General features: G+C 50.3%; 3 protein-coding genes, 4 long non-coding RNA genes and 1 pseudogene across 13 annotated transcripts; 3 read left to right on the top strand and 5 right to left on the bottom strand.

Annotated features, from left to right (window-relative positions):
- Positions 1-541: 541 nt before the first annotated feature.
- On the bottom strand, positions 542-2737 carry LOC144372110 (uncharacterized). The gene is made up of 2 exons (XR_013432158.1): positions 2245-2737; positions 542-839 (listed from the first exon to the last, which is right to left on the bottom strand). It is a non-coding gene; the product is annotated as an uncharacterized LOC144372110 (long non-coding RNA).
- Positions 2738-7023: 4286 nt separating this feature from the next.
- LOC144371867 (uncharacterized) lies at positions 7024-8198 on the bottom strand. The gene is made up of 2 exons (XR_013431967.1): positions 7573-8198; positions 7024-7471 (listed from the first exon to the last, which is right to left on the bottom strand). It is a non-coding gene; the product is annotated as an uncharacterized LOC144371867 (long non-coding RNA).
- A 305-nt stretch (positions 8199-8503) lies between these two features.
- LOC144371866 (uncharacterized) lies at positions 8504-10343 on the bottom strand. The gene is made up of 4 exons (XR_013431966.1): positions 9912-10343; positions 9706-9819; positions 8668-8785; positions 8504-8557 (listed from the first exon to the last, which is right to left on the bottom strand). It is a non-coding gene; the product is annotated as an uncharacterized LOC144371866 (long non-coding RNA).
- A 123-nt stretch (positions 10344-10466) lies between these two features.
- On the bottom strand, positions 10467-12194 carry LOC144371865 (uncharacterized). 2 transcript variants are annotated; one of them, XM_078035188.1, is made up of 2 exons: positions 11893-12194; positions 10467-11708 (listed from the first exon to the last, which is right to left on the bottom strand). In XM_078035188.1, exon 2 carries the CDS (start codon positions 11629-11631, stop codon positions 10555-10557), a length of 1077 nt encoding a protein of 358 aa, XP_077891314.1. In that variant the 5' UTR covers positions 11632-11708; positions 11893-12194; the 3' UTR covers positions 10467-10554. The 2 variants fall into 2 exon arrangements, with proteins under 2 accessions (XP_077891314.1, XP_077891313.1); XM_078035187.1 differs by having other exon boundaries at positions 11897-12194.
- A 1143-nt stretch (positions 12195-13337) lies between these two features.
- On the bottom strand, positions 13338-15270 carry LOC144372109 (uncharacterized). Its single transcript, XR_013432157.1, has 2 exons — positions 14932-15270; positions 13338-14118 (listed from the first exon to the last, which is right to left on the bottom strand). It is a non-coding gene; the product is annotated as an uncharacterized LOC144372109 (long non-coding RNA).
- Positions 15271-44690: 29420 nt separating this feature from the next.
- On the top strand, positions 44691-67936 carry LOC144372108 (small ribosomal subunit protein uS5m-like; annotated as a pseudogene). The gene is made up of 12 exons (XR_013432156.1): positions 44691-44797; positions 48522-48602; positions 52679-52816; positions 53429-53554; positions 55589-55824; positions 57412-57444; positions 59237-59327; positions 61602-61648; positions 61895-61952; positions 62232-62296; positions 64016-64152; positions 65155-67936. The product of XR_013432156.1 is annotated as a small ribosomal subunit protein uS5m-like (transcript).
- A 5218-nt stretch (positions 67937-73154) lies between these two features.
- On the top strand, positions 73155-120171 carry LOC144372106 (uncharacterized). Of its 3 annotated transcripts, none has more exons than XM_078035525.1 (13): positions 73155-73271; positions 103130-103342; positions 108188-108375; positions 109342-109547; positions 109784-109989; positions 111063-111177; positions 112559-112674; positions 112840-113070; positions 114166-114280; positions 116583-116683; positions 116850-116966; positions 117941-118055; positions 119951-120171. In XM_078035525.1, the coding sequence occupies exons 2-13, from the start codon at positions 103301-103303 to the stop codon at positions 120154-120156; spliced, it is 1758 nt and encodes a 585-aa protein (XP_077891651.1). In that variant the 5' UTR covers positions 73155-73271; positions 103130-103300; the 3' UTR covers positions 120157-120171. The 3 variants fall into 3 exon arrangements, with proteins under 3 accessions (XP_077891651.1, XP_077891654.1, XP_077891653.1); XM_078035527.1 differs by lacking the exon at positions 73155-73271 and adding an exon at positions 102342-103032; XM_078035528.1 differs by lacking the exon at positions 116850-116966 and having other exon boundaries at positions 73172-73271.
- LOC144372107 (uncharacterized) lies at positions 76977-92581 on the top strand. Of its 3 annotated transcripts, XM_078035529.1 has the most exons (12): positions 77584-78338; positions 80458-80645; positions 81612-81817; positions 82054-82259; positions 83333-83447; positions 84832-84947; positions 85113-85343; positions 86426-86540; positions 88843-88943; positions 89110-89226; positions 90200-90314; positions 92210-92581. In XM_078035529.1, the coding sequence occupies exons 2-12, from the start codon at positions 80584-80586 to the stop codon at positions 92413-92415; spliced, it is 1590 nt and encodes a 529-aa protein (XP_077891655.1). In that variant the 5' UTR covers positions 77584-78338; positions 80458-80583; the 3' UTR covers positions 92416-92581. The 3 variants fall into 3 exon arrangements, with proteins under 3 accessions (XP_077891656.1, XP_077891655.1, XP_077891657.1); XM_078035530.1 differs by lacking the exon at positions 89110-89226 and having other exon boundaries at positions 76977-78338; XM_078035531.1 differs by lacking the exons at positions 77584-78338; positions 80458-80645; positions 82054-82259 and having other exon boundaries at positions 81633-81817.
- Positions 120172-139735: the final 19564 nt, after the last annotated feature.

The raw sequence follows: 139735 nt of genomic DNA, 5'->3' as shown, positions 1-139735 counted from the left end.
GCCTGCGGGTGGTGCTGCGGTAGCCCAGGCCCGGGCTGAGGCAGAGACCAGGGCCTGGCACAGCTGACACGGCTGTTGCAGCCTTGGTCCCCGACACTGACCGGATCCTCCACGTATGTGTCTCTCCCGAGCCCTGCCTGCTGCTGATGGGAGGCAGGACACGAGGCGGGTCTGGGCTGGGACGCCCTCCAGGCTCTGCCCCCACAGGTGTGAGTGACGAGCACCCCGTCCAGTTTGGAGACCGAGCCGCTGCCCCAGGAGAAGAAGGCCACGTCCCCACCCCCACACGACTGGCCACCAAGGAGGGGCCAGTGTCACTTACCACTGAGGCCCATCACTCACAGACTGGCACCGCGAGGGCAGCAGGGCAATCCGTCCAGACTCCCAGCAGGAGGGCTTGCCAGGGCATCCGCGGCAATCACTGTCCACGCTCTAATTCCAGCAGCTTCCGGCAGGAGACATGGCGACCCAGAGCCGACCTGCAGCTCCCTCCACCACAGCTGCCGGGCTTCTAAGTGAGTCCGTAAACACGACCTTCTGGTGGGAGTCTACCTTCATTCACTGCTGTGCTTTTATTGAGCGCCTACTAGGTGCCCCGCAGAGTGAACTGTGCAGGGAGTATCTTCTGGGTCTGCCCACGTGGTCCGGGAGGGAGCGGGAAACTGAGCCTGCTTCCTGTTCCCCTCACAGGACACTGGCAGGGCCAGCTGAGGAGGCAGGTCTCCTCTGGCTCTGGGGTTCAGAGGCTCCAGTGCATATGGTCCCCTTTGCTTTGGGACAGTGGCAGCCTGGTTCATCATGGCAGGAGTGTGGTGGAGGCCTGTCCACCTCAGGGCCGCCTGGAGGAAAGAGAAAGGAAGAGCTGGGGTCTCAATGTCCCCTCCAAGGTCACCCCAATGACCTGACTTCTCCCAGCAGACCCCTGGTCTAAAGCTTCTACCACCTCCAACAGAGCCACAGGCTGGGGACTGAGTCACATGGGTTTCGGGGGACCTTCCGGACCCCAGGAGCTGCTGAGGGTCCCTAGCCTGGTCCTGAGAGCTGGTCAGGGAGGGCTCCCGAGGGGACAGCCCTGTGCTGCAGGGTCTGGGAGCGGAGCCCAGGGTGTGACCGTGAGAGCCAGGCTGCAGGAGCAGGGACGGGAAGCAGGCAGGCTGGCGAGGGCGCGGTGCCCAGCACACGGCGCCAAGGTGGGCAGTGTTGGCTGAGCATGGGGTCCCTGCCTGTGGGTCAGGGGAGGACACAAGGCTTGCCCCCCAGAAGGCAGAGCCTGGTCGAGAGAAAGTGAAGGCGAGCAGCGGTCTGGCTGCTGGTGGGGACGGCCGCGGTGCCCGCGGCCAGGGCTCTTGGAGGCTTCCAGAGGTGGGCAGGCAGGGGGCAGGCAGCGGGCAGGCAGGGCTTCCCGAGCTGTGCTCCAGGGGCGGCAGGAACCGCCTGATGCAGCATTTACACCATGGGCATCGGCAGAGTTTCCTCATCTCTGAATGGGAGCCATGTCCACCCAGGGAGGAGGCTGACCCCTGGCTAGCGCTGACGGAGGCACAGCACGGGACCCCAACCCTTGCAGTGAGTGGCAGCCAGGAGGGGCCTTCCTGGTTTCCCCAGATGCAGAAGATCATCTGGAGTGGGCTGTCCAGGAGCAGGGGCAGGATGGTGAGGGGAGGTGACCGCTAATGCTGACCAGGGCAGCTTCAGAAGAACTTGGCCTCTGGAGGAGAGGCCTGGCTCAAGGAGGGTTCAAGTGGGAGTGCAGGGCGGAGGCACAGAAGGTAGCCATGCGGGTGGAGTCCAGAGGAGGTCGCGCCAGCCAGGCCAGGGTGGGAGGGTCCGGCAGGCAGCTGGCAGGGTGAGCAGGCTAAAGGGGCCAGGCTGCCCAGGCCTGGGGACAGAGCGGGGCCTGGGGACGGTGACAGGACTGTTTTTGAAAGGGGCAGAGGAAGGGCCAGGCCAGAACCTCTGGCTCTCAAGGAGGGGCCCACACAGGAAAGGACAAGCCCAGGTCATGGAAGCAAGGGTGGACAGCTAAGGGCAGTCTGCGGGCTCCCCTTGGTTCATGGTGGTGACCGTGGGAGCTGAGAACCTGGGGTTGTCAGCAGAGAGCTTCTCTCCTCTCCAGACCAGCTGGCCATGGCTGCGACCCCCAACACGAAGGTCACAAGAAAGCCCGAGCCTTGGGACCATCCCTGATAACAGACCCCAAGCGCCCGCTAGGGCTGGAGCGCCAAGGGAACTGGCTGAACTTACCCACAGTCCTCTGCACATTTGCACAAGACAGGTTATCAGGAGGGCCAGTGCAGGGCATCTTCCTGACCCCATGAGGACCTTGTGTTGAGCAATGAAGAAATGACCAGGTTGCAAATTGGTAGGGCCCCGTTGAAACCCAGCAGAGTGATTACACCCAGATGCTGTGTGGCCTCAGGCTAGTGTGTCTGCTTCTCTGTGCCTTGAGGCCTCAACTTAATATTTACTAACTTGGAAACTATGGGCAGAATTAAGTGGTCCCCGGAGGGCGGTTCGGCCCTGGACGTGGGTCGTCTCACAGCTTCCCATGAGCTGCTGCTTGTCTTTCATTTAGTTTGTGTTTTCTTACATCGGGGAAGGTCCCAGCAGAGCTGCCGCCCAATGACTCTAGTAAATAAACCAATTACTACGTCCAGGGACAGGCCAGGCGAGGGGGACCCGGGCACCATGCTGCAGGTCTGGGAAACACATGTCCGTGGACAGCCCTGGGCGTCCCTCTGGTGTGACCACCCTGCTCTCAGCCAGGAAGCCCAGCAGAGCCAGGGGCCTCCGTGACCTCAAGGTTCTGGTGAAGGACTTGACCACAAGGAAGGCACCGTGTAGGCCCTGGGCTCGCCCAGAGGGGCCCAGCCCTGGTCAGGGTTTCAGGGTGCTACTGGCCAGTGAATCCACCAGGTGGCGCCGGGGACTTACCTGCAGGACAAAGGGGGGCTGTAGCTTTGGTGGGAATGAGCCAGGCTGCCCGCTGCCCGCTGCCCGAGCACCGTCCATCTCCCCCTCGCCCACTGTCCATTCTGTGGACAGCTGCTCAGGCATCCCGATGCTGGGCCTGCAGTGACCTCTGAAGCACCTCAGCACTGCCCACGATGCCTAGCCACATCTTCAGGCTGGTCATCCCCCAGGGCCAGGGGGCGGTCCCCAGGAAGGTGCCTGGGCATCAGCAAGGACCTGATGCCAGAGGACAGTTGCAAGTCCTGCCCTGGAGGAAATGGTGGCCCAGGGGGACGAGGAAGAAAGAAGAAGAGGAAGAGCAGGGGGAGGGGGAGCAAGGTGGGGGAGGGGGATGGAGAGCAGCGGGCAGGGGAGGGGGCAGGGGGCGGGGGAGGAAGGGGGAGGGAGGAGGAGGAGGGGGAGGAGGGGGTGGGGGAGACCCAGCCAGGGCAAGGTGGGGGAGGGGGGATGGAGAGCAGGGGGCAGGGGAGGGAACAGGGGGTGGGGGAGGAAGGGGGAGGGAGGAGGAGGAGGGGGAGGAGGGGGGTGGGGGAGACCCAGCCAGGGCAGCAGGGAAGGCGAGACTTCTGGGCGGGGGGGGGGAGTTTGCGGGCAGGAGACCCAGAGGACCAGGCCACTCTGGCCAAGGACGTGAGAGCAAGGAGGGAGAGCTCCTGAGAGGGACCTGGCCAGCTCAGGGGGACATGGCCAGCACAGGGCCCAGAGCGAGTGAGGGCAGGGACCCTGGGCCGTGTAGGACCCATGACAAGTATGCAGGGCAATGGCAGAGTTGGGGACGCGGTGCACCGAGTGCAGGTCCATGAGGAGGGGATGAGGGTGGCAGAGAAGGGCCAGGCCAGGTCAGATTTTCACCAAGGAATGACATCACCACACTGTGCCTGGCTGTCGTCAGTTATCAAGTGACCGCTGTGTGCCAACGCTATTCCAGGGCAGGCCTGTGACAATCCGCATGGTAGAGCACACAAGAGCTGAAAACTTTAGTAACTCCCTTTTATGGAAGGGAAATTGAGGCTCAGAAAGGTTAAGTAATTTGCCCAAGGACACACAGCTGCAATCTCAGGAGCAAGCAAGGTCTGGGCCCAGCAGTCTGGCAAAGCTTGTTTCAGCAGAGCCACTTTGCCTGGGACTTTCGACTGATCCTGCTGCCCTGTGCAGAGGGTGGGCATGAGGGGGGCAGAGTGGCCCCAGGATCTCAGAAGTGTGGACACCCACGGTCCCCCTCCTGCTGAGCCTCTGGCCTCAGGGTCTGGCCCCCACTTAATGACACATCCCTTCTCCAGGGCGTCCAGGGCCCATTAACCACTGGGCAGAACCCAGTCTCTTCCTCGCGGAGTCTGCGAGCTCCATTTCAAAGGTGGCGCCTTGGTCCCAGGGAGCAGTGTGTCCCCCGGAGAAGCCCTCTTGAAACCCTGGGGGGCAGGGCCGCCGCTCAGAGGGAGGGCGCTGAAGACAGGAATGACGGCAGTGACCGTGACCTCGGAGGACCTGGGGCCTGGTGCGGAGGAGCCTTCTCCTGCCTCTCACCTCCCACCGGGTGAGGCCTGGCCAGAGCTCTGCAGGGTCCCGGCAGCAGTGGCCCTGGGACCCAGGACACCCAGGACCATCTTGGGGCTGGGCCGCGTGTCCATTCCACGCTGCTCTTCTTGGGAGGCGGTCACCCTGTCTGCCCCACTGCGGGAGCCCCTCCTTGGAGGGCAAGTGGTAAGTGTGGAAAGATCCGTGAGCTCCCGCCACCAGGCCCAGCCCCAGGCTGCGTCCTCCTCCCGCTGCTGAAGGTCAGCTTCCACTTCTCGCTGGGCGCGTGGGAAGCTGCTGGGCAGGCTGGCCGGGAGGGGATCGCCAGATGCCCACCTCAGAGGACCGTCCTGGCCGAGCTGCGGGAAATAAGGGGGAACCCAGAGCAAGGAAAGGCCGGGAGGAGCGGGTGGGATGGGCTGTGCTCTCCGCCCTCCTGTGCGCTCACCAGGGAGAGCCACCGCGGAGGGACCCTCAATCCCCCGCCTCCGCCCCTTCCCATCTGGGGCAGGCTCAGGGTGGCAGTGTCCCAGGGGCCCTGAGAGAATGACCTGGGGTTTCCCAGGAGTCTGGGTGCTGAACAAAGGGGAAAAGACGGGCCTGCAGGAAGCTCTGCGAATCCCTGACCAGGTGCCATGGCCGCATGGGCAGCTGTCTGCTGGCCTCCTTGCCCTGGAGAAGCCCCTTCCTGAGCAGGCCTCGGCTGCCGGAGGGCCTGGCTTGGGCTCTGGTTAGCGAGGGGTGCACTGCAGCACACCGGGGTTCCTGAGCTTCAGAAAGCCCTCACACGGAGTCTCTACATGGGAGGACAGCGTGACCTTTACCTGCAGCCGGGGGCTCTCTACACGGTGCTGCCTCGGCTCAGGGCGCGGAGGGAATGCAGATGAGGGGACCGCGACCCGGCAGCCCCGCACGCCCTGCAGCCCCGCACCCCTCCTTCCAAGTTCCTCCTTCTGCCAACCTTGGTTGCTCAGTGTCATTAACCTTTCCTCTGGTTGGGGGACCTACCACCCAAGCCTGTCCCTCTTCGTAACTGCCGTCACTGCTGCTGTGAGGCACGGGGCCCTCCCAGGAGTCCATGCACTCCACGCCCAGAGCGGCCACTTGCAGGCCCCTCCACACTTCCCGGGATTCTGTGCTTCTCTCTCCTTCCTTAAAAGTGGTGGCCTGGTGTCCCTGGGATGCCCAAGCACACGCTGGATCTTGTTTCCTGTGCAGCTTTTATTAGGTAAGGAATCTCGTGCTGCAGGCCGTCTGTCTCGGTGCCTGCGATCCGATCCGGCTGTGCTCCACTCCACCTGATTACATGCGGGCCTGGGGTCCCCCGTGCAGTGCCTGCTCCTGAGCTTCTGTGGGCTGCTCCTTGGGGGTCTCCTGGCCCTCGGGGCCGCAGCTCCTCCATTCTGTGTTGGGGCCACCTCCCGAGCTGTGGCCTGTCTTCCCTCTCTGGAAGGGACTCTGACATCAATCTTACTGCGGCCGACAAATCGGCTTTCCTCTTCTGTCAGTGCCCAGTGTGGTTAGTTCAGGACCTCTCCACCGGGCAGGGCCTGCGGTCTGAGGGCGCTCCGCGGCTGCCGGCAGTGCAAGGCGGGGTCCCACTTCACACTCTCCTCCGGGGATCACTGTCTTTCCAGCTTTGCTGATTGGTCACCCTGTCCTCCCCTCGGTCCCCAGCACTGGGTCAGCTGTGACTGCGATGAGCTTCAGCCCTCAGTGTTCAGGTGTTGGCAGGTGAACCCCTGGTCACAGCCTCCCCAGCATGGTGCGCTCCCAGTGCTGGGGACCCTCAGTCCCTCGGGGCCCCACCCCGTGGCCGTACAGGGTTCAGAGGCCCCCACGGGGCAACCCTGGCCTCCTCCTGAGCAGCAGGGCACGGAGGCCGCCGCGGGGGCTGTAACTCCCACCCCACAGGGATGCGTCCTGCCCGAACTGGGTCAGAAGAGGAGGCGTCCCTGGCCCAAGGCCACTTCTCCTGAGTGTCAGGATCCAGATCCGACCCCACTGGCTGGGCCCTGCCGCGCCTCTGGCCACCCTCAGAGGTGCTCCAGGTGTCCCCGGGAGGGGCATGCGCATCCCTAACCAGTCCCCGAGACCTGCGCCTCAGCTCTGGGCGCCCACCGGGAAGCATGAGAACCGGGCGGATGTCCCCTCCACAGTCACCGCGAAGCCTTGGCACCAGCTCCACATCCTGCCCAGGACCTGCCCCCGAGGAGGACACAGGCCAGAGCCGTGGAGGCAAGAGGCTGTGCCTCCTGCCCGGGGCCTCTCAAGGGCAGAGTCTGGACAGCAGTGGCCGACTCTGGCTCCCAGGATGGTGATATTCCTGCTTCACCGGGTGCCGGGGGGTTGGTGGCCCCATACAGTGGCTAGTTTGATGGGATCAGCTTGTGCTAACACCATCGCCGTCACCGTCACAAGTGCTCGCCCACCTTTTGAAGCTGGCCCGGGGCCCGAGGCCTGCCCGCTTCGCCCCAGCCCGTGCCCAGCCTGGGAGTCTCCGCTTGTTCCTTGTTCTTCTGTTTTTTATCCATGTTCTCAAATGACAGTTTTTATTGAAAATAACATTTCCAAATTGGAAAGAGGCCGTGCGGGGCTCTGGGCTCCTCTATGCTGCTTCCTTCAACCTTCTGCCATGTGTCATCCGGGTGGAAGGACGTGGAGAACACTTGGCCTCCCTCGTGCACGTAGCTGGGAGCGGCTGAGTGGCGTGGTGGCTTTGGGACGATGGCCGTGCCCCGCCTGGCTCTGCATCACAGGACCGCGTGGCCCTCCTCCAGGTCGGCCACAGTGGAGCGGTGCTGCTGGAATCTGGGCTCGTCTCCCGAGGCATGGGGGTCTCCACACCTGCGTGATTCCCTGCAGCCTCATGGAGTCTGACCCACTCTCTGAGATTCCCCGTTAGACACGCCATTCAACACATGGAGCAGACTTTCCATCCACAGTTAGGTGTGGCCGGCACCAAAGCCAACCATGGAAATCACTGCCAAGAGAAGCTGTACCTACTACCCCCTGCTGTCCCCCAGCCACCTCCCCCATCCCTGCCAACCCCCTGGGATCAGGTGGCCTCGACCATGTCATCACCTGCAGCTTCTGTCTGGTTTCGGTCGCTCAGTGAGTCTTCAAGTCCATCCACGCCGCAGCCTGGGTCGGATAACACTCCACCACAGGCAGGGACCACGTGCGGCCCACCCGGCCACCCACCTGTGGACACTCTGGTGGTGTCCACCTCCTGGCTCTGGTCAACAGGAGTGCAAGTCTCCTGTGGCTCTCACTCAGCTTCAGACCCCTGTGGCTGGAATCTCTGTGGTGCTGAGGCTTCGCTGCAGGAGAGTGTGGTGGACGGGTCAGGGCTCTGGACTGCACTCACGCTCCCTGACTTCCGTCTGTGAAGCCCTGGGCTGTGGACTGCACCTGGAGACAGGGTCCCTGAGGAGATGACCCAGGCTGAAGGAAGGGCAGGGCCCTCATGGGCAGGGCATGGCCTCGTCACCAGAGGAGGACACACTGGGGTCCCCTGCAGAGGCCAGACCACCGAGGACCCCTGAGAAGAGACCATTTGGATGCCAAGGTCAGGGCTGCGGAGGAGCCCACCTGCCAGGCCTGCTCCTGGGCCCCCAGGTCTGGGAGAAGATAAGCAGCCGCTGGCCGAGCCGCCCCAGGGATTGAGTTACAGTGGCCTCAGAGAGCCAAGGTGGCCCGTGTCCGTCTGTTCTGCATTTCCACGTGCCATGCCCGAGGCCCGGTGTTGTGGGGAAGAGAGGTTTATGCTACTCCAGGTTCAGAGGCCAAACGTCCAAACAGCAGGGGGCCAGCTCCGGCAAGGGCCACCTTGACCCCATCCACCTGCAGTGGACAGTGTCATGGATGGAACTTGAGTGTGGGGACAGCACAGGGTGAGACAGGAAGCCAAAGAACGGGGGGCCCGCCAGAGCTCCTGACCCCTCCAAGCCAGCCTCCCCGGTGACCTCTCACCAGACTCTGCTTCTTGGGTTTCAGGGGCCACAGAGCCACCCTAGGACCAAGCTCCCAACACGGACCACCTCCAAAACACAGGGTCACTGCAGACCTACGGGCCATGGAGGGATGTTCTGAGAAGTCAAGGGAGGCAGCAGCCCCAGGCAGCATGTCCAGGGTGACCGGAGCTTCCCCCGGGGTCCGTCCCAGACGGGCCATCACCTGAGGCACTGTGTGGCTGAAGCTGCGTGACCCTGGCCTGCTCCAGCAGCGGTCAGACCTGGCGTCCAGGCACAGGATGCCAAGCACTGTCCCATCTGGGTGTGTCCCTGGGTGCTGCCTGTCAGCCATGGTGACAGGAGAGGGCCACAGTTCCTTGACGGGGGCCTTCCCCACCAAGGCCGGTCCCTCTCAGACTCGCCCAGCTGTGGACTGAGCACGTGCCGAGGCCTTTCCTGACAGCATGGCTGCCAGCTCCTTAGGAGACCTGGACCGTGCGTGAGGCATCAGAGTCACCTGGAGAGGATCTCAAGTCTGCAGAGACTTGGCGGGTTCTAGGCGGGGACTCGGGCTTCCCGGGGTCAGGCGACCCAGGGTGTCCTGGACCCTTCCCGGGGGCGACGAGGGGCAGCAGTGATTTCCTCCCGCTTCCCGGAGGGAATCGTGGCCCGTGAGGTGACCCTCTGAGATGGCAGCTGGTAAGCAGTGGGACAGGACGGGAGACTCGCTTCGTTCCCCACCCCCAACACGCAAGTGGCACCAACTCTCCCCGATGCTGTGAGCTGCTTTTGCTGGGGACAAACCCCTGTGCTGACCTCTCCTGTCCTTCAGCTGGGCTGCCCTGGGGGAGGGGAGGGGAGGCAGAGGGGAGTGTCGCAATCGCTCTCCTTGCTTCATGTCCCCTGAATAAGGGGACCCACCACTCCTTCGGGAGCTGTGGCCTGAGTGAGTTTCTACAATCTTCTCAGACCTGGGGGCTCCCTGTCCTCTCCAGGGCCTCTTCAGGTGCCCCCAGGCCAGATGCCACAGTCCCGTGGGACTCAGCATTGACCTCCTCCTTCAGTGAAGTTTCCCTGAAGATGAGGGTGGGGGCGTGGGGGGGACCTGGAATTCCTGCCCGATGCAGAAACCGCCAGGAGTGGGTGTGGAGCTCGGAGAGGCAGGCGGGGGACCACAGGGACCTCGGGGACAGCACAGCACCGAGGGGCATCTCCCCGTTCAGACTTTTGATCCCAACCCACGACGTCACAGGGCCCTGACCTTCCTGTCCTGCAGCTCAGGCTCTCGACACACCACTTCCCTCGCAGACCTGCCACCTCATGGTGATGGTCTCCTTGCTCCATCTCCTGCCTCCCCTCTGCATCCCAGGTAGGGCTTGGGAAGGTAAAGAAGGTAAAAGTGTGAGCCAGAGGTTCAGCCCCTCCTTCAGAGTTTGCCAGATGTCCCTCCAAGTCACTTCAGCTTACCACCGTTGGCCATAGCTGCTCTTGAAAAGCAGAGCCTTCCGTGGGTCCCATTTACCACGCGGTGTCCCCACCAGTCTTGTTGGCAAGGAGGAGGTGTCGCACTGCGGTGGCAGTGTGTGCCAGGAGGGGTGAATGAGCCCACGTCCAAGGTGAACCTGGGCCAGCTTAACCGAGCACTGGGGAGCCCCCACCCAGCAGCTGGCAGAGTGGCTGGCCCTGCCCTGGGCACACACTGCCATCAGGGTCCCGCTCTGTGACAGACTCAGGGAGCAGGGTGTGAGTGGGGTGGGAGGTGCTTGTCCCTGGGGTGTCCTCCACAGTGCACCTAAAGAGGCCATGACCCCAGCCAGGCCACAGCTGACCCCACCACAGTCTCTTTCCCGCCAAGAGACCTGGACAGCCCTCTTGCACATCAGCAGGCGGTCCCTCAGCCACACCAATCGTTGGCAGACAGCCAGGCCCCGCCTAGCTCCACTCACCCCAACACACGGTTCCACTCTGACCCCTGGGATGGCTCTCAGTCCAGGAAAAGCGACAAGGCATCGTTAGAGAAAGTGGCTTTTCCACTCCATTACTCTCTAGATTGGCAGCAAACAGCCCGGATGCCACCAGTGCCCCTGCTTGGGAAGATGGGGTTTGAGAATTACCGGCCCAGAAGGGGCTGTGGAGGGGCAGCTGCTTGCTGGTGCGTGGACAACAGTCCTCTCCACATGGTCTGGGCTCCAGTGGAAGGTGAGAAAATGATGATGGTGATGATAATGATGATGTGGGTAAGGATGATGGGGTGGTGACGGAGGTGAGGATGGTGGTGATGGTGGTGGTGATGGAGGTGAGGATGGTGGTGATGTGGTGGTGACGGAGGTGAGGATGTGGTGATGGTGGTGGTGATGGAAGTGAGGATGTGGTGGTAGTGATGGAGGTGAGGATGTGGTGGTAGTGATGGAGGTGATAGAGGTGAGGATGGTGGTGTTGGTGGAGGTGAGAGTAATGGGGGTGATAGTGGTGGTGATAGTGATGGATAGTGGTAGTGATGAAAGTGGTGATGGAGGTGAGGATGGTGATGGTAACGGAGATGAGCGTGGTGAGGATAATTGATAGTGCTGGTGATGGAGGTGAAAGTGATAATGGAGGTGGGGGTGATGGTGGTGGTGATGGAGGTAAGGGTAGTGGTGATGGTGATAATGGAGCTGATGGAGGTGAGGATGTGGTGGTAGTGATGGACATGATAGAGGTGAGGATGGTAGTGTTGATGGAAGTGAGGGTAATGGGGATGTTGGTGTTGGTGATGGACACTGGTAGTGATGGAGGTGAGGACGATAATGGTGATGGGCATGAGGGTAATTGAGGTGATGGTGGTGGTGATGATGGTGATGATATTAATGATGGATGGTGGTAGTGATGGAGGTGGTGATGAAGGTGAGAATAGTGATGGTGATGGAGATTGGGGGGTGAGGATAATTGATAGTGGTGGTGATGGAGGTGAGAGTATTAATGGAGGTGAGGATGATGGTGTTGGTGATGGTGGTGATGGAGGTGATGGTGGTGGTGATGATGGAGGAGACAGGACAATGGTGGTGGAGATGAGGATGGTGATGGTCTTTTCCTGACTGGTCTCAGCTTCCTCCCTAGATAGAAGCAAAGTGCTGGCCATCTCAGAGCTAGAGGTGGACCACTCACCCCATGCCCACTGCCCTGACCATCTGTCTCTGCTCTCCTGCATGGCAGGCAGGCACCTGGGCAGAGGTGAGCTCTGCTCTGGAATCCCCCAGCTTTGGGTTCTCAGGGTCTCTGTCGGGGCTGCAGGCAGAAGAAGGTCTCAGCTCAGCCCCTGAGGAGAACCTCCCTCCCACAGATCCCATGCTGAGCGGCTCCGGGAGAAGACAGAGATTCTGCTGCGAGTTGCTGGCGTTGGGGAGCATGAAGCCAGCACGGCTGTCCCCAGAGCTGCCTGTCCCACCTGGGGCAAGGTTTCCTTCCTCACCCACCAGCACTGGTTGGCCAAGTGACTTGCTTTGGCCACCGAGATGTGCAGCAGTGGCACACCCCTCCCAGCAGGGCCATCTCCTGACGCCTGTCCTTGGCTGTGTGAGTGACCCAGTGTTCAGCGAGGAAGCTCCTCCAGGTCTGGCTCAGACGAAGACACCAAGGGCAAGGCCGACGGGCTGTCGATGGCTGTTGCCATGCCCACGCCACGGGCCTGGCTGAGCGACACCGACCGGCTCTGGGCGTGTTTGTTGATACAACATAATCCGGTCCTTGCTGACCTGTGTGGTTCATGAGCTGATCCAGGAGAGATGGATAGTGTAGACTCTGGGCACACTCTGCCTTTTCTGCCTGCAGCCGAGGGTCTCCGGACCCTGTGGGCCTCACTCACCCTCTGCTGAGAGCCAGCCATGGCCCCTTGGCCTCCTCTCCGCCCTCCTCTGACAGGTCATGCCTGTTCCCAGGGGTCCTCCTAGGGGTCTTTCCTCCAGGCCCTCATCTGGGTCAGTGCCAGAGTGCCTATGCCCCCCTCCACTTCCAGTGGACGTCACAGTGGAGTGAAGGCCATGGATGCTCACCGCCACTTATAGCCTAATAATCTGCCCAGAGCCCAACCGAGAACGGTGTGCAGTCCACCTCCCTGCTGTCCCCAGCTCCAGGGGGCCCTTCCCCCCTCGGCCTTCCTGCCTGGTAACATATCCTAGTCCCTCTTGGAGCCTTCTACCACTGCTGTTGTCCCCTGCTGCTGTCCACGGCCAAGACCCTGCCCCCCTGCTGTAGCACAGGAAAGTTGAAGTCCTGGAAGACTGTGAAGTGGACAGACCCGTAACTCCAGCAGGAGCCCTAGATCTGGGTCCTTGTCACAGGTATGAGAAAGTCCCTGTGGCCCCTCCTTGGGATTCCTCAGCCTCCAACTAGGCTTCCCTGTCTTCCTCTGCCTGGCCTCTGCTGGGACGTACCCTCTCCCTCCAGCTTCCTGCCCAGCACCTCTCCAGCAGGCCACCTGGGGCCAGAGAACCACTTTCAAATTGTGCCCCCAACTTCACCAGGCGGATGGGTCCTCCTCCTCTTCGCCCCTCAACCCAGACCTGGGAAAGCCTGGAAAGGAGAACCTCCCTGTGGCCAGGGCCAGCCGGAGTCCTCGGGCAGCCCTCCTACCTCCTGCGTGGGAGTCCACCGCCACCCAGAGCCAGCAGCGGCCCCTGGGCCTCCCTCTCCCCCAGGTGGACTCCGGCAGGTCGCAGGGCCTGGAGTGGGCCCCTCGGGTGGCCCTGGGCTGTGGGGTGGTTGTCCTGGTCGGCTGCTTTCTGCGGGGGCTCTCTCAGCTCCTTGCTCTCACCTGTGACCCAGCCAAGGGCAGGCCCCCAAGCCCCCAGCAGCAGCCTCCCCGGGAGGGAAAGCAAGCAGGAGAGGCCGGGGAGACGTCAGCGCGGAGGCTGTAAAGAAACTCGTAATAATTTTAATCAGCAATTCCCTCCCATTTAAAACCCAAAACTCTGCTACTTAATCAAACGTCATGCTTAAGCCACATTTACCTCCTTGAGAGAAAAATGAACAATGGCAGCTCAATTTGGCTTTGGATGGGTTTTAAAAATAGTCGAGTCTGTGAAGGCCATTAGGTAAATGGCCTCGGAGAGCCTCGGGGAGGGCCTCCCGTGGGGCCGGCCAGCTCCTTTGTCGAGAAAATAGGAAGGCCAGAGATGAGGCGACCGGCCCACCCTGCCACGGTGGACGGTGGGCCTGGCGTGATGTCTCCCAGGTGGGCACGGCCAGCCAGACGGGCCAGCGGAGCTGCAGGCTGCCCGGCATGCCGGGTCCTCTGAGCAGCTGGCCTTTGTGCCCGCGGAAGCGGGTGGGTGTGATCAAGGGTGCATGCGTGCGTGTGAAGGCATGTGGTGTGCATGTGCGTCGAGAGGGAGCATGCGTGTGTGTGTGCATGGGGGACGCATATCCCCAGGTTGTGTTTTTCATTTCACAATATATAAAACAAATGGCCATGTGGTCATCGAGTCGGTGGGCACTGCCTCGAGGACAGCTGGCCGAGAGCCACCTCGGGAAGGTCCAGCCAGTCCTCCCCACCTGCCCAGCAGTGGAGGAGCCGCCAGCCACGGTGCGGTCCTTCCTGGCCGCCATCCCGTGGTGACTCCTGCTGCCACTTGTCCCTGTTGTTGGTCCCAGAAAAACACTTCATCTGTTATCTCCTTATTCCGGGGACCCCCAGGACCTGGGCGTGGAATTCAAGGGGCCTGTTTAAGCTTGTTTGGGGGATAACAGCATCTTTATTTTTGCTAACCTCAGTGAACTCGATCATGTCCTTCCCTAAGTGTGAGTGACAGATGACAGTGGCGGGACAGTACTCGTGACAGTCTGACCTCGAAACCACGGCCATCTCCACAAGATACTACAGGACCTGCAGGTATCTCCACTCATCTTGGAATCAAAACTGTGGTATTTTGGGATCTGCCAATTGCTTATTTAATGCATTAATAAAGAGGAAAGCTCACTGCCCTCCGCAAGTGTGTGCCCTTAATCTTCCTGGGCCCTGCTGGGGATGGAACCCAGGGCCTCTCTCGCATGCTGTGCACACACACCACCCCTGAGCTGCACCACGCCCGCTAGGCTGATCTTTTGATAATTCATTTTGATGTCAGTGTCTATGATCTTGTGTGTTGTAATCTGTGCACTTAAAATGTTCTGAAACAGGCTAGCAGCTTCCATGAGGCTGTGGACGGGGTCCCCAGCACAGACCCAGTCAAGCCTGCCCTCCCCCAGCCCAGCTGGCCCCAGACTGTCAAGCCCCGCTCTTCCGGGACCATATTATATTCCAGCTGCTGAAAAGGCCTGTCAGTGCAGCACCCGGCTTCTGCCACCGCTAGGTGGCAGCAGTGCGGGCACTGAGCCTCTGCTGGTGCCCCTGGGTCCAGCTTGTTCTTGGCAGGACCTCCTTGTCTCCCTGGCCGCTTAATAGAATCCCTTCAGATGAGGGTTCTGGGGGAAGAAGACCCGGGAGATCTGGGCACACAAAGTGCTGACTCACCGCTGTCTGTCTGGGGTGACTGGCACACAGACCACAACAGTCACACTGTGTGGGAGGTCAACTCCTTCAGTCCTTGCAAAAATCCCTATGTCGAAGGAAATAGGAAACCATCTTACAGATGGGGAGACTGAGGGTCTGGGAGGTGAAGATAATGGACCCAGGACTCCAGTCAGTAAATGTGCACCTGGTCTACCCATGTCCAGGCTCCTCCCAGCATGCTTCAATGTCACCCGCCACTTCCTAGAAATCTTGGTAGGGCAGCAGGTGGGTCCCTCCTTCCGGCTGGATGCAGGCTGGAAGCCTCTGGGTGAGAGGCCTCCTGGGATATGACAAGTCCCAGCCCAGCTGGTCTGGCTCTGCCTGCCCACTGGCTGCCCCTCCCAGGGAGGCCTCACCTGCAAAGCAGGCTGTGCTGACCGATCCCTCCTGTGTGCGGGAGCGCAGGGGGAGGCCCTAGCTAGACTCTCCTTGTGGTCCTGGTCTGGCTTCTCCTCTACTGCATGTTTCAGTGCTCAGCCTTGATTTCTGAGACTCCTGATTTTGTATTTCCCCCAGCAACATGGAGAGTTGGAAGTAGGCTCTGTCCAAACAGTTCGAGGAGCTGGCAGATCCGGCCTTCCATGGACGGTTATCTCTGACAGAAGGGACCCTCAGAAGCTGTCAGCCTCTACTCACACTCTTGCAGATACAGCTCCCTGGGGTAGACACCAAGGAAGCCCTGGGGTGGGGAAGGAACTGGTGGAGAGTCGAGGAGGCCCAGGTTCCCTGGAACTCTTGGTGGCTCCAGAGTTGGGGCCTGGCCAGGCAGCAGCTGCTGGAGAGCCAGGAGGGCTGCCCAGGGACTGTTGGATAATCGGGTCAGAAACACTAAAGCTCCAACCAGGAACTCAGCGAGTCGGCGGCACACGCAGCCCTAGAACGAATCGCTAGCAGGACCCAACCCAGCCTCCTCGGCAGCCTTCTGCGCAGCGCTCGCTCGGTCAGCTCCCGCGGGACGAAACTTTTCGCACAGCCCCCGCTCCCCGCTCCACGCGTCAGTCCTCCCTCGAGGACGCCTCCTCCCCAAATCAGCGCTCTGAGTCCACTGGGCGTACTCCTAACCGGGTCGGAACTGTAACTGCTTCGCATGCCATCCGGTTACCGTGGCAACACCATCCGGCGTCGCCAGCGGTCCAATCGGAGCCTGGGGCCTCTCTCGAGCCTTTCCAAGGTGGGGACCGGGACAAGGCCGGGAATGGGAACGGGGGAGACCCAGGCCCCCCCGGCAGAGTCGCCCAGGCTGGGCACAGACCCCCCGCGGCGAGCAGCGCTACAGCGAGGCGTGGTGGTGAACTAGAGCCGGGGCCGGCCAGGGGCTCGGGCTCCTGTTCGAGGGGCGGGTAAGGCGGGTGACGTGAGCCGGGCCGGGTGGGCTGAGTTGGGACCGGCTCGAGGAGGCGGGGGCGACCGCGTGGAGAGGCAGACGCGCGAGGGAGGCGGCCGAGAGGCGCTGGCGGCTCTGCGGAGGGCGCGGTGGGCGCGGGCGGCGGGGCCCCGGGATCCCCGCGCGCCTCCTCCGCGCGGCGCGGCCGCCGCGCGTCCCCACGCCCCGCGCTCCACGGCGCCCTCGCTCCGCGCGCCTCCCTTGCCCGCCTCTTGCCAGCCTCCGGGCCGTGGCCGTCTGCAGAGCGAGCGCTCAGACGGAGCTCCCGGGCAACTTGAGCAGCGCCGGTCGGCGGCGGAGCCCTGGACCGAGCCCCCTGACCCTGAGGCGAGTGAGCGGACTCTCGTCCGCCGGAGTGACAGTCGTCCAAATCAGCGGTCAACGCCGACTCTTCGGCGCTGGGCTCCGGCTGGAGGCAAAGCCGCGCACCGCGAGACTCGTACCGCTCGTGGCGGGGCTGCCGGCCTCTTCCCCGCCGCCCGGGAGGGCAAAGCCGCGCCTTTTCAGACTCTCGCTTCGCAACTACAGCACCCGAACGCGCCCCGCCTCGCCGCCACCTTCGCCTTGTCGCCCCTGGAGGGGGCCACAGCCCCGCGCCCCAGCCAGAGGATGTGCGTCCCCGCGGGCCGGCCCGCTTGAGCCATGCGCCCCAACGGCGGCGGCGCGCCGGCCGGCATGGAGCCCCGCGCGGCCGCGCTCTGACTCGCTGTGCGCCCCGCGGCCGGCGGGCGGCGGGCGGCGGCGGACCGAGAGCAGGAGACCGGCGCCACGGGACCGCGACTGAAGCGAGCGGGCGCGGGCGCCGCGCAGATGGCCCGGGCGAGCAAGGTCTGAGGCTCTGCTCCCCGAAACGTGACCATGTGGATTCAACATCTTTAAGGACTCAGGTGAGCAACCCGGCTGACAACACGGTGCGTGTGGGTATGTGGGTGACGGGCTGGGCTGAAGCAGCGCTTTCCTCCATGTTGCAAATAAAGAGACATCCCCCCCCCCCCCCCCCCCGCGCGCTTCCCGAAAGCGGCCAGCTGGGCGCACCGGGGCGGTAGGGCGGCCGCTTGGAGACCAGAGCCCCGCGGCCCCGCAGGGAGCGGCCGGTTTTCCTAGATCCCTTGTGTCCCAGGGTCCGGGCAGCGGCGTTCGCCCCAACAACCTGGGCAGCGGAGCTGGCCGGGTGCGCCCGCAGTTGCCGGCGCCAGCAGCGCAGTGTCCTGGCCGGCCGCCCCAGCGCGCCTCCTCTCCGGAGCCCAGGGCGAGGCATGGGCTGCTGGGCGCGGCGGCGGGCGCAGAAATCGGGGCTTCTAGGAAAAGCCAGCGCTCCTGGCTCCCGGGGAGAGCGCTGCAGGTGGAGTCGGAGGAAAGCTGAACCAGCCGCTCCACCCGCCCTTCTCTCTTCCTCTGGGCCCGGGACTGAACCGGAGCCTCCTAGGATCCCAGCTGACGACCCAGCTGTGTTTGGGTGACCTCCGAGCGGACTGTTGCACACAGCTGGCGGGCAACTGAGACTGGAGAGCCCCGGGTTCTGGGGGAGCAACAGCAGGCAGCCTTCCGAACCACTCACATGCACACAATCCGCGTGGGTGAGCCAGGGTGCTGGTCTGTGTCCCCGACTCCAGGGCCCGCTCAAACAGGGTTCTAGCCCAGACACTGTGACGGGAGCTTTCAGAAGGACCCTTCTCAGCAAACTTTGCCCACCCACCCGGGTACTCTGACTCCATCGGCCCCTGCTTTGGGGGCCCCAGGGCCAACCAGAACGCACTTGTCCCCTTTAGAGCTATCTTCTACCCCTCTCACTCCAGCCAGGGTCTCCTGCAGAGCTGGTGCTTTGGGGTCCGGGATGGAGCCCAGAGCCAAGAGGACTTAAGGTGGAGGCGGAGAAAACCTGCTTGCGGTACTCGAGTTTGTCCACTGGGATGCACTGCGCTCCCGCGATGGGGCTGAAGGGGGTCAGCAGTTGCTAGAACAGGCTGCCTCCGCCGCTCCCACCTGGCGTGAAGCTGGGGGGAGTGGGGCAAAGGGAGGGAGGACGAGTGCGCGTCCTGATTTTGAGAAATGGAAAGGGGACTAGCCTGCCAAGGGTTTTCTAGCTACCCTTGATTTATGAGTCGATTTGGCACGCAGGGGTAAATGCTGTTTAACACATCTCATGAAAATTGACAAATGTTCTCATTGGCATCCCTTTGCCTGTCCACGGGACTTAATTGTGGCAGTGGGATTTAAGAGGTTAATCATGAAGCTGATCCTGTGAGGTGCTGGTTGTTGCTGGGCCTGGATCAACTGATTGGTGTGCTTGGGCTAGATAAGGTTTGGGCTTGGGGTGTCGGCAAAAGGGAGCAAGGACAGCTTTGCCCAGATGACCCGGATCCAGGTGCCCTGCCAGCCTGCAGTATGCGCTTCAGCTCTGGATTGTCCCGGGTCTCTGCCAGACCCCATGGGCCTGGTGAATGACCAAACAGTTCTCCACCCTGCCCGGCAGTCGCCTTTAGCTCCTGAATGCTTCCGGAGCTGCCTCCTGCCACTAGGTTGCTGATGGCAACTTACTTGAACAGGCTCAGGCTTTTTTTTTTTTTTATTGCTAAGTTACTAGATTGAAAGATGAATACATTTTGATAAGGGAAGAGGAGAACAAATATTATGCACAGAAACCTCTCTTTTGATTCAAAATTCTCTAAAACAATTCCTTTACAGCATCCCCACCTAAGAGCTTCCTGAGGTTTTGCTTTCAGAAATAGTTCTGTTGGTGATTTTGAAGTATGACCTTTAGTTTTTCCCCATCAATGTGAGCACGGGAGATATTCTGTAAATGTGCCTCTACGGATGAGCCGTCACCTCTCCACGATCTTGATGGCAGAGCTCTCGGTCATATTTGCTAGTGCCGACTCCTGGCTAGGGTGAGAGGCCTGAGCCAGGGGGTCTGGTGGCTGCACATCTCTCTGGAGGCACAGGGGCTGGGAACAAGGGTTTCTTGCTCACGATCTGGAGGTGCACTTTTCCTTTCCAGAAAGCCCTGGGCCTCTGCTTGCAGGTTTGCTGCCTGGCTCTCCAGGTGAGCACTGAGCATCTTGCTACCGAGCTTGGAGGCTGGTTCGGACAGGTAGAGGCTGAACCTCCCGTGGAGGCCACAGAAGACAGTGCAAGCTCTGCCTGGAAGAGTCTCCTTTAACCTGGGGGAGGGGCTTCTCAGCTCCAAGGCGAAGTCTGGGCTTGGTTATTTCCTTTTGTGTTGGAGCTGAGCTGTACTTGGAGCCTTGACTTTTTAGGAGAGAGAAGCAGATGGAGTCTAATCGATCTACTTTTCTGGTTGTTTTTTTTTTTTTTTTTTTTTTTTTTTTTTTTTTTTTTTTTTTTTGGTGGTGGTGGTGCTAATTGCATCCAAATGCAAAGCTACTTCCCAGCACAGGGAAGGGCAGCCCTTGAAGGAGACTCTGGAGCAGCAGCCCAGAGGGTGTGCTTACTCAGCAGGCTACCCCGAGTTCTGAGTTTGGCTGCCTGGTGGCAAGTGGAGCTTCCCACGTCCATCCCAGCCTGCTCAGGACTGCGACCCCTTGCAGAGGGCCCGTGCTCACTCCCAGGCTGTGTGCCTCGGGGTTACTCGTCTCTTCTCACCCCCGAGGCTCCACTGCCTCTTTCTCTCTGGGCCCCGGGCATGTCTAACCATATAATTCGGTTCATCAAGTCCTCAGTGTGCCTGCTGTCATGTGCCCGGGCCTCCCGCAGGGACCCGCGGAGCTGGCTCACACTGTCCCTAACTAAAGTCCCCCAGCAGCTGGAGCTGAAGAGCCCGACGGATGGAGTCCAATGCTCTGTCCACAGCGCCGCGCCCCCGGTGAATCCTGGCTGGTGCCGACTTCCAGCTGCTGCTACTAAATTGATTGCCACTGGAATCTGTGTAGTGTCAGCCTCTGTGACACCCATCAGGGACAATAATGCTCGAATAAATCACAAATTTAGGAGGCAGCTCAAATCTTCAGCAACATGAGTCCGTTCTCCTTAAGCTCGGCCCTTGTTGGGGATCTGCGGTCCTGCTGGGGAGCGGGGGGGGGGGTGGACCCCTCCCAGCCGCCTCTGGTCTCTGTTGTCTATTTATTTTAATCACTTCGTCCTTTGCCTCTGTGCATTGGAGAGCGAAGCAGGCCAGGCAGCACAGGAGCTGAGCTGAGATAGCTCTGCGCCTCCCTGGGGCGTCTGTCTGTGGGTCCCTGGAGAAGGATCAGCTTGCTTTCCCCTCTGTGTGCCTCAGCCTTCTGGCAGGGGTGGCTCTGGGGATAGCCGTGCCCCACCCCAGACACATCACCCTGGTCCCAGCCTCTGTCTCTGACACAAACTAGGCATGTGGAAGATGTGGCTCTGTGCCCCCTGTGCCCTGTGCCCCTGAGCCTGGGTGGGAGCCCACCAGACACCTGGAGGGTGTGGAAGAAAGCTGCTCCCTGGGTCCCCATGAGGTGGGTGGGCCCAGAGCTCAGCTGCAGTCTGCACGGAGCCCGGAGAGCCAGGGCTCCTCCCGGGGGTGGCGTTGGAGTCATCTGCTTTAAATACGGAGCTGCCAAGTTTTCTTCAAAGGGTTACAAGTCAGTAGAGACCAAATTGATGTAAAGATTAGCTTGGAAAGCCAAATATATCCTTGATCTAGATTTCCACGTTTGAAGTCTGGCTTGAGAGGGCTGCTCCTGCCCAGTGCCAGTCAGACAGGAGGGGGAGGCGGGAGCAGGGGCTCGCTGGGGCCAGAGCAGACAAACAGGGTGTGCCTGACCCTGCTCTTTGTTCCTGGGAGACCCCTTCCAGGAATTCAAAGGGGCTGGTGACTCATGAGGCCACCGAGTGGGGAGCGGTGGTTACATAACTCAGATTAACTCTCAGTTAATCTGCTGCGAGCAGCAAGTCGGGCCGGAGTGTGCCCATGGCAGAGTCAGGACTTCAGGGTGCCCTGGGCCCTCTGGATTCCATCCCTGTCGGGGCTGTGGCCAGACCCAGGTGGAGGAGGGCAGCTGCTACCCCTCGTCAGGGCCACGACCTGAACCCCACCATAACCAACCAGGGGTGGTGGGTGCTGCTTCAGTGCCAGATCGCCAAAGCCCCTCCAGGACTCAGGCAAAGACGGGCCTGTCCTGCTGCTGGGGAGCTTGGCACCTGCCTGATTGTCGATGGCCCGAGGTAACTAGGACAGGCAGGCACAGAGAAGTGGCCTGAGCGCTATGCCACCCCTCCCTCACCTGCTGGCCAAGAGCTCCTCCAATGACAGATGACAGGACCAGGATCCTACAATTGGTCCCTGGGATCTTAAAGTTGGTGAATATTCACAGTAAAACCAGAGGAGCCCCAGGGGAGCACAGTGTGCCCCAAGTCGTGTGTCTGCAGAGGACCTAGGAGTTCCGACAGCTGGACGGGAGGCCCAGAGAGAGGAATCAGGGCCGTCTGCATCTGTGTCCAGGTGGGAGCTCTGGAAAAGGCCACACCTTTTTTTTTTCTTTTTTCCCCTGTGGTCTGGGGATGGAATCCGGGGCCTGGCACATTTGCAGCAAGCTCTCTACTACGAGCTGCATCTCCAGACCAACTTGGTTTCTTTATCATCCCCCAAAAGTCTGGTGGCTCAAAGCTGAATTCTCCTGTGCTACACATCCTGTGGCCTGTGCCTTCTGAGCTCACCCTAGACTGCCCTTGTGTGGTCTGCTCCCTGGAGTTCAACTGTTCATGGTGCTTTCCTTTGGTACAGGCCCAGGAGGGGGGCCAGGCGGGACCCCACCTGTCTGCCTTCCCGTCTTTGCCAGCCCTGTGGGCAGTTCCCTGAGCCAATGGGCTCTGCTGCCCATTGTCCTAGGGAAGTCACGCTGCTCCCTGACTCTGCTGGCCTGTGACCTCTGGGGCAGCTCGAAGGGGTCGCCACTGCGGCAGCAGCAGCAGGAACGTGAACCTGGCTGTGAGAGCGGGGGCTGTGTTGGTTGGGAACGCACAGGACCTCGGTGCAAGGCTCCTGTTCTACCCTGGAGCAGAGTGCAGGGTCCCGGCCAAGCGTCCCTGTGGGCAGTGCCATGGAGGGTCTGGCACTAGGAGACGCTGGGGTGTCTGTGGACGGAAAGTGTGTTGCCGTGGCACAGTGCCCCTGTTTCATCGAGTCACGGGTTGTGCCCGGCTGCGCACGGAGATCCAAGAATGCGCTCGCAGCCTCAGGCTTGGGTGCTCTCCTGCCCCAGATAGAGGCTGGCTCTTCAGCCTGGCTCCCTGCTCCGTGCTCTCAATCCTACCCACAGCGACGGCTCCTGGGGCTCGAGGATTTTGTCACGATGAGAGTACAGAGGTGCTCAGGAGAAACCATGCCACCAGCTCTGCCGTCATTGTCAGTTCAGGAGGAGTGACAGTGTCAGACCTTCAGCTGCCTGGAGGGAGGGGGTGCCGTGGGCGGGAACGGGGGGGGGTGCGGTGCAGGCCTGGCTGTGGGTGAGGGAGCAGAGCTGCTGCTGGCCGTGGCAGAGGGGGCGGAAGACCCTGCCTGCAGCCCTGGTGGGGACTGGAGCAGTCGCTGCCCTGGGGAAAGGGGTTGGAAGCAGGTCAGTTGCCTCTGAGAGAGAGAGAGGCCTCAGCTTCCATCCTGGGCAGGGAGCGCTGGGTGTGTGTGTCCGACCTGCTCGGGTTTTACTCTGAACTGCCGGTTCCCGGGCCCCGCAGGAGCCTCAGAAGTCACTTTGGACAAGGGGCTGCCCTCCATGTCCCCCGTCCTGGGGACTGGCCTCTGCTCTCAGCCTCATCCTCCCCTGCGTTCTTCCTCGGTGCTCGGGTGGGGGCACCCACCATCCTCAGCAGACGCACGGCAGACGCACGGGCCAGCCGGTCTCTGCCCTCAGGGAGGGGACAGTCTTCCTCCCCGGGGAGAGACCAGCACTCCCTGCAGACAGAGACACAAGCCGTCGGTGCTTCCCAACTCTCAGGAGCTGCATGAGAACACAGATGGAAAAGATTGGAAATGTGTCTAATCTAACCCAATCCCACCCAACTGTGGTCATTTCGATGTGAACCCAGGAGAAACGGTGTTATTGGGCTTGAGTGTCCACTGTCCCTCGCTGCCTTGGGATCAGGTGTGTGACTTATTCTTAGAATACATCTGCGTTTCCGGTTTCCTGATTGCCACTCGGGACTGGTGACTGTTGGGTCAGTTCAGACATTTCCGAGGGAAACCCAGAAGCGGTGTCTTTAGGACCAGTGATTTCTTGAGACACCCCCGAGTGTCTGCCTTCAGCACTGTCCCTGTCCAGAGTGGGCACTGGAGGCCACCAGGGCAGCTTCCTTCCTTATCCGCTGGGGTGACTGTGAGCACCCGTGCTATCCAGGGTGTGCCAGCACCAGAGCAGCACAGCAAAGGGAGCTGTGGCTGCTATCTTTGAGGCCTGTGGCCCAGAGAGCTGTGCCAGCTGAGCATTTGCACCCTCTGGGCACCTCTCCCACCAGTGTGTAAGGAGCATAGCCGCAGGGTCCTGGGGTGGGGGGTGGAAGACTGCTCAGTGTAATAGGCTTCCTGAAGTCAGGAGGGAGGGGTCAGGTGGCTGACAGTGAGACCAGCAGGTGCAAAGGTGGGTCAGAGGCTGGGCTGGCTGCCAAAGGAGAGCTGGCCTCTCAGAGGGCACGTGTGCTCCCCTGGGCATCGCAGGCAGCACTGGGCCTGCACTACACAGTTCCTGAGTGGATGCCCCAGGGGTCAGATGTCCCAGGGTCTCTGAGCTTCATCTGCACAGGCTCAGCTTTGTCCTGTCCCCTGCACCCAGCACGTCACAGAGGCCCAGAGACTCCCGTGTGGGGCCTCCAGGAGGAGGAGACTTGGCAAAGGGGCACAGAGGCCTGGTTTGAATGTCAGCTCCTGAGAGCCTGCGCCAGGAACTTGGTCGGGCACTTTTTTGTACGTGTGAGTGTGCCCGTGTGTTGTGTGTGAGTGTGTGGGGGGGCAGGTGAGCATGTCGTGTGAGGAGCTGGGGTCTGGGGATGGAATCCGGGGCCTGGCACATTTGCAGCAAGCTCTCTACTACGAGCTGCATCTCCAGACCAACTTGGTTTCTTTATCATCCCCCAAAAGTTTGGTGGCTCAAAGCTGAATTCTCCTGTGCTTCACATCCTGTGGCCTGTGCCTTCTGAGCTCACCCTAGACTGCCCTTGTGTGGTCTGCTCCCTGGACTTCAACTGTTCATGGTGCTTTCCCTTGGTACAGGCCCAGGAGGGGGGCCAGGCGGGACAGGACGGGGGACTCGCTTCTTTCCCCACCCCCAACACGCAAGTGGCACCAACTCTCCCCGATGCTATGAGCTGCTTTTGCTGGGGACAAGCCTCTATGCTGACCTCTCCTATCCTTCAGCTGGGCTGCCCTGGGGGAGGGGAGGGGAGGCAGAGGGGAGTGTCCCAATCACTCTCCTTGCTTCATGTCTATGGAAGAGGAAGTCTGTCTGGGGCCTTGGTAGCCTAAGAAATTCATAGCAGAGATCCCCACATCCAACCCAGAAGGGATGGAGAACAGGCTTTAGGTTAGAGGAGGGAGACAGTAAAGAGGTGTTCAGAGGAAGGAGAAGCTGGCTGTTGTATTCCCCCACTCAAGGTCATGGCACCACTGGGCCATACACCATGTCGGAGGGAAGCAGTCCCTTTGCTGGTCTTTGGAATCATTGTTCTCAGGAGGGCAGCATTTGGAATGTGGCTTCCATTCTCAGAAGCCTGGTTCACATAGAGGCAGGCTCCACCAACGCAGAAGCGTGGCTCTAATGTGGTATCCGTGCTGGTCAGCCTGTCCTCACTGTGGCCATACTTGAGAATCCTAGGCCTTTTCTCTGGGTTTCACAACTTTCTCTTTGGTTGTGCACTGAGGCTGTCCATAAAGCTCTAGTGTGTGGCAGTGGACAGCTCCTCAGCCCTTGCCACAAAGGCATAGACTGGGAGAGAGAGAACAAGGCTGGGAGAGAGGGAGAGAGAGAAAGACAGAGAGGAGAAGGAGGACCTCTACTTGGAGAATGAGGATTCAGTGGAGCCAACAGGGACAAGGTACTGTTGCACAGGGCGCACCCCTGTTTAGGTCTTCCTCCAACCATGCTCAACCTTTCTTCCAGTCCCTCCCACCCCCCAGTAGTGGATTTATCTTGAGTGAGAATTTCATGTTGACATCAGAGGACTCACCATCCAATGCTTCCCTCCAAACCCACCTGTGAAGATGGCTCATGTGGGGTCTGAATCTTCGGCACAAGAGCCTTTTTGAGAGATTTCAGATGCAAACCCTAGTGGTGTGCTTTGGCAGATGCAAGAGGACCTGGGATGTTTTGGAGTCCAAAGCCTTTGGTAATAACAGACATTAGGTCTGTTGAAGTGCTCTGCCTAGTTTTTCCTCAGGGAGGACTGTGGAGGCTGTCTTGTTGGTATTGGTGCTGAATTGGAGAGCTCTCAGGGGTGTGGCTCAGTTCGTTTCTGGCACAGGCTCTCAGATGTTGGGGTGTCCCAGGGAGCACCTCCTGAGCCACTTTATTTTGTACACCCCTCTCTCCCCAGAGCTGAGGATTCCAGCGCAGGCCAACGTATTTTACGCAAAGAACCCTCACACAAAACCCAACTTCGTGCTGAGGAAAAGGAGCCTCTCCCAAAAGAATGATGAGTGGATCCAGCCTCAACCTCTCTCTCGTCCTGCAAAGAAGGCTCCAGCCCTCCTGAGGATGCTTGCAAAACCATTCTGCTGCTGTGTGCCTGGGCGGGGCTGAGGCAGCCCATGAATATTTACATTGATTACTATTTGCTTCAAAGTTTGAATCTATAGTTTGCCATTGTCTTTGACCTTGTTTAGTAACACAGTTGTTACTCTATCCTGTATTTGTTGTTCCACTAATATATTATTATTTTAAAATATATATGTTTTTGTTACCTGATCTACTGTGATGATTTGTTACCTGATCTACTGTGATGGTTTTTGATCAAAATTGTGCATTTGATGATAATGAATGCCATGCATTTAGGAACCTGTAGACTCTAGACAATGAATGAGTGTCTACTGTTGCATGGACTGGTCTGCAAAGTCCTGTAGCATTTGAGCTTGTGTGAGGGCTTCATAGGGCTTGCAAAAAGTCCAGGTCAGATGGTCCTGCATGAAGCTTAGCTCCTAGTGGTCTCCTCCACAGCATAAGGGCCAAGGAGAAACCCACTTCCACACAGAAGATGGGAAGCTACCTTATGAAGGTGATCGTAGGTGTGGGACCCTCTTGCTAGGACCCTTTTTCTATTGGGCCAAAACTGTGCTCTGAATGTGCTTGCTGAGAAGAGCTTGGAATTTCCTGATTGAAACAGTTCATGCAAGCTGCTTCCACTTGCAGGAACAAAGTGTGTTCTCGTTGAGCACTTTGGGGTGTCCCAGGTTGCACTAGAGTTTGTTGGAAGCACTTGTAATGATTGGCATTCACGGTTTCACATTGAAGCCTCTGTGCCATCTGTCAACCACTGATGGCTGCAAGTGGGTACCCTGCCTTTCAATGAGTTTTCTGAAAAAGTAGGAGTTTTGAAGAACTGATCTTCTCAGCATTCCCCTTGCCTTCCCAAGTTGGGTGATGTAAATTATACAGGCTTCCTTGGGAACACACATTTTATATTGAGCTGGAATTGGACTCTGGATGCTATTCCTAAAAATAGCTAGGGAATGGGAGAATGGAAGCTGTTTGCTGCAAGCAGTTTCAATTTGCTTTGTTGATTAACTTTGTTGTAAGTGAGCACATGCTATTTTTTTTTCTGTGGACCTAGAAGAATTCAAAACTGCTTCTTACAGGTGACAGGCATTCTTACACATTGAAGCCTCTGTGCCAATGATAAAAAAACTGTTCACTCATGTGGGCACCTGCACTTCAAGTGAATGTTGTAAACAAGTGTGACAAATGGATGTCAGTGAGACTTTGGAGAACTGATCTTCTCAGCTGGTCCTCTTTTTTCCTGAAAGTTGGTGATGCTAGATTCAAGAGAACTCTTTCCGGCACCCTTCGTGTTTCATGCATGAACTGTGCTCTGAAAGTTCTTGAGGAGAACAGCTTAGAAGTGCAGAAGTGAAGCTGTTTGTTGAAGCAGCTTCAAGTGGCACAAGCTAACTTGTTCTCAGTGAGCACCTGGGGATTTTCCCTGGTTGAAGCAGCGTGAATGAGAATGGCTTCTCAGAGCTGGTAGGCATGTTTGCATTTGGCAAACTTTGCCATCTGTCACCCAGAGTTCCTTGCATGAAACCTACATTTCCAGTGTTTTCAGAAAGGTGTGATGAGTGGGTTTCCATGGAATTTTTTGGAATTGATCTTTTCAGGCACTCCTCATTGCCTTCTTAAAATTGTTGATCTTGGTGCAAGGGCTCTCTTGTCAGCCAACATTGTATTTTGGGCCTGACCTCGGCTCTGAATGTACTTGCTGTACTTCCCATCTTTCCTCTCTCTGGTCCACTCCTCAGATTTCATCCTCCTTTCAATAGGGCCTCATCCAGGAAGCCTGCCCATGTGCCTCCCACTTGATTTCAACTTCTCCAGTGCACTTATTGTCAAAGCAGGACTCCCAGGAGAGAGTGCTCTCCATTCTGCACACTGAAATTTCTCAGCAGGGAGGACTCCTCCATGATTGGATGGCAGGGCTGCAATCACCTGGAAGGTGGAAATAGGAGGCTGGTGGTGTTCCTAGCCAGGATGCTGGTGACTGCAGTGCATTTAATCTATGGCCCTCAAGGAGGTTTATGCTGCAGATTTGTGTACTTCTGCATCTGTATGCACACAGTTTTTCATGTGGGGAAAAAAGCAATGTTCTCAAAGTTTGCTTTATATTATACTCAACTGGTAATTTACAAACCCCAGTGTCCCATCTTAGCCCAGAGCCATTCCATCAGCCCAGGGCCAGTGGGTGGTCCAGCGGTCAGTACTATGCACAGCTCCCAGGTGGCTCCAGTGTGTAGCTGAATTTGAGAGCCAGTGTACTGTAGGATTTGCCCTTGAGGTTAGAATTCATTGACTTCCTCTTATGTCATTTCACTGGTTCAGGATATTTTTTGTCTCATGAACTATTCTGTGAAATCTTCAAGTTAGCCATCTCTGGTCATTTCTTCCCTTTGATGGCACCTGGTTCAACAGCTTGTTCTTGGGTGGGGTCGGTCATGGGCAGTCGTGGGTCACAGAGAGGAACAGGAAGACCATAATGTGGAATGGTGGTGTAGAGAGTAAGGGTGGGGCCAGAGCCCACACTGTGGTTAGGGTAGGGAAGGGATCTGAAGAGACTACCTTGACAGCGAGCTCTGGCTGCAGTTAACCAGGAATCAGGGCCTGGAAATGGAAGCCATGACAGGGCTTCTGACTAGAAAGGACACATCTTTCTGGGCTCAGTTGGAGGTCCATCGATGCAGAGGAAAATATAGAGGATGCAGGAGAGGGGATGGTCTAGATCACAGAGCAGCTCCATCATCATATCTTAGACAATGGATTATTTTCTTCCAGTTGTTGTTAAATGCTAATTCATTCACATGTTATATTCACATCCACCTCGTCCATTGGAAAGGCCGCTCAACCACCACAGGCAGTGGTATCTTGGTGGATGTGTGCATTCTAAAAGGAGGTGAGGTTGGCGCCAATAGAGTGTGTGGGCGCTCAGGCATTGGCAAGCTTGCTTTGGAGAGTGAATCCTCTAAATGTTATTGGGCTGTTTTTGAAAGATCGTGTGGTTTGGCTAGACCTAGAATGCTTCCACACAATTTAGCATGGTGTATATTTTAGAGAGCATGATCACTGAGGGGCAGGTTGCTGGTGTGAAGCCGTGAGCATTAACATCTATCAAGTTTCTCACCTGGAGTTGACTACCTACAACTGGTGACAGTGTTTTGCTCCTACTGAGCAATACTGAACAAGTCTCTGGGCCAGTAATCCATTGCTGAACTACATCACCAACAAAAAGACACTGAGTGAAGGTGAGGACCTGAAGAGCCCGGGAACCACCTGACAGCAGCCCTGAAGTCCTGAGCTCTGGCACATCATATGCCAACTCAACTGGGTATCAACCTCTTCCTGGGCTCATTAGAACTGTGTGCTTCAACTTTCAGAAGCAAATGCAGAATGACAGAATCTTCTCTGAGGACACTTTTCTAAGTCTTGTTTGCAGCACGTGTTCTAAGTCTTATTTGCAGCATGTCTTCACTGGAATGAGTAGTCATTTGGCATTCTGTTGTACTTAAAATTTCATGAGATTCTACTCCTACTTGGTAGGTTGTGTGAAAGTGTCTCGGCCTGAATGCATTTTACATCCCAAAATATGGCTTGTCTTTTCTCCTAAACCTATCAGGGCAATCAGAGCAGCCAAGGAGTACTATAAATTCAGGCACAAAATGGCCAGATAGACTGGGATCACTGTGTATCTTTCTAGAACCTTCTTTCATGCTCTGGCTTCCCTGAGGTAAAGTGTGGAGACTCTGTGACCCAGATTTGTTAGCAAGTAGTTTTCTTGGGAGGTGAGTCTAGAAAACTCCAGGTGGGAACAGGAAGTGATTAGGAACTGGAAGACAGGGTGTACCAGCCAGTTGTTGCCACTGAGTGACTAAGCACAGTACTGATAAGGAGTGCTGGGGGTCCATGTAGATCATGCTACTAGTAGAAGCCCTCCTACAGGGTGAGAGAGCTGGGGTGTTCTCCACCCACTCCTGTCAGCCATGACGGGAAGATGTTGCTGGCCTTCACTGTAGGCAAATGGGCCATGGTGTTGGGGGCTGGAGGTCAGCTGGGGTATGAAGAAATGGCATAGTGCTGAACAATGTCATCCAGCTTTGAATCCCCAGACTGGGATCTTTAGCAGGGCAAGGTCAGAGACTGTGCTCAGTGCAGCGTCTACTTCTCAGCATAGTGCCAGGCACACAGCAGAGCTTCATCAATACCCGTGGAATGCTCTTGCTCGCCCCAGCCCTTCTCTAGGCCTCTCAGCTGGGCTCTGTCTGCTGATCCTGGCTGTTCTACTATATTCAGCTCTTGCTTCTTCGTATTTCGCTTTTCTGAATTATGTCCTCTTTTTCCACACTCCTGTGGTCACTCTTTCTCTACACTCCTGTGGTCCCAAATGGCTGTGTGGCAGGGCTGTGGCAGAGAGATCTCATTACTACCAGAGATGGAGTTTTTAAGCCAAATAAGACACGTGCTCTGCTGCTAAGGATGGTCTTCAGCATAACGTGAGGTAGAAGGTTTGAAATTAGGATTGTCCTCCCAATCTTAAGGCATGTAATCCCTGTGTGCAGACCAGGAAGTTCCCTGGGAAGAAAGGCAGGTATGGGTTTGGAATCAGAGACCAGCATGAGAAGAACACTTTTACTGCTTACTGGACAATGATCTTGGGCATGTTCTGTAACCTCTTGGGACCTCAGTGTTTGCATATCTGAAATGGGGATAGTTGTATGACTGACTTCAGGAGGTGGGTAGAGAGAATCCTAGAAGTAGAGGAAGAAAACACACAGCATCTGTGAAGCTCCCCGCCCCCACCTTTAGTCTTTCCATGATTTTCTAAGCATGTGTTGATTGACTGTTGGTTACAGCATGCCTGCAGATCTACCTGAGGGCCCGTCTAATTTTGCCCAGTTGCCACATTTGCAAGGACACCTTCTAATAGAATCGGATCTAGGAAGCTGGGGTCCCTTTGCAGAACATACAGGATCCACAGCAAATTCAAGCCCCTGAGACAGAGGGCTTCTGCTGTTGTCCTCATGTCCTCATGGGCACTGCAATGCCTTTTTCCACTGATGTTCATTGAGAGCCTGGTCCAGGCCAGGCAGGGCTCCCTCAACACAGGTGACTTTCCCCCTCCCCTCGGGTCATTTGACAATGCCTAGAGACCTTTTGAGTTATCACAAGTCTGGGGTGCTGGTGCAAAACTCAGGTAGAGGCCATGGGTGCTGCTGAATGTCTACACTGCATGAGGAAGACCTCTACAGACTAAGAAGGATATGGCCTGATGGGCCAAGGGCGCCAAGATGAGGAACCCAGTGTGGAGTACAAGCACATGAGCTTGGGTGTGTTCAGGTATGGCCTCGGGGCTTGTTTCAAATGTGGCTTCTGTCAGTGCAAAACTCCAGCACATCTGAGTGGCAGCATTTCTGACAATCTCTGAACAGCAGTGTATTCTGAAATTTTTTTGTATACATATAATTTTACCCATTTTCACAATTATTTGATAGGTGTCATGAATGTTTTAATTGTTAGAATTTGTGTGTGTGTGTGTGTGTGTGTGTGTGTGTGTGTATGAGGTTTGGAAACAGGGCATAAATTTGGCCTTCTTCATGGGCCATATTAGTATACACAACTGCTAACAGATGCTTAGCAGTAATTATAAGTCACATTTCCTTCCTTTAATCTTTCCATGAAGATGTGCCTTTTATGTGTAAAAACAAGTGTTTTCAAAATTGACTCTCTGGACAGATCTTTGGGCTCAGGTGTCAGTGTTCCAAACTGTGCCAGAAAACACCAAATCTGATTTTACAGACTGGGCTGTCCATAGCTCTGGCCTCCAAATTCATTCCCCTTCCTGGCTGAACAACCCATGAGACTTGCCAGAAAGGAAGAGCCATGGAAGACTTTAAGGAGGACAGCCACAGGATCCTCTTTGCTCCTAGCCTCTTGAGAAAATAATAAAAACAATCACATCAAGCAAACACATGGTCTAGAACCTTCTTCTGTAAATAATTAGTATTTACCATATTGATATGTGTGCCGTGGTCCAAATTGTATTTCAGAGAGAGAGAGAGAGAAGAGAGAGAGAGAGAGAGAGAGAGAGAGAGAGAGAGAGAGAGAGAGAGAGAGAGAGATTGTGTGTGTGTTTGATTCTGAAGAATCAAAGCCAGAGAACAGAGATAATTCTATTAGCTGCATCTGGATAGCACTTGGCCTCCTTTCCTAGCAGGGAAGGACCTGAAGTCAATGGCAGAGCTTGTTCATGGTGTAGCCAAGTTGTCTCTGCAGCATTTTCAATGCTAGAGCATCTGTTCTGAGAATTTTAGTATAGCACCTAATTTTTTTATCTTTGCAGGAACTTGCAGATGTGGGTGTTGAATGAGGGGTATCCATCAGAGGAGAAAAGTTCTTGTTTTGGAGATGGGGAATGTCTAAAGGCTTGTTAGAATGAGTGAAATGAGGTCACTTAAGACTTCAATGAGAGATAGCAAAAGCAGGGGTAGGAGATGGGGTTATGGCTCAGAGGTAGAGCACTCACCTCACATGTGCAAGGCCCTGGGTTCAATCTTCAGCACCACATAAATAAATAAATAAATAAATAAATAAAGTTATTAAAAAGAAAAGCAGGGGTGAGGGTGGATATACAACAAGCCTCTGAGATGTTCTTTCCATGTCAGGAGGTAGCAGGACATTGGAGCAATGCCTGTGCATCCACTGCTCAGTTCCATCTTGGGGGCAGACCCAGCACTGCAAGCTGATGAGGAACAGGACATAGGAAAGCCATTTACTGCAGATGACACGATTGAGCATCTGGCTCATCCCAGAGGATGGGGGGAGGCAGATGCAAGCCAGGCTTGGAGGACCCCATGGAGTACCACCAGGTGACCAACAGCCAGTTCAAAACTCTATTGTTCCTTAGAAAACTTGGATTAGAACCACCATTTGGCCCAACTACCCCACTCCTCGGTCTATATCCAAAGGACTTAATATCAGCATACTGTAGAAAGGCAGCCACATCAATGTTTATAGCAACTCAATTCACTATAGCTAAACTGTGGAAGCAACCTAGATGTTCTGCTGTGGATACAAAAATATTGTCCTATATAAACACAATGGACTAATGTTCAGCATTAAAAGAAAATATAATGATACCATTTGCAGGTAAATGAATGGAGTTGGAGACTATCATGCTAAGTGAAGTAAGCCAATCCCATAAACCCAGAGGCTGAATGTTCTCTCTTAAGAACTAGATGCTGATCCAAAATGGGGGGGAATGTGAGAAATGGAGAAATTTTGATCAAATGGGAGGGAGGAGAGGGAAGGATGTATGGGGCAGGATAGATGGTGGAATGAGATGGACATTATTCCCCCAGGTACATGGATGAGTAACATAGGGTGCAATGCTACATCATGTCCAATTAGGTAAATGAAATTTGTGTTGCAATAGTGTACAGTGAATCCAAATGCATTCTTCCCGGGGTCCTGCCCTAGCGGGGTCCAGGGAATCCTGAACGATGAGTGGCATCGGCGAAAAGATGAGACAGGAGTCGTTCCATTGGAGCAATCTCCAGAGAGAGATGCAGCTTTCTCTGGGTCATCTTTTATTACAATTTTTCTCATCATTATAGATTCAGAATACGTCATTGATTATATAATTTAAAACTTTGCCGAGACATGACATTTCCTTAACCATGATTGGGGGTACAAAAAAATGTAACATTAATTTACATTTTTCCAGGATATGACCTTCAGTTGTGTAATTATTAAAAGTACAGAATCATTAATAAAATATGTCACTTATTTACATTTTTCAGGTTTTCCCAAGATTTACTATTTTTCCCGAGATATGTTATATTCTTATTAACTAATGCCAAGCTACGAAACCAGACTCTAAGTCTCTTAACCAATCATTAACCTAAAGTACACTTGTACTTTATTTCTAATCTAAAATTCCCATCTAAAAAAGTCCCTTTAAATCTTATATTTAAAATATCCTAAAGTTTATGAAGCATGTGTGAGGCCCTAGGTTCCATCCCCAGTATCAAAACAAATAAAATAAAAATTTCAAAGCCATATACCCTTTGGAAGATGGAGGTGTGGATGTGGCAAGCCGTCATCAGGGCTCACCCCTTATTACACATCAGAGAATTCATACTGGAGAGAACCTTGGGGTGTGTGTGTCGAGGGTGGAGCCATCCCTTCAGAAGCCAGAGAGCTCCCCCTGCTGGTTACAACCCTGGAATGTGGACCATGTGGGGAGCCTCTGCTGGCTCTTCTGCTCTTTGTTATACTGGATAATTTGTAGAACAGTCACCTTTTAGGCAAGTGGGTCTATCAAGCTCCTAGTCTACCATGCTAGAAGTTAGTATTATTAAGATTTTTGTTTTGAGATGGGATCCTGCTGTTTTGCCCATGCTGGTCTTGAATTCCAGCAATCCTCCTGCCTCAGTGTGTGGGACTACAGGTTCATGCCATTGTGCCTACCTCTAGAGCAACTCTTTGAATTTGGTAAAACTGAGAAAACCCACTAGTATAACTCAGAACTCGGCATACATCAATTCTTCACCCCAGAGAAAAACCCTGGGAGCTGAAGGAATGTGAGGAAAATTCTTTTCAGATTTGAAATCCACCACATGAGCTGAAAGGAAGCTGAAAATGGCCTGCCCGGTGCCTTCTACCTGCGGAGGCCAGTGTTTAACTGTGCCTGTCCTTGGTCACCACATCCTGTGGATCATGGGGACGGGTGTCACAGGTGCCAGAGTGACAAGGCTGAGCAGGTGGACAGCCATCAGTGACCTAGCCCAGCCATGATTAGGCTAAGGAGATGGATCTTTAGAGAGCATTGCCCTGCAGACCTTCCTGGGCTGGCCTCCTCCCGTGGGTTCAGCTGTAGTTTGGGGATGAGACTGAAGGCCCTTGACATAGGACACCCTTTGTCCTTGTTTCTCTGTAGCACATTACCTTCTCTGTGAGGCCACAAGTAGTCTGTATCTGAGCAAGAAGCAATTCCCATTGCAACTGCATGCTACTAGATTTGGAATTTTTGGAATGAAATCTTCTTTTAAGATGAAAACCACTAAAATATGGCTGTCATAAAAAATAAAAACCTCAAAAACATTATTCTAAATGAAAGACGGCAGATATCAGAGTCCATATTATATGGTTTTATCCTTAGGAAATGTCCAGAAAAGGACATTTTTCAGAGACAAATGAGATTTAGTGGTGTCCTGAGAATGGCAAATGAGAGTGAGCACAATGTTATGGGGACGGGGGGGGGGTTCTAAAACTGAATTACGGAGATGATTTAATGTTTTGGTAAATTACTAAATCTCTAAAGTGTGGAGAGCCACAATGAATGACCACACCTTCCAGAGGTTCTCTGGTCTTGTGATAACCATTTAAGTAATTTTCTGTTCATCATCTCACCACTCTTATCAGTTGCTGAAGGTCATGTCTCATGCTTCCTCTGAGAAGGGAGCTTCCAGTGGGTTCTCACCAGTTGGGAGTTACTTTGAAAAAAGAATTTGACTTTCTCACGTTTTCTCAGTGCACCTGGCTGATTTCATATTTTTGTACTAGTTGAAAAGCTTTCCTTCTAGAAAACTGCCAATTAAACTTTTCCTTAGAAAAATGTAATGGTGCCTCCTGTTTTTCAAATTCAGAAATAGATTAGCATAGTTTCATCTTTAGGATAGTGTGGTGTGTTTTTTTGTGTGTGTAATAGAAATTGAGTGCTTTTAGATTTTGCACTGTAATAGTTTCTGATGCCAACTGCTCAGAATTGGGATAAACTTCATGGGTTAAAAACATGGTAGTTTACAAGGCTGACCTCACAGATTGAGGAGTCCCCAGACCACCTTCACTTCTGAGAGCTGGCTACAAATTCAGGGGTCCCCACTACCCCTGTATGTTAGATAACTCACTAGAATGATTCTCAGAACTCAGGACAAAGGGCTATGTTCTTGTTGCTTGTTTTTGGTACCAGGGATTGAACCCAGGTGTGCTTAACCACTGAGTCACATCCCCAACCCAACCCTTTTTATTTTTCATCAGAGACAGGATCTCTCTAAGCTGCTTAGGGCCTTTCTAAGATGCTGAGTCTGCCTTTGAACTTGAGAACCTCCTTCCTCAGCCTCTGGAGTCACTGGATCATGGATATGCACCACCATACAATATTACATTGTCATCATAAATTTAATGATAGCTAAAAGAGACCCAGTAGTACCAGCCTAAGGAAGAGATGCAAATTGTGCAAGGTCTAGGAACTTCCAAATGCAAAGCTCCTGTCATTTCCCAGGAGCACATTAGGCTACCTGCACACTTATGTGTGACAATACACAGAGTACTGCCAACCAGGGAGGCTCACCTGAGCATCAGTGTCCAGGGTTTTAATTGGACTTTCATTACACAGATATAGTGGATTCTATCCTTGACCCCTCAGTTGAACCCAGTCACCAGCCCCCTTCCTTTCCCTAGAGGATGGACTGATACCACATGGCTCAAAGCCCCAACCCTTGAATCATTTGGTTGGTAATTCTGGCAAGGCCAGGCTGCCACTCTGCATATCATGCATGGTCCAAGGGCTCTCTTGTTGCTCAGGAAATTCCAAGGAACCAGCAACAAGGATCGGCCAAATACTTTATTACATAGCACCCACCTTAAAACAAATCAGTCAAAAATCCTTCTTCACTTATTATTCAACTAAACATGTACCGCAGTCTGTCTGGGCCAAATAACTGGGAGGTGACAAGCAACTTGAAGGTTGAAGCAGGAACTGCTTCATTTCGGGAAAACTCAGCGGGAACTGAGCTGGAACTCAAGATAGTGGGCACCCAAGGTAGTAAGAGCCACTTTATTGCAGAACCTCAGAGGTATACATACCTAACTGATTACACACAGCTCAACTGAATTAGCATTATCTAGATACAACAGTCAGCCAATAAGGAATCCCCACCAACTTAATGGCTCGGTGGCGTTGTCTTACAAACCACTCCTCCTGGTAAACTGCCAGGCGCCATCTTGATTTGCGGTCCCCAACAAATATGTAACAAACATGAAGATTACAGACATTCCTCAATAAACAACTGCAGTGTATCACTCCTGCTTACAGACTCCCTGTTGAGGAGACTGGAAACCAAAGTCTTTGTCTAACACAGCAGGAGTGAGCTCAGCTACAATTACTAAGGAAGAAGAGGGGGACAGGAATCTGTGCCAAATACTCCAAGACATTTGGAAGTCACCTAAATGACCTTCTCTGGGACTTGGTTTTCTTCTCTAGAAGAGGAAGGGCTTTGCCCATGTGGAAATAAAGTCCTTTCAAATAAGAGCAGTCAGAGATGATTCAGAGGTTCCTATAACCAAGTCATCAGCCACCTCCACCTGCAGCAGACATCCAAATGCATGCAGGGAGTGAGACACCTTTACAATGGAAAAAAATAATAATAAAAGGAAGCTCAGGTGTGCCCCAGGTTGACAGCTGTGGGCGTGGAAAACTGGGCTGACCTAGCTGGGAGCAGGACATCTCATGTGGCTGCTTCAGGGAGATATGTGACTTTCCATGGTTGGTCCTGAGTTGGTAGTGGGGGCAAAAGACAGAGGAGCTGCAGTGATTGACCAAGTTCAGGCCATGTCTGAGATGACTGCTGCACACGTCACCTTCTGGCTTCCAGGATGGTTGCTGAAGAAGTGTGAGCCAGACCTGTGGCTCAGTGGTGTGGCCATCTTCCGCTTGTGTGCTTATGGATCCCCCTTCTGCTCATTCTCTTGCTGGAGAGAGGCTGGCCAATTCAGGGACCACTAGAGATGCTATCTTCACCACGTGGGGAATGTTCCATTGTTCATGTACACCATAGCACATGATCTTGTTATATCATCTTCATAATATCTGATAAGAAATGGTAGCCGTGCAGAAGAATGGAGCAAATTGTTCTCTTTAATGTGATGTCTAGCCTGTTCATTGATCCAAGTTCAGAAAGAAGCGCAGATGCCACCACGTCAAGCCAATGAGAAATCCAGAGCAATGCAGCAGCCCATCACTTCCTGTGCCAACGCACAGACACAGATCTGTATCCCAGGGAGAGCTGCTGTCAATAACTTATTCCAGAGTTAGTGATACTTTTGTTAGTGGTTCCTTGAAAGGTCCTTTGCAAGGAGGTTCAACCTTTCCCCTGTGACTCTTAATAGACAAAATCTTGTGGTTTAATGTAACAAAGAGGGTCTTTAGGAAGATGCTGTGGGAAGGAACTAGACCCAAGTCCTTTGCAGTACTTTTCCATGCCTGAGAATAGCAGTGTAGATTTATCATTGGAGGCAAAACTCCTAAGTAAGTGGGCCTTACTGTACCAGTCATGGAGAAATTTAGATAATATCCATCTGAAATAATCTGATACCAGAAAGCAGCCATTTTGGGACCACTAGAGATTATCCAAGTGAAGGTTATAATTTTTAATATTATTCTTTTTTCAGAACCAGGGTCTTCACGTTGATAATGTGTAAAACTCTCTTTGAATCACTCTAGATTTACTCTTTGGGGTCCATTTAGGAGCATAACTTTGGCTGAGGCTGCTACTTTGGCATAACTGCTTGCTAGAGCATTTCCTTTCACAATCATGGTGCCATTTCTCATTCTGACTTTGCATGGGCCACAGCCCTGATGACAGCCGCTCCTCTAAGAAGAAGGAAGCTGCATCTACATGTTCCTTAATTTGTTCATTTTTTATGGAGGTTCTAGCAGAGGTTAGGAAACCCTCCTTGTTTTCAAAGCATCCTAAAGTCACATGATGCTGCCACGCAAACCTACTCTCAGTGCACATGAGTTGACAAACTCTGTGTAGTAAATGCAGTACATTTTGCCATCTGGTCTGACATTCTCTCAGGTCGACTATATTCTAAAGAGAATTCAAATTAGTGATCATGCATTCTGCTTGATAACCTCCAGTTTCAGTTCTGAGAGAGGATTCATCAACAAATAATAAGACAGGTTTCTTAATTGGAACTTCTAATAAATCCAAGTGAGCTACAGAGATTCTGTGATTAAGGAAAGACAACTGTGAGTGTCCCCTTCTGTTAAAAGCTAGAGAATGTCAGGATCCAGAGCACTAGAGTGGTAAAAAGAAATGTGAGAGAAAGAGAACAACACATGCCCTAAGAGGCTAATTAGCTAGCTGAAAGTGAAAACCTCTTTGTTCACAGATGACATGATTTTGTACACAGAAAATCCTAAGTATCCACTAAAACCTATTAGAATACAAGAGTCCCACAACATTGCTAGAATCAAGATCAATATACAAAAATCACTACTACTTCTGTACATGCACAACGGGCAATCCAAAAATAAAATTGAGAAAACAATTCCATGTATAAAGTCACCAGAAAGAACAAAATACTTAGGAATAAAATAAAAAAGGAAGTGCAACATTTATATTCTGAAAGCTAAACACACTGGTTGAAAGAAATTAAAGAAGTTATAAAAGAGAAGTGGAAAAACATCCCATGTTCATGGTCAGAAGACATGCTATTGTCAAGATGACTGATCTATACAGTAAAGCACTCTCTATCAGAATCCCAGCTGTATTATTTGCGGAAATTGACATGTTGATTCTAATATTTACATGGAATTGCTAGATATCAAGAATAGCCAAAATAACTTTTAAAAAGAAGAACACAGTAGAAAATCCCATACTTCACAACTTTGAAACCTACTACAAAGCAACAGCAGTTAAGATAGTGTGGTACAGATGTTGTAGATCAATGGAATAGAATCGAGAGCTCAGAAGTAAACCTACATGTCTATGGATGGCTAATTTTCAACAAGTGTGACAAGACCATTCAATAGGGAAAAAAGAGTCTTTCCTTTCTTCTCCTTATCTTTTTCTTTCTTTTTTCCCTTCCCTTAACCAATGATGATGTAACACTTGGAGGGCCTATGCACAAGAATAAAGTTGGACCACATCTCGCCAATATGAACACAAAATAGATTAAAGACCTAAATGTAAGAACTCTTAGAAAAAAACATGGATCAAATCTTCACGACCTCAGATTTGACAGTAAATTCTTAGACATGACACCAAATGCATAAGCAATGGCAATAAAATAGAAAAACACAATTGAAACTCAAGTCTTTATGCTTCAAAGGATACTTATTAAGAAATGGAAATAAAACCTACAGAATGGAAGAAAATAATTACAAATCATGTACCAATAAGGGGCTTATATCCAAAATATTCAAAGAACCAATAAAACTGGATAATAAAAGACAATCAGATTAAAACAGTAATGCTTGAACTCCAAAACTATTGGCGAGAAATCAGAATCCTAAGCCTTGCTGGTAGGACTGTAAAATATTGCAGCCACTTTGAAAAACAGTCTGGCAGAGTTACCATGTGACATAGCAATTCTGCTCTTAGGTACATATCTAAAAGAACAAAAGCATGTTTACACAAAAGTTGTACATGCATGTTTATGGCAGCATTATTTATAATGGACAAAATGCAAAAGTAACCCAAATGTACATCAACTGACGAATGGATAAGATGTAGTATATCCAAGCAAACAGAATGTTACTCAGCCATAAAATGTAAGGAAGTACAGATACCTGCAACAAAAATGGGTAAACCGCAACAATGTTATACTAAGTGAAAGAAGCCAGCCACAATGGACCATGTGTGACTGCATTGATAGGAATTTTCTAGAAGAGGCAAATCTATAGAGTTAGAAAGTAGACTAGCTATTGCTTCAGGCTGGGGTAGCAGATGGGGATCAGGGGAGTGGCAGAGGGTATGGGGGTTTCTCTTTGGAGTGATGAATGTGATCTAAAATTGACAGTGATGATGTTGCACAGCTCTGGGAACACACTAAAAATGGCTCCAGGGCCATGTGGATGGCTGACCACACAATGACAGATGAGCTCAACAGTAGTTTATAAAAGGAAGATACAGAATGTCCCACTGGGCAACATGGGGATGCATGTGGGTGCAGAGTGGACTAGCAGTGGCTGTGGGAGGCACTTTTGTAGAAATGAGGATAAGGGGACCCCTGGCTCCTGGGGGAGGAAGTGACTAGCTTGTCTGAACACTTCTGCAAGCCGACTTCAACCTCACACATCTTACAAAAAGAAAACAAAACAAAATAAAATGGATTACAGACTTAAGTGTAAAGCCCCAAACTACAAAACTTTTATAAATTAACAGGAGACAAGCTTTAGACCATGAATTAGGGATATGGTTCTTAGACATGACACCAGAAGCACAATGCATGAAGGGAAATTAATAAACTGGACTATCAAAATAAAAACCTGTTGCTTGGTGAATGGCCAAGTGGCCTTGCTAAAAGAATGAAAGGACAAACTGTGGATTGTGAGAAAATATTCGCAAATTATCTATTTGAAAATGGAATCGCCTAGAATAAAGAAAGAAATGAACAGTAACTGAACAGTAAAAGAAATCATCAGGGTGGAGCTGTAGCTTAGTGGTTAAGCTCTTGCCTAGCATGTTTGTGGTCCTGAGTTCAATCCCCAGTACTGGGGGGAAAAGAAAAAAAGAAAGAAACAAACAAATAATCCAACTAGAAAATGAGCAAAACATACAAACAGACATTTCACCAAAAAGGATATGCAGATAGATGGTTAAGAAAAAAACACACGCACGGAAGGAGTTCAGTGTTATTAACTATTAGGGAAATATAAATTAAAGCCATAAGGAAATGTCACTATATACCCGCTAGAACAGCTTTTAAAAAGGTGATAATACTACATGCTAGTGAGCATGCAGAGAGCATCTATCTCTTACACGTTGCTGATGGGAATATAAAATGCTAAGACCACTTTGAAAAAACAGTTTGGCAGTTTTTTTTGTTTGTTGTTTGGTACCAGGGATTGAACCCATGGGTATTTAACCACTGAGTCATATCCTCAGCCCTTTTTTATATTTTATTTAGAGATAGGATCTCACCGAGTTGCTTAGGGCCTTGCTAAGTTGCTGAGCTGGCTTTGAACTCATAATCGTCCTGCCTCAGCCTCCCAAGCCACTGGGAGAACAGGCAGGTGTCACGGCACCCAGCTGGCAGTTTCTTTAAAAACAGAGCATATACCGACCATACATCTAGGAATCTTAGAACTTGGCATTTTCCAGAGAAATGAAATCTTATGCCCATGCAGAAATAGGTATGGGGTTGGTATACACTTCAGAGAATTGAAAGCAGGGACTCAAAGACATGCTCATACACGCATGTTCATGGCAGCATTATTCACAATAGACAAAAGGTGGAAATAACCCAATTGTCCCTTGACAAGTGACTATATAAACACCACAGGGATGGAGTTATATATATGCAACAGCTGTATACATGACATATATATGGAGTTATATGTGTGTGCACACGCATGTGCATGCAAATGTTATTGATCTCTAAAGGTCGATTCTGCCAAATGCTACTGAAGCGAAATTAACCAGAAAAAGGAGAAATACTGTGTGACTCTACTTGTATGAGGTACTCAGAGTAGGCATACTTCTTAAGACATAAAGGGGTAAGGTAGGGCTGAGAGACAGGAAGGGGGAGTTAGCATTTGGTAAGTACAGTTTCAGTTTTTCAAAATGTAAAGAACTTTTCCCCCAGTGCTAGGGATTGAATCCAGGGGTGATCTACCACTGAGCCGTATCACTAGCTCTTTTTATTGTTTTTATTTCAAGATGGGGGTCTCACTAAACTGCTAAGGCTGGCCTTGAATTTGTGATGCTCCTGCCTTAGCTTCCTAAGCAGCTGGGATTACAGGTGTGCGCCACCACATCCAGCACAGAGGAAATGAATACTATGAACAGAAGGTGATTATGATAGCACAACAATATGGATTTATTTAATACCACTGTTCTGCACACTTAAAATGGTAAAGATGGTAAAGTTTACATGTATTTGCTACAATTTTTAAAGTTTAAATGTCTAAAATATGTACATGAGTGTTTATGATAGCTTTGGTTGGAATAGGCCCAAACTGGGAATAAGCCAAATATGCTAGAAAGGGCAAATGGTTAAACAAGTGGCAGTAATAATAAGTACTTAGTAATAAAAGTGAGAAACTATAAAACAACTTGAATAGACATCAACAGTCTAAAAGCCAACTCAAAACATCACACACTATGTGACTCCATTTATTTTTTTTTATTTTTGTATTTGTTTCAGTTTAATCTTTAATGAAATACATATTTTATTTCAATTTCTTCTCTCTACATTTGAATGGTATCTATAAATAAATTTTATTCATCTTATGTCAACACATGAATTTCTTCTGTTGTGAGTAGGATGGTAGTAACTAAATGTTCTCAAGTTTACAAAATTATAGATATGAAGAATAGATTGGTGGTTGCCATCTTCCAGATGGTGGGAGGGTGGATGAGTGTCTCTACAGATGAAAGGAGGGATCTTTGTGGAGACAGAAGTTTTGTACATTAATGGTGGTGGTGGTGGTTACATAAGTCTACTTACGCTACAATTGCATAGAACTCCACACACACACTTTCACAGATGAGTCCATGCAAAACTGATTAATCTGAACAAACTCAGTGGGTTATATCAATGCCAACTTCCTGGTTTTCACATTATAGTTCTGTAAAATATTACCATTTCGGGAAACTGGGTGAATGGTGCATGGGTATCTTTTTGTACTCATTTTGCAACTTCCTATGAATGTATAATTATTTCAAATGTATAATTATTTAGGTATAAACAACATGCCAACCAAAATAAAAAACAAACTTGCTAGTGACCTTACAGCATTTGAAGGCTTGACCACAACACAGACCAGAAAGTTGCCACCGATCTGACCTGGGCTGTCCATACTGAACTGGCTTGTCTCACTTAGCCACAAAGGTCAGCAATGCACAACAACTGTGTCACTTTTTCTTTTTTTTTAACATTTATTTTTTAGTTGTGGTTGGGCACAATACCTTTGTTTTATTTATTCATTTTTACGTGGTGCTGAAGATCGAACCCAGGGCCTTGCATGTGCTCTACCGCTGAGCCACAACCCCAAGCCAACTATGTCAGTCTTGGTCTGCTCTGTCCCGATTTTTACTTTTCTGTATATCTCAACATTCTAACCCTGATCCGATCGATCGTTAAAGACTATCTGAGCAGGAGTCGTTTCTCACAACACATTCCTGCCGTCCTTTGTGGCAGGTTTGTGCATCATTTGTGCAAGAACAGACTGCATAAAGCGGAGCCTGAGATGAACGGGAAAACCCTGGGATACGCGTGTGTGACGACCACACGTTGGAATCAGAATAAATGCAGAAATGCCTGTGAAACTCGAGCAAAGTACTTCATCTGCAAAACTCCAGGGCTTTCCTGGAGCGGGTTTCAATCTCTCCACCCTGTGGATCCTCCCTACACTTCGTGGGTCCCGGCCCTGGGTAGCTTGGAGAGCTCGCTGCGCCAGCCCGACCTCCCGGGCGCTCACAAGCGGCCGCCTCCAACTCGCCGACCCGCGCCCCGGGCTGGCCCCGCCCCAGCCCCGCCCCCGGGCCCTAGCGCGAGGACCCCGCGGAGCTGTCCGCGGCTACACCTGACCCAACCTACCTTGTGGCCCATCCGGATAATCCTTCCAACCCGATATGGGCTACGGCGTGGTCTTCGGGTCTCGCACCTCCAGCCGAGGGCTGGGGCCCGCCGTTTGACGAGGAGCCTCGCGGCAGGCGAAGGACCAGCTGCCCCGGAGGGAGGAGGCGCGGCTCGAGCTTCAGCATGGCGGCGGCGGTGCGCGCTGAGGGCCGATTTCCTGCGCTGTGCGGTGTGTCGACGGGTGAGCGCGGGGAGGGGGCGCGGGAGCCGGGGGTCGCCAGGGCTTGCGGGAGTCCGGGCGGAGGGTCCCATCCAGCCCGGGACAGCTGGGTGACCTTGCGCGCGTTCCCTGCCTCTCTGGGCGTCGGGGCGCTTGGCTGGAAAGTGACCGTGAAGTGCAGTCGGTTCTTCACGGTTGGTTTCGGTGAAGAGGAGGGAACTGGCGAGCCTTGCTTTCCCGGCGGGCAGGCGCGACCCCCGGGGTTACATGGTGATGCCCACCGGGTTCGGGGCTGAGAGGCGCCCGCGGGGCTCTGAAGGTGATGGTGGTTGTCCAGGTGGAGTCGGAGAGCACTGGCCTCCGTCAGCTTAATTCCAGCTGGCCGGTGGCCTCCGTGCAGAGACGGATGACTCGGACGTCAGCCCGCAGTGTCGCCTTTCCTTCCCCCGGGGCCCTGGTGGGTTGTGTGCACCCTAGGAAGGCGCCCTGCTGCTGTGTTGCCTAAGGTTGGCTGCAGGGCCGCTGCGTGGCCGCCGCCTGCCTTCTCTGCCCTATTTTGTTGTTAAGTCCACAGTTCAGCATTTCTAATTCTGGAACTCGAAGCCCCCTAAAACCGTCAAAGTTCTTTTTTTTTTTTTTTTTTTTTTGGTAACTCATTTTGCAGCAAAAAATTTCACCAGCAATCTTGGCAGAAAATCTGACCTTAATATTCTTTTCTTTTGTCTTTATGATTGTCTCTTCCCTTTTATTTTTCTTCCCCCATCTCCTAGTATTTCAAGGCTGTCTTCTTTCATGAGTCTAAACTGTGTGCCAGCCACTGTCTTCCTCTGTTCATGCGTTTTCCCTCACTGCCTTCCCAGTCCCTTTATGGAGTAGATTCTGTTATTACACTCTTTATACAGGTGGTGGAGGGAGCCACACAGATTGAGCAAGGGACATAGGTTTTTGCACCCAAAATTCCTGACACCAAAGTGTGTTTCCCCGCCCCCCCTTTTTTGTCTTCTTGTGTATAAGTATTTTTTTTTTGTTTTTTTTCCAGCTTTATTGAACTATAATTCACATACCATACAGTTCATCTATTTGAAGTGCACAATATTTGCACAAACCTTTGCATTTATCATTATAATCTAATTAGAACATTTTTATCACTCCAAGAAGGAAGCTTTTTAGCTGTAGCCACCACTGATCTATTTTCCACTCTTCTTAGCTCTCCTGTCCTAGACATTTTATATAAGTAGAACCACATACATGGCTGGCTTATTCAGTGCAAGGTCATCAAGATTCATCCACGTTGTAACATGTATCATCCTGAATTTCTTAGGGCCGAATTGTAACGTGTCCATCACCACACTTTATCTGCTCATCAGTTGAGGGACACTTGAGTTGTTTTCCATCTTTTGGGTATTATGCCTAATGTTGCTGTAAACATCAGCATGCCATGTTTTTACATGTGTGTCTATTTTCTTTTCTCTTAAGTATGTACCTGGGAATGGAGTTGCTGGGTAAAATGGTAATTCCACACTTGAGGGATGGCCAGAATGTTTTCGAAGTACCTGAGGGTACAGTGAGGGTTTTGATTTTTCTTTAGCAACATTTCTTATTATCTGTTCTTTTGATTATAGCCATCCTAGTGAGTATGAAATGGTATTAATTTGAAATTTTGATTTGCATTTCCCTGATGGATAATGAATGTATTTTCATGTGCTTATTAGCCATTTTTACATGTTTTTTTGAGAAATATCTGTTCAAGTGTTTTGGCTCTTTTAAAATTGGGTTTTCATTTTATTATTTAATTGTAAGGAGTCTATAGGTGTCTAATCAGATGTATGATTTGCAGAATTTTATTCGATATGTTGTTTTTCAACTTTCTTGATAGTTTGTGGGGTTTTTTTTTTTTTTTTTTTTTTTTTTTTTGTACTGGGGATTGAACCCAGGGGTGCCTAATCACTGAGACACATCCCCAACCCTTTTTTATGTATATTTTTAGAGACGGGGTCTCATTGAGTTGCTTAGGCTGGCTTTGAACTCAACAATCCTCCTGCCTCAGCCCCTAGAGCTGCTGGGAATATAGGCATGCACCACGAAGCCTGGCTTGATAGTGTTTTTTTGAGGCATACAAGGTTTTTGTTTATTTGTTTTTGTAATGCTAGAGACTGAACCCAGGCATGCTGGTTCTTCTACCGCTGAGCTGAGCTTTATCCCCATCCCCGAAACACAGGTTTTAAATTTTGGTGAAGTCTGGTTTATGGGTTTTTTTTTTTTTTTCTTTTTATCACTTGTGCTTTTGGAGTTATGTTTCAGAAACATTGCTAGACCCGAGGTCATGATAATTTACCTCTGTTTTTCTTCTAGGAGTTTTATAGTTTTAGCTCTTACCTTCAGGTCTTTAGTCCATTTTGAATTAAGTTGTACATAAGGTGTGAGGTAGGGCTCCAACTTCATTCTTCTATGGGTTGACACCCTGTTATTCCAACACCATTTTTTGAACACATTCCTTTTCCCCTATTGAATGGTCATGGTCCCTCTGCCAAAAACCAGTTGCCCACAAATGCTGTCTAAGTCTGTCCTCGAGAACCACACTGTATTAAGGGTTGCACAGGGAGGTACAGTCAGCCTGGTGCTGTGGGGGCTCCAGAGGGTGGAGGTTTCACAAGAGCTCCTGAGCCTCCAGGATCTGGTGGATCCAGGATCTCATATACAAAAGTGTATGAGAGCGAATTCAAGACTAACTGTGTGTTTGGATGGCTATGGGGAGGGTGACGCAGGGGCAGCAGGAGGCTGGTGTGGAAGCCTGGGGCCATGTGGCAGTCCTGCAGGCTGTGCCCAGAATTTGTAACTTGGCAGCAGGAAGCCAGGGAAGGACATGTCAGGGCTGTTAATTGATGAAGCCTCTTACTGTAGAAAGGTGGTAAATACAAGGGGAGAGGTGGGAGACCCATTAAGAAACCTTGAACCTGTGTCTGAGTGATGCTAAGGCCTGAACAAAGAAGTGGCAGCAGGACCACAGCAGAGGTGTGGCCCACGGCAGAGGGATTTTTAAGGTGACTGCCAAGCATGAAGCCTGGTTGATGGGAGGGTGAAGAGAAGGTGCAGCATGATGGCAGCTACCTGGCCAGTTGTCACTAAGCCTGGAAATCACTCATCCACTTCTCTTAGTTCTTTAATTCTGTGGATGGTATTATTCTGTGAATGTTACTGTTTTATTTATTTTTGGGGTACTGGGCATTGCACCCTATTGTGCTTTACAAAGCCACATCCTCAACCCTTTATATCTCGAGACCTGAATTTGCACTTCCCCTGCCTTAGCCTTCTTGGTATCTGTGGTTGCGGGTTTGTGCCACAGTAGGTGGCTCACCTTATTATTTTAAATGTCCCTCTTCATGTAGGAATGTATCTTTAAATTTTATTTATTTATTTATTCTTGTTGGAGGCCTGTGGACATAGCTAAGTGGTAAAGCACTTGCCCAGCATATGTGAGGCTCTGGGTTCTATTGCCCACACCATAAAACAACTCCACTTTTTGCTGAGTGCAGAGGCCTTCATCTGTAATCCCAGCAACTTGGGAGCCTGAGACAGGAGAATTGCAAGTTGGAAACCAGTCTGGGCAACTTAGGGAGACCCTTTCTCAAAAAACGAAGAGGGGATGTGGCTCAGTGATGAAGCACATGCCTGCAGGCTCCAGGCCCTGGGTTCAACCCCAGCACTGGAACCAAAAAATATTTATTTACTTATTTTTAATTGACAGGTCATTTCTGGTGCTGGCAGCTTTCCCTGAACACCTTTCCAACAGCTTCTGTTTTGGCGCTGAAGACCACTCTCAGCAATGGTGAGATTCATTTGGGAAGTATCTGTTCTCATAAGATTTAATAAGAGTTTCTGTAGATTTGAAAATGTGAATGGACAAGGCATGTCCTTGATGATGGTATTGTACCGTCTTGAGTATTTTTCAAATTTTTTATGAGTGCAGTTGTTGTAGTTCAAGGCTTTAAAAAATAATGGTTGCCATTTTTGAGTAGGTATTGTGCACTAGGCTTGAAACATATCACCTTGTTCAGCCCTCACACTGGCTTTCATGAGCTTATTCGCATTTTAGAGATGATAAGGTGAATCTCTGAGAAGCCAAGTGACTTGTTCAAGATCATGCAGCCAGGCCAGGCACAGTAGTGCACACTTGTAATCCCAGTGACTTCGGAGGCTGAGGCAGGAGGTTGCAAGTTCAAGGCCAGCTCTGTCTTAAAATAAAAATAAAAAGGACTAGGGATGGGGCTCAGTGGTTAAATACCCCTGAATTCAATGCCCAGTACCTTCCCCCCAAAAAGAATGAAAGAAATCACACAGCCAGTGAAGCAGGGCTGGTCCCAGAGCTTTCTGGCTGCTGTGATGCCCCCTCCTGTGGACACAGACTTCCTTGACATAGTGCAGGGCCTCTCTTCAGCTGCCTTCTGGGAAGTCCAGGCCAACCTTGCTGTGCAAGGAAGCCTGGCCCTTTCACCTTGAGCTTCTGGGACTCCTGAGTGCTGGGCTTCCCTGTGGGTCTCCTGCCTTTTCCTCTTGTAGACCCACCTGTGAGATGCCTTGGAGATCCTGGGAGAAGTCCAGCTGACAGGGCTTTCTCCCTAATGGCAGATTTCCTACGACCTGTCACACCCACTGTGAATCAACCAGTTTGATTTGTTGCTTGGTTGATTCACTCACTGATTTATAAACAGTTTATTTACCCCTTAACATGAGCCAGGCACTGCCCTGACCTGAGCTGGTGTAGGGCCTGATAGGGATAGCTGTCCTCACTGCAGGTTGCTGTGCTATTCCTTAAAATATTAACTTTCAGCCTGGGGGTGCGGCTCAGAGGTTGAGCCTTGCCTAGGGTGCCCAAGGCCCGCAATTGAATCCCCAGCTCCACACCGGAAGTAAAAAAAAAAAAACAATTGAGTTTCCAAAAGGTCCTAAAAGGCTCAGAGCTTTCATTCCTAGTCCTTTTCTGCTCCTTCCCATCATCTAGGGACACTAATTCTTTCACCTTCCTCTGGTTATATTTCTAAATACATTCAGTCTTCTTTAAACAACATTGTTATGCTAATTGGAGATGTAACAGTCTATCCTTACCCTTACTTTCTTCCAGTATAGGTAGAAGCCGAGTTTGAACTGAATCTCTGGGCATTGTTTTTGTTATTAAATTATGTGCACATTCAGAGCGGAGCTAGGTAGTATTCTACTGTTACATTTTTTCCTGAAATTCATAATTGCCTGACTTTTAAGAAGTTGATTGCTTTCCTTATCACTCTATTTTTCTAAATGCTGCAACAAATCAGTCAGAAACATAGTAATAAATTTTCTAAAATCTCTCACCAACCAGTTTTCCTAGAAGAGACCCAAGTGAGAAGGAAGGAGTTCTTGGTGTAGAATGTGATGTGTGCTGAGGTAGAACCCTGGGGGCCTCTCCGTCCCCACCTGAGGGGTTGTGGCCTATCCCACTTTAGGCTGCAGGGTTGTTGCTTCCTGAGTCTGGGGTCTCATGACCTAAACTTAATAAGAATTCAAAGGATCAGAACAGAGTTGATAAGTGAGGTGGATTGTGATCTGTAAGTGAGCTTCAGAACGTGACTCAGCCTGAACTACTGAACTTTCTTCTTTAAAAAATCATAACACGGGGCTGGGGATGTGGCTCAAGCAGTAGCGCACTCCCCTGGCATGGGTGCGGCCCGGGTTCAATCCTCAGCACCACATACAAACAAAGATGTTGTGTCTGCCGAAAACTAAAATGTAAATAAAATATTAAAAAAAAATCGTGACACAATGTAAGCAAAACCATTTATACAAGTGTGCATGAAAATTGACTGTTGTTTTGCTGGTACTGAGGATTGAACTGAGGGGCACCCTATCACTAAGCCACATAACCAGCCCTTTTGATATATTTTTTCTTTGTTTATTTGTTTTGATGGTGCTGGGGATTGAATCCAGGGCCTTGTGCATGCAAGGCAAGCACTCTACCAACTGAGCTATATCCCCAGACCTATGTTTTATTTTGAAACAGGTTCTTGCTAAGTTGCTAAGGCTGGCTTCGAACTTGCAATCCTTTGCCTCAGTCTCCTGAGTCACTGGGATTACAGCCATGTGCCATGCACCCAGAAAAAGTGACTATTTCTAATGTGTACAAAGCCCTGGGTTCAATCCCCAGTTCTTCCCTGCCTCCCATTAAAACAAACAAACAAAAAACAAGTGGCTATTTCTAAATTCTAAAGTTGATTTCTTTTTATTTTTGACATTTGGTTTCTTTTAGGCTGGGTACATTATTAGCTATGAGTGATATTTCAGTCTTTCAAAAAAAATCTGTTAATAATTTTTACACTTCTTGAACTACATTAAAGATTATAATGTGGAACAGAGCAAGATGAAATGTTTTAATATTAGATATGTGTTGAAGATGAAGGTGTTTACAAGAAAGGCTGTGTATAGCAGAATGAGATTTGTAATGATAAAGTTCTGGTTTGTTAAACAATGAAGACCCAGGGCTGGGGTTGTAGCTCAGTAGCAGAGTGCTTGCCTAGCATGTGAGGCACTAGGTTTGATCCTCAGCACCACATATAAATAAATAAAGATCCATCAACAACTTCAAAAAAAAATGAAGACCCAATGTTTTCTGGCTACATTTTATTTGGTAGTTCATCAGGTGGGCTACAGGTCTAGAGGATGTCTGTGTGCTAGGTGCGATCTCCCTCCCCACAGGTGAGCAAATCATCTGGAATCGAAATTAGTGTTGAAATCTCATCCAGTCATCCAGTTCCTTGTGGCATTGGCAAATCTATCTCATAGGCCTACATTTGAAACAAAATGGTCGTATTAAGTGCTGTCCAGTAATCAAAGATTATCCCTTTGTGTTTGGGTCTCTGTATTCAGTGGAACTATTTCGATGGCTTCCTACCACCCTTAGATGTCACTCTCCCTGTCCTTACCCGCTTTCTTTCTCTGGTCCTGTGAGTCATGGTTGATGCTGCTGATGAATCTGCAGTTACTGTCCTCTGCATGGCTTCACTCAGACTTGAAAACAGCTGTTGTCAGGTTTTTGTTTTGTGTTTATCAAGCCAATACCCTAAAGGCCACTTTCCCTCCAGGGCTGTTTGAATCCTGTCACTTCTCTAGTGAAGCACAGAGCTCAAGAATCTGTGCATGCACTGATCTTGCCAGCACTGTCCCACTCCTTCATCACCACCTGTTCCTGTCACCTCTGCCTTCTTCCTCACGTGAAACCGCCATCCCTGGGACTGGTCAGATGGCTTCCTCTCAGACATGGCTGTTCTAAAACCTTTTCTCAAGTAATAGATGCATGTGGTTAAAAAAAAAAAATCCCTCAAAATACAAAAATGCGGGTCTTTCACATCCAAACTTAAGTGCCCCTGTTTTCTTCCACAGAGGCAGCCGCTCCTCAGTCTCTTGCCTGATCTTCTGGAGCTGTCTACAGCATGCCTTCCCTGCTTCCCTGTGTTTTGAACATAAAGGGCAGGGTACCCTCTACACATTGAGTCTTGTTCTTCTGAAGAGTTTCACTTGAAGGTCTTTCCTCATCTGTCCACTGCCCAGCTGCATACAGCAGAGGGCGCCATTTGCCCAGAGCAGCCCAGGAGCTTGGGCTGGATAATGCAGGGCAGAAACCCTGGCTGTACAGAGCTTTCTTGAGACTGGGACATCCGCTGTGGAAATGAACCATGACCTCTCTAGGAAGGGCATTTAGGTGGCTTTCATTCCTAAAAGTTTGGTTTTATTTTTTAAATAACAATTGTCCTCAAAATATGATTCTTAAAAGATTAGAATTTTTAGAGACTTATTTTCATCAAGTCACAGTTATTTGGTGCTGGCAGCTCCACAGCCAGGGAGCATCTAACTTGGTTTTGTTTCATCTCTCTGTAGGCCCTTTGTCACTGCAGGGAACCAGAGACAGCCGACACTTCACCAGCTTGAGTCATGCGCTACAGACACAGTGCTGTATCTCTCCTCCCACCAGCCGGTCAGGCCAGCAGTACAGACCCTACAGCTTCTTCACTAAATGTAGGTAGACTGGCACACACTTCCACTTCCTGCAACAGGAAAGTAGGGGTGCTTTCCTATCTTAATTTTTCTTCTGTCATAAACGAATTAACATTTTAGTGATTATTCAACTAAAAATGCAACTAGAATTATCTCATGTGCTACAGCTGTATTTGGAGAGCACTAGTTTATCTGAGCCCCTCATTTGGGGCACCCAAGGCCTAGAAGTATTGAATTGTGCCCCAGATACCCTGCTGATTTAGAGTCACACCAAGAAGGCCCTTACTGTTTTTAGCTGGGCCTTTGCTAGGACATATCATTTGGAGAAGTTCAAGAGACGTCACTACTGAGACCTGAGTTGTGATTGGCGGACATCAGGGAAGCAAGTCTACTTACTGGTCAGGGACTTACTGGGATTTAATGTTAGCCATCTTTTGTGGAAACAAAGTGGAATTGTCTCCTCTTGTGTTTTCCAAATGTAATCATGTTTTATGTTCACTGTATGATTTTATTTTATTTTCATTACCTCAGTGACATGGATGAAGCTGGGCTTTGTGGCCTTTCTTATTCTTAGGAGAGTGTAGATCTTTGCTTTACAACTACAGAGTTTTTCAAAACCCCGTTTCCTTACAGTGACAGCAGATGAGCTCTGGAAAGGTGCTTTAGCAGAGACTGGTGCTGGGGCAAGAAAAGGAAGAGGCAAAAGAAGCAAAAAAAAGAGAAGGAAGGATCTGAACAGGGGTCAGGTCATTGGTGAAGGTAAACGTGTTTGGTTGTTTTGACAATTTTCAGATTTGGTCCTGAACTTGGCGTGGGAAACTGATGATCTTGGGAAGGGGAGAAATAGCAAGCAAGCTGGGTCTGAGGGAGGCCTGGGGGGGCCCAACGGCAAACTTTGTTCTAAAAAGAGTCTATGTGCTTTTAAAGTGTTTTCCCCCGATTTTATGGATATTTGGCAAACTGGAAACATTCTCATTAAGTGCATAAGAATCCATGGTTTAGAGTCCAACCAGGGGGCTTACCAGCTGCCCCAGAGTGTCACGTACTCCATGGGGCACAGCTGTGATAGGTCCTGTGCTGCACACAGCCCAGTGCAGGCAGGTGGAGCTCGCAGAGAGCTGGCAGGCTTCCCCTGCCCAGAGAAGACAGTGACCAAGAGCAGATCTGTAGTCACAGGGCCTGTTGCCGCTACTCAACTGGGCTGCTGTCACACAGAAACTGCCCTGCACAGCGCATGGTTGGACAGGCCCAGCTGTGTTCCGGTAAAACTTTATTTACAAATCAGCTGGTGGGCCGCACTTGGCCTTGGTCCTTCACGTGCTGATGTGATTGTTTATACTTGTGCTTTTGAAAGCAAAAATAGGATAGGTGAACTTGAATTGGCTTATTTTTACTGTTGTGCAGACTCATCGCTTTTGATACTAACAACCTTTCAGAAATAAAGGAAGCACCTTGTGCTGCACTTCTAAGATTGCACATCTGCTTGGGTGCTTTTACTACTTGTATCTTGTTTTAGTTTTTAAGCATTTGTTATTTATTTTTAATAATGTTAATAATAATAATAATAATTATTATTATTATTATTTTTGAGACAGGTCTTGCCATCTGGTCTTGCCAGGCTGGTCTTGAACTTGCAGGTTAAAACCTCCCTCCTGTTTCAGCCTCCCACCTAGCTGGGACTGCTCACATGCACCACTGTGTCTGGCTATAATTTATTTTTTCAAATTATAAAAATTGTATGCATACCTTCTCAGTAAAAACGCGGAGTGTAGAGAAAACTAAAAGCCCCTGATGTCCTTCCTGCCGTCCACATTCCCATTGTCTCCCCTGAGGGGCCACTGGTCTCATATTGGTATTTCCTTCAGTTGTTTTTGTGTGTGCTGGTGCGCGCTTTTGTATCAATTCCCTAAAAGAAATAGATATCGTCTTTAAAAAGAAAAGAAAAAGATAATTATACTATATGGTACATGCAATTGTATAATCTGCTTTTTTTTTTTTTAACCCAATAAGAGGTCTCAGGGCTGGACATGGTGGCAAACCCCTTAACCCCAGCGACTGGAGAAGCTGAGGCAGGAGGATGACAAGTTTCAAGGCCCGCCTCAAGAATTTAGTGAGACCCTGTCTCAAAATAAATAAAAAGGGTTGGGGATGTGGCTCAGTGGTAGAACACCACTGGGTTCAATTTCCAGAACCAAAAGTAATAATAATAACATGTCTTAGAAATCATTCCACATCAGAACCTGGAGAGCAACGTTTTTTTGTTTTTTTTTTTTTAAGAGAGAGAGAGAGAGAGAAATTAATATTTTATTTTTTAGTTTTTGGTGGACACAACATCTTTATTTGTATGTGGTGCTGAGGATTAAACCCCGCGCCGCGCGCATGCCAGGCAAGCGCACTACTGCTTGAGAGCCACATCCCCAGCCCGAGAGCAACGGCTTTTGATTTTGTGCAGGATATGGCACCTGCTGGCTGTGCGTTCAGCCGTTCCTCTGTTGCCGACTCTGTTGCCGACTCTGTTGCCGACCTGCGTTACAGGTCGTGTTTCAGCAGACATCTTAGCGCTCACAGGCCTCACGAGTGTTTCTCTTGGTAAAAGTGAAAATGCGGTCACATGCCTGTAGGGTAGATGTGCATAAAACTGTGACAGTGCCAGGTCACCTGCCAAGTGATCGCATCAGCTCCAACTCCACAATACTGTGCTGGTGTCTGTGCACGCGTTCCCTGGCATCTTAGCAACATGAAGAGTGAGCACCTTTTAGAAGTTGTCACTTACCTATAATCTTTACCCTTCAGGACGCTCCGGCTTCTTGTGGCCGGGTCTGAATGCCCCTCTCATGAGAAATGGAGCCGTGCAGACCATTGCCCAGAGGAGCAAGGAGGAGCAGGAGCAGGTGGCGGCTGACATGCTCCAGCAGAGGGAAGAGTGGGACTGGAAGCAGAGGATGAAAGTGAAGCGGGAGCGAGGCTGGAGCGGGAACACATGGGGTGGCCTCAGTGTCGGTCCCCCGGACCCTGGTCCCAAAGAGGTAGTGGAGGCCTGGTTTGCTTGCCTTTGGTAGAGGACGTATCGTCCTACAGTGTTTCTGAAAATAATTTTATTGTTTACTTGTCTGTTTAGATTACCCTTTCTGAAAAAAGAATTTGACCTCTTTGACTAACTTTCCACATTGTTATCCCGGTTGCATTTGTGGGACACTAGAGGCCTGTAACCAGGAAGTGTTCCTCCAACAGGATGGAAAGCCCTGGGTCCCAGTGCCTTAGCAGGTGCCTTAGACATGGTGGTGTGCATTATAGATCTGTAGGGCACAGCGTTTCCCAAACACGTGGCCTCAGGCTTGGAGTGCTGTTTAACAGCAGAGTTGAGAGACCCCAGAGAGCTGTCACTAAGCCTTCGTAAAAGCAAACATGAAACAAAAACTGACGACACTTAGGCTGAATTAGAAAACAAAGCCTCCCCCTCCCCACAAAGGCAGATTCACCTGAAAATCTTGCTCTTGCCAGTGAGTGGGAGAGGAGAAAGCAAACAGGAGTTCGGCTCAAAGTAGAGGAACGGTTGGGCTGGAGAGGATGGGGCGAGCGTGCAGGAGGGTGGAGGTCTGGAAGGGAGAGGACCTGCCCACGAGCCAAGTCCCCAGTAACCAGATCCAGAGTTTAGACAGACAGGCTGCTGTTAGCCAGCAGGGGCAGGGTGCAGGTTTGGGTGAGCCTGTGCAATGGGGGTGGAAAGGCGGGGAGGTCACCTGGTATCTGGTAGCTTTGGTGAGGAGTCATCAAGCCAGATAGTGGCATTGGTGAACATGGCCACCAGAATATTTCTTGATGAGAAGGTGGCACTTGGCACTGGCTTCACTATCACCCAGTGGGTGGGACCCTGGCAGTGTCCAGGAAAGAAGATTGACTCTGGAGCTGACCGCTTTCAAAGCCGACTGCTGGGTACAGAAGCTTTTATTCTGCTCTCCTATTTTATTTTGTAATTGAGATTTTCTGTAATAAGTAAAAGCAAGAGAATTGGGGAGTGTTGGAAACAGCTGTGGTGGTGAGCAGAGGCTGAATTAAGAGAACTGAAAGCTGAGGAGCCGGGAGTTCCCGAGCGGGTCAGACCCGCAGTTGAGAGTGGTGAGCGTAGGCCAGGCTCTGATCTCTCCCGGCAGCAGCAGCAGGCCACTTGTGACCAGACAGCTGCGTGGGTTCTGGCCTGGAGAGGGCGGTAGAGACAAAAGTGTAGGGATTGAGGACGTTGGCGAGATCTATGAGGAGTGAGGGACTTTGGTGTCTTTGAGGGACTTTGGTGAGAGAGGCTGTGAAGAGCCCAGGAGACCAGATGGGAAAGCAGCGGGGAAGGCTCTGGAGGTGTCGGCGCTCCAGGAACCTGTGCCTCGGGAGCCGGCAGCAGGGAGCTGGAGAGGGGGAGGCTGCGGTCAGAGAGCCGTGGCTGAGCTCGTGAAGTCAGGCCAGGCAGTCCCCGTGGATGATGGGAACTGGGGCGCAGCCTGGAGAGCGGCACCAGAGAGCTCAGGTTCTTCCCATTAGAAGTCTGAGGGCACCTGGGAAAGGCTGTCACACGTGAGCAGCGTGGATGCTCTTATCTGTGTGCTTTTTCTTCTCTCCTTGTAGAGACCTATGAGGACTTTGATACCAGGATACTCGAGGTAGGCCTGCCGAGCTCAACTCCCAGGGTCCTCTGGAGAGGTTGCCGGGGTCGGGTGGGCAGGAGGAGCTGAGCAGAGCTGTGGTGACAGTGATCTCTCGGACACAGACTCAAGTTCAGGGAGGAATTAACACAATTTGAAGTTCAGTTCCTTCATGTTGGTGGTCCCCACTGCTGCCTTGGTTTGTGGGGACTATGAAATTGAGGTTTGTGAGGGGCAAATTCAGGAGCAGAATTTGGAGATTATGTTAAGTTCCTTCTTCCTGGAGCTAGAGTGTGCTATGTGGTGGCCTCTTGTGGAGCTGTACACCAGTTGTATCTAGGACACAATCAGAGAACAGGTTGGGAGGAGCAGGGGCAGGGGCAGAAAGCCTCAGGTTATGGCCAGTGTGCAGTTTGACTAGGGCACTGGTCTCTGGGCTGCTCACAGATCCTGTATCAGGTGTGCTTGAACCACCCTTCCAGGGTGGTTCTCTGATGGCCAGTGTTCCTTGGAGCTGGCACTGTGCATTTAATCAGTGTTTAATAATGTGGAACAGAGCCGGGCTCGGTGGTGCACAGCTGAAATCCCAGTAGTTTGGGAGGCTAAGGAGGGAGGATGGTGAGTTCCACAGCCTCAGCAAAAGCAAGGCCCTAAGCAACTCAGTGAGACCCTGTCTCTAAATAAAATACGAAAAAGGGATGGGGATGTGGCTCAGTGGTCAAGTGCCCTGAGTTCAATTCCCAGTACCTCCCCAAATTGTGGAATAATTTATATATCAAATTTGTGACAAAGCCTCTCTGAATATGTATATTATTTCTTCAATATCAGTTATATTATGGAATTTTTAAAATATGTTTACAAGTGTTTTATGTTGGTATCCCATTGTGTGTTATTCCCCCCACCCCAATTCTAGAGATTGAACCCAGGGCTTTGTGCATTGCTAGGCAAACACTCTGCCACCAAACCACATCCCCAGCCCTTTTAACTTTTTATTTTGAGAAGGGTCTCGCTAAGTTGCCCAGGCTGGCCTTGACTTTGCCTTCTTCCTGCTTCAGTCTCCTGAGTCACATGGATTACAGGCGTGTGCCCCTACACACACCCCAGTTCATAGCTTTTGAAAGTTAATCCCACTGAAAGAGTCTTTCATATGTAGGTTGTTTCCTATAAGATCATTCAAAAGTGTGGCCTCAGCCTCCCTTTTCCTTAAACTTCTTCCTAGGAAGGAAAGGGGACAACTGTCATTTAAGCAGTTTAGTTAATAGTTTCATAATTCCTGGACTTTAAAATAGGCTGAAAAAATGGGAGATTTTCCTGAAGTTTATAATGAATAGGTGTTTCCAAATTCTGTATTCTTGTTTAAGCCTGATCCTTAACATAGCAGTCCAGTCCTGCGAAGTTTTTTCCTTACGTTGCATTTCATCATTTCTAAGATATTTTAGTACCTTTGATCCTGGAATTTGTCTTATAATCAGTGTTAAACTATTTCAAAGTTTAATCCATAGTGTTTTCTTTCCTGTGTACATTTATTAAGATGGGGTACATTGAGTTGTGTAGTTGTAAATTCCTTTAAAGATTATCTTAGTTAACTCTCCTAATAACCCAATGAAATAGGAAGAGAAAGTCTTATTTCCATTGTGTTCCCGAAATGCTTCAGAGGGAGGGTTTGTTTGGGAAGTTTGCTTTTGTGCCTACAGACTGGAGGAGGTGCTGGGTCCTGCACCAAGCCTTGTGTGGCTGAGCCAGCAGGTCCTCGTCCTCTACCTCAGAGTTTTCTTCAGCTGTCCTATTGATGAAGCATTTTGTCTTTTAGGTCAGAAATGTTTTCAATATGACAGCCAAAGAGGGAAGGAAGAGATCAGTCCGTGTCCTGGTGGCTGTGGGGAATGGGCAGGGAGCTGCAGGTGAGTGGGGTGACGCTGGACACAAAGAGGCCTGGCTGCCCGGCTGGAAGCCAGGGCCCTGCTGCCAGTCTCACTTTTTCTACTAATAGAGCCGACTAGAGGTCTGGGCTCACAAACCTGGTGGTAAACCACGAAGCTTCTCAGAGAAAGAAAGAAAAGCTCTTAAGGCCTACATCTGAGGACTGGGTATTTTAAAGGGCTTAAGACACTATTGTATGGTGCATAATAGTGAAAAATTAGAACAAGTTCAATCGGGCCTGGTTACAGGATAGCTGTCCAATATAATATTCTTTTTTTTAATATTTATTTTTAGTTATAGGTGGACACAAGATCTTTATTTTTTATGTGGTGCTAAGGATCAAACCCAGTGCCTCACGCATGCCAGGCGAGTGCTCTCCCTCTGAGCCACAACCACAGGCCTCCAAAGTAATATTCTATAGCCATTAAAGAATTGTGAAAAATTACTTAATTACAATAAGTAATTTTGGTTAAAAATTTGTCATGTAATCATGATTTTTTTTTTAAAGTCATTTATATGCAAGGAAAAAAACTAGAAGACTGTACACTGACTGATAAGTGTTCACTTGGGTTAGCAGGTTTGTCAGTCATTTAAATTTTCTTCTTTAGACTTTTAAAGTTTCCCTACTGAACATCTTGTTTTTGAAATGTGTTCACATAGAACTGAAAAACTGTTTGTTGCTTCCTTTTGAAAATTTCAAAGCAAAAGCAAAAGACATGATAGTGCTTTGCTGTAAGCGACCATGGTTAGCAGTTAGTGTTGTCTCTTTTCAAAAATATCTTTTCTGAAATTTTGTGTCCATGTTACCTCCCTTTACCTTTTTATCAAAAGCTTAGCAGAGATCTTATGATAGCCATGAATTTGCACCTTGCTCTTCTTGCTTGGTTTTGCCCTCAGAGGTCTTCTGTTAGCATAAGCAGATTTCTGGTATTGGTTTCATAGTGTTCCAGTGTGTGCATAGACATGATTTTTGACCCAATCCCTATTGTTTCCAAATTTGTATCATTTATTACAAACAACAACAATAACATTGACCTTTTTGTACATGGAGCTTGTTGAACTTTTGGAAATATAGAAATAGGAGAAATGTCTTGAAATTGCTGCCGCGCTGGGTGTAAATGTCAAGTATTGCCAGATCTCCTCCTCAAAGGTTGCATCAGTTTATGTCCCTCTGTACCACCCATCCTTGCCCTGAGTAGTATCAGACTTTACTGATTGTCAGTATGATCCCTGAAACGTCTCTCCCAGTTTACACCTGTACTTTCTAAGTTAGGAGAGTGCCGACGCCATTTTGCGTGTTCATTGGCCGTTGCGCTTTCCCTTTGGACATCTGTCAGTCCAGGTGCTTTGCCTATTGTTTTAATTGGGTGGTTTTCTTGTCTTTATTGATTGGGATTAGCTTCTTGTAAGTTAAGGACATGAGCCTTTTTTGTCTTATCATATTTTGACTTAGTTTTGAATTTTTTTCCACATCGAAGCTTTAAAATCCACAGAAGTTTTAAACCTTAACATAGCAAATTTATCAGTCCTAGGTCACTTCTGGTTTGTGTTTTGCTTAGAAAGTCTCCTTTTGAAGATTATAAGTAAGTCCACTCATATTTCCCTCTAGGACTTCCATGGTTTACTTTGTTCTGTTTAAACTAGGAACTGGAATTGAAGCCCTTTTCATCCCAGGCCTCAGATGTCTTGCCTATTTTATTTTCCTGTGTGTAATTTTAAAACAAAGTACTTTTTTCAAATTAAATAATAAATGGTGGCAGCAAATAATGGAAGCATTTCTGCAACTTGTGATAGACCTCATTTCCTAGGGTAAAGCATTTACAAATTGGAAACTATTAGGTTTATTTTTCTGGTTAATTAAAATTGAAATTCTACTGAAATCATAGTTTTACTCTATAACAATGTATTTTTCCCCTATCCCTTCTTGTCATTTTAATCTCTTTGCACAAGTGCCCCAAAACATTTGCCTTTTATAAATATAGAGCATACTTAATTTTAAAAATTGAGTATATTTCATTTTATTAGAGATTTATAAAAGGTAATGTTATGTATCTCAATGTCAAGTCTGTCGAATGCCTCAGAACAGATGAGCACATCTCTGGCTTTCTTCATGGCTGGTTGTGCAGAGCAGGTGTTCTGTGGGCAGTTGAAAGAAGGGCGTGAAATGCTGTAGAGCCCAAACTGGGAGCTGGGGAGAGGCACAGGCTGGGTCAGAGTAGCTTTCCTTTTCCTAAGTTTTGCTTTTTCTTTTGAAGGTTTTGCCATTGGGAAGGCCACTGAGTGGGTGGATGCTTTCAGGAAAGTACGTGCATGTTTTTCTTTGTTAACATTTAGTAGAAGATGAAAAGCTCTGTGTTCACATGGGGGCACTGCAGGCACACAGTCACGTATCACGAAGGAATCGTCAGTGTATGTGTGATAATGATATTGTGGCTAAGTCCTTATGTTTTAAGGTGCATAGGTGGAATTTTTTATAATAAAATACTTTATAAAATAGTTTTGAAACCCAGCGAGAGATTTAGGAGAATTTGTTCCTTCCTTTCTTCAGGCAAAGAACAAAGCCATCCACTATTTGCATTACATAGAGCGGTATGAAGACCATACAAGTGAGTGTGGGTCTTTTCTTGTAAGATTTGCAGAATGCCACTGTGTCCTGGTGTGTCTGTGACATGCCCAATGGGTGTCTTTGTGTTGCTCTGACTGCATTCTTACAAATGTGCAAAATGAGGAAACAGCCTGGCCTCGGGGGGGTGGCAGGAGAATGAGTGGGGTCAGCGTCTGTGTGTCCTGTGGGCTGGCTGCTTAGGGCAGCACCCAGTGCTCTGTGGCTTTTGCAGACATTAAAGCCACATGCCTGACCCTCCTGTGTCTGCTTTACCCCCCATTATTCCATGACATCTCGTTGAGATATAAGAGGACACACACATCAAGATGAAGAAACAGCCCAGAGGTAACTGGAAAGCTCTGACTCTCTGTTGAACATAAAGCAGAGAAAGCACCACAGTCCCACCCTCCCCCCTGGGGTTGTTCGCCTCTCCTTGAACTCATCCTGAGAGTGACAGATGGAAGTCCTGAATTAGGCTGAGGAAGGCCAGGCTCCTGGGGAAGAAGCCAAGGTCGGGCTGCACAGGCCCAGGCCTGTTCCTGGAGTGGCTGAGGCATGCAGAGCAGGTGGTGGTGGTCCGGTTGGATGAGTGGGCACGTGGTTCCTCCTGGAGCCTTCACCCAGCTGGACGGTGTTTTTTCCTGCCAGTCACGTGCTGTTCCTCTACAAGTGTCGTGGTGTTAGGCTTGTTATTTGGTGCTGGGGATTAAAGCAGAGCCCCACACCTGTGAAGCACGCGCTGTCACGGAGCTCCCCCAGCCCCTCACCATTGAGTACTGTTGAACTTCTATGATCTCTATTCATTGAGGCACTGGGTGAGCAGAAATGGCCTTTCTTGTCTTGTGGACAGGCCACAGGCAGTGTTGGTTATGGGGACAGTCACACCCAGTGCACTCTTGGTGCAGAATTCTTAAACATTTGGATTTGCATTTTGCTTGCAGTTCTGTAGTAAGAACCTGTTTCATTTGACTGTAGTTTTTTAAATCTCAGGAGTTCAGGTCAGGAGCTGGGCGCAGTGGTGCACACCTGTAATCCCAGTGACACTCAGAAGGCTGAGATAGGAGGATTGCAAGTTCCAGGCCAGCCTCAGCAACTTAGTGAGGCCCTAAGCAACTGAGCTACTGCCTTGTGCCTTCCTCAGTGCTGTCAAGAGGAGGAGGAGGGCCACCTTCATCAGGGTGGCCAGAGGTGGCCTCTGAGCAGGGGCAGTGTGAGTGAGATCCTGAAGGAAGAGGAGCAGAGGGGCAGGTCTGGGAGAACGTTCCAGGCTGGTGCGTGCCCCAGGTACAGTGTGCCCTCCTGCACAGGCCATGTGAGGACAGTGCAGTAAGTGGGGTCAGGCACGGTGTGTGTGTGTGTGTGTGTGTGTGTGTGTGTGTGTGTGTGTGTGTGTGAGATAATGATATTGTGGGGGGAAGATCCTGCAGATGTCTTTGTTTAATTCAGAGAGCAATGGCCAGTGAGAGGTTGTGCCCCGGAGCCTTGATTTGCTGAGGATCAAACCCAGTGCCTCACACATGCCGGGCAAGCGCTCTGCTCTATAGCCCCAGCCCTGGCTTGTGTTTTTGATGCTCTTCTGGAGGAGGGATTGCCGGTGGCCAAGAGCAGGGCACGTGGCTAGAGGGGAGGAGACCACCCCAGCACTGAAGGCCATCAGGGAGGTAAGAAAGCACTCCAGGAGCCACCAATTCAGGAGACGCTGCCACTTAGGCCAGAAGGTGTTCCCAGGAGAGGGAAGTGGTGTCGCTGCCAGGGCAGCTGAGTGGTCTAGGAGGGTGAGGACAGGTGTCTCCCTTGATGGTAACCAGGCATGGACACGGGAGCTGGCCTGGGCAGAGGGCCAAGAGTTTTCAGGCACTAAAGTTTTAATGTAAGCAACATCGTGGTTTCCCCCCCACTACGTTTAAGGTAGATATTCTGTTTAATTTTTGTACATACCATTGAATAAATGTCCTAGAAGTCACACTAGCTGGGGGTGGTGAAGCCAAAATGTCATTCCCTAAACCCAGAGCCACACGAAAGACAGCATGCTGGCAGGTGCTCAGTCCATTTCCTGTCTCCTAGGATACGGCCTGCGCTGCCACAGGGCCATCATTACCATCTGCCGGCTCATTGGCATTAAGGACATGTATGCCAAGGTCTCTGGGTCCGTCAACATGCTCAACCTCACCCGGGGCCTCTTCCATGGGCTCTCCCGCCAGGTAACCTTCCCTGGGGTTTGAGCAGGTCTGGCTGTGCTGCAGACCAAGGTGCTGAGGGTCTCCTAGGGGCTCCCACGGCCACCTGCTGCAGTGACCCCAGGGCTCTGCTGCCCAACCAGAGCTAATCTTGTTTCTCAACATCACCTCACCGAGTCGTTTTGAACCAAATCTCAGGTCCCATTTTATTTCATTCGTAAATATTTCAGTGTATTTCTAAAGGATCAGAATCAGAAACCTGAGAAGTGGTTTCTGATTCTGATCCTTTAGAGGATCTAAAGGATCCGTTTACTTCTATGGTAGAGTGCTTGCTAGGAACACTTAAGGCCCAGGTTTGATCCCCAGCACTGGGGAAAAAAAAATGTCATGGTACCCTTACCATTCCTAAATATCATGACTCAGTATTATCAAGTATCGAATCTGTTCATTCAAATCTATCCATTCGTCTGATTTAAAAACTTTTTTTTTACACAGTTTTTGATTCAACCCCATTGATTTGATTCAATCCAGTTGAGAAGATGTCAGCACTTCTAAAGTTTCTCCTGTGTCTTTTAAGTCTCTCTTGGTCTGTCCCTCTCTCTTCCCCCCTTGCTGCTGTTATGTTGAAGAAGTCAGGTGTTTTGTCCCATAGTGTTTCCAGGGTTGAGCACCCGTGGGGTCCTTGATGTCCTTTCCCCCCTGGACCTCCTGTGATTTGGTTGTTAGATCTCAGGGCTCCACCAGGTTCAGGCTTGGTGCTTGGCCCGGCAGGCACGTGCTTAGGGAGTTTGGAAGGCGAGGCCTGGCGTACCCCAGTTTGGGGTGGGAAGGTGGGCTGAGGCATCCCCCTGTGACAGCCACTGTGGTTTAACCACCCAGAATCAGCTGGCACTGCTCTTTCCCCCAAGCTCTCTGGTGGGTTCTGCACTCCCACCCCCACCCCACCCCTATGGTGGTGCCTCTCACTCCTATAGCCGCAGGGACCCTCGGAGACCTAACTGCTGTTCTCACTTTGGTCTTGCCCAGGAAACCCACCAACAGCTGGCTGACAAGAAAGGTCTCCATGTGGTGGAATTCCGGGAGGAATGTGGCCCCCTGCCCATCCTGGTCGCCTCCCCCCCGGGGGCCTTGAGGAAGGATCCTGAGCCAGAAGAGGAGGTTCCCGACATCAGGCTGGACTGGGAAGAGGTGAAGGCTGCACAGGGAATGAAGCGCTCTATTTGGTCAGGTCTCAAGAGGGCCTCCACCTGACCTTCCTGCCACCTGGCTCTCCTACTGCAACACCGTGCCTGCTGCCCTAGGCGCCTGGGACTCCCCCGTCACATCTTGCTGTGTCACCTCTTTTTTCTTTTTTGAGGTAATTTCAACCTTCTTTATTTACAAATAAATAATTCTAGTTTTGATTTATTGATCACGTGATCTGTGCCAGGCAGTGTGACAGGGACATTATATACTGACCTCAGTTCAAGACTACTTTAAATACTCCATGAAACCAGCAAAAGCAAATGGAGCAGGGAGACAGGAAAAGACCCACCCAGGGGTAATGTGCACAGGGACATGAAGGGCTGTGGTGGCTGTGCCCGATGCCCGCTCGGGCTGACCTATCCCTGGGAGGTGACCTCCTGCCCTGTCCCTCACAGCTGCACCCACCTCCAGCAGGGCCCAGGCTGCCCTGGTGGCAGGAAGTGCCTCATTGTTCCAACTTGCACATCAAGTGCCAGCAGCAGGAACCTCTTGTCACACGCTTGACACCTCTTGTGTGGTGTCTGGAGAAATGTCTCTTCACCTCTTTTTGCCCATTTGAAAAATTGAGTTATTTGTGTTTTTATCATTGAGTTGTAAAGATGCTTTAGTATTGTGGACACAGGCCCCTGTAAGGGGTGTGACCCACCATGTTCCTCCTCCGTGGGCAGATCATCATTTCCTGTTTCTTTGAATACTTTCTCTGCCCCCATCCTCCCCCAATCCTCTGCCTACCCAGTTTATTGCCTTTAAGACAATAGAGTAGTTAAAGCACAATTAATGCCAACATTTTTTTTACACATGTAGATGTGCAATGTATGATAACAACACAGAGACCAGGCAGGAGTCCTGGAAATATGCTGTCACCTGGTTCTCTCAAGGGGTCATTTGAAGGTGGACTGGTTAAGGTAAAGATGTGCACTTAAACCCTATTGTAAAGGAGTCACTAGCGTGACACAGAGCTGTAGCTATTAAGCCAGCAAAGAGAATGAGGTGCAATCTTAAAAATAACTCATTGTGCTGGTGCAGTGGCACACACCTGTAATCCTAGCTGCTCAGGAGGCTGTGCAGGAGTTTCCCAAGTTCAAGTGCAGCCTCAGCAACTTAGCAGGACCCTGTCTCAGAAAGGGCTGGGCAAACATACAATGCTCTTGATTTGTTGATTATACATATCCTTTGATTAAAGTCCAAACATAATGAGTCTTTAGAGACATTTTGTATCAGAAAAAAATAAACTTTTCTTTTGCAAGTTGCTAGATAATGTAGAAATTTGGTACAAAAAAAACAAAATGCAAAAAAATGTGTATGTATTTATAGTGAATAGGATTGCCTGAGGCGCGTAATACTTGTTTATTTAATGTGTGCCCTTGCAGACAATTTTACATGTTTGTATGACAGGACATACATGTATGTGTGAGTGTGTGTGTGTGTGTGTGTGTGTGTGTGTGTGTGTGTGTGTGTGTGTGAGAGAGAGAGAGTGTGTGAGAGTGTGTGTGTGTGTGAGTGAGAGAGAGAGAGAGAGAGAGAGAGTATGTGTGTGTCTTTTATATACAAAAGAGGCTGAAATATCTATCCAGGCAGAATATGTGATCAGACCCAAGCCTGTGCAGGGAGTTGGGTGACCATTAACTACGCTGATCTGATGGGTCACAAGTCCCAATGTGTATCACCCACACTTCAGTCAGCAACAGCAGCCAATCTCCCAACTGTAGCAGCATTAGTTAGTTTCCCTGCACACTCTGTGTTCCTGACATCACAGTGCTGTAAGTTGGTGGCCCTCGTTAAGCAAAGTCATATTTGCAAAATAGCATTATTTGTTTTTAAAGCTTTTAAAGACATGGTTTTCTTGGGGGGAAAAAAAAAAAGGCTTGGGACCCAGCTCAGTGGTGGATTGCTTGCATCGATGTGGGAAGCTATGGGTTCCATCCCCCGCACCACAGAACAAACTCAAAAAACCCTCAATCCAAGAGAAGGCAGGAAAAGAGGAGAAGGGGAACAAGGAACAGGCGGCCCCAAAGAGAAGCCTGGGAAGTTCAAAGCAGCCGTTCCTAGACCGCACTAAGTGCAAGCCCTCTGAACACCTGTGCACATCCTGTCAGCGCACTGTGCTGTGTTCTGTTGAGCTTAACTTTGTCCTCCTGGTGTTCCCCTTCAGGGTCTGTCCACTTCTGGCAGCAGGCTGGTCCCGTCTCCAGCTCTGGTCATGGCGTCACCCACCTCTCCTCGCAGTTCTCAAGTATTTTAATGTTCTGCCGTACAGTGCGTGCTCCCTGAGTATGGTACATCTTGGAGAACTGTCCCATCATCATTCAGGTGGTGTCCCTCTATATGATTGGCAGTTTTCCTTGCACGTAGTTAATATAGTCTGAGCTTCATACAGTGACTACTGCTTTCCTTCACTAGAGTTGGCCCCGTGTTTCCCTCTTCAACACTTCACTCTTAATCTACGGTGGTCCCCTCGTACCCACGGTTCAGCTCGCCAAGGTTTCAGGTACTTGTGGTCAACTGCAGTCCCAAACTGTTAAGTGGAAAATTCCAGAAATAAAAAAATTTCCTAAGTTTTAAATTATATTTCATTGTGTGTAATGCTATGAAGTCTCGCACTGTCCCCCTGAGGTATGAATTGTCCCTTTGTCCAGTGTGTCAACACTGTATACGCTCCCTGCCTGTTACTCACTCTTGGTAGCCATCTTGGTTATCAGATGGACTGTTGCAGTATTACTGCTGACACTCACATACCCCTGATTTTACTTAAAGCTTAAGGGGAGCGATGGTGGGAAGTTTATTGAATTATGTTAAAATTATTCTATTTTACTATTAGTTACCATTGTCAATCTCCTCCTGTGCCTAATTTATAACAGTCATAAGAATGTAGATATAGGGGGAAACAGTGTATATAGGGCTCAGTGCCATCTGCAGCTCAGGCATCCACTGGGAGTCTCGTGATGTATCCCTGGGTGGGGGTACTACTGTATATTTTAAGTGGACTTCTAGACACCAAAGGGTTGGAACCTGTTTTTTGAACCCCTCTGATAATCTCTGATAATTGGTACGTTTAGGCCCCTGACGTATAATGTGATTATTGATCCAGTTGAAATAGCATCTGCTGTGCTTGGTACCGTTCTGTGTAATTGCCCTGGTTCTTTGTGCCTGTTTTTGTCTGTCTCTTCTTTTCCTGCCTTTTGATTCCATCTACTCACATTTCTCAGCACACCTGTTATACTTCTTTTTAAAAACCTTTTTTAGTGGTTGTAGTGTATACTGATAACTAACCCAGGTCCACTTTCGGATGACACTGCCGGGTCGAGACTGGTGTCAGTACCTCACAGCAACAAAGCATTCCTGGTGCTTCTGCCACCCCGCGTCACACTGTCATCTCACATGTACATATACAGTTCTCATCGAGGACATTTGTTAATTTTGTTCTGAACAAACTTATCCAAGAAAACTTAAGTTGTTTTTCTTTTTTATGTAAGTCTCTTTCTGGCAGGGATCATGGTCCTTGTCTTTAAAGGACTTCTTTTATCATTTCTTGCCAGGCAGCTTCCTGGTGACACAGTCCCTCTGTGGTGTGTCTGAGAGTCTCTATTTCTCTTCACTCTGAGGCTGAGTTTTCAGGACATGGCTGTAAGTTGGGGGGCTTTCACCTCAACACTTCTAAGTGTTTTGCTCCACGCTCTTCCTTGAATACTTTCTGAGCAGTTGAATATATTGTGTCTCTGTTCCCAGAGGCCGGGCTTCTTCCTCTGGCACCTTTAGGGTGTGTGTGTTTGATGGTGGTTCTGTTTTGGTGTTGGCTTGGCTTTCTCTTGGTACTGCAGTTTGGATTCCTGGAGGCTGAGGCTGGGTGGAGTTGTTTTGTTGTTCCTTCTACTTGAAGTTCTCTGAGCCACTTTGATTTGGTACTAATTTGGGAAGTTCTCCTCTTCCGTGGATTCCCATCTTGTCTACATGACACCTCTTATCTTCCCACAGTTCTTAGATGTTGGTTCTTTCTCTCCCTGTCTCCCTCCCCCTCAGCCTCTCTCCCTCTCCCTCTCCCTCTCCTCCTTTCCCTCTCCATCTCCCCCTCTCCCCCTCTACCTCTCCCTTCTCCTCCCCCACTCCTCTGCATGTCTCCCTTTCTCTCTCCCTGTCTCCCTCTCCCTTGTTGCCCCCTCCTTCTCTCTCTCTCTTTCCCTCTCCCTCTCCATCTCCCTCTCCCTCTCCATCTCCCTCTCCCTGTCTCCCTCTCCCTGTCTCCCTCATCTCCCTCTCCCTCTCCCTCTCCCTCTTCTCCCTCTCCCTCTCCCTCTCCCTATCTTGCTTTGCTTTCCTGTTTTGGAAGCTGAGACATTCTTTGCTCAGTGGAGTCCAGTATGTTAATGAGCTCATCAAAGCTCTTCCTCATTTGTGTCCCACCATTTTGTGTCTCCATCTCTTTCTGCCTTGTCCCCTCTGCTGGTGCCTGTTCTGTCTTTCCATGAGAGCCCTTGGCAGGTTAGTCGTGGTTGTTTGAGGGGTTCCTGGTCTGAGGGTCCCAGCATCCCTCCTGGTGGGAGTCTAGTGTCCGTGCTTGCTCCTCTCTCAGGCCTTTGCCTTTTAGTCTGCCTTGTAACTCTAGCACTGGGGAAGGGAGCTCCTGGAAATAGGCCTTGGGGAGTTGCCAGGAGTGGGAGGCAAGCTTTCTGTGGCCCCTCCAGCGGGTCCCTGTCTCCTGAGCCTGCATCCTGGGCTGGGAATGTCCCCAGTGCTTCTCCCTGTTGCCCTCTTAGGTGGAACAGCAGGACTCAGGGTGCTGGAGCTGGGTGCCTGCCTTCCCCCAGGTGACACAGGCTCTGGTGATTCCCAGTTGTTCAGACTCTGATAAAGCAGTTTCTCTAGAGGGCAGCCTTGTTAGGAACAGAATGCTCTGGCATATGTCAGAAAGGTCCAGAAACATGAGGAATCTGGAGACAGTCTCAGTGGGAACACTGAACTCCTGCAGCTGAAACCCACAAAGGTGGAGGGCCCCTGTGATCTGGCGGTGGTTCTGAGTTTTTCTTTTTCTTTTTTCTTTTTCTTTCTTTTTTCTTTTCTTTTCTTTTTTTTTCTTTTTCTTTTTTTTTTTTTTTTTTTTTTTTTTTTTTTGGTGCTGGGGGTTAAACTCAGGACTTCACTCTGCAGAACAAGCTCTGCCCACTGGGTTCCCTCCCTGGAGTTTTCAATATTCAACTTGCCTACTGAGCCTCCAGAAATCCATCAATTACAACCTGCCTTTGCCAAGACTAGTATACACATTTTCATAGCAGCTTTGTTTATAGACAAGAATTGGAAACAGTGTAGATGTCTATCAGCAGGTGAGTGGATGCAGACTCCCCAGGCCCACCTTAAGAGACAGTTGATCACTCAAAAATAGGAAAGGGTGAGCTATTGGCACTTAACCTTGATGATGCTCAAAATAATTATGTTGAAAGAAGCCAGATTTAAAAAAAATAAAATAAAACATGCTGTATGATTCCATTTATTGAAACTTCTAGAGAGTATATAGTAACAAAAAGCAGATCAGGGGTCACCTGGAGATGTGAGGGGGGATGGTGGAGGTGTGAAGGGATTGCAGAGAGGCAGGAGGAAACTTTTAGGGTGATAGACATGTTGTTTACATTGATTGTGGTGCCCTCACAGCTGATGCATAGTATTGGAACTCAGCAGAGTGCTTGAAATGTGCAGGTTGCTGCCCTTCATTGAAACTGTTTTTTGAAATTAGCTACAACCAACAGGGGACAGAGAAGCCCCCAAGTGGTCTCTTCCTTTACTGAAGACTATGATGTAGAAATTGATTGCAGAAGAAATCTCTTTCCTGTCCATGCAATGTTTTGAGCTTATCAGTGCTTACCTGCTGCGTGGCTAAATCGATCCTGCTTCAAATGCTGGGCGAGATCTTCAGGGGTGTAAGTACCACGTAGGCAACATGATGCCAAAGCGAGGTCTGTGCCCCCAGATGCAGGTCCCTTCCCTCATGCATCAATCCTTTGGGGATTCCAAGGCCTTTGGAAAGAAAGTTGAGGGGTCCTGGGAGCAAAGAGGGTTGGGGATGTGCCAAGGGATGAGTAGGAGGTGCGCACTGGGAGGAGGACACTCCACACGGGCCTCCACTGTGCACCCAGTGTTCCACGAGGCTGGTTCAGAGCCAGGGCTGCAGGCCAGGCACATCTGGGCACATTGCAGGTTCAGGGGACTCTGCCGAGCCTAGAGAAGGGGATACTGGTGCTGAGCAGCATATATCAGGGAAATCGGTCGCTCCCACGTGACAGATCCCTTTCCAGGGCAGTCTTGGGGCCCTGCTGCAGGGACACCCAGTGAGGATGCTCGAGGAAACCTTTCTGTCCAGGAACGCGGTGGGGCTGGTGAGGGCTGGGGTCCTAGGGCGAGCTGGCTGCGGCTTGTTACCTGAAGTCCCCCTGTCCCGCCCCTTGATGATCCTCCTGGAGTCGGGCCCCAAGTGACTTCTCCCTTGGCAGCCTTTGGGAGGCACCGAGGAACTGTCTGGGGCCCTGTCCCTGAGGGCGACAGGGCTTTCAGTGTTTGCTGACTTGAGTCTTGGGGAGTTTGTAAGAAGGACTCCAGCCCTCCACCTCTACCCACCGACATCCAATGGATGGCTAAAGGCAGAATTAGAAGGGCAGCATCTCTGCCTCAATATATGGCCCATTTATCCCCTTTGCCTGAGTCACCTTGGATTTGTTACTGGACCCTGCTGGCTGCATCAGTGCCCACCAGCACAAGGAACAGGCAAAAAAAAAAAAAAAAAAAAGAAAAGAAAAGAAAAAAAGAAAGAAAAAGGAAAAAATCAAGAACTTTGATCAAACTGGGGAGAAGCAGCCAGAAGGTTTGGAAAAAGCCCCTGACCCACAGAAGTGGTTACAGTTTATAGAAACAAAACCCAAGTGATCTACATATGTGAATTTCCTTGGCTTGAAGAAAAGCAAAAATGGGAAAAGCAAAGAAAATGCCTAGGCAGATGGCCTATGCCTAGGCAGATGGCCTGTGCCCAGGCCTGAGGAAGGGCGGGACCCATCTTAGCTTTCCTGGCTCCTGAGGTGGGTGTGGGTGTTGTAGCCCCTCTCTATTTTCAACAGAAGTAAGTTGCTCTTCATTCAGAATCCAGACCCCCGCCCCCATGCAGTCTGTTTCATGTCCCAGGAACAAGGTCTGATTGATGTGCATCTGAGAGCCAAAGCAGGTGACACAGCTCTCCTGACAAGGCACCACCTGGCCAATCCTGGGAAGATGGACAGACCTCAACTGGTCAGGACCACCTGCTTTGGCAGCTGTGCAAAGCCCAAGCCCTTGCCCTCATTCCCCTTTCTATAAAAGCTCCAAGTCATTGTCACTGCCTGAAGACAGGCTAAGATGTGGGTCCCCTTGCCTTCCCCGTGTGGCTGCACTGATAAAAGTTCCTTTCCTGGTGGGCATGGTGGTGCATGCCTGTAATCCCAGAGATTCTCGGGAGGCTGAGGCAGGAGGATCACTTGAGGTCAACCTTGGTGATTTAGGGAGACCCTCAGCAACATAGCAAGACCCCTTCTCAAAACAAGAATAAAAAGGATTGGGGTGTGCTCAGTGGTAAGGCACCCGGGTTCAATTCCTAGTCCTTTACCTGGAGCTGAAGCTCCCTGCCTCCTTTTCTTTTGCGGGTTAAAGCTTTCCCTGTGCATTCAGTCTCATTGGACTTGGAGTTACCATTGACCCAACTCATAAGTTCCCATCTCTGGTATCTCCTCCTCCTCTTGGTACTGGGGATTGGACCAGGGGCTCTGCCACTGAGCTACATCCTCAGCCCTTTTAATTCTTTATCTTAAGACAGTGCCTCAATAAGTTGCTAAACCTGGCCTCAAACCCACAATCCTCCTGCCTCAGCCTCCTGAGTCACTCTATCACAGGTGGGTGCCACTGTGCTCGGCCTGTGGTTGCATTTGGATGCAGTCCAAGCTGCTGCAGGTTTGAGGAATGTTCTGTGGGCATCTATATAACAGTACCTGGACAGGGGTGCTTTCTGCAGGGGGCGCCAGACCCTCTCGCTGTTTTTTTCTGTGGATGTCTGCCTGGCCTGCAGTGGGTTGGTCACAGGACATTCAGGAGAGATCTAGGGCACTGGGCAGTGCCCTCCATCCAGCAGGTGACCTGGCAGGAAGAGCCCTTGCAGCAGGGAAGTGGGGTGGCACTCTGTAGGTGAAAGCACAGAGCTCTCTGATGACTAGTGACTAACACAATGTGAAGCAGAAACATCCCATGAACTTCATGTTCAAGTACAAAGTTGGCTAGGATGACTGGGTGGCATTGCAATCTCCTGAAGGTCCTTCTTGGATTCATACAAAAAGAGAGCGAGGGACTAAGGAGCAGGAAGGAAACACAACTTTTTCAAACACTGAGATCTGGAGTCCAGCTCCTGCCATGTAGTCAGTGAATGAATGGATAATAATTGTTTTTACGGGACCATGTGACCTGGGGCTGCTCAGCTTCCTGTGGGCCCTCAGCATCCCTATGTATAAAGCAGGGGCACAGACCAAGGGTGCTGTCAGCTTTCTGTTGCTGTGACAAAGCATCTGAGAGAATCCCCTTAAAAGGAAACGGTTTCTTTTGACTCATGGCTGCATAGGTCTCAGTCCATGGCACCTTAGCCCTGTTGCTTTGGGCCTGTGGCAGCACAGTAGGACATCCTGGCAGCTGGAGCACATGACAGAGGAGGCTGCTCATCTCTGGGTAACTGGGAAGAGGGTGGGTAGGACTGGGCTGGGTCCCAATATCCCCCTCAAGGTCACACCCCTAATGATCTCATTCCTTCCAGGAGGCCCCACCTATTAAAGTTTCCATTATGTCCCAAGGGCCACAGGCTGGTGACCAAACCTTTAGCACATGGGCAATGGGGACATTTGACATCCAAACCACAATACCAAGTGATCATTAGCTGGGGGCTAACCCCCGGTCACTGGGCCAACCCCTCCCCACAGCCCAGGCCTGGGGAGATTGACTGCATTCTGCAGGACACCCACTGCAGGCAGCTGCCTCAGCCAACATGGAAGTCCTTAGCAGAGGCTCTTTTATTTCATGGGGGGTGGTACCAGTGATTGATCTCAGGGATGCTTGACCACTGAACCCCATCCCCAGCCCAATTTTTAATTTGATTTAGGGTAGGGTCTCACTGATTTGCTTAGTGCCTTGCCATTGCTAAGGCTGATTTTGAAATTTTTGATCCTCCTGCCTCAGCCTTCCGAGGTGCAGGGATTCCAGGAGTGCACCACTGCTTTGGCCAAAAGGCTCCTTTTTGGCAGTGGGGTTTCCTTGGAGAGAAAGCGGACCCTGTCCTGGGGTCATCCCTGATTTGCCCACACAGCAGAGCTTTGTTACTTTTTCTTTTCTCTGGAGGGCAACTCAATTCATACCTAGTAAACATAGCCCCACAGGTTCTCTGATTAAGAATAGTGCAGAGCTGGAAGGCAGTGGTACATGCCTGTAATCCCAGACACTCTGGAGGATGAGGCTGGAGGATGGCATGTTTGAAGCCAACCTTAGCCATTTAGTGAGGCTCTGAGCAACTCAGTGAGACTCTGTCTGTAATGAAGTATTTTGCAAAGGGCTGGGTATGTGGCTCAGTGGTAAAGCATCCCTTGGTTCAACCCCTGGTACCAAAAGAGAGAGAGAGAGAGAGAAGTGAAGAAATAAGGGGAATCAAAACTCAAGCTAAGATCTTAACCCTGAAAACGCAGCTGGTAGAGAAACGTGCTGACTTCAGGGCTATGAGGATTCACCTCACCAAGACTCAGGTAGCAAATGCTCTCCAAACCTGTCACCCTCAGGGCTGGGTGAGCTCCGCGGTAGAGCACTTGCCTAGCATGTGCAAGGCCCTGGGTTCAATGCCCAGTGCGGCAACAAAAAGAATTTCAAAACCGCATGTGATCCTCAGGTCCAGGGAGAGCAGTCAGAGCAGCTGTCTGCCCCTGAGACTGGGCCTGGGAGGACTCACTGGGAGGATGCCAGGGGGCTCATCAAAGGTCCGGGGAATTGCCACCAGTGCGGCCAAGGTCACTCCTAGATGGCAAAATGAAACCTGTGAGCCACGTTTTCTGTGACTCTCAGGAATCCCTTCCACACCTCTGTCCTTAAAACAGGGAAGAGTAATAATGTCACTCAGTCCCTTTGTACTGCTGGGACCACAGTGGTCTTTAGAGGAGATCTCATGGCTGCCCTGGGTCACCCCCTGCTTCACATCCCCTTGGTGACCAGTGGTCTCTTCCCACCTGAATGCTATCCAGACCCGACTCCTGGGGTGCAAGCCTTCCCCTCCACCCTCCACCAGTGCTCACCAGCTGCCCTGGGGCATGGGAGGCTGTGACCCAGGCTTGGGTAGGGCTTCCCCCTTAGCCAGAGCCGTCCTGAGAGCCCCAGGCTGCAGCCCCAGCCTGGAAGTGGCTGCCTGGAACAGAGTAGGAGGTTGCTCCCTGTGGCCCCTCTGGCCCCTCTCTTCCTCCTGTTGAAGGAGCATGTGAGGAATCGCTTGTCCTTAACCCTGTGCAGAAGCTTCCAAAGAAACCGCTTCAAAGCCCTGGAGCAGGGGAGGGGGTTTGGAGATGGAGCCATCTTAGAAGAAATGGCAGGGTCCTTGGACTCTACCTGGTCTTCTGGCCTGGGTCAGGGGATGTGAGGTTTGGAATCCCCCTCTGTGGCAGGATCCCAGGCCCCCCAGCCACTTGAGGGCAGCACATCCTTCCCTAATTGTGTTAGAGGGGGAGGATTCTCCCGCCCATCCTCATCCATGCTCATCCCTCATTTTGTAGCTTCACACTTAGGACCTTTATTCATTGACTTATGCTAAGATGAGTCAATCAGCAGTCTCCCAAGGGTTTACATTGTGGTAATTGACACCGAACATCTGTTTTGTAATTAAACCATTTTGGAGGACACAGTTGAGTGGCATTAAGCATGTTCATGTTGGTGTATAGGCTTCACCACCATGCATCTCCAGAACTCACGTGGACGTACTCTTGCCATCAATGCGGAATTCTAGTGCCCTTGAGGCCCAGGAAAAGAACATTTTTCTTTATCTTTTTATGAACCTGATAATTGAGAATCTGAGATAAGTGAAATCCTACAAAATTTGCCTTTCTCTGGACACGATCATTTTCAAGGGATGCAGTTCACCCCCACTCGTGGGCATATCAGGTCCACTGCTAACTCTGCGGGTGTTTCAATTGCACTCTCGGTGACAGTGGTGACTGTGTGCACATGAGCTGTGTGTCCAGCTCAGATCCCAGGATCTAGGGTCTTTGGTTCCACGCAGCCTATAGGTTGCCTGTTCCTCCAGGTGTCTGCAGGCCAGTGGCACGAAGGCCCTGGGCCTGGTGGTTTCTTTAGGTGAGTGCAATACGTGTCCACAGTGTCGTGGGACATGATGGACTATAAATAGAAGCAATGCCTGGATACTCCTGGGATCTCTGTAGGCTCAGCCTGTGTGCTGAGAATTGTTGTGACCTCCTAATTAATGGTCCCCCAGAATCCCAGAGAAAAGGGCAAGTCCAGAGCAGTGGAACGTCACTGTCTCTGAGAGAACTTTTGGGGTGAGGGGCCGGGATACATTGATGTGAGGACGCTGATGCAGAGTCACTTGCTTCGAATCCAGGTAGAGGTGCTCAGGAACAGCCTGGGCTGGCACGTGGGTTCCCCACCTGCACACCTGTGGAACATCTTGGGGCTCTGATTAGCACAGCAGCCTGACCACGTGAGGGCATCTGCTGTCTCTGCGTACAGTGAGCTGGGTTTTCTTCACGTCCCTCAACAATTCCACATAACACCAGCTCTGAACCCAGAGTCCTGGGCACTTAGTTGAGGCTCCATCAGCTCCCACCTCTCTCTACCTGACAGAGCCCTCCTGGCTCCCTCTGCACTCATTACATTGAAGATGAAACCCTGGAGGGTGGGACTTCCTGTCATCCAGAAGTTCCCAAACACATTCCACTGTTCCTGGAACTCAAATGGTTGGGGGGGCCACAAGCACCCTGGCATCCATTTGTGGGAACCATGGTAGTATAATCAAGAAACAGGAAGGAGAGGGGATGGACTAATCAGTACAGATGGCAGGGCCTAGTACAGAGTGGAACAAAGAGTTCTCACCCGGGGTGATTGTTGTGATGTGCACAAATGCTCTGCTGGTGCTGGGGTGCCCGCATGGTTTCTGGGGTCTTGAAAGGCTACAGATGCCCACAGAGTGTTCTCAGATGCACAGTGGGAGGCCCGTTGCAATATGTACATGTGGAAGTAGTAGGAGACCCCCTTAGTGTGGAGGTGCCATCTAGAAGGCAGCCTCACTTCTTTGAAAAAGTTGATTGGAAAAAAAGGGTCCGTACCTGTGCCCAAAGGGCCATATATGCTCCTGGAAGGTGGTGGTGGAAATAGTTCTCCATCCATTAATCACTCCCTCACTCACTAATGTCCTTGTGTCCTTGAGAAAGGCTCTCCCTTTCCTGGTTTTCCTGAATAGAAATCCTCTTGCCTCTTGGGTGAATAGGGTTATGGGTTGTGCAGAGGGTGGTGGTTTACTGAGCATCTTAGAGACTGTCCTTTATGGAGCCTAATGATCCCAACTGGGGAATGAGTCCAGGGTCCTAACTGTGGTTAGTGTGAGGACACCATGGGTTCAGAGAGGGAAAGAAGGACAAGGGAAACTCAGATGTCCCTTCATGGCCCCTGGAGTTAGAGGACTTACCCCTTTGCACCTGGGATCAGGAGACCTCATTTCCTCGAGGACACGCACACTCAGACGTTAATCTTGAGTGTGGGTTCCTTTCTTGGGTCCAGGGCTGTTGTTAGCCACCAGGAATGACAGTGCTCTCCATGCTGAGTGGAGCCAGTTTTTGCCAGGAAAGAGCCCGTGGTCACGCCTTGTGCAAAGCATCCCATGCCAGGGGCTCCCATCCCTACATTCCTGTCCTGAAAGGAAACCACTCAGAGGCAAGGTGGGTCCAACCACCTCCCATGTGTTCACTCATCACTGTTTTCCAGCATCACCCCAGTTCACAGTCCTGATGGGATTGGATGTGGCTCAGAATGTCACCTTCATGAGCTCTACCCTGCCACGGCTGCAGTTCTGCAGTGGGAGAAACTCAAAACCTCAAAACACATGCACATGAAAGAAAAGAGCAAGAGCCAGAGCCCAAACAGGGCCACATGTGGCAAGGACAGCTGAAGTGCCTAGGTTGGGACTCAGAATGATGTCAGTGGGGTGGCATTGCTGCTGACACCAGCATGATAACAGAGAGCCAGCCCTGCTCATTTTGCGGAGCAGTGTGTTGGGGAAAGCAGCAGAAATTGAGAGGCAGGATTGAGTTTGGCCCTAGGAGGAGGTTGGGTAAAAGGCCAGTGTGAGTTGGAGGGCCTGGGAAGATAGAGAGAGGCCAGGGCACACCCCAAAGCCTGGAGACTGCACTTGATGTCCAGGGTTGTGAAACACCACCTCCCCTCTTACTCACAACTGAGAGCAAGGGGCATTGATGAGTTCAGTTTGTGTGCGGCTGCATCCAAGGTGGCTCGGCTAGGCACCTCTGTTTCCTTGACTCAGGAGGCTGGGAGTCCAGGCTCCACTGAGGCTCGGCTGGGAGGATCGGACTCTGAGTTTATGCCTGTGTTCCTGGTAGGATCCATGTTGGCTGAGCCTCAGTGTTTTTGCAATGAGAGGATGGGTGACTGTCATGTCTTTATCACAGGACACACTTGCTAAATGGATTTGTTTGCTCTGGGGAGGAAAGAGAGAGAGGGGAGTGGTGCTGGAGACAGGGATGCAGACAGGGGTCATGGACTTGGCATAACTCAGTCTTGGAGGTGATATCCCATCACCTGTACCCACTTCAATTCCCATGAATGCAGAGGCTGAGCCCCCTTGAGGTGAGGGGTGAACCGGTTCTGGGCAGCAGGATGCTGTGGTACCTCGGAGTCTCTGTGAGACCCCAACACTAGACACACTTGGCCCTTTTGAAATCTTAGGAGAAGCCTTGGGAAGTTGTATGGCAGAGGGGAGCAGCCTCTGTATCTCAGTCCCCTCCAACTTGCCATGGTGTAGAGAGGGAACTGCAGCCACGATGGGACGGACATTGGCCACGTCCCTGTGTGGGACACAGGCCTGATTGAGTTGGGGTGCATTCTTTGTCTCTGCCCTTCTTGTGATTGTCCCATCTCTACATTTGTGCTTTAGCCACCTGTGAGTCCCATCTCTGATTTCAGAGAGAATAGAGGGTGTTATGGGCCAATAGACACAATAAACCCTAGAGATTAGATGCTACCCTACTTTCCAGAAAAGACTGGGCGCACCATGAGTTGCACAATGATGGGACCAGGGTCCAAAAGCTGCTGAGAGGGAAGGACTGGTTGTGAATGCATTTTTGAAGGCTCCAAGCTGGAACTCTAGTGGCACCAAGCAGGGCAGATGTTGGTGGGGATGTTTGGGTAGTTGTTGGTGAACACCTGCGCACCTGAGATGTTTAGGCATGGAGGAGAAATCAGCAGCTCATAGGGCTTTTGAAAGTGGTCTTATGTGAAAAGAGGCTCAGGTATGGGCACAGGAAATGACATCATTGCCTTGACAATGGATCAAACAGAACATGGAACCCTGGTATCCAGGCACCCACTTAACTGACCAAGCCATCCGAGCTCATTTGGTTGGAGAAACTGGAGTGAGAAGGATGTTCTCCTGTGGTTGCAAACAATGCCGAGCCTCAGGCTCCCAGGAATCTCAGGGGGGCCAACTAGCCCTTTTGTGGATGCACTGGGTGAGGCTTCATCTTAGACGCCAGAGCCTCTGGCGATTGTCGCAGAGGAGCTCAAGAGTAACAGTGAGTAGCACAGGACAGGTGAGCCCAGCAGGCCCTTTAGTCTGATCCCTGATGAATGGCCCAGGACTCCTATTCTGACTGTGTGTGTATGTGTGTGTGTGTGTGTGTGTGTGTGTGTGTGTGTGTGTGTGTGTGTGTTTGTACTGATGGGAACTGTCCCATTGTGCTTTGACTCTAGTGTATTGGCACAAGTCATTTTTCTGTGTGTCACCATTTCCATTTTAAACCAACATTCTTGGTCCCAACCCAGGGTGAAAATGATGAGAACACGGAGGAGCCCTTCAGGGTACAGAGCCTTGAACCTTACAGGCAGGACCAGCTTAGGAATGAGCTCCTGCCTGTCATTTGTGGGAGGAACCTACATTTCAGCAGCAACATGGGGTTAATCTCCTGGGATTCCATCCCCACCCAGCAGGTGCTGGATCTCTTGTTCCCAAGGTAAGCACCAGACCACCAAGCCCAAGTGTGTAGCTTCTTCATGCCTGGGTCTTGGGGCTGCCATGTACCTCTCAGGGACCCAAAGGTTTGTGATACCTAATGAGATAGAGGACCACACTCATAGTGGAATGTCAGTCCCGAATGGGACGAGTCCTGGAGGTGCCTGCCACAGCCTTGCAAGGGGAGTGAACTCCTCTCTCAGGCAGAGAAACCATCTTGACTCCAGCTGATCCACAGAGGTCCGTGGAGCAGAACCCACACACTGGGCACCACAGCTCAATGGTGTGCACTGAGCTCATTCCCAGGTGGACTCAGCAAGGCCAGGTGGTCTTTCTGGTGTGATATTGGCTTTGTGAAGAACGTAGATCTCTGCCAGAGGTGTCTCAAAACTCAGGCCTTGGGAAAAGCACTTTTGGGTTAATAAAGACATGTTAATTTCCATAGTGGGACAGAGCATCCTAGCTGGGACATAGCTGGACAGGGGCTTTGGACATGGCGGCTCCCACACCCAGAGATATGTGGGAATCAGCAGTTTGGGCTCATTCACTGATGAACATGGAGAAAGCACCCACTGTGTGAAGACACGTTTCCAGTCACGTTTCATAATTCATTGAAAAATAGGGTGCAAATGACTGCCATTTTGTCCCTTTTCATGGGGGTCAGCCTCAAACCGCAGGTGCCATGAGTACATATCCTACATGTGACTGCATCCCTGACTCCATGGGGCATAAGTGCACGTTGTCCTCTTCAGTGACTATGGTGGACCCCTGGACCAACTTCAACATGGAATGGGCTTGGGGTCAAGAGGGTGGGCTCCTGTTTCCAGAATAGGGACCTGCAAGGTGATTTGACTTGGGAAGGCTGAGGAAAGACTGCTCTCCCCAGTGTAGGGTCAGAGGTTTTCTCTGGAGGCCGTGGTGAAGGCAAGGCCAGGGTTTTGCTGACTCCACACCTTCCTCCCCACAGTGCCTCAACTTCCTTCCTGGGGACCTGGGTGAACCTCTACTCCGAGGCTTCCCATCAGCCTCCAGGCTTTCTGAGTCTGCAGCAGCTGCTATCCATGTGGCTCCTGCTGGGAGGCTTGAACCTGGAACACCAAGCACACCACCTCCTGGCTGCAATTGAAGATGGCAAATCAAGCCAGGCAAAGCCTGAGAGCCAGGCAGACTGTGGTGAGTACCTAAGGGTATATAAGGAAAGGTGCGATTGTTGTCCCACTGCAGGGATTCTGTATGCCTGGTGTTGGGCTGGAAATTAGGACAAGCATTTGTCCATTCAGGAAGTGACCCCAGTCTGCAAAGAGGTCCTGTGTGGGCCAAGGGCCTGAGTTCTTCCTGGCAGCAGAGGTATTGTCTGTCTGTGGGAAGGTCAGGGCAAGGCAGTCATGTTGGCATCTTTTCTCCTCTAGCTACATGCTCAGTTTCTGTCACGGCTCCTCAGCCAACCCCAGAGCCAGAGCCTTCTCCCAGGGAAGGGGCAGAGCCGGAGTATAGGACATCAGGGGTGTCTACTCGGTCCTCCCCAAGGCCCCAATATAACAAGCGGATGACAGGCAGGTGCCTCATTCACGTCTACCTGGAAAAGGAAAGGACAACACAGTATTTGAGCATCCTGGTGAGTCTTCGAGCAGGGGAGTCTCCTGGGAGCCCACAGTGGGGAAGACGGAGTCCACAGCAAACACTTTGGACTAGGCCTGTCTTCTTGAACTGGAGCTTCTGGAAGGTCAGGAAGGAAAGCAGAAAGTGAGCAAGAGAGAGGCGGGAGAGCAGCAGCATGCCAGGTCTGGGTGCGAGTGGGCCTGCGTGTTTTGGGGTGTGCAGGTCAGAAGTGCAGGAGAGAGTGCTGGGTTCAGAGGAGGTCAGAGAAATATCGAGGGTACAGGCCATCCTCTACTGACCTTGGTATTGAGGAGGAGTATATTCAACCGTGGAGGTTGAAGCACAGGAGTTGGCAGTCATTTTCTTGTGTGTGGGAGGGGATATGTTGCTGGTTGAAGGGAAGGGAGCCATTGTAGAATGATTAGGGTGGGTAGGTGTGGGTCACAGAGAACTGGGGGCCTTGGAGGGGCCCATTAGTGTCCTAGTTTGCATGTATGTGAATAGAGATTTAGCGGCTCTCTCTGCAGGATCTTCCTGGGTGTGGAGTATCCATCATGAGACTCTGGTGTCCACCTCCAGGGGAGCCATGTTGAACCACTGCACCTGCTGGGTCCGAACCTCCTGACACCCTAGCAAGCACTGACACTCTCGAGCCCAGCAGCTTCCATGCCTATCATTAAAGAGTCCTAGTGTGTGTTGTGCCCTGGCTGTCAGGACCAAAGCAACTAGGGTTTGTGCCTGGTCCATACAAAAATGCAGCTGCATCCCAGACCAGAGCAGGGATATGGAAGTGCACTGGACCATTCCTCCCATCTTGATGGGACTAGAGTGTGTCTGTACAAAGTCTTTTGGTCCTTATTTCCTTGTCCCTGTAGGGCATAGCAGGTTGAAGCAAACTCTTGTACCAAGATTGGACTAGAGGCTCATAGGAAGACCCCCACATGATCACATGAAGGCCTCAGGTAGCAGGGTATCAAGATGGTGCCCTTGTGTTGAGAGCTCACTTGTCTCTGATTGTCCTTGAGCACTGTCCTCTGGGTAGCTACTCCCAAATTCCCTCTCTGATGAGCTTTCTCCAACCCTGCTCAGGTGATCTGCCAGGACAGGGCTCCAGTCATCATCCGCAGGGCCTTAGATGCACACTTGCTCCAGCAGGAGGACCCAGAAAACTACGAGCTTCTGCAAATTCTCTCGAACCATCAGAGTAAGTGGAACCATCAGAGGGTAGGGAGCAGTGAGTCACAGTGGGCTCACGATAACTGGGAGCCAAAACACAGTGTGCATTGACCCAATGCCCAGGAAGAGTATGGTGGGACTTGTGCACAAAACAAAGTGTAATGATGGGGCATAAATCTGCAGGTACTTCATGTTCCCCAGGGGCTGTGGACCTGCCTAACATGTGTTCTTTCCTTGGCCTGAGGAGGCATTGCAAAGCTATTATCCACAAGGGGCCAAGAAGAGAGGCTTCTTTGTCTTGTGTCAAAGAAGACAGACAACCACAGGGTGCCTACTTTGGCGACCTTTCCTGACCTAGTTGAGTACATGAGAAAAGCAGTTCAATGAAGAATCATTTCTGGTTTCCAATCTTTCTATTCATTGCAAACTGAGTCCACTTAGGACCAGAGGCCATTTCTAGAGAGAAGAGTGTGGTAGAATAGAACCCTTCACAGCTTGTAAACTCTTCTTGGAGAGAGAGAGAGAGAGAGAGAGAGAGAGAGAGAGAGAGAGAGAGAGAGAGAGAGAGAGAGAGAGAGAGAGAGAAAGAGAAAGAAGAAGAAGAAGAAAGAGGAGGAGGAGGAGGAGGACGAGGAGGAGGAGGACAAGGATGAAGAGGAGGAGGAGAAGGAGGACATGGAGGAGGAGAAGGAGGAGTAGAAAAATGAAAATAAGTTGAAGGAGGAGACCATGAATAAGAAGGTCAAGATGACTTTAAGAAGAAGCATGAGGAGAAGATGAAGAAGAACAAGAACAAGAAGGAGAAACACAAGCCGAACAAGAAGTATAACAATAAATTGATTAAAAATGTGAATGAGAATTATACTCATGAGGAGAAAATGCAGAAGTGGGGAACTCAAGAGAAATATATATCTCTGGATGGCACAGCCCTGCTGTGGACATCCTCCACCTACGCTCAACACACCTCCAAACCATACCCCTCCAATTATTGTAGCCCTGTATGAGTGGATGAATCCACTGGCAAGGTGGAGGCACCCGCCATCAAGTGCTTTTCCCCAAACCCACCTGTGATCATTGCTGCAGTGGGGAGAAAACTTTGAACACATGAGTCTTGGGGGACCAATCTAGATACAAAGTGTAGCTGTTTGTCTTTGGTGGGTCCAACGTGAACTAAGAGGGTCTGGGGTACAAGGGGCTATTTCCTTGAAAGGTGTTCCTGTAGGGGACCTCCTGTGCATAGAGGGTCCTCAGGGAGGAATCAGTGGGGAGTCTTTGGTGCAACAGTAGCTGGATTCGGGGGCTCTCAGGTCTGTGTGTGAGGCCTGAGCTGGCAGAGGCTCTCAGTTGTGGGGGATGTTGGGTAGTGTATTCCTTGAGTGTCACCTACCACGCCTCTGCCCCTGCCTCTCCAGAGCTGAGGATCCCTGCAGATGGAAACGTATATTCCGCCCTGGATGGCAGAGTGGATTATAACTTTCTTCTTCGGGAAACAGCTGCCAGCAAGTTGTTTAAAGTCAAGCCAAAGGAGGTAAACAGCCACCTTCTTCAGTCTTTACTCCTGGTGCCACTCCACATCCTCCAAGGGGACAAGAACCTCAGGTTCTGGATGGATGTTGTAGAATGCCCACAGGGCCAATGCCAGGCTGGGTGGGGTGCAGGTGCTGGGCTTTGCTGATGTTGTCATCCCCCACAGTTCTTGGAGCCTTCTGTGGCAGTGGCATCCAGGATCCCAGCAGCTGTGAGCAGCAGCTCTGCGGTGGCTGCAGGACCATTGCCCCAGGCCAGCCAAACCAATGAGTGGTGCATGAGAAAAGTCACCAGTAGCAGCTCCTCACTGCTTCACTCCAGCGAGCAGGTGGAAGACAGCCGCTTTGTCCACGTCCTCCTAGAGGGACAGAGCCTGAGGGAGACAAAGCGCATCCTGGTAAGCCCGACAGCAGGGCTGCCTCCTGGGTGTCCACACAGTGGAAGGCAGGAGACACAGCTAACCCTGGGGCTGTGTTGGGAAATTAAGAAGAGAGAGGTCAGTCTTAATGGCTTGACCTGAGTGGGGAGAGCCTCAGCATCCCCAGCTGCAGCGGTGAGTGGGCCTGTGTATTGTGGGTTTGGCAGGCCAGAAGTGCAGACGGAAGTGCTGTGGACAGATGAAGGCAGAGATATGTCCAGGGTGCAGGCTGCAGTGCCTAGAACTTGGTATTCTCAATGAGTGAGGTTGGAGCAGAGGAGCTGGCAGTGACTTGTCACATGTGTAGGAGGGGGTGTGTTTCTGGTGGCAGGGAAGAGAACCTCCTTAGCATGACTAGGTGTGAAAATTTGGGGTCGGGATCACCTGGGGGGTCATGCCAAACTTCGGAATGTCAGTCTTTGCATGTATGTAAATACGGAGCTAAAGGGGTTCTTGGCAGAATTTCTATGGCTGTGCAGTAGACACGCTAATGCTGCAGGTGTCCAGCTGCAGAGGAGACATGTTCAGTGACTGCCAGTGCTGAGTCAAGTACATCATTAGAACCAGACCCGCACCGAGCTTCCAGAGCCCAGGGCCTCTCCAGGCTATCATGAAGCACTCAAGTGCACACTCTTGTATCTGAGTCTGTTTTGTGTAGTGGCAGTCAGGACCAAAATTTTCAGTGCATCTGCCTCTTCCACCCACAAAGGCAGCCTGCATCCCAGAGCACACTTGGTGCACAGATCCCTGGCCCATTGCTGTCATCTCAGTGAGATGAGAGTGTGTCTGTGCATAGGCAGTTTGGTCCTTTGACCTGAGTGTAATGTGGCTCCCCAGAGGGAGGGGAGATGGCAGGTACAGGCAGATATTTGTACCAGGATTGTTCTAGTAGCACGTTGCAAGAACCCAGGCAGTATATGGAGGACACACTCAGGTAGCAGGATAACAAGATTGTGCCCTTGTATATGTAGCTAACATTTCTCCTGAATGTTTGACCACAGTCTTCTGGGTAGCTCCTCTAAAAGCCATTCTCTGATGACATTTGTCCCACCCTGATCTAGGTGACGTGTCAGGAGAGGGTGACAAGCCTCATCCGCAGGGCCTTGGACCAAAATTTGTTGCAGCATGAGGATGTGGACAACTTTGAGGTTCTGAGAATGATGTCTCTGCATGACAGTAAGTAGGACAATCAGACAGTGGGGAGACATGATCCACAGTGGGCTCAGGATAACTCACAGCCAAGAGAAAGTGGGTCTTGGCCCTAAAATAGCCAGAGTGTGGTGGGCCTGGTGCAGGAAACCAAGTGCAGTGATGGGCGTGTCCAGTGTGGACGAGTTCAATGAGGCCCCAGGCGGCTGCTGGACCTCCCGAAACGTGTTCTCCCCTGGACCTGGTCTGGCAATGCAAAGCTAATATCGATGAGGGCAAGGCAGAGAGAGGCTCAATCCATCATCAGTTTGGTTTATGGCTCACTGATAAGGATACCTTCAAATGAAGAGGAGCAGAGCATGGGTCCTGATTGGATCAGCATTGCTATGGACGGAAGCCGCACAGGTCCCAATCCATGGCCAGGATATGAGAAGTCCTGCCTACTCAAGAATGTCAGGATTGCAGCAACTGGGAACAGCACTAAGTGAAGAGGAAGTTAAGGCCAGGGGACAGCCTGTTTGGGTTCTTTTTGGAACAATTCCAAGTCCTCTGTGCCTGGGTGCCCACCTCCGGAAGATATCAGAATGGCCAGGTTATTATTCCTTCCAGCAACAAAGAAGGGCATCTGAAGAACAGAGGCCACAATGCTGAGCTGTCCACAATGCCAGTGCTCTTTCCTTTCTTGTGAGCCCGACACTCCTAGCCTCCACCATCCCAGCCTGCCCACAGTAGAACCCACCATCTGTCGGGCACGTAAGTGAGTTTTCCCATTTTCACACACCGCCTCATTTGAGTTGGCTCTGTCTCACACATGAGGAAGACTGAGGTGCAAGGAGCTGGGCAAGGGGCAGTGTCTGCGAATCTCAGGGCCTTGGGAGGCAGTGCAGGGGGATGGGGATTTCCAAACAGCCTCAGAAACTTAGGGAGACCCTGTACCCAAGTCAAAAGGCCTGGGAATGGTCTCAGTGCTTAAGTGCCTCTGGTTTTATCCCTAGTAAAAAAATAAGCCAGTCAAAAGGAATTACCAAACCGAGAATCTACAAAGGTGATTTCAGAAACAGACTTTCAACCCAAGCATCAGTTGAGAGCAGGCTCCAGACCAGGGGAGGTTTGTGTGTAACAGACGTCAAAAGGGAGGACTACGGGGGGCCTGGAACCCACTAGGTGTGATGGCATCTATGCCTTATGGCAGGAGGGTGGCAGTGATGCTGGCCCTCTCCTAGATTTTGGAAACCTTGTTTTCATTGGGGAAGCTTTATGGAGGTGGAATCTATTTTAGCAATCCTGGTCCAGATGAGGTGCTGACTACCACAGGTAGAAGCCTATCCAGAATGCGGTGTCTGTTATTCAGTCTTTCCTGACTGTGACAATGACCAAGAAAGGAAGTCACTTGTCTTCGGTCTTGGTTTCACTCCTGGCCATTGATTGAGAACTGATTTCATCTTGGACTACTGAACGGAGGCTGCATCTGGGCAGAAGAGTGTGATAGATTTGAACTCCTCAGGACGCCCCACCATTGCCAGAGAAAGAAGGAGAAGGAGGAGGAGGAGAAAGAGACACTCCTGAGTGGGGAGAGGATCACACGATAAAGAGCAGGAGGCAGAAGAAGAAAAAGAAGGAGGTGAACAGAAGGAAGGGTGGAGGGAGATACACAAGAAGAAGAACAAGAAGGAATCATGTAAGAACAGGAAAAAGACCCAGAAAGAACTACAAGAAGATGCAGGACAGAAAGAAGAGCCAGAAGTAGAACAAGAACCAGAATAAAAGTACCAAGCAGACAGCTCCTGATGAGAAACAAGGGGAAGGAGAGCGATCCTAGAAAACAATAGAGTTCTCCAGGGCACCACCCTGCTCAAGTCCTCCCATGTCCATGCCCAACACACCTCTGATGGATACCACCTCCCCTCCGTGTATTCATCCATGAGTGGATTCATCCAGGGCAAGGGGATGAATTCCCCCATCATCCAACGCTTCCCTGAATGCCCATGTGTGAGCATGGCTGCCCTGGGGAGAAAGGCCTAAGCACAGGAGCCTTTGCCAATCCTGATGCAGATCCTAGCAGTGTCCCTTTGGCAGATCCAACCTGCACTGAGAAGTTCTGGGCCCAAGGTGCTGTTTCCATTGCCAGGTGCTCTTTTGGTTTAGAATCCTGTACATCATCTTCTCCAGGGAAGAATCACTGAGGGAGTCTTTGGTGGCACTGTAGCTGGATAGGAGGGCTCTCAATTCTGGTGCAGGCTCGCCCTGGCGGAGACTCTCAGGGGTTGTGGGTGTTTTGTGGTCTAATCCTTGAGTGCCACCTAACAATTCTCTCCACTTTGCTCTGCAGAAATCAAGGTCCCTGACCACTCACTGATGTATCTGTCCATGAATCCACAAATCAAATATTATTTCATCGTGAGGAAACGCCGCGAGGTCAAGGGAAAGGAGGTAAACACCTACCTTATTCAAGCTGTACTTGTGCTGCCATTCCACTCCCACCTGGGGAAATGAGAAGCCTGAGCACCTGGACATATGTGCTAGAAGCCCATAGAGCCAACTGACAGGCTGGGGTGGCTTTCTGTTTCTGGGTTTGCTGATGTTCCATCCCCCACAGTTCTCAGAATCAACCTGCAAGTCCTCCAGGCCGCTTTCCCACAGGCAGGTGGGAGACACCTGCTTAATTCGTGTCCACTTAGAAACACAAAGTCCAAAGATGGCCAAGACTGTTTTGGTAAGCCTGGGAGCAGGAATGTCCCCTGGTGCTTACACCTGGGTGGGGAGCAGACACTGGTCCAATACCATGGACTACTCATGCCCTCTTGATTTGGAGCTTCTGGATGATCAGGAGGATAGATGGGAATCAAGAAGGAAGAGGTCAGTGTGAAGGGCTGGAGCTGAGATGAGGGAGAACAGCAGCTTGTCCACCGCCATGTCTGAGGGAGTCTGTGTGTCAGGTGGCAGCATGCAGTCCAGAAGGGCAGAGGCAGGTATGGGTGACAGATGAGAACAGGCCAGGACCTAGGTTGCAGGTTCCTCTGTATGGGATGCTGGCCTCTATGGAGCAGGACACCAGTATGAGGTTCTGCATGTTCCTTGAACAAGGAGCTGAGAGGGTCTCTCTGCAGAGTCAGTATGGATGTGGAGCAAGTACACTAAATGTCCAGGTAACCCAATGACCACCCTTGGCGGAACAGGTGCCCTCGAACACCCCAGCCAGCACTGAGCCTCTGGAGGCCAGGAGCTCTCATGGCTATCTTTCGTCACTCCTGTGTGTGGTCATGTTCCTGGGTCTGATTTGGGCCCTGGCAATCCAGACCAAAGCCTCTAGGTTTTGTGCCTAGGCCATTCCCAATGCCGCCTGCATCCTCGGGCAGACCTAGGATCTTGGAGGCTATTGTCCCATTCCTCCCAACTTGTGGGATGAGATTGCATCTGTATGCAGGTAGTGGGGTCCTTTCACTTGGAGAGAAGTGCAGCTCCACAAAGAGCAATGGCAGGTCCAGGAAGTCCTATGTACAAGGATTGGGCTAGTAGCCTATGGGAAGAGCCCACGCGATGAGCAGGAGGTCAGCCTCAGGTAGTAGGGTCATGGATGTTGCCCTTGTATTTAGAGTGGAGGTGCCTCCAGAATGCCCCTGCCCACTGTCCTTGAGTAGTCACTTCAAGGCCCATTTTCTGAAGGCCTGTCTTCCATGCTGCTCCAGGTGACCTGCCACGATCGGGCTCCTGTCGTCATCCGCAGGGCCCTCGAGCTACACTTGCTTACTCAGGAGAAGCCGGAGGAATATGAGCTGGGCCAAATCATCTCTCACCGTCAGAGTAAGTGGGACAATCAGATGACAGAGAGCAAGGGTCAGGATGTGGACTCAGGTCAACTCTTAGCACCAAAGAGTAGTCTATGACCCCCAAGAACACTCCAACAGGGTGTGTTGGGCTCGTGCACAAAGCCAACTGCACTTCTGCTGGTGTAAGCTCTCCAGGTGTTTTGGTATACCCCAGTGGCTAGTGCGGCTCCCCACCAGGTGCCCTGCCCAGGACATGAAGACGTATGCAAAGCTGACATCATTGAGGAGTGAGGAGGAAAGCCTCTTTCCAGGAGCAGTATGGTTCTGTGGTCTGAGATAGGAGTGGTTTCAGAGGAACATGGGAATGCATGGGCTAAAGATGGAACTGGCATTTTGTGGACTGAAGCAGTAGGATTGAAAGCCTTCTGTGTGACCAGAAAACCACTGCCTGGGCAGAGCATTGCCAAGATTCTAGCAAGCAGTAACAGGATGAAATTGGGAAGAAAACACAGCCTGGGAGACAGCTTGAATCATCTGTTTTTGCATCAATTCCATGGTCTTCCGCACCTGAGTCCACTAGCCAAGGAGTGATCCCAATAGCCAGGTTATGATCCCTAACTAGAGTCAGATGAGGGCTTCCTGAGCACGTAGCCACAGAGCTCATCTGATAATAATGTCAGCGCTTTTTCATTGGTTGGTTGGTTGGCTTTTGTGAGCCAAACACCTCAGCAGCCATTATCCCAGCCTATGTACGCTGAAGACCACCATCCCAATGAGTTCTAGGATCACTTGTCTCCTATCTTAACCTTCTGTTAGGTTAGTAGAGTCTATGGAAGAGGAAGTCTGTCTGGGGCCTTGGTAGCCTAAGAAATTCATAGCAGAGATCCCCACATCCAACCCAGAAGGGATGGAGAACAGGCTCTAGGTTAGAGGAGGGCGACAGGAAAGAGGTGTTCAGAGGAAGGAGAAGCTGGCTGTTGTATTCCCCCACTCGGGGTCATGGCACCACTGGGCCATACACCATGTCGGAGGGAAGCAGTCCCTTTGCTGGTCTTTGGAATCATTGTTCTCAGGAGGGCAGCATTTGGAATGTGGCCTCCATTCTCAGAAGCCTGGTTCACATGGAAGCAGGCTCCACCAATGCAGAAGCGTGGCTCTAATGTGGTATCCGTGCTGGTCAGCCTGTCCTCACTGTGGCCATACTTGAGAATCCTAGGCCTTTTCTCTGGGTTTCACAACTTTCTCTTTGGTTGTGCACTGAGGCTGTCCATAAAGCTCTAGTGTGTGGCAGTGGAGAGCTCCTCAGCCCTTGCCACAAAGGCATAGACTGGGAGAGAGAGAACAAGGCTGGGAGAGAGGGAGAGAGAGAAAGACGGAGAGGAGAAGGAGGACCTCTACTTGGAGAATTGAGGATTCAGTGGAGCCAACAGGGACAAGGTACTGGTGCCCAGGGCGCACTCCTGTTTAGGTCTTCCTCCAAGCATGCTCAACCTTTCTTCCAGTCCCTCCCACCTCCCAGTAGTGTATTCATCTTGAATGAGAATTTCATGTTGACATCAGAGCACTCACCATCCAATGCTTCCTTCCAAACCCACCTGTGAAGATGGCTCATGTGGGGTCTGAATCTTCGGCACTTTTGTGGGAGATTTCAGATGCAAACCCTAGTGGTGTGCTTTGGCAGACACAAGAGGACCTGGGATGTTTTGGAGTCCAAAGCCTTTGGTAGGAACAGACATTAGGTCTGTTGAAGTGCTCTGCCTAGTTCTTCCTCAGGGAGGACTGTGGAGGCTGTCTTGTTGGTATTGGTGCTGAATTGGAGAGCTCTCAGGGGTGTGGCTCAGTTCGTTTCTGGCACAGGCTCTCAGATGTTGGGGTGTCCCAAGGAGCACCTCCTGAGCCACCTTATTTTGTACACCCCTCTCTCCCCAGAGCTGAGGATTCCAGCGCAGGCCAACGTATTTTACGCAAAGAACCCTCACACGAAACCCAACTTCGTGCTGAGGAAAAGGAACCTCTCCCAAAAGAATGATGATTGGATCCAGCCTCAACCTCCCTCTCGTCCTGCAAAGAAGGCTCCAGCCCTCCTGAGGATGCTTGCAAAACCATTCTGCTGCTGTGTGCCTGGGCGGGGCTGAGGCAGCCCAGGAATATTTACATTGATTACTATTTGCTTCAAAGTTTGAATCTATAGTTTGCCATTGTCTTTGACCTTGTTTAGTAACACAGTTGTTACTCTATCCTGTATTTGTTGTTCCCATTAATATATTATTATTTTAAAATATATATGTTTTTGTTACCTGATCTACTGTGATGATTTGTTACCTGATCTACTGTGATGGTTTTTGATCAAAATTGTGCATTTGATGATAATGAATGCCATGCATTTAGGAACCTGTAGACTCTAGACAATGAATGAATGTCTACTGTTGCATGGACTGGTCTGCAGAGTCCTGTAGCATTTGAGCTTGTGTGAGGGCTTCATAGGGCTTGCAAAAAGTCCGGGTCAGATGGTCCTGCATGAAGCTTAGCTCCTAGTGGTCTCCTCTACAGCATAAGGGCCAAGGAGAAACCCACTTCCACACAGAAGATGGGAAGCTACCTTATGAAGGTGATCGTAGGTGTGGGACCCTCTTGCTAGGACCCTTTTTCTATTGGGCCAAAACTGTGCTCTGAATGTGATTGCTGAGAAGAGCTTGGAATTTCCTGATTGAAACAGTTCATGCAAGCTGCTTCCACTTGCAGGAACAAAGTGTGTTCTCGTTGAGCACTTTGGGGTGTCCCAGGTTGCACTAGAGTGTGTCAGAAGCACTTGTAATGATTGGCATTCACGGTTTCACATTGAAGCCTCTGTGCCATCTGTCAACCACTGATGGCTGCAAGTGGGTACCCTGCCTTTCAATGAGTTTTCTGAAAAAGTAGGAGTTTTGAAGAACTGATCTTCTCAGCATTCCCCTTGCCTCCCCAAGTTGGGTGATGTCAATTATACAGGCTTCCTTGGGAGCACACATTTTATATTGAGCTGGAATTGGACTCTGGATGCGATTGCTGAAAATAGCTGGGGAATGGGAGAATGGAAGCTGTTTGCTGCAAGCAGTTTCAATTTGCTTTGTTGATTAACTTTGTTGTAAGTGAGCACATGCTATTTTTTTTTTCCTGTGGACCTAGCAGAATTCAAAACTGCTTCTTACAGGTGACAGGCATGCTTACACATTGAAGCCTCTGTGCCATTGATAAAAAAAAAAAAACAGTTCACTCATGTGGGCACCTGCACTTCAAGTGAATGTTGTAAATGAGTGTGACAAATGGATGTCAGTGAGACTTTGGAGAACTGATCTTCTCAGCTGCTACTCTTTTCCACTGCACGTTGGTGATGCTAGATTCAAGAGATCTCTTTCTGGCACCCTTTGTGTTTCATGCCTGAACTGTGCTCTGAAAGTTCTTGAGGAGAACAGCTTAGAAGTGCAGAAGTGAAGCTGTTTGTTGAAGCAGCTTCAAGTGGCACAAGCTAACTTGTTCTCAGTGAGCACATGGGGATTTTCCCTGGTTGAAGCAGTGTGAATGAGAATGGCTTCTCAGAGCTGGTAGGCATGCTTGCATTTGGCAAACTTTGCCATCTGTCACCCAGAGTTCCTTGCATGAAACCTACATTTCCAGTGTTTTCAGAAAGGTGTGATGAGTGGGTTTCCATGGAATTTTGTGGAATTGATCTTTTCAGGCAGTCCTCATTGCCTTCTCAAAATTGTTGATCCTGGTGCAAGGGCTCTCTTGTCAGCCAACATTGTATTTTGGGCCTGACCTCGGCTCTGAATGTACTTGCTGTACTTCCCATCTTTCCTCTCTCTGGTCCACTCCTCAGATCCCATCCTTCTTTCAATAGGGCCTGATCCAGGAAGCCTGCCCATGCGCCTCCCACTTGATTTCAACTTCTCCAGTGCACTTATTGTCAAAGCAGAGACTCCCAGGAGAGAGGGCTCTCCATTCTGCACACTGAAATTTCTCAGCAGGGAGGACTCCTCCATGCTTGGATGGCGGGGCTGCAATCACCTGGAAGGTGGAAATAGGAGGCTGGTGGTGTTCCTAGCCAGGATGCTGGTGACTGCAGTGCATTTAATCTATGGCCCTCAAGGAGATTTATGCTGCAGATTTGTGTACTTCTGCATCTGTATGCACACAGTTCTTCATTTGGGGAAAAAAGCAATGTTCTCAAAGTTTGCTTTATATTATACTCAACTGGTAATTTACAAACCCCAGTGTCCCATCTTAGCCCAGAGCCATTCCATCAGCCCAGGGCCAGTGGGTGGTCCAGCGGTCAGTACTATGCACAGCTCCCAGGTGGCTCCAGTGTGTAGCTGAATTTGAGAGCCAGTGTACTGTAGGATTTGCCCTTGAGGTTAGAATTCATTGACTTCCTCTTATGTCATTTCACTGGTTCAGGATATTTTTTGTCTCATGGACTATTCTGTGAAATCTTCAAGTTAGCCATCTCTGGTCATTTCTTCCCTTTGATGGCACCTGGTTCAACAGCTTGTTGTTGAGTGGGGTCAGTCATGGGCAGTCCTGGGTCACAGAGAGGGACAGGAAGACCCTAATGTGGAATGGTGGTGTAGAGAGTAAGGGTGGGGCCAGAGCCCACACTGTGGTTAGGGTAGGGAAGGGATCTGAAGAGACTACCTTGAAAGCGAGCTCTGGCTGCAGTTAACCAGGAATCAGGGCCTGGAAATGGAAGCCATGACAGGGCTTCTGACTAGAAAGGACACATCTTTCTGGGCTCAGTTGGAGGTCCATCGAGGCAGAGGAAAAGAGAGAGGATGCAGGAGAGGGGGATGGTCTAGATCACAGAGCAGCTCCGTCATCATATCTTAGAGAATGGATTTTTTTCTTCCAATTGTTGGTAAATGCTAATTCCTTCACGTGTTACATTCACATCCACCTCGTCCATTGGAAAGGCTGCTCAAACACCACAGGCAGTGGTATCTTGGTGGATGTGTGCATTCTAAAAGGAGGTGAGGTTGGCGCCAATAGAGTGTGTGGGCGCTCAGGCATTGGCAAGCTTGCTTTGGAGAGTGAATCCTCTAAATGTTATTGGGCTGTTTTTGAAAGATCGTGTGGTTTGGCTAGACCTAGAATGCTTCCACACAATTTAGCATGGTGTATATTTTAGAGAGCATGATCACTGAGGGGCAGGTTGCTGGTGTGAAGCCGTGAGCATTAACATCTATCAAGTTTCTCACCTGGAGTTGGCTACCTACAACTGGTGACAGTTTTGCTCCTACGGAGCAATACTGAACAAGTCTCTGGGCCAGTAATCCATTGCTGAACTCCATCACCAACAAAAAGACCCTGAGTGAAGGTGAGGACCAGAAGAGCCCGGGAACCACCTGACAGCAGCCCTGAAGTCCTGAGCTCTGGCACATCATATGCCAACTCAACTGGGTATCAACCTCTTCCTGGGCTCATTAGAACTGTGTGCTTCAACTTTCAGAAACAAATGCAGAATGACAGAATCTTCTCTGAGGACACTTTTCTAAGTCTTGTTTGCAGCACGTGTTCTAAGTCTTATTTGCAGCATGTCTTCACTGGAATGAGTAGTCATTTGGCATTCTGTTGTACTTAAAATTTCATGAGATTCTGTCGCTCCCACCTGACAGATCCCTTTCTAGAACAATCTTGGGGCCCTGCTGCAAGGACACCCAGTGAGGATGCTCGAGGAAACCTTTCTGTCCAGGAACGCGGTGGGGCTGGTGAGGGCTGGGGTCCTAGGGCGAGCTGGCTGCGGCTTTTTACCTGAAGTCCCCCTGTCCCGCCCCTTGATGATCCTCCTGGAGTTGGGCCCCAAGTGACTTCTCCCTTGGCAGCCTTTGGGAGGCACCGAGGAACTGTCTGGGGCCCTGTCCCTGAGGGCAACAGGGCTTTCAGTGTTTGCTGACTTGAGTTGTAAGGATTTTGTAAGGAGGACTCCAGCCCTCCACCTCTACCCGCAGACATCCAATGGATGGCTAAAGGCAGAATTAGAAGGGCAGCATCTCTGCCTCAATATATGGCCCATCCATCCCCTTTGCCTGAGTCACCTTGGATTTGTTACTGGACCCTGCTGGCTGCATCAGTGCCCACCAGCACAAGGAACAGGCAAAAAAAAAAGAACGAAAAAAAAAATAAAGAACTTTGATCAAACTGGGGAGAAGCAGCCAGAAGGCTTGGAAGAAGCCCCTGACCCACAGAAGTGGTTACAGTTTATAGAAACAAAACCCAAGTGATCTACATACGTGAATTTCCTTGGCCTGAAGAAAAGCAAAAATGGGAAAAACACAGAAAATGCCTAGGCAGATGGCCTGTGCCCAGGCTTGAGGAAGGGCGGGACCCATCTTAGCTTTCCTGGCTCCTGAGGTGGGCGTGGGGTTGCAGCCCGTCTCTATTTTCAGCAGAAGAAAGTTTTTGCTCTTAATTCAGAATCCAGACCCCCACCCCCATGCAGTCTGTTTCATGTCCCAGGAACAAGGTCTGATTGATGTGCATCTGAGAGCCAAAGCAGGTGACACAGCTCTCCTGACAAGGCACCATTTGGCCAATCCTGGGAAGATGGACAGACCTCAACTGGTCAGGACCACCTGCTTTGGCAGCTGTGCAAAGCCCAAGCCCTTGCCCTCATTCCCCTCTCTATAAAAGCTCCAAGTCATTGTCACCCCCTGAAGACAGGCTAAGATGTGGGTCCCCTGCCTTCCCCGTGTGGCTGCACTGATAAAAGTTCCTTTCCTGGTGGGCATGGTGGTGCATGCCTGTAATCCCAGAGATTCTCGGGAGGCTGAGGCAGGAGGATCACTTGAGGTCAACCTTGGTGATTTTGTGAGACCCTCAGCAACATAGCAAGACCCCTTCTCAAAACAAGAATAAAAAGGATTGGGGTGTGCTCAGTGGTAAGGCACCCGGGTTCAATTCCTAGTCCTTTACCTGGAGCTGAAGCTCCCTTCCTCCTTTTCTTTTGCGGGTTAAAGCTTCCCCTGTGCATTCAGTCTCATTGGACTTGGAGTTACCATTGACCCAACTCAGAAGTTCCCATCTCTGGTATCTCCACCTCCTCTTGGTACTGGGGATTGGACCAGGGGCTCTGCCACTGAGCTACATCCTCAGCCCTTTTAATTCTTTATCTTAAGACAGTGCCTCAATAAGTTGCTAAACCTGGCCTCAAACCCACAATCCTCCTGCCTCAACCTCCGGAGTCACTCTAGCACAGGTGGGTGGCACTGTGCTCAGCCTGTGGTTGCATTTTGATGCAGTCCAAGCTGCTGCAGGTTTGAGGAATGTTCTGTGGGCATCTATATAACAGTACCTGGACGGGGGTGCTTTCTGCAGGGGGCGCCAGACCCTCTCGCTGTTTTTTTTCTGTGGATGTCTGCCTGGCCTGCAGTGGGTTGGTCACAGGACATTCAGGAGAGATCTAGGGCACTGGGCAGTGCCCTCCATCCAGCAGGTGACCTGGCAGGAAGAGCCCTTGCAGTAGGGAAGTGGGGTGGCACTCTGTAGGTGAAAGCACAGAGCTCTCTAATGACTAGTGACTAACACAATGTGAAGCAGAAACATCCCATGAACTTCATGTTCAAGTACAAAGCTGGGTACGATGACTGGGTGGCATTGCAATCTCCTGAAGGTCCTTCTTGGATTCATACAAAAAAAGAGAGCGAGGGACTAAGGGGCAGGAAGGAAACACAACTTTTTCAAACACTGAGATCTGGAGTCCAACTCCTGCCATGTAGTCAGTGAATGAATGGATAATAATTGTTTTTACGGGACCATGTGACCTGGGGCTGCTCGGCTTTCTGTGGGCCCTCAGCATCCCCATCTATAAAGCGGGGTCACAGACCAAGGGTGCTGTCAGCTTTCTGTTGCTGTGACAAAGCATCTGAGAGAATCCCCTTAAAAGGAAACAGGGTTTCTTTTGGCTCATGGCTGCATAGGTCTCAGTCCATGGCACCTTAGCCCTGTTGCTTTGGGCCTGTGGCAGCACAGTAGGACATCCTGGAAGCTGGAGCACATGACAGAGGAAGCTGCTCATCTCTGGGTAACTGGGAAGAGGGTGGGTAGGTCTGGGCTGGGTCCCAATATCCCCCTCAAGGTCACACCCCTAATGATCTCATTCCTTCTAGGAGGCCCCACCTACTAAAGTTTCCATTATGTCCCAAGGGCCACAGGCTGGTGACCAAGCCTTTAGCACATGGGCAATGGGGACATTTGAAATCCAAACCACAATACCAAGTGATCATTAGCTGGGGGCTAACCCCTGGTCTCCGGGCCAACCCCTACCCACAGCCCAGGCCTGGGGAGATTGACTGCATTCTGCAGGACACCCACTGCAGGCAGCTGCCTCAGCCAACATGGAAGTCCTTAGCAGAGGCTCTTTTATTTCACGGGGGGTGGGGGGTGGGGGGTGGTACCGGTGATTGATCTCAGGGATGCTTGACCACTGAACCCCATCCCCAGCCCAATTTTGAATTTGATTTAGGGTCAGGGTCTCACTGATTTGCTTAGTGCCTTGCCATTGCTAAGGCTGATTTTGAAATTTTTGATCCTCCTGCCTCAGCCTCCTGAGGTGCAGGGATTCCAGGAGTGCACCACTGCGTTGGCCAAGGGGCTCCTTTTTCGCAGTGGGGTTTCCTTGTGAGAAAGCTGACCCTGTCCTGGGGTCATCCCTGATTTTCCCACACAGCAGAGCTTTGTTACTTTTTCTTTTCTCTGGAGGGCAACTCAATTCATAACTAGTAAACATAGCCCCACATGTTCTCTGATTAAGAATAGTGCAGAGCTGGGGGGCAGTGGTGCATGCCTGTAATCCCAGCAACTCTGGAGGCTGAGGCTGGAGGATGACATGTTTGAAGCCAACCTTAGCCATTTAGTGAGGCTCTGAGCAACTCAGTGAGACTCTGTCTGTAATGAAGTATTTTAAAAAGGGCTGGGGATGTGGCTCAGTGGTAAAGCACCCCTTGGTTCAACCCCTGGTACCAAAAGAGAGAGAGAGAGAGAGAAGTGAAGAAATAAGGGAAATCAAAACTCAAGCTAAGATCTTAACCCTGAAAACGCAGCTGGTAGAGAAACGTGCTGACTTCAGGGCTATGAGGATTCACCTCACCAAGACTCAGGTAGCAAATGCTCTCCAAACCTGTCACCCTCAGGGCTGGGTGAGCTCCGCGGTAGAGCACTTGCCTAGCATGTGCAAGGCCCTGGGCTCAATGCCCAGTGCGGCAACAAAAAGAATTTCAAAACCCCATGTGATCCTCAGGTCCAGGGAGAGCAGTCAGAGCAGCTGTCTGCCCCTGAGACTGGGCCTGGGAGGACTCACTGGGAGGATGCCAGGGGGCTCATCAAAGGTCCGGGGAATTGCCACCAGTGCGGCCAAAGTCACTCCTAGATGGCAAAATGAAACCTGTGAGCCACGTTTTCTGTGACTCTCAGGAATCCCTTCCACACCTCTGTCCTTAAAACAGGGAAGAGTAATAATGTCACTCAGTCCCTTTGTACTGTTGGGACCACAGTGTTCTTTAGAGGAGATCTCATGGCTGCCCTGGGTCACCCCCTGCTTCACATCCCCTTGGTGACCAGTGGTCTCTTCCCACCTGAATGCTGTCCAGACCCGACTCCTGGGGTGCAAGCCTTCCCCTCCACCCTCCACCAGTGCTCACCAGCTGCCCTGGGGCATGGGAGGCTGTGACCCAGGCTTGGGTAGGGCTTCCCCCTTAGCCAGAGCCCGTCCTGAGAGCCCCAGGCTGCAGCCCCAGCCTGGAAGTGGCTGCCTGGAACAGAGCAGGAGGTTGCTCCCTATGGCCCCTCTGGTCCCTCTCTTCCTCCTGTTGAAGGAGCATGTGAGGAATGGCTTGTCCTTAACCCTGTGCAGAAGCTTCCAAAGAAACCGCTTCAAAGCCCTGGAGCAGGGGAGGGGGTTTGGAGATGGAGCCATCTTAGAAGAAATGGCAGAACTTCAGAGATGAACAAGAGAGCAGGAGTTCCAAGCCTCTTTCGATGGAGTTTCTAGCAAAACAGGATGTTGCTTGCAGGAGCCAGATGCAAGCCAGGCTCAGATGACCCCATGGAGAACCATCAGGCGACCAATGGCCACTTGAAAACTGAATCGTAAAAGAGCTTCCAGTCCTGAAGCGCAAACTATGCCAGGGGCCTCCAGGCTAAGTGACAGAAGCAGGCACACAATGACACATGGCCTGTGACCTCACTCATGGAGAGTATAATACAGTTGTACCATAGAAGTAGAAAACATTATTGTGACCAATATTTTAATAATGATGATTATTAGGATGGCCTTTCATGTTGGTTGTGATAATTGACAGCTGTCATTTTACAAATAATGTTGATCAAACGCTCCCTCTGGGCCATGCTCTAGGCCAGCCACTCTACCTGCCTTGCCTACCTGATCCTCACAGTGTCCCCAAGAAGCCAACACAACAAACCAGAAAGCACAATGTCCCTGCTAGCAAGTGCAGGACCTAAGTCTTGAACCCAGACACAGAGACCAACCAAATTCAATGAAATATTTACTGGAATACTGGTAGAAATCTAGGAGAAGAGGCTGTGGCCTAGAAATGGGGAGGGTTGGCTTCAATCCTCAAAACCCAAAGCTGTCAAGATGGTTCAATTGACCATCCACGTTAGAAACTACTCTCCAACGAAATATGCCCCAAACATTGTCAAAACAGAGGGACTGATTGGGAGGAAATGGCAACCCAGTATAACAGGAGGCACGAGGAGAAACACAGATGAGCACTATGCATGGGAGGAGGTCACCGGAACACAGCTGGCAAGAATATGAACACAGGCTCAAATGATTCGTTTTATTTATTTATTTTTTACCAAAATTAAGGATGTTGATAATATGTGCTGGGAGGGGATAGGAAGATAAGCTTTTTTCATACACTTTGGAGGCACATTTAACATTATCCATGAAACTTAAAAAATGCACGAATGCTATGCTCCCTACAACACAGAAATTCAGGTCTTGGGACGTGCCCTGGGCAGCTCCCAGAAGGAAGTTCATTTCAATGCCGTGTTAAATTATAAGACATGTACAATGCAATGGCCATTGGCAGGAAGTCTGTGGCCACAGTGAATAAGGAGGCACGTGCTGACTGCAAGTTCTTAGGACCTGTGGGTGGAAAGAAGACCCTGGACCACATGTTTCAGCTGTGGGACACAGACACAGCCCTGAACATAGGCTGGTCCAGCGGCACTGTGCATCTCTCCAGATCCACACAGTGTGGAAACCGCAGCCATCACTTGGCTTTAGGGACAGTAGCTGAGGTGATTTTCTTTTCTGAGAGATAAGGGACCACGGGTGACTCCCTAATAGACAGATGACCAGAGCCACCTCTGGGGAGAGTCTGTGCCAGGAAGTGATGGGAGAAGAGGAATTCGATCATCTGTTTCCATTTTTCTGTGATTTGGTTCAAGTGGTAAAGCAGTGCTATTTATTAATCAATGGATCAAATAGGTTCATCATTGTTTTAGAGTACAATTAGGTGCCTTCAAACTTTAGGCTACATGGGCACATTTGAGAATGGTTCCAGCCATTCACTCATCCTTTGGGTCATTCCCCTCCTATGTCCTGTGAGACATTTTCTATGTGAGGCTTTAAGAAGAAGAAGAAGAGAATATTCTGTAAAGAAAACCTTATGATCTGTGCATTATAAAATTGAATGGGTTCATTCAGAAATCAGAAGTTCTATTGAAAGCTATTTGCATGAGGCAAATAAAACTTATTTTTAGGCATCCTGGTGAAGACAAGGTTTTATCTTTATGTCTCATGTCTGTGTTTTTCTTTTTATTTGTTAGAATGAAATTCATAGGTTGGCAGACCATTCTATCAGATGTGTACCTAGATGACATTTCAATTACCCACTTTTACATGGTAGACATTTTGTACATGAACACTGCCTGTCTGCAACTTTTTTTAAAACAGGACTGGGCTCAGGAGCCCAAATACCAATGTTAGCTGGAACATGTTCTGCAGTTTGGCCTATCTGTCAGTATTCCCTGAGGTCACCTGTTCCATGAGCTTCGTTACTCCTGCTTTCTCACCAGCTTTCATAGAAACCACATGCTGTCTATGAGTCAGAGACACCAATCTCACAACATAGCATTCTTTGAGTATCCAAAGTCCCACTTTTCACTTCGCCATGCCTGACATTGTCGGTAATATTTATCGGCAAATGTGAGATTTGCAAAGATCCAATTCTATGTGCTCCTTTCTCAAAGAGCCTTAGGCAGGGCTATAGCATACATAAATATGAAGTAAAGGCCTAGTTTTTAAAATGTCATCCATCGAATAGTTGACACATGTCTGAGATATTTTTTATTTTGGAGGAGGTATTATTTAATAGGGAATTCCAACAGCTACATGATAGTGAAATGAGAAGTCTTGCATCCATTTTATTCTTTGTGATGATTTTGATGAGTAAGGATAAGATACTTCCTTGTTCCAATGAAGATGTTGCCCACTTCTGTGAATGGATGCACCGTGTCACCCACTACTTGCATATCTGCATGTTGTGCTTGACATTAACATCGTACTTGGCAGGTGGCAGAAAGTCAATACTGAAGTTAAGCTCTGGTGTTCTAGCAGCTGTGCTGCAGATCCTTGGTGTGCCACCTTGTGCAATCCATGCTGCTCTGTTCATGTTCCTATTGACTTCCTGGTGATGAGCATCATGGTCTCCTGGTCTTGAGAATGGCCAAGCATTTCTCTGTGAATGTGGAAGGTGGGCATGTGGAAGGCTTCAGGGAGGAGGGATCATTGATCATGTACTCTAATCCATGTGCCTGTTTAATGACCTGTTTTTCTTCTTGGGTTTTAAGGGAGACACTGCCCTCAAACACTTCTGTGCAGCTGGGAATGCAGGCTTCTGCTTCACCTTGAAGGAAGCATTCCTGAATCCTTTCCAGAAGACATGAGAAGAGAGAGTGAGCCTTTGGTAACATGCAGGTTCCTTGCATTGCCCATGGGCTAGAGGAGAGAAGAGTTGCTTCATGAGATTTGCTCCCCTTTATCCTGAAAAGTTCCACACGGAGGTGAGTCCCCAGCATGTTTAGACATCATTTCAGACATCTTTGTTGATGGAAATGAATCACACCCCCTGATGATGTGGAAGAGATAAAGAAGGGTTTGCTATGAATTTTCTATTTCATTTCTCAGGGCCTGAGTCAAGCCAGCCATTGTGCTGTCAGCAAATGAGCTGCTGGTCAAATGTGAGGAAGTGGTCTTGCTTTATGAAAACACCACCCTGAGTCAGTGAGCCAGAGGCAGCCTGGAGTCCCTGTTTTTCTGTAAAGGCAGATTGCTGTGGATGGCCTCTGGCCTCGTCATGCAGCCCTGCTCAGAGTAGGGGATTGAGGGTCCAGGTAGATCCCAGTTCCTTTTGACCTTTATTGCCATTGGGCTGCCCCAGGGTCCTTGGACTCTACCTGGTCTTCTGGCCTGGGTCAGGGGATGTGAGGTTTGGAATCCCCCTCTGTGGCAGGATCCCAGGCCCCCCAGCCACTTGAGGGCAGCACTTCCTTCCCTAATTGTGTTAGAGGGGGAGGATATTCCCACCCATCCTCATCCATGCTCATCCCTCATTTTGTAGCTTGACACCTGAGGACCTTTATTCATTGACTTACGCTAAGATAAGTCAATCAGCAGTCTCCCAAGGATTTACATTGTGGTAATTGACACCAAACATCCGTTTTGTAATTAAACCATTTTGGAGGACACAGTTGAGTGGCATTAAGCATGTTGATGTTGGTGTATAGGCTTCACCACCATGCATCTCCAGAACTCACGTGGACATACTCTTGCCATCAATGCGGAATTCTAGTGCCCTTGAGGCCCAGGAAAAGAACATTGTACTTTATCTTTTTATGAACCTGATAATTGAGAATCTGAGATAAGTGAAATCCTACAAAATTTGCCTTTCTCTGGACACGATCATTTTCAAGGGATGCAGTTCACCCCCACTCGTGGGCATATCAGGTCCACTGCTAACTCTGCGGGTGTTTCAATTGCACTCTCAGTGACAGTGGTGACTGTGTGCACATGAGCTGTGTGTCCAGCTCAGATCCCAGGATCTAGGGTCTTTGGTTCCACGCAGCCCATAGGTTGCCTGTTCCTCCAGGTGTCTGCAGGCCAGTGGCACGAAGGCCCTGGGCCTGGTGGTTTCTTTAGGTGAGTGCAATACGTGTCCACAGTGTCGTGGGACATGATGTACTATAAATAGAAGCAATGCCTGGATACTCCTGGGATCTCAGTAGGCTCAGCCTGTGTGCTGAGAATTGTTGTGACCTCCTAATTAATGGTCCCCCAGAATCCCAGAGAAAAGGGCAAGTCCAGAGCAGTGGAAACTGACTGTCTCTGAGAGAACTTTTGGGGTGAGGGGCCGGGATACATTGATGTGAGGACTCTGATGCAGAGTCACGTTTTTCGAATCCAGGTAGAGGTGCTCAGGAACAGCCTGGGCTGGCACGTGGGTTCCTCACCTCCACACCTGTGGAACATCTTGGGGCTCTGATTAGCACAGCAGCCTGACCACGTGAGGGCATCTGCTGTCTCTGCGTATAGTGAGCTGGGTTTTCTTCACGTCCCTCAACAATTCCACATAACACCAGCTCTGAACCCAGAGTCCTGGGCACTTAGTTGAGGCTCCATCAGCTCCCACCTCTCTCTACCTGACAGAGCCCTCCTGGCTCCCTCTGCACTCATTACATTGAAGATGAAACCCTGGAGGGTGGGACTTCCCGTCATCCAGAAGTTCCCAAACACATTCCACTGTTCCTGGAACTCAAATGGTTGGGGGGGGGCGGCCACAAGCACCCTGGCATCCATGTGTGGGAACCATGGTAGTATAATCAAGAAACAGGAAGGAGAGGGGTTGGACTGATCAGTACAGATGGCAGGGCCTAGTACAGAGTGGAATGGAGAGTTCTCACCCGGGGTGATTGTTGTGATGTGCACAAATGCTCTGCTGGTGCTGGGGTGCCCGCATGGTTTCTGGGGTCTTGAAAGGCTACAGATGCCCACAGAGTGTTCTCAGATGCACAGTGGGAGGCCCGTTGCAATATGTACATGTGGAAGAAGTAGGAGACCCCCTTAGTGTGGACGTGCCATCTAGAAGGCAGCCTCACTTCTCTGAAAAAGTTGATTGGAAAAAAAGGGTCCGTACCTGTGCCCAAAGGGCCATATATGCCCCTGGAAGTTGGTGGTGGAAATAGTTCTCCATCCATTAATCACTCCCTCACTCACTAATGTCCTTGTGTCCTTGAGAAAGGCTCTCCCTTTCCTGGTTTTCCTGAATAGAAATCCTCTTGCCTCTTGGGTGAATAGGATTATGGGTTGTGCAGAGGGTGGTGGTTTACTGAGCATCTTAGAGACTGTCCTTTATGGAGCCTAATGATCCCAACTGGGGAATGAGGCCAGGGTCCTAACTGTGGTTAGTGTGAGGACACCATGGGTTCAGAGAGGGAAAGAAGGACAAGGGAAACTCAGATGTCCCTTCATGGCCCCTGGAGTTAGAGGACTTACCCCTTTGCACCTGGGATCAGGAGACCTCATTTCCTCGAGGACACGCACACTCAGATGTTAATCTTGAGTGTGGGTTCCTTTCTTGGGTCCAGGGCTGTTGTTAGCCACCAGGAATGACAGTGCTCTCCATGCTTAGTGGAGCCAGTTTTTGCCAGGAAAGAGCCCGTGGTCACGCCTTGTGCGATGCATCCCATGCCAGAGGCTCCCATCCCTACATTCCTGTCCTGAAAGGAAACCACTCAGAGGCAAGGTGGGTCCAACCACCTCCCATGTGTTCACTCATCACTGTGTTCCAGCAGTCACCCCAGTTCACAGTCCTGATGGGATTGGATGTGGCTCAGAATGTCACCTTCATGAGCTCTACCCTGCCACAGCTGCAGTTCTGCAGTGGGAGAAACTCAAAACTTCAAAACACATGCACATGAACGAAAAGAGCAAGAGCCAGAGCCCAAACAGGGCCACATGTGGCAAGGACAGCTGGAGTGCCTAGGTTGGGACTCAGAATGATGTCAGTGGGGTGGCATTGCTGCTGACACCAGCATGATAACAGAGAGCCAGCCCTGCTCATTTTGCGGAGCAGTGTGTTGGGGAAGGCAGCAGAAATTGAGAAGCAGGATTGAGTTTGGCCCTAGGAGGAGGTTGGGTAAAAGGCCAGTGTGAGTTGGAGGGCCTGGGCAGATAGAGAGAGGCCAGGGCACACCCCAAAGCCTGGAGACTGCACTTGATGTCCAGGGTTGTGAAACACCACCTCCCCTCTTACTCACAACTGAGAGCAAGGGGCATTGATGAGTTCAGTTTGTGTGCGGCTGCATCCAAGGTGGCTCGGCTAGGCACCTCTGTTTCCTTGACTCAGGAGGCTGGGAGTCCAGGCTCCACTGAGGCTCGGCTGGGAGGATCGGACTCTGAGTTTATGCCTGTGTTCCTGGTAGGATCCATGTTGGCTGAGCCTCAGTGTTTTTGCAATGAGAGGATGGGTGACTGTCATGTCTTTATCACAGGACACACTTGCTAAATGGATTTGTTTGCTCTGGGGAGGAAAGAGAGAGAGGGGAGTGGTGCTGGAGACAGGGATGCAGACAGGGGTCATGGACTTGGCATAACTCAGTCTTGGAGGTGATATCCCATCACCTGTACCCACTTCAATTCCCATGAATGCAGAGGCTGAGCCCCCTTGAGGTGAGGGGTGAACCGGTTCTGGGCAGCAGGATGCTGTGGTACCTCGGAGTCTCTGTGAGACCCCAACACTAGACACACTTGGCCCTTTTGAAATCTTAGGAGAAGCCTTGGGAAGTTGTATGGCAGAGGGGAGCAGCCTCTGCATCTCAGTCCCCTCCAACTTGCCATGGTGTAGAGAGGAAACTGCAGCCACGATGGGACGGACATTGGCCACGTCCCTGTGTGGGACACAGGCCTGATTGAGTTGGGGTGCATTCTTTGTCTCTGCCCTTCTTGTGATTGTCCCATCTCTACATTTGTGCTTTAGCCACCTGTGAGTCCCATCTCTGATTTCAGAGAGAATAGAGGGTGTTATGGGCCAATAGACACAATAAACCCTAGAGATTAGATGCTACCCTACTTTCCAGAAAAGACTGGGCACACCATGAGTTGCACAATGATGGGACCAGGGTCCAAAACCTGCTGAGAGGGAAGGACTGGTTATGAATGCATTTTTGAAGGCTCCAAGCTGGAACTCTAGTGGCACCAAGCAGGGCAGATGTTGGTGGGGATGTTTGGGTAGTTGTTGGTGAACACCTGCGCACCTGAGATGTTTAGGCATGGAGGAGAAATCAGCAGCTCATAGGGCTTTTGAAAGTGGTCTTATGTGAAAAGAGGCTCAGGTATGGGCACAGGAAATGACATCATTGCCTTGACAATGGATCAAACAGAACATGGAACCCTGGTATCCAGGCACCCACTTAACTGACCAAGCCATCCGAGCTCATTTGGTTGGAGAAACTGGAGTGAGAAGGATGTTCTCCTGTGGTTGCAAACAATGCCGAGCCTCAGGCTCCCAGGAATCTCAGGGGGGCCAACTAGCCCTTTTGTGGATGCACTGGGTGAGGCTTCATCTTAGACGCCAGAGCCTCTGGCAATTGTCGCAGAGGAGCTCAAGAGTAACAGTGAGTATCACAGGGCAGGTGAGCCCAGCAGGCCCTCTAGTCTGATCCCTGATGAATGGCCCAGGACTCCTATTCTGACTGTGTGTGTGTGTGTGTGTGTGTGTGTGTGTGTGTGTGTGTGTGTGTTGTACTGATGGGAACTGTCCCATTGTGCTTTGACTCTAGTGTATTGGCACAAGTCATTTTTCTGTTTGTCACCATTTCCATTTTAAACCAACATTCTTGGTCCCAACCCAGGGTGAAAATGATGAGAACACGGAGGAGCCCTTCAGGGTACAGAGCCTTGAACTTTACAGGCAGGACCAGCTGAGGAATGAGCTCCTGCCTGTCATTTGTGGGAGGAACCTACATTTCAGCAGCAACATGGGGTTAATCTCCTGGGATTCCATCCCCACCCAGCAGGTGCTGGATCTCTTGTTCCCAAGGTAAGCACCAGACCACCAAGCCCAAGTGTGTAGCCCCCTCATGCCTGGGTCTTGGGGCTGCCATGTACCTCGCAGGGACCCAAAGGTTTGTGATACCTAATGAGATAGAGGACCACACTCATAGTGGAATGTCAGTCCCAAATGGGACGAGTCCTGGAGGTGCCTGCCACAGCCTTGCTAGGGGAGTGAACTCCCCTCGCAGGCAGAGAAACCATCCTGACTCCAGCTGATCCACAGAGGTCCGTGGAGCAGTCCCCACACACTGGGCACCACAGCTCAATGGTGTGCACTGAGCTCATTCCCAGGTGGACTCAGCGAGGCCAGGTGGTCTTTCTAGTGTGATATTGGCTTTGTGAAGAATGTAGATCTGTGCCAGAGGCGTCTCTGAACTCAGGCCTTGGGAAAAGCACTTTTGGGTTAATAAAGACATGTTAATTTCCATAGTGGGACAGAGCATCCTAGCTGGGACATAGCTGGACAGGGGCTTTGGACATGGTGGCTCCCACACCCGGAGATATGTGGGAATCAGCAGTTTGGGCTCATTCACTGATGAACATGGAGAAAGCACCCACTGTGTGAAGATACGTTTCCAGTCACGTTTCATAATTCATTGAAAAATAGGGTGCAAATGACTGCCATTTTGTCCCTTTTCATGGGGGTCAGCCTCAAACCGCAGGTGCCATGAGTACATATCCTACATGTGACTGCATCCCTGACTCCATGGGGCATAAGTGCACGTTGTCCTCTTCAGTGACTATGGTGGACCCCTGGACCAACTTCAACATGGAATGGGCTTGGGGTCAAGAGGGTGGGCTCCTGTTTCCAGAATAGGGACCTGCAAGGTGATTTGACTTGGGAAGGCTGAGGAAAGACTGCTCTCCCCAGTGTAGGGTCAGAGGTTTTCTCTGGAGGCCGTGGTGAAGGCAAGGCCAGGGTTTTGCTGACTCCACACCTTCCTCCCCACAGTGCCTCAACTTCCTTCCTGGGGACCTGGGTGAACCTCTACTCCGAGGCTTCCCATCAGCCTCCAGGCTTTCTGAGTCTGCAGCAGCTGCTATCCATGTGGCTCCTGCTGGGAGGCTTGAACCTGGAACACCAAGCACACCACCTCCTGGCTGCAATTGAAGATGGCAAATCAAGCCAGGCAAAGCCTGAGAGCCAGGCAGACTGTGGTGAGTACCTAAGGGTATATAAGGAAAGGTGCGATTGTTGTCCCACTGCAGGGATTCTGTATGCCTGGTGTTGGGCTGGAAATTAGGACAAGCATTTGTCCATTCAGGAAGTGACCCCAGTCTGCAAAGAGGTCCTGTGTGGGCCAAGGGCCTGAGTTCTTCCTGGCAGCAGAGGTATTGTCTGTCTGTGGGAAGGTCAGGGCAAGGCAGTCATGTTGGCATCTTTTCTCCTCTAGCTACATGCTCAGTTTCTGTCACGGCTCCTCAGCCAACCCCAGAGCCAGAGCCTTCTCCCAGGGAAGGGGCAGAGCCGGAGTATAGGACATCAGGGGTGTCTACTCGGTCCTCCCCAAGGCCCCAATATAACAAGCGGATGACAGGCAGGTGCCTCATTCACGTCTACCTGGAAAAGGAAAGGACAACACAGTATTTGAGCATCCTGGTGAGTCTTCGAGCAGGGGAGTCTCCTGGGAGCCCACAGTGGGGAAGACGGAGTCCACAGCAAACACTTTGGACTAGGCCTGTCTTCTTGAACTGGAGCTTCTGGAAGGTCAGGAAGGAAAGCAGAAAGTGAGCAAGAGAGAGGCGGGAGAGCAGCAGCATGCCAGGTCTGGGTGCGAGTGGGCCTGCGTGTTTTGGGGTGTGCAGGTCAGAAGTGCAGGAGAGAGTGCTGGGTTCAGAGGAGGTCAGAGAAATATCGAGGGTACAGGCCATCCTCTACTGACCTTGGTATTGAGGAGGAGTATATTCAACCGTGGAGGTTGAAGCACAGGAGTTGGCAGTCATTTTCTTGTGTGTGGGAGGGGATATGTTGCTGGTTGAAGGGAAGGGAGCCATTGTAGAATGATTAGGGTGGGTAGGTGTGGGTCACAGAGAACTGGAGGCCTTGGAGGGGCCCATTAGTGTCCTAGTTTGCATGTATGTGAATAGAGATTTAGCGGCTCTCTCTGCAGGATCTTCCTGGGTGTGGAGTATCCATCATGAGACTCTGGTGTCCACCTCCAGGGGAGCCATGTTGAACCACTGCACCTGCTGGGTCCGAACCTCCTGACACCCTAGCAAGCACTGACACTCTCGAGCCCAGCAGCTTCCATGCCTATCATTAAAGAGTCCTAGTGTGTGTTGTGCCCTGGCTGTCAGGACCAAAGCAACTAGGGTTTGTGCCTGGTCCACACAAAAATGCAGCTGTATCCCAGACCAGAGCAGGGATATGGAAGTGCACTGGACCATTCCACCCATCTTGATGGGACTAGAGTGTGTCTGTACAAAGTCTTTTGGTCCTTATTTCCTTGTCCCTGTAGGGCATAGCAGGTTGAAGCAAACTCTTGTACCAAGATTGGACTAGAGGCTCATAGGAAGACCCCCACATGATCACATGAAGGCCTCAGGTAGCAGGGTATCAAGATGGTGCCCTTGTGTTGAGAGCTCACTTGTCTCTGATTGTCCTTGAGCACTGTCCTCTGGGTAGCTACTCCCAAATTCCCTCTCTGATGAGCTTTCTCCAACCCTGCTCAGATGACCTGCCAGGACAGGGCTCCAGTCATCATCCGCAGGGCCTTAGATGCACACTTGCTCCAGCAGGAGGACCCAGAAAACTACGAGCTTCTGCAAATTCTCTCGAACCATCAGAGTAAGTGGAACCATCAGAGGGTAGGGAGCAGTGAGTCACAGTGGGCTCACGATAACTGGGAGCCAAAACACAGTGTGCATTGACTCAGTGCCCAGGATGAGTATGGTAGGACTTGTGCATAAAACAAAGTGTAATGATGGGGCATCAATCTGCAGGTACTTCATGTTCCCCAGGGGCTGTGGACCTGCCTATCATGTGTTCTTTCCTTGGCCTGAGGAGGCATTGCAAAGCTATTATCCACAAGGGGCCAAGAAGAGAGGCTTCTTTGTCTTGTGTCAAAGAAGACAGACAACCACAGGGTGCCTACTTTGGCGACCTTTCCTGACCTAGTTGAGTACATGAGAAAAGCAGTTCAATGAAGAATCATTTCTGGTTTCCAATCTTTCTATTCATTGCAAACTGAGTCCACTTAGGACCAGAGGCCATTTCTAGAGAGAAGAGTGTGGTAGAATAGAACCCTTCACAGCTTGTAAACTCTTCTTGGAGAGAGAGAGAGAGAGAGAGAGAGAGAGAGAGAGAGAGAGAGAGAGAGAGAGAGAGAGAGGGGGGGGGAGAGGGAGAGGGAGAGAGAGAGAAAGAAGAAGAAGAAAGAGGAGGAGGAGGAGGAGGAGGACGAGGAGGAGGAGTACGAGGAGAAGGAGGACATGGAGGAGGAGAAGGAGGAGTAGAAAAATGAAAATAAGTTGAAGGAGGAGACCATGAATAAGAAGGTCAAGATGACTTTAAGAAAGAGCATGAGGAGAAGATGAAGAAGATCAAGAACAATAAGGAGAAACACAAGCCAAACAAGAAGTATAACAATAAATTGATTAAAAATGTGAATGAGAATTATACTCATGAGGAGAAAATGCAGAAGTGGGGAACTCAAGAGAAATATATATCTCTGGATGGCACAGCCCTGCTGTGGACATCCTCCACCTACGCTCAACACACCTCCAAACCATACCCCTCCAATTATTGTAGCCCTGTATGAGTGGATGAATCCACTGGCAAGGTGGAGGCACCCGCCATCAAGTGCTTTTCCCCAAACCCACCTGTGATCATTGCTGCAGTGTGGAGAAAACCTTGAACACATGAGTCTTAGGGGACCAATCTAGATACAAAGTGTAGCGGTTTGTCTTTGGTGGGTCCAACGTGAACTAAGAGGGTCTAGGGTACAAGGGGCTATTTCCTTGAAAGGTGTTCCTGTAGGGGACCTCCTGTGCATAGAGGGTCCTCAGAGAGGAATCAGTGGGGAGTCTTTGGTGGAACAGTAGCTGGATTCGGGGGCTCTCAGGTCTGTGTGTGAGACCTGACCTGGCAGAGGCTCTCAGTTGTGGGGGATGTTGGGTAGTGTATTCCTTGAGTGTCACCTACCACGCCTCTGCCCCTGCCTCTCCAGAGCTGAGGATCCCTGCAGATGGAAACGTATATTCCGCCCTGGATGGCAGAGTGGATTATGACTTTCTTCTTCGGGAAACAGCTGCCAGCAAGTTGTTTAAAGTCAAGCCAAAGGAGGTAAACAGCCACCTTCTTCAGTCTTTACTCCTGGTGCCACTCCACATCCTCCAAGGGGACAAGAACCTCAGGTTCTGGATGGATGTTGTAGAATGCCCACAGAGCCAATGCCAGGCTGGGTGGGGTGCAGGTGCTGGGCTTTGCTGATGTTGTCATCCCCCACAGTTCTTGGAGCCTTCTGTGGCAGTGGCATCCAGGATCCCAGCAGCTGTGAGCAGCAGCTCTGCGGTGGCTGCAGGACCATTGCCCCAGGCCACCCAAAGCAATGAGTGGTGCATGAGAAAAGTCACCAATAGCAGCTCCTCACCGCTTCACTCCAGCGAGCAGGTGGAAGACAGCCGCTTTGTCCACGTCCTCCTAGAGGGACAGAGCCTGAGGGAGACAAAGCGCATCCCGGTAAGCCTGACAGCAGGGCTGCCTCCTGGGTGTCCACACAGTGGAAGGCAGGAGACACAGCTAACCCTGGGGCTGTGGTGGGAAATTAAGAAGAGAGAGGTCAGTCTTAAGGGCTTGACCTGAGGGGGGAGAGCCTCAGCATGCCCAGCTGCAGCGGTGAGTGGGCCTGTGTATTGTGGGTGTGGCAGGCCAGAAGTGCAGACGGACAGATGAAGGCATCTGCTGTGGACAGATGAACGCAGAGATATGTCCAGGGTGCAGGCTGCAGTGCCTAGAACTTGGTATTCTCAATGAGTGAGGTTGGAGCAGAGGAGCTGGCAGTGACTTGTCACATGTGTAGGAGGGGGTGTGTTCCTGGTAGCAGGGAAGAGAACCTACTTAGCATGACTAGGTGTGGAAATTTGGGGTCGGGATCACCTGGGGGGTCATGCCACAGCTTCGGAATGTCAGCCTTTGCATGTAAGTAAATACAGAACTATAGGGGTTCTTGGCAGAATTTCTATGGCTGTGCAGTAGACACGCTAATGCTGCAGGTGTCCAGCTGCAGAGGAGACATGTTCAGTGACTGCCAGTGCTGAGTCAAGTACATCATTAGAACCAGACCCGCACCGAGCTTCCAGAGCCCAGGGCCTCTCCAGGCTATCATGAAGCACTCAAGTGCACACTCTTGTATCTGAGTCTGTTTTGTGTAGTGGCAGTCAGGACCAAAATTTTCAGTGCATCTGCCTCTTCCACCCACAAAGGCAGCCTGCATCCCAGAGCACACTTGGTGCACAGATCCCTGGCCCATTGCTGTCATCTCAGTGAGATGAGAGTGTGTCTGTGCATAGGTAGTTTGGTCCTTTGACCTGAGTGAAATGTGGCTCCCCAGGGGGAGGGGAGATGGCAGGTACAGGCAGATATTTGTACCAGGATTGTTCTAGTAGCACGTTGCAAGAACCCAGGGGGTATATGGAGGCCACACTCAGGTAGCAGGATAACAAGATTGTGCCCTTGTATATGTAGCTAACTTTTCTCCTGAATGTTTGACCACAGTCTTCTGGGTAGCTCCTCTAAAAGCCATTCTCTGATGACATTTGTCCCACCCTGATCTAGGTGACGTGTCAGGAGAGGGTGACAAGCCTCATCCGCAGGGCCTTGGACCAAAATTTGTTGCAGCATGAGGATGTGGACAACTTTGAGCTGCTGAGAATGATGTCTCTGCATGAGAGTAAGTCAGACAATCAGACAGTGGGGAGACATGATCCACAGTGGGCTCAGGATAACTCACAGCCAAGAGAAAGTGGGCCTTAGCCCTAAAACAGCCAGAGTGTGGTGGGCCTGGTGCAGGAAACCAAGTGCAGTGATGGGCGTGTCCAATGTGGAGGTGTTCAGTGCGGCCCCAGGGGGCTGCTGGACCTCCCTAAACGTGTTCTCCCCTGGACCTGGTCTGGCAATGCAAAGCTAATATCGATGAGGGCAAGGCAGAGAGAGGCTCAATCCATCATCAGTTTGGTTTATGGCTCACTGATAAAGATGCCTTCAAATGAAGAGGAGCAGAGCATGGGTCCTGATTGGATCAGCATTGCTATGGACGGAAGCCGCACAGGTCCCAATCCATGGCCAGGATATGAGAAGTCCTGCCTACTCAAGAATGTCAGGATTGCAGCAACTGGGAACCGGACTCAGTGAAGAGGAAGTCAAGGCCAGGGGACAGCCTGTTTGGGTTCTTTTTGGAACAATTCCAAGTCCTCTGTGCCTGGGTGCCCATCTCCTGGAGATATCAGAATGGCCAGGTTATTATTCCTTCCAGCAACAAAGAAGGGCATCTGAAGAACAGAGGCCACAATGCTGAGCTGTCCACAATGCCAGTGCTCTTTCCTTTCTTGTGAGCCCGACACTCCTAGCCTCCACCATCCCAGCCTGTCCACAGTAGAACCCACCATCTGTCGGGCACGTAAGTGAGTTTTCCCATTTTCACACACCGCCTCATTTGAGTTGGCTCTGTCTCACACATGAGGAAGACTGAGGTGCAAGGAGCTGGGCAAGGGGCAGTGTCTGCGAATCTCAGGGACTTGGGAGGCAGTGCAGGGGGATGGGGATTGCCAAACAGCCTCAGAAACTTCGGGAGACCCTTTACCCAAGTCAAAAGGCCTGGGAATGGTCTCAGTGCTTAAGTGCCTCTGGTTTTATCCCTAGTAAAAAAATAAGCCAGTCAAAAGGAATTACCAAACCGAGAATCTACAAAGGTGATTTTAGAAACAGACTTTCAACCCAAGCATCAGTTGAGAGCAGGCTCCAGACCAGGGGAGGTTTGTGTGTAACAGACGTCAAAAGGGAGGACTCCGGGGGGCCTGGAACCCACTAGGTGTGATGGCATCTATGCCTTATGGCAGGAGGGTGGCAGTGATGCTGGCCCTCTCCTAGATTTTGGAAACCTTGTTTTCATTGGGGAAGCTTTATGGAGGTGGAATCTATTTTAGCAATCCTGGTCTAGATGAGGTGCTGACTACCACAGGTAGAAGCCTATCCAGAATGTGGTGTGTGTTATTCAGTCTTTCCTGACTGTGACAATGACAAAGAAAGGAAGTCACTTGTCTTTGGTCTTGGTTTCACTCCTGGCCATTGATTGAGAACTGATTTCATCTTGGACTACTGAACAGAGGCTGCATTTGGGCAGAAGAGTGTGATAGATTTGAACTCCTCAGGACGCCCCACCATTGCCAGAGAAAGAAGGAGAAGGAGGAGGAGGAGAAAGAGACACTCCTGAGTGGGGAGAGGATCACACGATAAAGAGCAGGAGGCAGAAGAAGAAAAAGAAGGAGGTTAACAGAAGGAAGGGTGGAGGGAGATACACAAGAAGAAGAACAAGAAGGAATCATGTAAGAACAGGAAAAAGACCCAGAAAGAACTACAAGAAGATGCAGGACAGAAAGAAGAGCCAGAAGTAGAACAAGAACCAGAATAAAAGTACCAAGCAGACAGCTCCTGATGAGAAACAAGGGGAAGGAGAGCGATCCTAGAAAACAATAGAGTTCTCCAGGGCACCACCCTGCTCAAGTCCTCCCATGTCCATGCCCAACACACCTCTGATGGATACCACCTCCCCTCCGCGTATTCATCCATGAGTGGATACATCCAGGGCAAGGGGATGAATTCGCCCACCATCCAACGCTTCCCTGAATGCCCATGTGTGAGCATGGCTGCCCTGGGGAGAAAGGCCTAAGCACAGGAGCCTTTGCCAATCCTGATGCAGATCCTAGCAGTGTCCCTTTGGCAGATCCAACCTGCACTGAGAAGTTCTGGGCCCAAGGTACTGTTTCCATTGCCAGGTGCTCTTTTGGTTTAGAATCCTGTACATCATCTTCTCCAGGGAAGATTCACTAAGGAAGTCTTTGGTGGCACTGTAGCTGGATAGGAGGGCTCTCAATTCTGGTGCAGGCTCGCCCTGGCGGAGACTCTCAGGGGTTGTGGGTGTTTTGTGGTCTAATCCTTGAGTGCCACCTAACAATTCTCTCCACTTTGCTCTGCAGAAATCAAGGTCCCTGACCACTCACTGATGTATCTGTCCATGAATCCACAAATCAAATATTATTTCATCGTGAGGAAACGCCGCGAGGTCAAGGGAAAGGAGGTAAACACCTACCTTATTCAAGCTGTACTTGTGCTGCCGTTCCACTCCCACCTGGGGAAATAAGAAGCCCGAGCACCTGGACATATGTGCTAGAAGCCCATAGAGCCAACTGACAGGCTGGGGTGGCTTTCTGTTTCTGGGTTTGCTGATGTTCCATCCCCCACAGTTCTCAGAATCAACCTGCAAGTCCTCCAGGCCGCTTTCCCACAAGCAGGTGGGAGACACCTGCTTAATTCGTGTCCACTTAGAAACACAAAGTCCAAAGATGGCCAAGACTGTTTTGGTAAGCCTGGGAGCAGGGGTGTCCCCTGGTGCTTACACCTGGGTGGGGAGCAGACACTGGTCCAATACCATGAACTACTCATGCCCTCTTGAATTTGGAGCTTCTGGATGATCAGGAGGATAGATGGGAATCAAGAAGGAAGAGGTCAGTGTGAAGGGCTGGAGCTGAGATGAGGGAGAACAGCAGCTTGTCCACCGCCATGTCTGAGGGAGTCTGTGTGTCAGGTGGCAGCATGCAGTCCAGAAGGGCAGAGGCAGGTATGGGTGACAGATGAGAACAGGCCAGGACCTAGGTTGCAGGTTCCCCTGTATGGGATGCTGGCCTCTATGGAGCAGGACACCAGTATGAGGTTCTGCATGTTCCTTGAACAAGGAGCTGAGAGGGTCTCTCTGCAGAGTCAGTATGGATGTGGAGCAAGCACACTAAATGTCCAGGTAACCCAATGACCACCCTTGCCGGATGAGGTGCCCTCATACACCCCAGCCAGCACTGAGCCTCTGGAGGCCAGGAGCTCTCATGGCTATCTTTCATCACTCCTGTGTGTGGTCATGTTCCTGGGTCTGATTTGGGCCCTGGCAATCCAGACCAAAGCCTCTCGGTTTTGTGCCTAGGCCATTCCCAATGCCGCCTGCATCCTCGGGCAGACCTAGGATCTTGGAGGCTATTGTCCCATTCCTCCCAACTTGTGGGATGAGATTGCATCTGTATGCAGGTAGTGGGGTCCTTTCACTTGGAGAGAAGTGCAGCTCCACAAAGAGCAATGGCAGGTCCAGGAAGTCCTATGTACAAGGATTGGGCTAGTAGCCTATGTGAAGAGCCCACGCGATGAGCAGGAGGTCAGCCTCAGGTAGTAGGGTCATGGATGTTGCCCTTGTATTTAGAGTGGAGGTGCCTCCAGAATGCCCCTGCCCACTGTCCTTGAGTAGTCACTTCAAGGCCCATTTCCTGAAGGCCTGTCTCCCATGCTGCTCCAGGTGACCTGCCACGATCGGGCTCCTGTCGTCATCCGCAGGGCCCTCGAGCTACACTTGCTTACTCAGGAGAAGCCGGAGGAATATGAGCTGGGCCAAATCATGTCTCACCGTAAGAGTAAGTGGGACAATCAGATGACAGAGAGCAAGGGTCAGGATGTGGACTCGGGTCAACTCTTAGCACCAAAGAGTAGTCTCTGACCCCCAAGTACACTCCAACAGGGTGTGTTGGGCTCGTGCACAAAGCCAACTGCACTTCTGCTGGTGTAAGCTCTCCAGGTGTTTTGGTATACCCCAGTGGCTAGTGCGGCTCCCCCACCAGGTGCCCTGCCCAGGACATGAAGACGCATGCAAAGCTGACATCATTGAGGAGTGAGGAGGAAAGCCTCTTTCCAGGAGCAGTATGGTTCTGTGGTCTGAGATAGGAGTGGTTTCAGAGGAACATGGGCATGCATGGGCTAAAGATGGAACTGGCATTTTGTGGACTGAAGCAGTAGGATTGAAAGCCTTCTGTGTGACAAGAAAACCACTGCCTGGGCAGAGCATTGCCAAGATTCTAGCAAGCAGTAACAGGATGAAATTGGGAAGAAAACACAGCCTGGGGGACAGCTTGAATCATCTGTTTTTGCATAAATTCCATGGTCTTCTGCACCTGAGTCCACTAGCCAAGGAGTGATCCCAATAGCCAGTTTATGATCCCTAACTAGAGTCAGATGAGGGCTTCCTGAGCACGTAGCCACAGAGCTCATCTGATAATAATGTCAGCGCTTTTTCATTGGTTGGTTGGTTGGCTTTTGTGAGCCAAACACCTCAGCAGCCATTATCCCAGCCTATGTACGCTGAAGACCACCATCCCAATGAGTTCTAGGATCACTTGTCTCCTATCTTAACCTTCTGTTAGGTTAGTAGAGTCTATGGAAGAGGAAGTCTGTCTGGGGCCTTGGTAGCCTAAGAAATTCATAGCAGAGATCCCCACATCCAACCCAGAAGGGATGGAGAACAGGCTCTAGGTTAGAGGAGGGCGACAGGAAAGAGGTGTTCAGAGGAAGGAGAAGCTGGCTGTTGTATTCCCCCACTCGGGGTCATGGCACCACTGGGCCATACACCATGTCGGAGGGAAGCAGTCCCTTTGCTGGTCTTTGGAATCATTGTTCTCAGGAGGGCAGCATTTGGAATGTGGCCTCCATTCTCAGAAGCCTGGTTCACATGGAAGCAGGCTCCACCAACGCAGAAGCGTGGCTCTAATGTGGTATCCGTGCTGGTCAGCCTGTCCTCACTGTGGCCATACTTGAGAATCCTAGGCCTTTTCTCTGGGTTTCACAACTTTCTCTTTGGTTGTGCACTGAGGCTGTCCATAAAGCTCTAGTGTGTGGCAGTGGAGAGCTCCTCAGCCCTTGCCACAAAGGCATAGACTGGGAGAGAGAGAACAAGGCTGGGAGAGAGGGAGAGAGAGAAAGACGGAGAGGAGAAGGAGGACCTCTACTTGGAGAATGAGGATTCAGTGGAGCCAACAGGGACAAGGTACTGTTGCCCAGGGCGCACTCCTGTTTAGGTCTTCCTCCAAGCATGCTCAACCTTTCTTCCAGTCCCTCCCACCTCCCAGTAGTGTATTCATCTTGAATGAGAATTTCATGTTGACATCAGAGCACTCACCATCCAATGCTTCCTTCCAAACCCACCTGTGAAGATGGCTCATGTGGGGTCTGAATCTTCGGCACTTTTGTGGGAGATTTCAGATGCAAACCCTAGTGGTGTGCTTTGGCAGACACAAGAGGACCTGGGATGTTTTGGAGTCCAAAGCCTTTGGTAGGAACAGACATTAGGTCTGTTGAAGTGCTCTGCCTAGTTCTTCCTCAGGAAGGACTGTGGAGGCTGTCTTGTTGGTATTGGTGCTGAATTGGAGAGCTCTCAGGTGTGTGGCTCAGTTAGTTTCTGGCACAGGCTCTCAGATGTTGGGGTGTCCCAGGGAGCACCTCCCGAGCCACCTTATTTTGTACACCCCTCTCTCCCCAGAGCTGAGGATTCCAGCGCAGGCCAATGTATTTTACGCAAAGAACCCTCACACAAAACCCAACTTCGTGCTGAGGAAAAGGAGCCTCTCCCAAAAGAATGATGAGTGGATCCAGCCTCAACCTCCCTCTCGTCCTGCAAAGAAGGCTCCAGCCCTCCTGAGGATGCTTGCAAAACCATTCTGCTGCTGTGTGCCTGGGCGGGGCTGAGGCAGCCCAGGAATATTTACATTGATTAGTATTGGCTTCAAAGTTTGAATCTATAGTTTGCCATTGTCCTTGACCTTGTTTAGTAACACAGTTGTTACTCTATCCTGTATTTGTTGTTTCCATTAATATATTATTATTTTAAAATATATATGTTTTTGTTACCTGATCTACTGTGATGATTTGTTACCTGATCTACTGGTGATGGTTTTTGATCAAAATTGTGCATTTGATGACAATGAATGCCGTGCATTTAAAAACCTGTAGACTCTAGACAATGAATGAATGTCTACTGTTGCATGGACTGGTCTGCAGAGTCCTGTAGCATTTGAGCTTGTGTGAGGGCTTCATAGGGCTTGCAAAAAGTCCAGGTGAGATGGTCCTGCATGAAGCTTAGCTCCTAGTGGTCTCCTCCACAGCATAAGGGCCAAGGAGAAACCCACTTCCACACAGAAGATGGGAAGCTACCTTATGAAGGTGATCGTAGGTGTGGGACCCTCTTGCTAGGACCCTTTTTCTATTGGGCCAAAACTGTGCTCTGAATGTGATTGCTGAGAAGAGCTTGGAATTTCCTGATTGAAACAGTTCATGCAAGCTGCTTCCACTTGCAGGAACAAAGTGTGTTCTCGTTGAGCACTTTGGGGTGTCCCAGGTTGCACTAGAGTTTGTCAGAAGCACTTGTAATGATTGGCATTCACGGTTTCACATTGAAGCCTCTGTGCCATCTGTCAACCACTGATGGCTGCAAGTGGGTATCCTGCCTTTCAATGAGTTTTCTGAAAAAGTAGGGGTTTTGAAGAACTGATCTTCTCAGCATTCCCCTTGCCTCCCCAAGTTGGGTGATGTAAATTATACAGGCTTCCTTGGGAGCACACATTTTATATTGAGCTGGAATTGGACTCTGGATGCGATTGCTGAAAATAGCTGGGGAATGGGAGAATGGAAGCTGTTTGCTGCAAGCAGTTTCAATTTGCTTTGTTGATTAACTTTGTTGTAAGTGAGCACATGCTATTATTTTTCCTGTTGACCTAAAAGAATTCAAAACTGCTTCTTACAGGTGACAGACATGCTTACACATTGAAGCCTCTGTGCCATTGTTAAAAAAAAATCCAGTTCACTCATGTGGGCACCTGCACTTCAAGTGAATAGTGTAAATGAGTGTGACAAATGGATGTCAGTGAGACATTGGAGAAATGATCTTCTCAGCTGGTCCTCTTTTCTCCTGAAAGTTGGTGATGCTAGATTCAAGAGAACTCTTTCTGGCACCCTTTGTGTTTCATGCCTGAACTGTGCTCTGAAAGTTCTTGAGGAGAACAGCTTAGAAGTGCAGAAGTGAAGCTGTTTGTTGAAGCAGCTTCAAGTGGCACAAGCTAACTTGTTCTCAGTGAGCACATGGGGATTTTCCCTGGTTGAAGCAGTGTGAATTAGAATGGCTTTTCAGAGCTGGTAGGCATGTTTGCATTTGGCAAACTTTGCCATCTGTCACCCAGAGTTCCTTGCATGAAACCTACATTTCCAGTGTTTTCAGAAAGGTGTGATGAGTGGGTTTCCATGGAATTTTTTGGAATTGATCTTTTCAGGCAGTCCTCATTGCCTTCTCAAAATTGTTGATCCTGGTGCAAGGGCTCTCTTGTCAGCCAACATTGTATTTTGGGCCTGACCTCAGCTCTGAATGTACTTGCTGTACTTCCCATCTTTCCTCTCTCTGGTCCACTCCTCAGATCCCATCCTCCTTTCAATAGGGCCTCATCCAGGAAGCCTGTCCATGTGCCTCCCACTTGATTTAACTTCTCCAGTGCACTTATTGTCAAAGCAGGGACTCCCAGGAGAGAGGGCTCTCGATTCTGCACACTGAAATTTCTCACCAGGGAGGACTCCTCCATGCTTGGATGGCAGGGCTGCAATCACCTGGAAGGTGGAAATAGGAGGCTGGTGGTGTTCCTAGCCAGGATGCTGGTGACTGCAGTGCATTTAATCTATGGCCCTCAAGGAGGTTTATGCTGCAGATTTGTGTACTTCTGCATCTGTATGCACACAGTTCTTCATTTGGGGAAAAAAGCAGTGTTCTCAAAGTTTGCTTTATATTATACTAAACTGGTAATTTACAAACCCCAGTGTCCCATCTTAGCCCAGAGCCATTCCATCAGCCCAGGGCCAGTGGGTGGTCCAGCGGTCAGTACTATGCACATCTCCCAGGTGGCTCCAGTGTGTAGCTGAATTTGAGAGCCAGTGTACTGTAGGATTTGCCCTTGAGGTTAGAATTCATTGACTTCCTCTTATGTCATTTCACTGGTTCAGGATATTCCTTGTCTCATGAACTATTCTGTGAAATCTTCAAGTTAGCCATCTCTGATCATTTCTTCCCTTTGATGGCACCTGGTTCAACAGCTTGTTGTTGGGTGGGGTCGGTCATGGGCAGTCCTGGGTCACAGAGAGGGACAGGAAGACCCTAATGTGGAATGGTGGTGTAGAGAGTAAGGGTGGGGCCAGAGCCCACACTGTGGTTAGGGTAGGGAAGGGATCTGAAGAGACTACCTTGAAAGCGAGCTCTGGCTGCAGTTAACCAGGAATCAGGGCCTGGAAATGGAAGCCATGACAGGGCTTCTGACTAGAAAGGACACATCTTTCTGGGCTCAGTTGGAGGTCCATCGAGGCAGAGGAAAAGAGAGAGGATGCAGGAGAGGGGGATGGTCTAGATCACAGAGTAGCTCCGTCATCATATCTTAGAGAATGGATTTTTTTCTTCCAGTTGATGGTAAATGCTAATTCATTCACGTGTTACATTCACATCCACCTCGTCCATTGGAAAGGCCGCTTAACCACCACAGGCAGTGGTATCTTGGTGGATGTGTGCATTCTAAAAGGAGGTGAGGTTGGTGCCAATAGAGTGTGTGGGCGCTCAGGCATTGGCAAGCTTGCTTTGGAGAGTGAATCCTCTAAATGTTATTGGGCTGTTTTTGAAAGATTGTGTGGTTTGGCTAGACCTAGAATGCTTCCACACAATTTAGCATGGTGTATATTTTAGAGAGCATGATCACTGAGGGGCAGGTTGCTGGTGTGAAGCCGTGAGCATTAACATCTATCAAGTTTCTCACTTGGAGTTGGCTACCTACAACTCGTTACAGTGTTTTGCTCCTACTGAGCAATACTGAACAAGTCTCTGGGCCAGTAATCCATTGCTGAACTACATCACCAACAAAAAGACACTGAGTGAAGGTGAGGACCAGAAGAGCCCAGGAACCACCAGACAGCAGCCCTGAAGTCCTGAGCTCTGGCCAACTCAACTGGGTATCAACCTCTTCCTTGGCTCATTAGAACTGTGTGCTTCAACTTTCAGAAGCAAATGCAGAATGATAGAATCTTCTCTGAGGTCACTTCTCTAAGTCTTGTTTGCAGCATGTCTTCACTGGAATGAGTAGTCATTTGGCATTCTGTTGTACTTAAAATTTCATGAGATTCTACTCCTACTTGGTAGGTGGTGTGAAAGTGACTCGGCCTGAATGCAATTTACATCCCCAAATATGGCTTGTCTTTTCTCCTAAACCTATCAGGGCAATCAGAGCAGCCAAGGAGTACTATAAATTCAGGCACAAAATGGCCCAATAGACTGGGATCACTGTATATTTTTCTAGAACCTTCTTTCATGCTCTGGCTTCCCTGAGGTAAAGTGTGGAGACTCTGTGATCCAGATTTGTTAGCAAGTAGTTTTCTTGGGAGGTGATGCTAGAAAACTCCAGGTGGGAACAGGAAGTGATTAGGAACTGGAAGACAGGGTGTACCAGCCAGTTGTTGTCACTAAGTGAGTAAGTACAGTTCTGATAAGGAGTGCTGGAGGTTCATGTAAATCATGTTATTAATAGAACCCTTCCTACAGGGTGAGAGAGCTGGGGGTTCTCCACCCACTCCTGCCAGCCATGGCAGGATTCTGCTGCTGGCCTTCACTGTAGGCAATTCGGCCATGGTGCTGGGGGCTCTAGGTCAGCTGGGGTGTGAAGAAATGGCATAGTGCTGGACAATGTCATCCAGCTTTAAATCCCCAGACTGGGATCTTTAGCAGGGCAAGGTCAGAGACTGTACTCAATGCAGCATCTACTTCTCAGCATAGTGCCAGGCACACAGCAGACCTTCATCAATACCCGTGGAATGCACTGGCTCACCCCAGCCATGCTCCAGGCCTCTCTCAGCTGATCTCTCTCTGCTGGTCCTGTCCGTTCTAGTATATTCAGCTCTTGCTTCTTTATTTCACTTTCCTGAATTATGTCCTCTTTTCCACACTCCTGTGGTCACTCTTTCTCCACACTCCTGTGGTCACAAATGGCTGTCTGGCGGGGCTGTGGCAGAGAGATCTCATTACTACCAGAGATGGAGTTTTTAAACCAAATAAGACACGTGCTCTGCTGCTTAGGATTGTCTTCAGCATAACGTGAGGTAGAAGGTTTGAAATTAGGATTGTCCTCCCAATCTTAAGGCATGTCATCCCTGTGTGCACACCAGGAAGTGCCCTAGGAACAAAGGCAGGTGCGGGTTTGGAATCAGAGACCAGCATGAGAAGAACACTTTCACTGCTTACTAGACAATGAGCTTGGGCTTGTTCTGTAACCTCTTGGGACCTCAGTGTTTGCATATCTGAAATGGGGATAGTTGTATGACTGACTTCAGGAGGTGGGTAGAGAGAATCCTAGAAGTAGAGGAAGAAAACACACAGCATCTGTGAAGCACCCCGCCCCCATCTTTAGTCTTTCCATGATTTTCTAAGCATGTGTTGATTGACTGTTGGTTACAGCATGCCTGCAGATCTACCTGACCTCCCATATAATCCACATGGATGGAGAAGCTCACTTTTGTCCAGTTGCCACTTTTGCAAGGACACCTTCTAATAGAATCGGATCCAGGAAGCTGGGGTCCCTTTGCAGAACATACAGGATCCACAGCAAAGTTCAAGCCCCTGAGACAGAGGGCTTCTGCTGATATCCTCATGTCCTCATGGGCACTGCAATGCCTTTCTCCACAGATGTTCATTGAGAGCCTGGTCCAGGCCAGGCCAGGGCTCCCTGCTGAGGATATTGCAGAGAATGAAGCACATGCCTGGCTGGCTTGTAGGGGACTCAACAATCGGGGGCAAGACAGGCCAGTGATGGTGAAGAGAAGACCAGTTAGTTGACTTGTCCAAAGGTCTAGGAGCCAGGCACTCTTCTAAGCACCTTATCATAAAAGCTTCCTCATCCCTGAATAGTTGCAAGAGGAACAGTGCTTTGATTGTCCCCATTTTCCATAGGTGACAACTGAGGCACTGAAAGATCAAGTCACTTGGCCAAGGTCATGGAGAGAGCACAGGAGAAATTGTTGGCTGCAAAACCCTCCCAGGTGGCTACTGCTTTGGGCTCTTTATCACCCACGGCCTGCAACCTATTGGTCATGCTGTGGCCCCTGTGACTGGTCTGTCACCAAATAGTGATTCACTGCAGGGCCTTTCCCGAGTCCTCTTCCACCTCAGAGAGCCTGTGTCTCACAGAGAGTTAACCAATTTCCTGGGCCCCACTGGAGTTCCTGGTTTTGCCAGTCTGGTGCAGAGTCTGAGAATGTGTGTTTGTAACAAGGTCTCAGGTGACCCTGAAGGTGATGGGTCTCAACACAGGTGACTTTCCCCCTCCCCTTGGGTCATTTGACAATGCCTGGAGACCTTTTATGTTATCACAAGTCAGGGGTGCTGGTGTAAAACTCAGGTAGAGGCCATGGGTGCTGCTGAATGTCTACACTGCACGAGGAAGACCTCTACAGACTAAGAAGGATATGGCCTGATGGGCCAAGGGCGCCAAGGTGAGGAACCCAGTGTGGAGTACAAGCACATGAACTTGGGTGTGTGAAGGTATGGCCTTGGGGCTTGTTTCAAAAGTGGCTTCTGTCAGTGCAAAACTCTAGCACCTCTGAGTGGCAGCGTTTCTGACAAGCTCTGAGCAGGGATGCTGGTGCTACTGGCCAACGACCCCACTTTGAGTAGCCAAAGTGAAGTGGAGTTCTTAGGACACCATAAACTTCTCAGAAACGAAAAGTGGACATCTCCTGTGTTAGATCAGAAGAAAAGAAACTCTGAGTTGGAATAATCCCTTTTCAACTCACCTAGTTGCAAGTTTGCCCTTAAAGCAGTGCTGAGACAGCGGGGCCGGGTGGGGGACAGAGCTCCACTCCTCTCCTAGCCGCAGGCAGAGGCCTGCTGAAAATGAGAAGGGAGAAGAGGTGGGTGAGAACTGCCTTGCTTCAGTCCCCAAGCATCCAGTCAAGTCTATTGTCACCTGGAGTGGTGGCTTCTTTTCCAGGGCCCATGCTAGCATTTGGGTTTGCATCTGCCTGACTTTCAGTTCTGCGAATGGAAGGTGGGAACTGGCTGCTTGAGACATGGTTGCTCTCTTGGGAGAGGGTATGGGAGAAATGACAGGATGCCCAGCCCTCCAGAGCCTGCACCCCTGCCCCTGTGATAAATGGCAGCGTTAACAAGGTTTGGTTGAGAGGGTCCCCCAGATTTGTGACTTCCCATGTCTGCCAGCATATGTCACTATGACTGGCAGAACAGAAGGCCTTTCAAGAGTGAGCTGGGGGGAGCAGAGAGGGGAAAATATCATCAAATAGAAGGCAGAAGCCAAAAGTACCCTTGGCCTAGCGGGATATGGTCCATACTATCATTTTAGGAATGGGGGACATTCTGCAATAAACCCACTATCAGATCGTGTCATTGAGGTCCAGCTTCTGAGATTTAGGCAGAAACTCTCCAATGAAACACAAAGTTCCTGGCTTCTCTCAACTGAGAAATTCTCCAGGTTTTGGCTCCTGGCCTATATGTATCAGGAAACATTTTCTTGAAGGAAACAAACACGTTGCACTGAATAAACATATATTTGATGTACCTTACCCAGAGACATCATATTGATGGGTTTTAAAAATTGATTCATTTTACAAATTCAGCAGCTTATTCTGAAGTTCCATTGCCCTCAAAGTCCCTTATGACTGGCACATTAGCCAACAAGCAGAATTCTCTGAAGCCCCAGCAAGAAAAAAATAAAGTCAAATTCCTATTTGCTGACATTTGATGAAAAAAAGGGAGAAGCAAGGGGCCCCACTCACTGGTGACAAGGTCTGGTTGAACATCTTTTATCTAATGCTTACCAAGAACGGTAGCAGAAACAGCACCGGTTCCTCAAACAGGGCAAGAGAGAGGTTGACACAGATGAAGAAGTACGTGGCCATTTGCATGGCCCAGTGATTATAAAAATAGTAAAGTCTGGAGAGGAAAAACAGTAAAGGTGGTTATAACCACTGAGCAGGAGTTATATAACACTCAAACTTCTGTGCTAAGATGAACAGGGGCTGGGGCTGGGACGGCAGCTCAGTGGTAGAGCAGTACCCAGCACACACCAGGTCCTGGGTTCCATCCCCAGCACTGCCAAATAAACGGGTAAATAAACAAATAAATAAATAAGACTCGTGATGGGTCACATGCCCTTTAGGTTCTCAGGAGCAGGGTGATATTACTTGAGCTCAAACTTTAAAACACTAACAGAAAACATCAAGACGATGATCATATCTCAAAGCACACTTGGTGGACAGACTCGAGCCAGCTTCAGCACCTTCTTCAAGGAGTTGTTGTGACAGTAATAAGAGAACACTCTGAACCAGAGACTGACAAGGTGAACCCTCAGTTACAGTGACCTAATGCCATGTGGGCGTAGCTGAGACCAATGTGAAAATGTGCACAGCCCGTCTCAACGTGGTATACTCAGGACAGATGTGGCTGCCACACGCCAGATCCCTGCAGGGTGGGACAGTCCCCCACTCCTGCTTGGCAGTCTGGGCACATGAGGTGTTTGTTGCTTTTGGAGACCCTGACACCGAGCACTGATGTAAGAGAAGGTTTTTCCTTACTCTAGCCAAGGGCTTGGTCTTAGTTAAAACTTTAGGGGGAGATAGAAAAGGATGGATTCCCAGGAAAGGAGTGAATGTGTGGGTAGCATTAGGAGGTGACAGAAGGGAAAAGAGAAGCCCTCCCTTGCACTCCAGGTAACGCTGGCTAGGAAAAAAGGTGGCCATGTGCGTCCAGCTTGGGCACTCCATCTCCTGGCCCTGGTGGTGTCCATTATCCCCGATCTGCTCTTAACTGACCGGATGCTCCCTGCACGTGGGACACTGTGCTCTTAGAACTTAACCCAAACCACCAGGCTCAGGGGCTGGGCTGCAGCTCCATGGTGGAGCACTTGCCTAGCACAGGCCCGTCTCTGGGTCGGCTCCCAGCACCGCAGAACAAAACACTCTTGGGTTTTACCCAAATTATGTGCCGTACCTAGACCCCTCTGAAAAGTTTCTGTAGAAAGAATGCCTCCAGGTTTGTCTCAACCTCTAGAACTTAAGGTGGACAAGTGGACAGCTAGATGATTAAATTACCTGATAGCCTGAGGGGAAGTTTAGAATGGAACGTTCCTGTTGTACTGGGCATCAGAAACATAGGCAGCTCCAAGAGAAGGTTCTGGAATGGGGAAAACGTCAGCACAGGAACTAAACTGCTTTTTCCTTGTGGGAATGCATCAGGCACGGAGGGGAGCCCTGACCCTCCACCTCCAGCCCGGCTCCCTAGAGGTTGCCACCATCAGCAGAGCCATAGGTGCCTTTCCTGGTGGGTCCCCTTGGACCAAGGATCCTGCAGCAGAGCTGGCCACGTGCACACTGCATTTTCTAGAACTCAAATACAGGTTCTCATTTGAGGAAGGAAAATAAGAAAGCACTGAACAGAATATGTACATGGCTTAAGTGGCATATTTACACATAAATAAAGGTTGCATCTGTCCAAATATACAAATGAGTATATGCACACAAACCCAAGTATAGAAACCCCAAATTATATTTAAGCCACTTGGTGGGTGATTGAAGGGATTTTTGAGGCGAAATCTGACAAGTGAATTATCCATGTCTTCCAAATCTACTTAAGGTAGATCTCTATATATACATGGAACTGAAAACCAGTCACAAGGCTTTCATGTAACTCATGGTGGACACATTTCAGCCAATATATTCTGGACTTTATCCCCCTGTCAGGACACAGAGTTGCATTCTTCTTAACAAGCAACTTATCATTCTGATAGTACTCATTTTTTTTCTATTCAAACATAGTTGCATTACATATTCTTATGGAGGTGGGTACGACGGAACTCAGGGAGCTTAACCACTCAGCAACATCCCCAGTCCTTCCTCCCCCCACCCCCCGCCTTGAGACAGGGGCTTGCTAAGTTGCTGAGGCTGGCTTGGAACTTGCAATCCTCCTACCCCAGCCTCCAAGTGCTGGGATTACAGGCGTGTGCCAATGTGCTCAGCTCAACATTCTTTTGTATATTATACACACACACACACACACACACACACACAAGAATATCACACATGCACACATAAATATCTTGGGGCCCTATGAGTGTTTTTGTAGGATTAAAAAAGTGCATTACTTCTTGATGAAAGAAGACATAGATATCCCACAGGCTTCCAAATGTTATGGGAAAGAAGACTTGTGCAGGTAAGCATGCGCGTGCGCCCAAACACATACACACGTGCGTGCACGTTCTCCTGCTTGTCACTAAGGGTGATGTGATTTTAAACAGTGTCTAACACCGACCAGCCAAAGGGGCTTCTAGAGACTTTGTTTGCCTTTCCTTAGGACCAGGACTGCTGCCTCCCTGTGTGATGATTCACATTCTGATTCTGCATCGATGAGATAAGAACATACACACACTGACCAGCTATTTAGCCTTTTCCATAGACTTCAGAAGAAAAATAGTCTGATAAGCTAATTGACTGCCTGAGCTATCCACTGTAAACAGAAGCCATCTTCCTGCCTGTTTTGAATGGGTGTCTCTTACTGGTCAGGCAAGTTAGTCTTAAAAATGCATCACGTATTCAAAGGGTCAAAAGATTTCCAGCTGTATGTAGATGGTCAATCATAGTTCTATAAAGCTGTTAAAAATTATCCAAACAGAAAAGAAATGCTTGAATTAAAAGTTGATGCAGAACCATATCCTTAGAGATGGATTCGCTGCTGTAAGAATGGATTGCTTTTGGAGTCTCACACATTCCAGGGAAGGAGGACACTTCACCAGGGCACATTACCAAAACCTCAGATGCACTATATATGTTTTTGACACATTATACATTTTCTTTAACATATCTAATAAAATATTAATAGAAAAACTATTAATATCAATTATTTTTCCATCAAGCATCTTTAATATTGAGCAATAAAGAGTTTCCCAGTATACTCTTAGAATTCTGTTTTAGGTAAAAACATCTTGTATCAATAAGAGTTGATTTGTTTCTAGCTTTTTCAGTGCATGCACATCAACTTTAAGAAAATTCTTTACCTTATATAAATGTTAAAATAGATTCTACTGTCTTTTATGCCTAAAAAAGAAAAATAAAAAAATAAATATATGTTTAAAAAAATAAAGTCCTATTAAACCTCAGAAAGATCATACTGGGGCAGCAAAGAATTCTGACTTTTTAAAAAAGTATTTACAGCAATATCTTTTTAAAGTTGCTGCTGTTCCTGGTTTGAGAAGATGACACAGGGTTTGGTGTAGCCTGTGTGCTCAGCATGTACAAAGCCTGGATTTGATTGACACCCAGGAAAAGAAATTTAAAAATGAAGCTTCCTTATGACTGGACCCTGAGACAGGAGCCCTTTGACACTCACAAGCTTGAGGTAGACCATTCACAGGCCCTCCAGAGGGAGGATGGGGAAAACCACTGCCACCATCCCTGGGAGCCAGGCCAGGGGGTTATCTCCCTGAGACATCACCCAGACACAGACCTTAATGAGACCAGCACAGGTTTCCCTCCAGTGCCCCTGGCCATGCAGACACCCCTGGTTGTCAAGATCTGCTCAGGCTCTGTAACACAAAGCCTGCTCCACGACAGCCCACAGAAGTGCTCTCGAGGCTTTCCCTGCCTTAAGAGGAGGCACATTTCTGACATCTGTCTCCACTTGCAATCTCCTCTACTCTGCCTTCTGGGCCTACTTCCCTCCTTCCCATTACTGTGCAACTTCTTTCTCCTGCCCATTTCACTTGGGAGATGTTGTTCTCAGCAGATGAACTGTAGTAAGCACACTTACTTGTACTAAAGCCATTTGTGTCTTCCCAGAAAACCAATTCTTTTCATCCAACCCAAGAATGTGACCTATCTTAGACACCCCATTCCAACACTTTATACTTTTCAAGTTCATATGGTGTATTAGTTGGCTTTCTGCCACTCTAAGACCTGAGGTTGCTCATTTATAAAGAGAAAAAAGTTTATTTGGCTCACAGTTTCCATATCCAGTTCACATTTGATTGACCCTGTTGCTTTAGACCTGCAGTGAGGCAGCACAGTATGGCAGGCAATGCATGGCAGAGCTACCCACTCACCTCACGGCAGCTGGGAAGCAGAAAGAGAAAGCCAGGAAGGGACCAGGGTCCCAACATGCCCTTCAAAGGCACACCCTTAATGACCTCAGATCCCCCACTGGACCCCACCTCTTAAACATTCCACTACCTCTCAAGAGAGTCACAGGCTGAGGATGGAGCCTCTAATATATGGCACTTTGGGGAACATTCTAGATCCAAATGATAGCCTTTGAGAACCACTGTCAATATCCACCATGAAAATGGCAACCACCAAATACAGATGCTCCCCTGGAGGCACCTCCTACAGGCTGCACCAGCCCACAGAGGGCCCTGGTGGACACAGGGGTTCTCAGTCTCCACGGCAGGGGTCCACTCCCTGGGGAGCTCTCAAAGACCCTGGTGCCAAGAACACCCCACACCAGCCATGTCAGAACCCACAGGAGGCGGGACCTGGGATACGCTTTTTAAAGTTCAAATGTGACTTGACGGTCCAGTGACAGTGGGAAGCAGGGTCTACACTGGCCTTTCCCTGCAGCTTCCCTTCTGAGGTCGGTTCTCACTGCACCGTGAGGGATGCACCTCCCCGACTCTCTTGTCTCCTCTTCTCATAGCTGTGACGTTTCCTCTTCTCCTCGAGATTGAAAACTGGATTGTAAACAGTTGTGTTTCCTCCCTCCCCTCCTGACCCAACTTTGTAAGCCTTAGAAGGGAGGGGAGAGCACAGAAAGGAGGCACAGATGATTCCAGAGGTTCTCAGGGGAGAGCAAGGACGTTCCTTCCAAACGCCCAGCAGACACCCTCTTCCGTCTTCCCTGCCCTAGGAGTGAAAACCGCGAGCCCCAGATTCTGTCAGGCAGGCAGGCGACAGGAGCCGGGAATCTGAAGCTGCTGATGGAAGTGCTTTGAAAACACACTAACATGTCTTGATGATATAGATAAGAAAATCAGCAAATCTAGCCCTATCTCAAGGTCAAGAGAAGTCCCCACACGTCTTAACTTACATTCTTCCACTCGGGTTTTTCCTCCCAATGCCAACACTCCTTCTGTCACTACAAACAGTCTTGCCCCCGTTTTGCCTGACTCCACTCCTGCCATAAACTCATCCTGCACGTGGATAAACAGAGCAGGCCCCAGTTTCCCAGGGCCCCCTGTGCAAAAGCTGCCAGTGACTTCTCTTTCTGTAGAGCTACTCTCCTTTGCCCAGATAACCAAGTGGGAAATCCTTGGCTTGCCCTTTAGGGGCCCCACAATCCCCTCTCTCCAACATTCTCTCCCTAGATTTCCCTCCAGGAACAACATTCTCTGGAAAAAACAGATGGGATTCCTTTTCCACTGCCCTCCACGGGCTCCCCCTCCACGCCTGATCTCATGCTCAGGCGCTACCCTTGCACTGTTCTTCCTTGGATTCCATCTCACACTGAAGTCTCTCCAGGTGGACTTTAGCGATCCCACATTTCCACATGGAAAGACCACCCGGAGAAGCTGGGGCAGTGCCCGTATAGTGCGCATCCCGTACAGACAGCAGCCACAGGTGGAGGGCACCCGCCACTCTGGCAAGAAGGGTGAGTGAGTGAGTGACTGCAAACAGGCATTAGGACAAACACCTCGTGTCCCTCAGCATAGCCACTTGCAAACCAACAACCCACAGGCCAAGTGCATTCTAAAGGTATGTTTTGTTTGGCCTGTAGAATGTGTTTAGGATGTTGGCTACTAATTCAATTTTTTTCAAAACTGGAACTTACACAAAAATTTGAAATTATGATTTCTCTTTAAAAGATGGATAACATCTGGCAAGGTGGGGCTGTGTTATGGTTAGTTATTGCTGTTCGCCCCAATACTTCATCACCTGAACTTCATATTTTCCCGTGTTTTGCGGGTCAGCTGGGCAGTCCTTTTGGAGTCCACTTAGCTGATCCTGAAGGTCATGAGCACTGGGTGTTCTAGGAGAATCTTGTTCACATCTCTTGGCCATGTGCATCCAGAGCATCAAGAGAGCAAGCACCAACACTCATGGGCTTCGCACACCTCTGCTTGTGGACATCTGCTAATGTCCCATTGGCTAAAGCAAGTCCCATGGCCAACTGCAGGTTCAAGGGCTGCAGAAATGAACCCTAACTGTATGGAAAGGAATTGCAAAGTCACCTTGCAAAGGGGCCTGCATTCAAGGATCAGAAGACTTGGTGAGCATTTTTGCAATCTATGATCAACCCCATGATACAGCTAGAGGTGGGTGACTGTGCTTTTCTTAGGGCAAGGGACATGCCCTCCATGTCATCACAAGCCCTGTCCCCTCTGTCACTGAATCATTCCCACCTAGCTGGCTGGTTTTATGTTGCTCTTGAGGGCACTGCAGATTAAACCCACACTGCTCTCTGGTGAGCCCAGGGAGCCCTGGCCAGCCCTCTGCAGGCTTCTGGTAACTGCCATCTTCCCCTGACAAGAACTTCTCTGCAAATGGCTATAAGGTAACACCAGGGACCCAAGAGCTTGAAGACAGAGTAATCACAGACCTGCATGAAAAAGTTGAAGAGTGAGAACATTCAAATAGAAGCACACAAAATATCAAGAGGTGACCACAGAGGACAGTTGACAAGAAACAGCATGGGGCAATGGCTCTCAGCCTGGCTGCACCTCAGAATCCCCCAGTAGCCTTGAAGTTACTGGTGGCATGAGCTACATCCTGACCAGTAAAATCAGAATCTCAGGGGTAAAGCTGAAAAAAGTACCTTCCTAAGAACTTCCCAATGAGTCTGACCAACAGTGAGGTTGGGAATCCCTAGCATTGGGATATTTCTATTTCAACTCTGAAAGTGAGGGATGCTGATGCATTTTTCAGGGACTATGCAGTTTCCTGTTCTGTGACCCAAAGCTAACTTACAAAAGATTAACCCAGTCAACTGGCCACCCACCTCCCCAGATCTAGATGTTCTGCCGCCTCAGAAAATATGGGGTTCTGCTGAGGACTGTCTGTTGGTACCAGGTGCATTACCCTTAGTGCCTGCTGCCTGGAGGAGGTCTCTTAAAGACTTGGAGTCGCAAAATCTCTGGCTTCTGTAGACATGCATTAAACAAAACGGCTCACATTGGAGTCAGCCAGGACTCTGACTTATTTTCTGTTCTTCTTTTATTTGCTAAGTTGCTGAGGCTGGCTTTGAACTTGAGATCCTCCTGCCTCAGCCTCCCCAGCCACTGCGATTTCAGGCCAGTGCCACCATGCCCAGCTGTATTTCTTGATCTCTCAAACTATTAGTCATTTGCATGCGTCTCTTATTTAGACAAAGAAATATGAAACACACAGAGGGAGGGCATTGAGCATCTCTGGCTAAAATGATTTTCTCTCCACTGAAGGCTCTCATGATCACAAGGAAGCCTGTCATTTTGTAGATGCTGGGACCAAGGGCAAGACTGGGAACCAAGAAACCATCTCCTCCTCCTGTCCTTTGCCTTCTCACTCATTCATTCACCCACTCACTCACAGAGAGGACTTAGTAGAATCCACCTGTTGGAAGGGGCCTGACTTCTGTGGGAGAACAGCAGGCCAGATGGGAAGCCCAATGTTCCACCCCACACATAAGGGCCCTGTGGACTCTCTCCAGCAGGCTACTAGCCCACTGGGAAGCAAGGAAGCAGGGGATGCCATTCAGCCCAGAGTTGAATGACAGGGCCAGCCCAGGAAAGATGGGAAGCAGGACTAAAACTCTCTGACCTCCTACACACTTGCAAGGCCTGAAGGAAATGCCCAGCGTCACTGTGTGCCAGACACTGGGCTGGACCCAACCTGCGTGGTCATCCCACAAGGTGACTGCGATTTACCAATCCCACCTTACAGAGGCTCAAGGAGGAGACCAGCCCATGATCTGGAAACTGCTCCATCAGAACAGGGGTTCTTGCCTCTCTCTCCACCCTCTGTTTCTTATCCCTCCAAAGGACACAGCCTAAGAGCAGCTGCTTGGAAGCTCCAAGTCATCCAGAGGAGCCTGTCTGTCACAGCAAACACACAGAGCCCACTGTGGAGCTGGGTCCCACAGGCTCAGGAAAAGCCAGGGCTGCAAACCCCATCCTGCGCTGGGACCCTTGGTTGTTTTCCTTCTGGTACAGAGCGCAGTGTGCGGCTCTGGAGCCAGGCCAGGAAGACCTGGAATCAGGTCTCCACGCAATCCGGCTCAGTCCCCGCGGATGGGAGGCCTCTCCTGTGGCACAGGCTTGACAGCTCCAAGTGACCACCAACTCACAGGGCTGCCCTCCAGCCCACTGTGCGCTTCTTGGCTTCGCAGGTCTCCAGAGCAGCCGGGGCTCTCAGGGTGCAGAGGACAGAGAAAGCGCCCGGTGCAGAGGGGCTCCCCGCCCCATGTCCCTACAGGGGCCCTGCTTCGCAGCAGCCGGTGCTGGCCTTTAGCCGGTTCGTTTTCTCCCAGGGCTTTTCTCTAGGGAGGCGTCTGATGCCGGGAGAGCGACTGGACGTGCTGCGATCCGATCCGGGCGCCCTCAGGCACCGGGGACCGTGTCCCTTAACTCTTGGGCGAGAGGCTCATCGTGGGGCTCCAGATGTAAGCGACTCACCCCCGCGGCTAGGCGGGTCCCGGGCATTGAGGCTGTGGCGCACCAGAAAGGGATGCTCCAGCCCCCATTGGCCGGCGGGAGGCCCCAGTTGCGCTGGGCCCTCCAAGTGATACAGCTGATCGGCCAGGGGCGAAGGACCTTCTCTGGCCAGCGGAGAGAGCTCCGGAAGCCCCTTCCAGGCTGCGCTGGCCGGGGCGGAGCGGGGTGGACCCTGTGCGGGGCTGCGGGGACGGCGAGGGTGGCCTGGTCAGCAGCCCTTGGCCCAGCACGCAGACTGTGCACCCCCAGCGCGACACTGTGTGTGCCCTGCTTTCCCATCAGCGGAATAGGAAGGGAACCTTCCTCCAGAGCTTCTTTGGAGAATTAAATGAGCTAATATATGCGCAGGGGCTGCTGCTGCTGGGCGCTGGTAAATATTGGTTCCCTCTTGCCCTGGTGGAGTCCCCCAGAGATGGGGTGTGGACTTTAACTCGGCCTCCTGTGGAGGATGCCCTCAGGGAAAGAGATGTGGGTCCTCCTTTCTTCTCCTGGGGCTTCCCAGTACCAGCCTGACCTGGAACTCTGGGTTGCCAGAAATGCTAAATTTTCAAGAGAAAACGGAAATGTGAATTTATTTATTTTGTGTACTAGGGATTGACCTCAGGAGCACTCAGCCACTGAGCCACATCCCCAGCCCTGTTTTGTATTTTATTTAGAGACAGGGTCTCACTGAGTTGCTTTGAACTTGCGATTCTCCTACGTCAACCTTCGGAGCTGCTGGGATTATAGGCATGTGCCACCAAGACCAGCAGAAATCTGAATTTTCATGATCCTGTTCCTGAGTTTTTTTTCTTTTAATGTTGGCTATGAATTTAAAATAATGATAAATCCTTCCATGCCACCAAGGGCCAGCAAGGGCACCCGTACGAACCAAATCCCTGGTCACCTCCAACGGAAGGCTCTGTCACCTTTAGGCACATACTGTCCTCCTGGATGGTTCAGCAGGAATCTGCTAGGTCATGATGGCTGGCAAGGACAAGGTCAGAGAGAGAAAGATGGGCAGAATTACAGCCCCAAGAATTCTATCCCTTATCCCTGGAAGTGCATAATCTATTTCTTTTCAGACAAATGAGAAGTTTACAGATGTAATTCAGGTTCCTAATCAAGTGACTTTAAAAATAGGGAGGTCACCCTAGATGACCTGTGTTGGCCCCATGGAATCCCAAGGGCTCTTAATGTCAGCAGAGGATGGAAGGGAAGGTGAACCTTTCCAAGCCCATCAAAAACCCTGGGCAGGTTGGAAAGCTGTTACCTCCACCTGCAGGGGCAGCCCAGAGCCTCCAGGAAGAAGCAAAGCTCAGCCCGTGCATTTATGGGCGCCTGTGAGACCCCACTCAGAGGATGCGGCCTCGCCTCACAGACCTCTGGCAATACAGGCTGTGTGAGAAAGTACTTCAGTCTCCTCAGTGTGTTAAGGTGGAAACCTGGCAGAACGCTGGCCTGCGCCTCAGAGCTCACATCATGCTCCAGTCGCAAGGCTGGCCCGCAGAGCCCACTGTATGGCCTCAGCTCCTTGGGGGCAGCCAAATCCCACATCTGCAGCCCCACCTTTGATTGTTCCCACCCAGGCCCCACCTCACATCCCCTCTGAGCCCTTCCTCAACTTCTCAAGGCCAGCAGATCACGTCCTCTCTGGTCCTGACTCTTCATGAAGACAGCCACGTGGCACTTTGCAGATGTAGTCCCCCCACCCCTCAGGCCACAGCATCTGTCAGAGGAAGAAGACAGGCAGGCTCTATCTTTGAATTCCCAGCACCTGACCTAGAATGGTAAAGAAAATTCACACTGGCTGCTGGCCACGGAGCTGTCTACAGGATGTATCCAAGACTCACCTTCGCAACTGTTGATTGAATGGATCATATAAAACTGCCTGCCTGCTCTTGAGAAAGGCCAAATATTCCATTTCTATCTTAAGTGACAACTTAATATTAATATATCTTAATATATAATATCTTAATATTAGAATGGTTGTTTTATGGTAGTATCTTTTAAAATGGCTTTTTTTTTGTAAATGTGTTCAGTGTGAAGAGTTAAAACAACTAATCAAAGATCGAGTCCACTGTGAGCACATTTTGATGGACAGCCTTCCCTACAGCTCCTTATCTGCACGTACACAAGCAGGCACACATGCTTCTGTAAAACAAATATACTACCTGCACCACTGTGGATGGCCTTCTACCCTGCATCCCAGGCTCAGGTCAGACTTTCGCCCCTCTGTGTGGGAGGCCAACCTTACAGGTGACTGAGTTACACTCCCCAGCTGGGTGCTGAGGCACTTAGTCACAGAAATGGGTGTGTCTTGCTACAGCCCCATGGGTGAAGCTATGCTCACCTGTTCCTTTGTAATATAACCCATTGCCCTGTTTAGGATAGAATCTTCCATGGAAGTGCCTAGTGTGTGTCCCCTCCTCTTACTGTGCCCTTGGGTATGGCCTACCCAGGTGTCAGTCAACCTGCTGACAGTGGACATCATGAAGATAATCAGCCCCCTGAAACCTGACCCCTTGCCTCACTTGAATAGCTTCTCCTCAATAAAAGGGGTCAGTGCATGCTAGTAGAATAAGCCAGCTAGAAAAAAATGGGGGATATACCTATAGACCATGAGGCGATGGCCAGTATGTTACTCAGCTGTCCATCCCTATAACAAAATACTTGAGATAATTAACTTATAAAGAGAAAATGGTTATTTGGGGTTCAGTTTTGGAGGATCTAGTTCATGTTTGGGAAGACCCAGTATATTTAGGCTTCTTAGTGGGATTGCTGGGTGGCAATGATGGGGAGCACGTGGCCGAGAAAAACTGCTCACCTCGTGTCCAAGAAGCAAAAGAGAAAATGAGGGGGCACGGTTCCCAAATCCCCCCCAAGTGTGTGCCCCCAGAGACCCAAAGACCTCTATTAATTCTCCCTCTGAAATCCTCTACCACATCCCAATTGTGCTACCATGAGGACCAAACCTTGAATACACAGGTTCCTGGGACACTGAGCCAAACTGCTGAAAGGAACTACTTAGTGAAAAGAGAAAGACGATGTTCATAGCAGCACAATTCACAATAGCTAGACTGTGGAACCAACCCAGATGCCCTTCAATAGATGAATGGATAAAATAATGTGGCATTTGTACACAATAGAGTATTACTCTGCACTAAAAAATGACAAAATCATGGAATTTGCAGGGAAATGGATGGCACTAGAGCAGATATTATGCTAAGTGAAGCTAGCCAATCCCTAAAAAAGAAATGCCAAATGTCATCTTTGAAATAAAGAGAGCAACTAAGAACAGAATAGGGAGGAAGAGCATGAGAAGATCACCATTAAACAAGGACAAGAGCGAAGAGAGAAAGAGAGAGAGAAGGGAAATTGCATGGTAAAGGAAGGAGACCCTCATTGTTATACAAAATTATATATAAGAGGAAGTGAGGGGAAAGGGAAAAAAAGCAAGAGAGAGAAATGAATTACAGTAGATGGGGTGGAGAGAGAAGATGGGAGGGAAGGGGAGGGGAGGGGAGGAGGATAGTAGAGGATAGGAAGGGCAGCAGAATACAACAGACACTAGTATGGCAGTATGTAAAAAC

The sequence above is a fragment of the Ictidomys tridecemlineatus genome, chromosome Y (assembly GCF_052094955.1).
Source record: "Ictidomys tridecemlineatus isolate mIctTri1 chromosome Y, mIctTri1.hap1, whole genome shotgun sequence".
Classification (NCBI taxonomy): Eukaryota; Metazoa; Chordata; class Mammalia; order Rodentia; family Sciuridae; genus Ictidomys; species Ictidomys tridecemlineatus.
This window is presented reverse-complemented; position numbering and strand designations above follow the sequence as displayed.

Coding starts and splice junctions, on each gene's coding strand:
- LOC144371865 (XM_078035187.1), bottom strand. CDS start 12,188: ATGAACCACACAGGTCAGCAAGGACCGGATTATGTTGTATCAACAAAC. Junction 11,709..11,896: donor CACTTGGCCAACCAGTGCTG/GTGGGTGAGGAA, acceptor TTCTGCCTGCAG/CCCCGACAGAGACCCTGAGA.
- LOC144372107 (XM_078035529.1), top strand. CDS start 80,584: ATGGGGTTAATCTCCTGGGATTCCATCCCCACCCAGCAGGTGCTGGAT. Junction 84,948..85,112: donor TTAAAGTCAAGCCAAAGGAG/GTAAACAGCCAC, acceptor CATCCCCCACAG/TTCTTGGAGCCTTCTGTGGC. Junction 88,944..89,109: donor GCGAGGTCAAGGGAAAGGAG/GTAAACACCTAC, acceptor CATCCCCCACAG/TTCTCAGAATCAACCTGCAA.
- LOC144372106 (XM_078035525.1), top strand. CDS start 103,301: ATGAGATTTGCTCCCCTTTATCCTGAAAAGTTCCACACGGAG. Junction 111,178..112,558: donor AATTCTCTCGAACCATCAGA/GTAAGTGGAACC, acceptor CTGCCTCTCCAG/AGCTGAGGATCCCTGCAGAT. Junction 118,056..119,950: donor AATCATGTCTCACCGTAAGA/GTAAGTGGGACA, acceptor CTCTCTCCCCAG/AGCTGAGGATTCCAGCGCAG.